The 144,179-nt window shown below is 40.7% G+C and overlaps 1 protein-coding gene and 2 non-coding genes across 3 annotated transcripts; 1 reads left to right on the forward strand and 2 right to left on the reverse strand.

Moving 5' to 3' along the window:
- Nucleotides 1-12,089: 12,089 nt before the first annotated feature.
- On the reverse strand, nt 12,090-109,299 carry LOC103182247 (putative cell-type specific agglutination protein pfl7). The gene is made up of 7 exons (XM_007899176.2): nt 109,086-109,299; nt 105,874-106,305; nt 92,134-92,219; nt 91,348-91,441; nt 90,375-90,512; nt 54,422-54,587; nt 12,090-12,626 (listed from the first exon to the last, which is right to left on the reverse strand). Exons 1-6 carry the CDS (start codon nt 109,126-109,128, stop codon nt 54,463-54,465), a joined length of 918 nt encoding a protein of 305 aa, XP_007897367.1. The 5' UTR covers nt 109,129-109,299; the 3' UTR covers nt 12,090-12,626; nt 54,422-54,462.
- On the reverse strand, nt 51,891-51,962 carry trnaa-ugc. Its single transcript has one exon. It is a non-coding gene; the product is annotated as a tRNA-Ala (tRNA).
- On the forward strand, nt 88,508-88,579 carry trnaa-agc. Its single transcript has one exon. It is a non-coding gene; the product is annotated as a tRNA-Ala (tRNA).
- Nucleotides 109,300-144,179: the final 34,880 nt, after the last annotated feature.

Raw genomic sequence — 144,179 nt, forward strand, 5'->3', positions numbered from 1 at the left:
ACTTATGACTTCTGTCACGTTGATACTTTAGATCTCATTCTTACTTTGATTTTTTAATTTTCAGAAAAAACAGACTCTTAAATCGGTTTCACTTCCAATGCCGTATCCCACTCTCTGAGTGACAGAGAGGGCAGGCAAGCTGCTCACAGACCTTTGATGCCCTGAGGCTATTTGTTAGGAAGAATGTGAGAGTCGCTCAGAGCAATTCATTCTCTCTAGATGCTGGCTCCTTATGTTCAGGCCATCAAAGGGGAAAAAAACATAGCTTTGTCTATTTTTGAAGCTGAAAATCAAAATAATTATTATTGCCCCATTGAGAGCAGAGATAAGGTTGAAGAAATGTAGACACGTTTAAAAAGCAAACAAAAAACACATAACACATTTTATGAAAATTCTTTGTATCCAGAAATGAAATTTAGGAATATTTGAAACTTTACAACCAGCCTGCTTACCCGGCCCAGGGTGATTGGTAGCTGTTTTATTACATTCAGTTAACAGAATTGCTGCAGAGATGTTTTATTGCATGTGAATCCTGATGGATAGCACATGTTCTCTGCAACACAATCTGTTTTCAAGGAAACTGGAAACTGTTAACTTATTTACACTTTATACCTCTGTTAATATATCAATACTGAACAAACAGCACATATCGGATCAATTAGCTTTCGAGAGGTGATGATTAATGCTTCAGTATTGCCAATTCTTATGGGAGCATAACAATCACAGGTCAATACTATACTAATGGTGAAGATTTTTTGCAAAGTTTGCAATGTAACAAGAGTATAAAAGGAAAAAAAATCTATCTTGAGGAAAACTGGCGAAAAGAAAACAAGCAAATACAAGGAAAATGCCTGAATGGCAAAATGGAACCATACACAATCGGTTAAATGCAGATTACAGAACATTATACTCCTTATATCTGGTGTAGCAATAAATCATTGCTGGCCAATCTGTGCCTACCACCCCCCCCAACATTCACACAAGTCTAAGTAGTCCATGTTCAATCAGTTTTTTCTTGATTGAATATTTCTTGATTATGGCATAAAAATCAAATCAAAAAAAAATTGTTGGCCGACCATAAAAGTTGGCCAGGGCTGCATTCAACAATTGTGGTAACTTGTGGTATTTTATGAACTTCAGGTGATTCAAAACTTCTGCACCAACCTCCACATGACTATCACTCTAGACCACTCCCATCAAATCGACCTCAAGGTCCTTACCCTCACCCTAAAATCCCTTCATACCCTAGCATCTCCCTATCTCTGTGACCTTTTCCTATCCTGCTCATCCTCTCTGCTTGGTTAACTCCGACCTGCTGAGCATCACCTGCCCTCTCTGTGCCACCACTGGTGTCTGAGCCTTCAGCTACTATGCCTCTCATCTCTGCAATTCTCTCTCTGTGCTCTTCCATGTCACCCTTCTCTCTATCTGCCTTTGAATATCACCTAAAAACCCACCTCTCCGATTGTACCTGTGGAAGCACTCTGAGACATTCACAGAATATACTGTAAAGTTAATCGACTGTATCTATTATGGGCGAAAAATATATATGCAAGTTGTGGTTGTTGCTTGAAGGAGCAAAGACAAAAAGAAAGTCGAAGAGTGATAAGACTAGTTTACCATATAAAAAGTGAGGGTTTAGTTTTCAATAAAATAATTCTCCTCTGTTCTCCAGAAGTGTTGACTATCTCTAGACTATAGTTCCATATGCACCAACCCTTCTTCACACATGAGCGCAGACAGTGAATGTCAGCAAGGGTTAAACTGGATTCAAGCACAGTCCTGTCCTCACCTGATGCACATATACATAAACATATCAGCAGAAGACATTAAATAGCAATTCAGGGCAGGAAACACATTTGGTTTTACCTGCCCCCAGGACACTAGGGTCAATTGCCGTGTCCCAACTGAGATCAACTAACTCAGCACACACTGATCAAAGCTGGATCCTTCAGAGCATATAGAGCTCTGTAATACACACACTACATGTCTTTGCCCTCAGAGGGATTAGGAAAGGAAAATTGCTTCACTGCCAGTTTAGATCTCTCTCCTGATTCATCAGAAGCAACCTGCTTGCTAAGTGGTAGGTCCATAGATTTGATCTCAGATAATAAATAACTTGCATTTCTATAGTGCCTTACTACATCAAAACGTCTCAAGGTGTTTAAAAATAAATAAGCAGGTATTGTTCGTGTAATTTAATATTACAGGATTTAGAAGACAATTATTCGGATGTTATCTTGTCAAGAGAAATGAAAGCATTCTCTGTGGCATGTTTGGAAGAAATGGAGATAGTCATCTATATAATTGTTTACAGACCTCTTTATTTTGAAGAATTTGAAATTTTAGACAAAAGTAGTTTTTCTCTTTACTAAGCAATAGGTTCTGTACGCAGAGATATCAGGAGCTTTTGTGAGAGTGACTGTCTGTATATTTGCGAATGCTGTTATGCCTTAAGCCCTGATTCCTTTATTACATATTCTGAAACATTAATTAAACAGGATGTATTGGATATAGGACATTTTTCATGACGGTCTTAGGTGATTCCAATAAGAAACTTCAACTGAATTATAAATGAATCAAGTCAATAAAGGGCTTCTACTTTATACAAGTACAGCTGGTGGTCTGGCTATGCATGTACTTAGCACCATCTAATCTGATACAGAATGAGGTTACACAGAATGGAAAGTTCCAGGTATGGAACCCAGTATGTATTGAAGTGACTGATCTCAGCCAGTGTTACAAATGGCCTTGATGCCCTTGGGTAAGGAAGGGAAAAATCTGCCACAGTCCCCATAATCATTATCCAGAAAGTGCTGCTGGAGGGTATTTGCTGTGGCCATCAGGTAAGTATAGTATAGGGCTAGGCTGTGAATTGTAGTCAAACAGTTTCTTACTGTCAAGGCTCATCCGTGAATAACGATCACTTGGTCAAAGTGCTGGAGGAGTAAACTGAACCCCAATAACACTCTGTGATCCACACAGAACATTGGAGTGGCATTCCCGTGGGTCGGCTCACTTCTGATTATTTGCAGGAGATTCCTTTGTAATGCCAAGTCCCCTCAACCAACTCTGATTCCATTCACAGCACCTTAGACTGTGCCCTCACTGTTTGATTCCTGCTCTTTATTCTGATGCAACTGGCTGGCATTTTGGTTTCAAGTTAGATATTTCTCACGTTGCTCACTTTTCGTTTGGATTGTATTTATGATGTTTAAGAGTGTCTAATGAACGACTTATAGCAATTGTCAACTGCAAGATATGGGCTTCAGGTCAGCAGTGATTATCTGAAGATCGTCTTCTCCCCCCACTGAATAAGCTTTGTTTTGAACTTGCAATGCAGGGCTGGGAGCTGCAAAGCAACTCAACGTGAAATCCCAGAAATTGGCAGACTAGCTGGTTCTGGATGCCAATTAGAAGGCATCCAAGACAGTAACATTTAGGATTTCCTCAGGACTGAACTTTGTCAGCTCCCATTCAGTGTATAGCATTGCTTTGAATAATGATCTGCAGGATTTCCTAAAGAGCTGTGCACCGACAGCCCTCTTCATCTGTGTCAGATGTGCGTGGTGGTGAAACAAACAGTGAAGAAACATTACAAATATAAATATGTCAGAACGTCTAGTCGGAAAGGGGAGGAGAGGAATATTTAATATTGATAGAAACCCTATTCAGTTATATTCATTTACAAGTGAATCTTGTTCATTTTGGAATATACAAATAATGACTGTTTTTTGTGTTTTACTACCAAAAATCGTAAAATATCAGTTCACGTTCAACTGAGGACTTCAAAACAAAGGAAGTCTGTATGTGAACTGAAGGAGTCAGTGCTATGGAGTGGCTGATCTGTGGCACTTTGTTGTCTCAGTCAAGAAGGTGACAGGTGCATTAGTGTCGTTGGTGTTTATGGCTGTTACACGGAGTCAGTTCACTTTATCTCTATAGCTGGGCACCATATTAAACAGACAAATGATGGCAGATGCTGGTTATGGAATATAAATCGCTGCACTCTTATTCAATGCCGCAGAAAATTTCATGTCTGCAAAGAACAACGTAGAAAGGACATCAAATCCTGATCGACGGGACTGGCCCCAGTGTAGATTGATGGCGAGTTACAAGTTGGCTGCAATTCTGCAGAGTCTGTCCAAATAGAAATAAAGCTGCCAAGACCAATGCCAGTATACGCCAGACACAGGATACTTTGTATTGTAGGAATAGTCATTAACACTGTATAACGTATGTACAGAAGATGTCACAATGATAGTGAACAGCAACAACAACAAGTTGGATTTATATAGTGCCCTCCACGCCGGACGGTGTCTCAGAGCACTTCACAGTAATGAATCCCGGGGTCGAGCCAGGGGGAGGGATGCAAAGGTGACCAAAGGCGCGGTCAAAAAAAAAGGTCTTCAGCCGAGACCTGAAAATAGGAAGAGAAGGGATGAAGCAAAGGGAGTGAGGAAGGCAGTTCCAGAGCCTTGGGGCATAGTGGCTGAAGGCATGGCCGCCAAGGGTGGAGCGGAGGACTCGGGGGACAAGGAGGAGGCCAGACCCGGTGAAGTGAAGGCGACGGGCACTGTTGTGAGGAGAGAGGAGGTCAGAGACGTAGGGGGAGTGCAGAGGAGTGGAGGGATTTGAAGACAAGGGTGAGGATCTTGAAGTCGATCCTCTCTGGGACAGGCAGCCAGTGCAGTATGGCAAGGACTGGGGTAATCGGGGAGTGGAGTTTGGTGCGGGTAAGAATGCGGGCGGCAGAGTTTTGTATGACCTGAATTTTATGAATGGCAGTGGAGGGTAGACGGGGAGGAGGGCATTTGAATAGTCCAGCCGAGAGGTGACAAAGGCATGGACCAGGGTTTCAGCGGCTTTTGGAGTGAGGTATTGGCGGAGAATGGCGATGCGTAGGAGGTGGAAGAAGGCGGTGCTGGTGAGGGACCGGATGTGGGGGAGGAAGGATAATTGGGGATCGAACCTGATGCCTTGGTTGCGTACGGGTTCGGAGAGTTTAGGGGGAGGTCGGGTAGGTGGAGGAGGTGAGAACCGTGAGATTTTATAATAATAATAATAATAATCCTTGCATTTGATATAGTGCTTTTCACGTCGGGAGGACGTCCCAAAGCACTTCACAGAACACACTGTAAAGTGAATTGACTTTATATTTGTGGGCGAACGCGGCAGCCAATTGCGCACAGCAATGTCCCACAAACAGTCGTAGATTCAAAATGACCAATTTATTATTGTTTTTGGTTTTGGAGGGATTATTATTAGGCTCTGTGTGGAGTAAGGAAACTTGCCCAAGGTTTCGCCCTGACCTGCCTGGAATTGAACTCAGGTCTCTCACTTGCAAAGCGAGTGCTCTAACCACTGAGCTACAGGACTCCACGCTCCATTTTAGACGTTGACAAGAGCCAAAGAGTATGGCTTCCGTCTTGTCAACGCTCAGCTGAAGGAAATTTGCGCTCATCCAGCCCCTGAGATCTGACAGACAGGCTGACAGAACATCAGGGAACTGGGGGTCACAAAGTGAGGTGGAAAAGTAGAGTTGGGTGTCGTCTGCATAAATGTGGAAATGTACCCCATATCTGTGGATGACATCCCCAAGAGGGAGCATGTAGATCAGAAAGAGGAGGGGACCAAGGATGGATCCTTGGGGTACCCCGCAGGTAACCGGGTGAGAGTGGGAGGAGAAGCCGTTTGTGCAAATGTACTACCGGTGGTTCGTGAGGTAGGACTCGAACCAGGCGATTGCGTTCCCACTGAAGTGGATGACGGAGGAAAGGCGGTGGTGGAGGATGATGTGATCAATAATAATATATATATATATATAATAATCCTTGCATTTGATATAGCGCTTTTCACATCGGGAGGACGTCCCAAAGCGCTTCACAGAACACACTGTAAAGTGAATTGACTGTATATTTGTGGGTGAACGCGGCAGCCAATTGCGCACAGCAATGTCCCACAAGCAGTCGTAGATTGAAAATGACCAATTATATTATTGTTTTGGTTTTGGAGGGATTATTATTAGGCTCTGTGTGGAGTAAGGAAACTTGCCCAAGGTTTCGCCCTCTGCCTGGAATTGAACTCAGGTCTCTCGCTTGCAAAGCGAGTGCTCTAACCACTGAGCTACAGGATTCCACGTGATCAAATGTGTCGAATGCGGCGGAGAGGTCCAGGAGGACAAAGAGGCAGAGGGAGCCCTGGTCACAGATAGAGAGGATGCAAGGATTATTATTATGTCATTTGTGACTTTCATAAGTGCAGTCTCTGTACTGTGGGCAGGGCAGAACCCGGACTGGAGGGGTTCGAAGAGGGAGTGGGAGGAGAGGTGTGCGCAGAGTTGATTAGTGAAGGAACTGGACTAGTTTAAATTGCTCAATGTGTCTATCATACATGTTGTAGTACAATCCATTTTATCTCCAATGTAAGGATCCTCTACCTGCTACTAAAAGCATTCAATAAAAACGTGAGACTAAATCTTGTCTCCATTTATTTTTCTCAAGAAATATTTATTTCTTCTACTTTTCTTTCCGGAGCCCTGGAATTTCTTCAAGATCCCTTGGGAGGATTATCCAGAATGGGTTTAAAAAATCACAGCAAATTATAGCTCTCTATTTTAAATTGCTCAACGTGTTTATGATAATAGGTTACTGTCCCACACTTAGTCTCTTGTTTTAGCTGAGGTTAACTTAAATGTGTTATGTACAGATGTGAACATTTCAACTTTGATCCCTGATCTCTGTTGAGTTAGTCAATCTCAGTTGAGGTAACATTTAAGGGTGTTACAATTGGCCTCTGTGCACCTCCCTGAAATAAATTGGTCATTTATTTCATGGCTATTTGAGGGACATTGCTGTGCACAAATTAGCTGCTATATTTGCCTACAAACAAGCAATATATCTTGTGAAGCACATTGAAGCATCCTCCTGACATGAAAGTTGTTATATCAAATGCAACGATTAATATTAATAATAGAAGCAAAATGGATAATTGGAGAATTCATTAGGGTGGATTTAAAAGATCACAGCAACTTATAGCTTTCAACTTCTTTGTGGGGAAGCACATCTGTGAACATCTGTTTGTAAGTATTGCTCCAAAATTTGCATGGAACACCTACAGAGTTTTTTTCATCTAAAATATTAGATCAATTCAGTCTTAATCTGTAAAATGCTTCTCTTGCAAATCTGACTTTCAAATCGGGACTGAATTGAAGAATTTTCCACAAATTCTGTGCAACCTTAAAATTTAAGACAAAATGTTTTTTAGGCTACGATTATGTGTAATTTCTGGTTTGTAATACTTAAGACTGGGAAAAGTCTTGGAACAATTCTGAAATTCAATCTTAATTTGGAAGTCTTGTTTAAAGAACTGCAGGAAACCGGCTTCCAAATTATGGCTAAATTTAAGAATTTTGCAAAATTCTGCAAAATCTTGAATTCTGAGCTGAATCTAGGTGGAATTTCAAAATTGATGTTTCCCTCTATACCTTCCCTTGCATACATATGTTTAGTATCTGCTTTATACTCACACACATCCAAAAATAGCAGCACAGCTGAGATCAGGAAACCCATGGCTCAGCAGTGCTGTAGCATCATCGATGCTACAATGCACCAACTTGCTGTTGTGCTATGATATTAAAAATGATAGCAATAATAATCATTGCATTTAATACGGTGTATTTTTACATCTTCGAGACATCTCAAAGCGCTTCATAGAATATACTGTAAAGTGAATTGATTGTATATTTTGTGTGTGAAACGCGGCAGCCAATTGCGCACTTTCATGAACTTCACGTTCAGAGATAAAGATGAAGACAGGTTTGCCAGACTAAGCCTGTTTTTGAATGCTGCCCTCAAACACGTGGATTGAGTGACCAAATTTTTATTATTACTTGTTTTTGAAGGGATTATTACCCCTGCATAAGTGATCCGCCAATCGATTAACAACCGGGTTTCAACTTACAATTAGGTAAATGGAGGCGAGTAAGGAAACTTGTCTAACATTTCACCCTGACCAAGAATCAAACCCAGGTCCTCTCGCTCGCGAGGCGAGGGCTCTAAACAATACACTACAGGACTCCACAAAATGATATATTTCTCTGGCTCAAATGATTATTTCTGTTAAGGTAAGTAAGGAGCATTAATGCATATTGCTCTTTAATTGTCTGAGTTCCACTGGCAAGCGGGTGGGTCGGTAACCCAAGGACCCTGATTTGAAATATTTGTTAAAAGAAACAGAGGGGAGGTGAGGAGAAATGTTTTCACACAGTGAGTTGTTCGGATCTGGAAAGCATTGCCAGAAAGAGTGGTGGAAGATGATTCAATAACAACTTTTAAGAGAGAAGTAGATAATTATTTGGGGAGGACAAGTTTGCAGGACTATGGGGATAGAGCGGGAGAGTGGGATTGAATTGGATAGCTCTTTTCAAAGAGCCAGCATAGACATGATGGGCCGAATGGCCTCCTTCTGTGCTGTGTAATTCTATGATTCTATGAATCTATGATCTGTTGTGCAAGGGCAGCATTCAAGAATACCACAAACTCAGTCTGTAAGCCTTTCAGCATCTTTATCTCTCAATATGAAGTTCATGAAAGTGCAGGGATATACAGCAATAGCATGAAATTAGAATTTTATAACACTACGAAACCTTGTGAAAAGACAGTGTGTTTATAGACTCAATTTCACATGTTTTGACACAGTCTTATGATAACCAGGTAGGTAACAAAATGGACCCGAAGTGAAAGGCGCTATATAAATGTTTATTGTATTGTAACAATATTAATACTTGCATTTCATGAAATAATAACAATAACTCTTGCATTTGATACTGCACCTTATCACATTGAGACATCTCAAAGAGTTTCACAGGATACACTGTAAAATGTGTGTCTGTGTATTTTGTGAGCAAACACAGCAGCCAATTTCGAACAGAAATGTCCCACAAGTAGCCATGAAGTGAATGATCAATTTTATTTGGGGGCGTGTTGGCCGGGATACCAGGAGAAATTCCTTATGCTTCTTCAAAATAGTACTTAAAACTCTCTGAACTCATGCGCAACTTAAGCATCAGGTTCAATCCCCAGTTATCCTTCCTCCCCCACATCTGGTCCCTGACCACTTTCTTCCATCTCCGCCACATTGCCCATCTCCAACAATACCTCACATGAAAAGTTGCGGAAACCCTTGTCCATGCTTTTGTCACCTCTCGGCTGGACTACTCTAACGCCCTCCTCGCAGGTCTCCCCTCCTCCACTATTCACAAAATTCAGCTCATTCAAAACTCCTCCGCCCACATTCTCACCCGCACCAAACTGCATATCCCGATTACTCCAGTCCTTGCCAAACTCTACTGTCTCCCTGTCACAGAGCCGATCGCTTCAAGATCCTCACTTTAGTGTTTAAATCCCTCCATTCCTTGGCACCCCCCTATCTCTAACCTCCTCTCTCCCCACAGCAGTACCCACTGCCTCTGCTCCACTGGGTCCGGCCTCCTCCATGTCTCCCAAATCCTCCGCTCCACCATCGGCTGCCGTGCCTTCAGCCACTAGGCCCTGAAGCTTTAGAACTCCTTCCCTCAACCCCTTTGCCTCACACCCTCCTTCCCCATCTTCAGGTCGTGCCTCTTCAACCGCTCCTACAGTCACCTTCCCCCTCCCCCTGGCTCGGCCTCGGGCTCCGCCATTGTTAAGCGCTCTGAGAAGCCGCCCGGCGTGGAGGACGCTATATAAATGCAAGTTATTGTTGTTGTTGTCCTGAGATCTACTAACATCTATCGAAAGCAAGAGAACAGGCAGATGAGACTTCTATTTAATATCTCAGCAATTCACAAAAGGGCCATCTCCCATAAATTACACAGTCACTACACTTTACAGTGTGTGTATCCTGTGAAGCGCTTTGAGGCGTCTCGACTACGTGATAAGGCGCTGTATCAAATGCAAGGATTATTATTATTATCTCTAGATCTTGAACACCCAAGTACAGATTGCTGGCTCATTATTATTCCCCCTATTATGCTAACAGTCCGATTTCTGTTGTTTCAGTGATGGAATGAAATACTGCTTGCTTAGTCCTTTTGCTAAGGTCGAGCAAATAAACTGGATTAGAACAATCCGCAGTTCTGAACCGTGAAATCAGATGATTGATGAGCTGGTTTATTTTGAATGAATATGCTGGAACAGGTGAAAAAATAACCCCCTCGGTCACCATCACTTATTTGAAGTCTGTTCAAGTTACATTCTAAATGTCGCAGGAAGGAACTGAAACTTTGGGAGTATCAGACCTGGGGTTTTGTTCCCCACTGAGTTCCTTTCAGATGACATAACTTGGAAGTTCATGGTCTATCTGGGGTCATGATGGGTTCTTACAGGACGACAGACAGTGGCATTCCTGTGCAGTGTGGCAATAACACTGCAGCCTGCACTTGGAAAATGTGATCTTTCAGTTCTTTCATTTACAACATGACTGAAAAACACTGAGTATAGAAAGCGAATCCATTAAAATGATCAAAATGTACAGCAGAGGGAATACACTGAACCAGGACTAAAAGAAAAATAGCTTTGGGATTCTGACTGTTGATCAGAATAAACTGCGTGCCTCAACACTGCTCATACAAGAACAGCTTTCTGGTTATATTCATGAACTTGCTATAGAGCAGTCTGTTGGTGTCCTCTTAGCTTAACATGTTCTTATTATCCCCTCGGGGAGAGTGAGACATGATGCTGATACGCTGTAATGACTTTGTTCACTGATCCAAATTCTCTGCAGTTCTAGTTCACCATATTTAGTGTCACATACTAGCTGGGCTTTCTGTACATTAGCCCAGCGTCTTGACACTCAGAAAACCCTCGTCATGTATAAAAGTCTCACATTCCATTTTCTGAGAACAGAAAGCAACATTTTAATTCATAAAAAATTGCATTTGATATACAGCAGTGCCTCCCTTATTGTCTCTAAAAGTGTTTCACAGCAGTTATTGTTAGTTGTAGTAACTGTGTATTTGTATGCAACCAATTTGCACATATCAATGTCCCACAATCAGTCAGGAGGAGAATTGTTGACCAGGACACCAAGAGCATTCCCTTTTTTTTCAAATAGTAGTATGGGCTCTTTAAAGAAGGGACCTTGGTTTAATATCTCCTACAAGGACGGCATCTCCAACAATTTAGCACTAACCAGGAGCACTTAATAGTCTCTGGAATTAGGTAAGCGGGGAGAGAGTGTGTATTCTATTCTAGACACAGGGAATTTTTCACGTGCAGGTGTAATATGTATGTGGAACTTTCATTCCGGTTTGGATACTCTTAAGTTTGGTGATAGGTTTCTGCATAAGTTAGACACCCCACCGACCCAAAACAAAATAAACAAATATATGCATAGATCAGCATATTGTTTCAAGAGATGCTTCAGATGTTTGACCTCTGTTCGCTGTCATAGCACAGTGTTTTATTCGAGAACTGGGAAGAAAACATGTGGAGTAAAGTGCAAACAGAATAAAACTCTGTTAACAACATTTTACTGTAAATCTGGTTTTAATACAAATCTTTCAAAATGTAACGTATACAGGGAATGGAGAATTCAAATACTTCCAAATAAAAAAAGCCTTATATCAAAGCAGCAGAGCCAGAACAATCCTATTCATAACATATTTCAAAATACTATACCGTGAATGGATGTAATCTACATGCTAATGCATCCGTAAATCTAGCATAAGCAACAAGCATGCAGGATCATTACTCCGGCCTCTAACCACAGCAAAAGAGCTACTACTCTTCATACATATATACATATGTTTAAACATATAAAAGCCACAGCCACAAAATGAACAAAATGAAAAAAGTTCTGACTCTTCCCACTCCAGTCCCCCCTACATCCACCTTATACCCGTATTCCTACCTCCATCCTCCCTAATCCCACCCCACTACTCCCACCCCCATGCCCGCTACTCCCATCCCCATCCCCTCTACCCCCACCCCAACCCCTCTACTCCCACCCCCTACCTCTCTACTCCCACCCCCTACCCCTTACCCTCCAAACCTCTTGATTCCAAGCATTAGCTCGGGTGCAAATCATTAACTGTCCAGTCCCTTGGGATATCCTTCCAACGTGAAAGACGGTACATAAGTGTAATTTGTTGTTGCTCCTCACTTCAATTGCTCTTTCACGTTTACACGTTTCAAGTAATCTATGGACTAATACAAAACGTTCTCCCACAAAACACATGATGACTACAGTTTATTACAATATGTATGAAGCACCGTGAAAGGCGCTATACCAAATGTAAAGATTGTTAAAGGGCGTACCGAGTGGGATAAATTAATAGTTTAAGCATCTGAAAAAGAGTCGATACCAATCCCCAATCTCAGGTATTAGTCCCTCGACATGAAACAAAAAGCATCCTTAACCTACAGCAGTTTTAGAGATTGAAAATTCAGAGAGCCAGATCAACCCTTGCTATGGCAAGATGGAAGTGAAAGGTATTCCAGGTAATCTCGGGTTCTTTTAGCAGGATGCAGCAATCGGGCTCAACAACGATTAACTCCTTTTCCCATTGGACTGAATAAGAGAGGAATCAAACTTCATATCGCTTTATGAAACTTGATGGCAGTCTTCTTCAGCAGATGTTTATCCTGTAAATTAAAGCACAAAAGGGAAGAAAAAAATGTCAGTGCTCACAAAGAATGCTACATCAAAGAGAATTCATTTGTCATGATATCGCATCTGAGTCATCAGCTCCTGACAACAACAGTTCATACAACAACAATAGTTTGTGGAGTCCCATAGCGTAGTGGTTAGCAAGCTCACTTCGCAAGCGAGAGGACTCGGGTTCGAATCCCGAGCAGAGCAAAACCGTAGGCAAATTTCCTTATTCCCACACGCCTGTTTGCCTAGCAGTGAGTAGGAACCCGGTTGTTAGTCGATTGGCAGATCACTTTCTGGGGGTAATAATTCCTCCAAAAAAACAAAATTGATCACTCAGTTCATGACTGTTTGTGGGACACTGCTGTGCACAATTCACTGCTGCGTTTTGCCCACAAAATACAGTAAATCTCAACGTGGTAATATACGACAGAGGAAAAAAAAATCGAAGGCCACATTTTTTTCCTGGAATGGCTTTCCTTTTCGCAGCCTTTTTTTATTTGCAATTAAATAAAATGCCAATTGAGGATTGCATTGCCATGCACAAATAGACTGCCATGTTCACCTACAAATTATACAGTCACTCCACTTTACAGGATATCACATTTCCCAATGTGAAAGATGCTATAAGAAATGCAAGGATTATTATTTTTAATATTTACTGAAAAAGTTTTGATGAATTGTCACCAACCAAGAACAGAGATTGAAATTATAATACGGAACCACAGATTCTCCCAGAGATTTTGAAACCCACACTGAGGATCACTGCTACCATTGCCAGGACACTGATTTGTGCTTTGAATTTTTAGTGTGTCTAAAAATCAAACAGAATTGCAGCTTTCATTGAGAACTGAAGACCAACGATATTGAGGGAAAGAGGAAAGAGGGGGTTAGGTTTGTGTAGACAGTGGCTCTGTGCAGGTACTCTCAGAGGTGAATGGTTAGATAATATGACTGCTCTTCCCCACTCTGGTAGTTTACTGCTATCATCAGAGGATTTTCTCCTCAGTGTGTGGCAAATATTATGAGCAGCAAGCCTCTCCTTCATGTGCAAAAGGTGTCACCTCTTAGCGCTGTGCTGGTTACCTAGTTTTTGAGTGAAATAACAGCACATTGAACAAGTTGACCTGTCCACTGTAACTATTCATTCCCACCTAACCTTTAGTGTCTTTGAGGCCCATGCTCAGGTGGCTCTGTGACATTTAAGAACTGCGCTGTTGCAATGATGATATTTATGAGAGGTCTCCAGGGAGACTTTAACATGGTGTGACCTTCCTATCCCGTACTAAATATTACTTTCTTTCAAACACAGCTTTCCCATGGACAGGCTCCCAATGACCCCAAACTCTCACAACACACAGCACCTGCAGGGAGCAGCAAAAATAAAATTGCATTGACGTGTCAATCTTCAGATTAATAATACACAATTTCATGAAGATTTGATGCTCATCACAACATCTGGGGGTTGATAATTTTACCACTTATGTTAAATATCCTTCAAATTTACAGTGTTTTGTGGGAAAGTGTAGTGACTGTGTGTTTTTAGGTGAACACAGCAGCCTATTTGCAAGCAGCATTACCCCACAGACAGGCATGAAGTGAGTGATCAATTTTAATTGGGGGATTGTTGGTCAGGACACCGGAAGAAACTCCCAATTCTTTTTGAATAGTCCCAAGGGATGTTTAATATCTACCTGAGCAGGCAGTCGAGACTTTGTTTTAATATTTCATCCGAAGGATGTTACCTGCAACAATGCAGTACAACTCCAGCACTGCATTGGAGTGACAGCCTAGACTGTGAGTTTAAAGTTCCATAGTGGTTGTGTTGGTCTGCCAGGTGTCTGATACATGTAGAAACTCATCACATGCTTAAGAGTATCCAAACAGTTCCATACATCCCACCTACACATGAAAACTCTCATATATTGAAATTAAATGTGCACTCTCTCCCTCTGTAGAGACTGATCCTGACCTAATTCTGGAGAGTATGAGGAGGGAGCTGGCAAGAGCCTGGGTTGGGAACCCAGAATTTGCATTGGGACACCTGGCAGACCAACACAACCACTATGGAACTTTAAACTCACAGTCTAGGCTGTCACTCCAATGCAGTGCTGGAGTTGTACCGCATTGCTGCAGGTGACATCCTTCGGATGAAATGTTAAAATAAAGTCCCGACTGCCTGCTCAGGTAGATTTCGGTTTTAACTAGATGTGGGTCTTAAATAAAAAACCTTCTCTCTCAGACGTGAGATTGCTACCAACTGAGCCAGGCTTACACACAAAGAACAGAGAAAAAGCTTTATTTAAAAATGAAATTTAGACTAAAATGTTGACAGCGATACAGCACAAAGCTTTTATTGGCTTAATTTAGAGGTTGCCCAATAAGTACAATGCAGTACTCTTAACAGAGTCCATAGTATTAACAACAAATGTCATTGCTTGCTTCTGCAAGGGATTATACACCACTGTAAACTTAAACTACTTCCACAACTCTGTTTTCATAACAGCGTGGCGCTAGTTTCAATTTCCAACTCAGTGATGCTTTTGTCAATCTAAACAATTCAAGAACCATAAAATAAGTGTTGCCAGCACTGGCATGTGACCCCACTGTTCATCGACCATAGCTGTGAAACCCTCTCCATTTCAGTTACTCCACAAATTGGGACAAAATGTCTGCAGTTCAGTGATCTACACAAATAGAAATTTAAACTGGTGTTATGATAAGTTACGTATTGTTTTTGGACGATAAAGGCCCAGATGTATATTATAGGCACCCATAGGATAGAGTATCCAACATGTAAAATATTCTAACTTTTCAAACAACATTGTATAACTTGGGAGCGGCTGTGACCTAAACATTTGAGAGTTTGGTTACGAGTGTCATGTCTCTCTTAATAAGGTTGTAAAATTGCTCTTCAGGAAACATTACTGGCACCTAGCCACTGAATAAAGTGGCCTTGTGATGTCAACAGCATCTCCAGCAGGGAATCCTGCACATCAGGATCAGCCACCCCATTACAGGGTCTCTTCTTGCAGGGGAACATCCTACTGATACAGCTCATTAACCAGTTGCAGATCAGACCAACCAACTATTCCAAACAATTCCAAATGTAAACATCTGTCAGGAAATTGATAGCCTGGAAAAGAGCAAACTCTAAGCATTGGTGGCCGAGGTTTAAAACATAAAAAGTGCAAAAAAACAGGATGAACTGGCACAATCATCAGGTCACATCAGAAGGCTAGTGGAGCTGGAGAAATTATGTTCATTATTTCTCTGACCCTCAGCCTAAGTGAGTGTGAAAGACAGACATAGCTATAGACTGTACCTAGAGCATCTTCCACTGGGAGTGTTAAATATTATTGTTTTCCTAAATCTATATCTGAGACAGGAAAAAGCATCAGGATCAACCAGCTTAAAATATCCAATCTGGTGTATGCTAAGTGACTCAGCTCAGACACCAACCTTCATCTCTCCGTCTACTATCTACAGTCACATATTTACATCTAGAAAGAATGCAATCTCAGCCCATATTTTTAACAATTATTGCTTAATCAAACTGCTTATTTAAACAAAAATCCCTCCGGCAATTTCTTAATGCACTTACTCTTGTTCACGCTTACTGGCGTGGGTAGTATCAAGATTTTGCAGCACAATAATATCTCTAAAAGGACACATTCCAACTTTGGCTGAGATCGATACCAGCTGCATTTCACCTGCATTCCTGTAGAAACTCTGATATCTGGCCGATTGTCAGTAACAGTGCGTAGACAACTCCCAAGGGCTTTTTTTCAATAAATCCAAAGCACAGACATACTTTGCTTTGAAAGCTAAGAAAGCCTCATGGACATAAGATAACAACTCGTAATGGCTCAGAGCATAGTCAAGTTGCACTGGGCTATTGAGCTAGAGAGGATCCGAATATTGTGACGTGGATAAAATCCAATTCAATGATAGTCACAATGTAATCTTGGCAAAATGACAAAACATTACTAAGATTATGCTCTGCAAAAGTTATATAAATGTCTTGAGTAAGACAAAAATGTGAGCAAACAAAAATGATTTTGCATTAAAATATTAATTTCAAATAATAATAATCCTTGCATCTAATATAGAGCCTTTCATGTCGGGAGAATATTACAGGATTTACTGTAAAGTGAACACACCTTGTTTACATACAAATAAAAGGCTTCAGCTCTTCTTCAGGAAAGACAGTCTCATAGTACTGACCTTGCAGTGGGTGGTACAGATACACAGGCCTTTACAGCTATGCTGAATAAAGAGCGTTGGAATTGGTGAATATGGAGCACAAGGATTTGTACAGAACTCAGCAGAAACTCTCAAGTTCCATAAGAGATTCTGCCGTGTCCTGGCCAACAATCCTCCAGATAAATTGATCATTCGCTTCATGGATCTTTGCAGAACACCGCTGTGTGCAAATTGGGATGGAAAATGTGCTTAAATGTGAAAGTGCAGCACAAATATCACCAGCAGGAAAATACTTCTCTGGTTGGAAAATGCATCTTCCACAAGGAATCTGATGCACACTCTAATCTAAGGCCTGGTGAGTTGACATGAAGTACATGGGAATTCTCGATAAAGAGAATGACCCAATACCCTTTTTAGTCGCAAGGTGTCATTTACTTTGTGGTTTTCCCATTTGAACACTTTTTCAACCCCACTTTGGTCACTATATCAGATCATTTAATCATACCCCCTAAACTGAAATAAACAAAAGACCACAAAATCCAATCTGGCCAATTTCAGACGAGGTTTGAACGTGCAGGGTGGACTGACTAGAGACAAACCACAGACGGTTAAATTGACATAGCATATGCTGCAGCAGCTATGCTAAATATAGTGAATAAAAACTGAGTAAAAGGTAATAAATCACAACTATGCTCTATGAAAAGTGAGTGTGTGCTATAAACTAGATACATTGCAAGCCTGTCACTGCAGAACAGTGCACAATGGTTCTTGCTAATAGACAATTGGGACTTGAGTCTTTAACAAACTATTCTTGTTACGGAAGAGTGTCTTTGTGTCTATGGAATTCCAGATAGTTTCCATGGGCTAAAAATTGAAGTAATCCTTAATCACGTTCTGTAATCACCGAGATAATTAACAAGTGTTTTATCGACTGGGAAGTGTCCTTTATGACAGGTTTGGGACTGAACACTTGCTGACTTCGAGACTATGATCTCTTCCTCAAGCTTCTCACAGCCAATTTCGCCACTATGCTCTTCTTAGACTGCAGCGAGATTCTTGTTTAATTCCCAGGGTTAGAATGCCTTTTTAATGTTCATTTTTTTTAATTTAAAAAATATTTTTAAGCCATTAACCGCCAAAGAATACCGAAATCCGCGATCTCCAGAGCCGGAATAAAGACTTTCTTGATCCTATGTAGGTCGCATCTTATGCTCTTATGAGAAGACCAACCAATTGAGACAACAGTTTAAGGGACTAAAATAAAATAGTGAAGTCAACACAGCAAAGGGAGAAACCTGCAGAGCTCAGCAGTGGCTGGAGTTCATCATTTTCCCACCATTTTGCCTGCGGGCTGCATAAGAATTATTCTTTTTTCAATTCAAAACCATCTGTAAAAGTCATTCTGAAATGGTTACAGTTTCAGTTATATGATCAATGGAATCTGATCCATTTGCCCCACACCCTCTAATGCTCAGCCCTGCTGAGCTCTACACATATACAGTATGTCCTGTTGTCTGTTCGTTTGCATCAAAGAACCCATAACATAATGAGTCTAACATCTGCACAATACAGAAGCTACCTTTCTTTTCTGATATTTTTATAGACTAACCTGGGAACTTTTGCATTTGGCACACTACACAGTTCGATGGGAGAACGTTTGTGTGGCCATGTAAATAGAGAAGCTCGATATATTGAGACTGGTTCAAAGGTTTAAAGAAGTCAAACAGAGGTGGATCACACATAATCTGGTCTCAGCACACACTCCATTCAATGTGCCCCCCCAAAAAAAAATCCCCCCCCCCACCTCCCATTTGCAAGTTTCAGACTCATTCCTTCAGACTATGGAGAAATGAAAACCCAGAAACTCAGAATGAAAACCTTCATTGAATGAAGTCAATGAATCACTCAACAAACACACAATTTGCAATGAAATCTCACAATAGTAATAACATTTCACGACACCATGTTGGGTCTTCCAATAATTTTCAGCTGTTCAATTATTAAGACCGAGTAAAATGCTGATGCTGTCATGAATCAATCTATTTTCCCTCAAAGTTGCAAATTTGTTCATGTGAGTGACACATTTTGCACAAACCACTGTGAAACATCACAGTAATCATAAAGAAGATTCACTAAGCTTAGAAATGTTGTAGCTGTGTGCTTATCAACAATTGTCATACAAGTTTTTATGTGCCATTTGATTTTGCATTAATAGCACAATTTTAGTTATGATTGCATTAATTAAACCAGTTTGATAGGCTGCTGACATTATTGTTAATTTTAATTGCAACTTTGAGCTCATAGACTGACACTTCAGTGCAGTGTTAGGGGATCATTGAATTGTCGGAGGTGCTGTCCTTTGGGTGAATGTTAAATCAATGTGGAGTCCTGTAGCTCAGTGGTTAGAGCACTCTCTTTGCAAGCGAGAGACCCGAGTTCAATCCCTGGCAGGGCGAAACCTTGAGCAAGTTTCCTTACTCCACACTCCTAATAATAATCTCTCCAAAACTAAAAACAATATTTAAATTGATCATTTTCAATCTACGATTGTTTGTGGGACATTGCTGTGCGCAATTGGCTGCCGCGTTCGCCCACAAATATACAGTCAATTCACTTTACAGTGTGTTCTGTGAAGCGCTTTGGGACGTCCTCCTGACGTGAAAAGCGCTATGTCAAATGCAAGGATTATTATTATTATTATATTATTATTATAACGTCTTCTGTGCTTATCTTTATCCTCTGTTGCCTCTGTTTCCTCACCAACATGCTGCCTCTTCGTGGCTTCATTTCCGCATGACTATCGCTCTACTCCAGCAGTGTCCCTCAACAATAATAATAATAATAATAATTCTTCCATTTGGTATAAAACGTTTCACATCAGGAAGACATCTCAAAGCACTTCACACGATACGTAAAGTGGAGTGACTGAGTGTTTTTTGTAGGCAAACACGGCCGTCAATTTGCGCACAGCAACGTCCCACAAACAGCCGTGAAACACCGGACCCCAGGAGAAACTTCCTTTCTCCTTTTGAATAACACAATAGGATCTTTAATGTCCACTTGAACAGGCAATCAGGGCCTTGGTTTAACATCTCATCCGAAGGATAGCACCTCCAACATTGCAAGACTTCATTGAAGTGTCAGTTTAGACTATATGAGTTCAAAGTCCCGAAGTGGGGATTGAACCCACAACTTTCTGACTCTAAGATGAGAGTACTACTAACTGAGCCAGGCTGATACACATAATAAAACATTCTGAAACATTCCTTTATGTGAGCGTGCTATATAAATGCAAATTGTTGTTGTCTTGGCAATAGGGAGAGAGAGAAGTGTGTTACTCATTACAATGTCACAACCAAGCAACACAGAAATAGTTTAACCCAAATTACGTCACTGCCTCAAGTGTTTAGCAAACAAACTATCTAAATGACTTTAACCGCAATAATCCTGGGCACCTTTAACCCCAATACTTACATTTTAGAATAAAACACTTTTAATTTTGTTCATCAATAAATCATTTTTAAATCAAATTTAAATATGCAGTCCTCGTGCAGTATTTCTTATCATGAGCCAAGTTTTTTTTCTTAATGGGGCTTCACTGAATTTGTTTTTTGCTTATTATTCATATTGTGATATGAGCGGATCTCACCTCTGGGTCGAAGATGTGATTTGACAGCTTTATAAACAGTCTGCAGAGGGGTTCCCCCAGGAGCCACAAAGCCTTTTTATGGTGAAAAGGTAATTACTGTGGGCCTTCTCATTACCCCTGGGGTCATTCTTTCCTTGTTGTGTCCTGTCAGTGATCAGCCGCATGTTTCCATTCTGTGTTCTCAGAGAGCTTTCTAAGGCAATGACAGCCCAGACTGTACCTTTCTCTTTATGAGCTTCTCGAATACATAAACACTGGGTGTCAAACATAGGCAAATAAGCACTTCCATCAAGAAAGACTAACAAGGAGGATATAGATTCCAAGATAACAGAGTAGTAAATAATACGCTGTGAAGAAGTTTGATTCACCAAGACTTCATCAACCCAATGGCGGAGAATGAACCCAACAGATTCCACTATTCTCAATGTTAAGCCTATTCAATATTCTTTTAGGCAGTACTATGATATATGCTTCAGGCACACACAACTTTATTGCTATGGATTAGACTTTTGCCGTTGTCGAATAAGTCGACAGTATCCGAACCCAACCCAAAACAGGTGTGTCTGCCTAATTCCCATTTCAGTGATCATTTTACTTTGGCTACAATATCGACTATAAGCAGGTTTTCATGGCAAATACAGCAGAATTGTGCGAGATACATTATACATTTCTCAAGCACTCATTTATCTCTATCAAAAACAAGTAGCTTTAACTGATACTCTGCCTATTCTTTGTAAGCCTTTCAATCACTCACTCACTCAATCACTCACTCAGTCATTGACTCTTTCCAATACGGTCGACTCAGTTTCATTGAATTACAATTTAATTCAGAACAGATGGTAGAAATTATACAACACAAAGATATCTAGCATGAAACCATTAACTGTATCAAGCTTCATTTGAGCTAGAACTCCCTTCTTTAAATTTCTTTAAATGGGAAAGTTTATAAAACGCCGAGGGGCGGCCAAGAGAAACTCCACTGAACGATTTGGACGAGAAGGATTCTATCCATGTGAAGGAGAGAATCAGTACCTCCATAGATTCCTGAAAGTTTGTTCTGAAAGGTTAATTTACATTTGATACCTGGTAAAACATCCCTACTGAAATCCAAATTTCTGGCATCTCACCCCTGGAAAAAGCACATCAGGACAGAGGACCAAAATCATAGAATTATATAGCACAGAAGGAGGAAACTCGGTCCATCGTGTCTGTGCCAGCTCTTTTAAAAGAGCTATCCAAATCAATCCCACTCCCCCGCTCTCTCCCCATAGCCCTGCAAACTTGTCCTCCCCAAATCCTTGGTTCTTATTTGAGATCTCCTCAGAGCCAAATGCAATCTACTTCCTGAGAAGAGTTCCTGTGGGTTGGTGTGATGGTACTGAAAGGTGAACACATTTGCCTGATATTGTTGCAAGAAATGCAGCAAAGGGGTAGTCCCAAAGGTATACTGGACAGAGATCCGAACCGAATAGACTTGGACTGTGATGGTCTGAAATCCAGTTTGTGCCAAGTTTGCCTGTATTACCCTGGGCTACAAGGGGAGTTAAATTGTCCCTGGACCTCCCAGGGTTAGGGAGAGGAAAATCAACCAGACTTCCTGCTCCTGGTCGCTCTACAGCTTCCTCTACTGACTGTGTGCCGGTGACATAACTGCGTAGGGAGAAGCCAGGCTCCACTGTGACACCTTCTATGGTCGGGTGATCTGCCGACACTGTCTACAAAGGCTCACACATGGACAACGGTCACTTGGGCAAGAGATTGGAAGCACATCCCAGCAAGAGGAGGCCAGAACAGGAGTAGAGAGGCATGTACTCTGTGGAAAGAAAATTAGAAAGAATAATTGGATGTGCTAAATACATAAATGTAAATACAACAAATTAGACCTCGATGCCTACTTACATTTCTATGCCTCTGTGACCGTTATCTGACTGCTGGCTGAGACCTGCACTAAACTCCACCTCATCAGTTCTTGCCAGGCTCCACTGACTCTCTATCACCAATCGGATCACTTTCAAGATCCTCACACTTGTCTTCAAATCACTTCATACCCGGGCACATACCTACCTCTCCGATCTGCTTATTCCCGAACCCACTACCATTGCCTCTGCTCGATTGGCTTCAGACTTCTGTTTGTCCCTCATGATCTGAATTCCATCATTGGTGGCCACGCTTTCAGCCACTATGTCCCAAAACTCTGGAATACGTTCCCTCAATCCCTCCAGCTTGCCCCCTCCTTCCTCATTTGAGGTCATGCCTGAAGACCTTCATCTTTGACCGTGCTTACGGTCACCTCCCCCCAGTTCGGCGTCAGGCTCTGCCACTGTTAAGCGCTCTGTGAGTTGTTGTTGTTGTTGAGACCATGAGACAAGTTGGGTTACTGAAGGCCACCAGGGCTACAGCCACCTAAACTCTCCTCGAATTTACATGCAACTGATTATCAGCAGCTTCTGGAGACGAGTCACACTAGCAGGAGATACAACAACGACAACACAACAACAAGCTATACCTGGGTGGTTGCTTGGTATGGGAGGCCAGGAAATGGCTCCTGGTAGCAATAGAACAAACTGGGCACTCTTTCAGTTTGTTTGTACTTTAAAAATCAGGCCATGAAAACCTCCTGTGGTCATTGTTTGGACAAGTCACAGAAGGTCAGGGAGCCCAAAGAAAAAATAAACCATTTATTTTCTCATTAAAAGCACACACCATGGATACGGGAAAGCATAGATGTGAATGTTAATGCTGGGTTAAATTCAAGAAAAGGCATTCTTAAATTACTGGGGACTGCTAAATGCAAGGATTATTATTATATGAAGCATTTTGTTTTGTTTAGAATAGCTATCGACAACTTGCATTTATATAACGCCTTTCACATGGGATAGTGTAACGGTGGCAGAGCATGTCACTGAGTCAGAGAGAGAGGAGAGGTGACCGTAGGAACGGTCAAAGATGTAGGTCTTCAGGTGCGATCTGAAAACATGCAAGAAGGGGCAAAGAGGAGGGATTGAGGCAGAGAATTCCAGAGTCTTGGGGCATAGTGGCTGAAAACGTGGCTAATGATGGTGGAACCGAGGGAATGAAAGACGTGCAGGAGGCAGAGCCAGCTGAGCAATGGGGATGGTTAGAGGAGTGGGATGTAAGCAGTTTTGAGGGGTATGGAGGTACCAGGGCATGAAGTGATTTGTACGTGAGTGTGAGGATCTTGAAATCGATTTGTTTTGCAGTGGAGACCAGTGGAGCCTGGCAAGGACTGGGCTGCTGGGGCAGGTGAGGATGTGGTGGGAGTGGGGGGAGGCGGCATAGAGTATGTGTGAGGATAGTCCACAAATGATTTTTGGCTTAGGCAGACCAACGATTTCAATCTCCAAGTTTACACTACAGTGGAAGCCGGTTAAGGCGGTTGCGTCGGGGTTGGACATTTTGTCCGACTTAAAAAGTGTCCTGTTCCTCCGTCCCCTCCTCACTGATTGACAGCCCAACTCCAGTCGCTTGTGAATGGCTGGAGTCCACTGTCAATCACAAATTTACTCCTCTTATCTACATCCTGGAGCCTTAAAACAGCTAAGAATACAGGTGATTCGGGGCCGGGCATTTTGTTCGATTTACCTGACGTCCAGGGTTAATCGGCGTCCAGCAAAAGCGGATTCCATTATATAATGGTTCCTTGACATAGCGATGCTGTTGGTGGCTGATCTGGCTTTATGTCTACTGTGTTCATTCAGCGTATAACTGAGATAAGCATGAACATGCCTTCCAGGAGTGATGGAGTTTAGAGCTGGTTTTACTCCAGATTCCTGCACCATAAAGCTTTTTCTAGTGGACAAGTAGGATATCTCTCTATCAGCCCTCTGTACATTCGTGCTGTAGCTTGAAACATACATTTGTGCTGCAACAGTCAGGATCACTGAACTAATTCAATTTATTATGGGCTCTAGAACAATCATAAAGCCACCAGAAATTTCAAAGTTTGAGAGCCAATTTGAACAATTCTCTAGCATTTTGAGCATCCTTGTAAAGGTTGAATGGAACTTCGTAAATATTGTATTTCAAAGCATTAAACGCCTTCCAGTATGCTCTTTGTCTGTGGGTGGTGCTATGCAGGGCTTATGGTGCACTTCTAGAGGTGGCATTCCTGTTATTAAGGGCAGGTCTGAAAAGAAATGTAGGCGATTGATTTTGAGACACCAGTGACTGGACCACTGTGCTGACAAATAGCTTTCCATCACCACCAGGCTCCTGTCATCATTCCCAATGGTTGAAGCGCCAGTGTTCAAACCTGAATTCTGGTGCTGCTCAGCAACAACAACAACTTGCATCGATATGGCGTGCTTCTCACACGATGGAGTCTCAAAGCACTGGTAACAAGCAACACAAGGGGAAGGAAATCCCATTGTAAATTCATCAACTTACAAAGAACATTGATTCCTAATGGTTTTATGCCCACCTATTTAAAGGGGGTAAAATACAATACCCCACAGCACTTATTTTTTTTATTTATTTGTTTATTTTTACTTATTTGAGACACCTATAAGACGTGAAAAGCGCTATATCAAATGCAAGGATTATTATTATTATTGTTGACGGAACATCTTGTGTCATTACATGCTACCACTCAATCCACCATTAGTTTCTGTGTCGCCATAGTCGCTTCGAACCAAACGGTTTTGATATGTGGTTTGAGGCATAGAGCAGTGACGGTCACTTTAAACTGTAAGCTCAATGTCTGTAAATTAAGTGAGGACCAGGGTTGGAACCTCTTGGGCTATAACCAGCATAGTTTGATGGGCCGATTGTCCTTCATCTACGTCATATGTTGTACTATTCTGTCCCAGATCTATTCCGGCATCAATATAAAAGCTCTCACTTCCTCACTAGCACGCTTTCCAGTTGTACAATCGCAGCTGGTATTTCACATCTAATTTGATGGAACCTTTCAAAAGCAAAATTAAAATAAAATGAGTACTGGCTAAAAGAACAAATTGTGACAGTTAGCAAGAGTCTCTGAATATTCACAGTGCCCAGCGAAATTGGTTTGTTTTTTTCTTGTTTGTATTTTCACATAGGCAAGCTATCAACAGTGAAAGCTTCAGCACAGATATACTGCGACAAGTGTCAATAGAAACTCTGAATTTCATTCCCCTGTGCAGGTATTTGGACCAAACAGAACATTTATGAAGTGCCCTTGAAGTGAGCTCAGATATCCCAACGTTTTCTCAATATAACTCGCTGACCTAAGCAAAACAATTGGCTTTGCAGTTGATTGTAGACTTTTAAACCAAACTGTTGTTGCATGTTACTGAAGACAAAGGCAATGAATATTTGCAGGAACTATTAGTCAGAATGAGAACAAAACAGTAATCCCCAATACTGGCATTCGCACATTTCTTCTTGAATTTGGGATTCATCGGGTACTTTATGTACAATTATTTCATTGGCAACAATAAATACATTCTCCAATATTTCTCACACCTCACTTTAAGGATTGAGATAATGGATCCAAGCACAAGGAACTATCCTGATGCAAAACAAAATCACTGGTTTAGGACGTCTTCCTAACATGAAAAGCGCAATACAAATGTAATGTGTTGTTGTTGGTTTAAACAGCTTAAATCTATATTTGGCAAGTTTATCTTATATTCACTAAAAGTTCCACAAAACGTGAAAAAAAACTACAGAGCCGCAAAAGGACATTAAATTCTAAAACATTAAAGACAAGTGGTATGTTAGCCAGATGCAACACCAGGGGAACTGTGCTAAGCAAATAACCAGTCAAAAAGGAGAGCTGAGTTTCAAGCAAACCTCAGATTGATGGGATGAAACTCTTTTTCTTACAGAATCACAGAAATTTACAGTGCAGAAGGAGGCCGTTTGGCCCATTCAGTCTGCACCGGCCCTCAAAGCAGTCAATTCCACTGCCCTGCCTCATCTCTATAATCCTTCAAACTTCTGTAGCCTTGGCTCTTACTAACTTGCGCCTGATACTTTCTGGAATTAGGTAAACAGGGAGAGAGTGCACATTCCAGTCCAAAAATCTGTCTCTGGGATTTGCATGTGTAGGTGGAATGCATGGAAATTTCAGTTTGGTTTGGATACTCTTAAGCACGGTGATAGGTTTCCACATGTGTCAAACATCCAGCTGACCAAAAAAAATTATGTCTTTCAAATACTGTATCTTTCATATTCTTTCAGCTTTAAGAGTCCTACATTTCTTGGATTCTACATTCGCTCAGATAGTCCAGGCAATTTCTATTTGGAACAGTAGTGCAGAGCATTTTCTCACATTACTTTGAACAACAATTAAGCAAAGCTTGTTAGATCGTTCAGGGAGCTGCCCGCCTTGCATGAAACAACAGGTGGTCTTTGCATTAGTAGATTGCACATTTAACAAGAAATAACATGCCTGGGAATTCCAGGTTTGCTGAGCTATTGTGCTTCGACTAGCATTTATTTTACTGGATAGATTGCTTGTACAAAACAGAAAGAAAGAGTATTTCTTTGAAGTTTTATTCAATCAACCCAATAAAGGTCTGGATCAAAGTTTACTTCAGTGCACCAGTAGGTATCAGCGTGTCTCAGATTAGATGATGGGGACGTTCTGTTTCTATGTCTGAAGGTTTATGGTCTGACTCATACAAAAAGATTAATACCTGTAATGGTTGTTTCAGACCTCAGTCATTGAAATAAGCCACAGACACCTCTGATATTGGAGCTGCAGCTGCTGAATTCAAAGGTTCTTGCTTTCTTTTCCATTTCATTTCGCCCATAAATATACAGTCAATTCACTTTACAGTCTATTCTGTGAAGCGCTTTGAGACGTCTAGAAGATTTGAAAAGCGCTATATCAAATGCAAGGATTATTATTATTATTTCTATTACAGTATTTCCTCAGTTCATTGCAAGAAGGTCTTGCAAGAGGTTCATTGTAAGAGGGATTAAGGGATATGGGGAAAAGGCGGGTAAATGGAATTAGGTTAGAAGATCAGCCATGATCTTATTAAATGAGGGGGGCAGGCTCGAGGGGCCGAATGGCCTACTCCTGCTCCTAAGTCTTATGGTCCAAAATGATAAATAAAAGCCCATTATAATAGTTGCATCAATACCAACAACTTGCATTTATATAGCGCCTCTCACAAAGGGTAGCTCCCAGAGCGCTTAAGGTCTCAATAACATTCTCATCCCAAATGCAAATGAACTGCCTACTCATTTCATTGTTTGTGGGCAAATTTGGTACCTATTGGCTGCTTTGCTTACCTACATGACATTCTAACAATTCTCATTCTGTAAAGTGCTTTGAGGCATTTTTTTATATGAAAGGCAGGATATAAATTTCAGTTGTTGTTGAAGTCAAAAGAGAAGGATTGCTTAGTGAAGATGGAAGTCTAATAACTCCTGATGTAAACAGTAATAGTCAGGCAATGGGATGAGTTGGACAGATGAATGGATTGACTTCAAGCTCCTCACTCTCATGTACAAATCCCTAGCACTTCCCTACCTCTCCGATCTTCTCGTGCCCCACTCCTCTGCCCACTCGCTCTGCTTAGATAACACAAGCATTACCCCAACCCCTCTGGGCCATCATCAATGATGTGGCTTCCCCCCGCACCACGCTCAGCACCGGAGTATGCAGGTTGTGTAAATTCCCACCAGTCTCCACGTTGAGTCTGTAGCAATCAATTGAATTACCTATGACGGCTGCAATGCTCAATAATCATGCTTTTTTCTCTTCACATTTTGCAGGTGGAAGTCAGATTTCGCTGTGAAGTTTTTGTGGTGAAGATCAATTTCAGGAATGTGAACTTTGTGCGCTCCTCGTGCCGGACCTCACTCCTCACTTTCCAGCTCCGACTCTGTGATTGGCAGGAACCCAGGGGCGAGGAGCAACAGGTCATCTCCAGGCATACACAAATCTTGCGTTCTTGAAATAAGCTTTCTGCAGGGAAAACTTCAATACATTGACGATGGATGCACTAGGAAAGTTTTGAATTTCTGCTTTTACTTTGAAAGAATGTCAGTGATCATAATGCAAGGGCTGGATATATTAGCTTTCACTGTCTATGCGGTGCTATCCCATAGAATGGTTCATTTCATTTCATGGCGTCTCTCACAGATGTGGGGGTAAGGTAGCGGGAGAGGGCACATGTTCACATACACAATGTTTGTGCTTAGATTATTGCAGTTGACAGACCACAGAGACTAAACAGCCAGACTTTGCTCACTCCTTATTTAATAATAACAGCCCATTTCAGAATGAGCGAGAGTTCTATTCAGCAGCTGCGAAAAAACAGTTAACAGCTGGAATCACTGAACTTTCAGAGAAAGTTAGCGCATTAAATTAATCAGAGGAGGGGAAGAGAGGCTGGTTGCAAATCAAATGTGCACATGTCATTCAGATGAGACGTCAATCCGACGTTCAGGTAGAGGTTAAAGATCCCATGACACTATTCGAAAAAAGGGTCCTGGCCGATAATTCTCCAGATAAAAGTTTGGTCATTCACTTCATGCCTGTTCGTGGAATATTGCTATATTGTATACAAATTGGCTGCCAAAGTTGCCTAAAAATACAGCGTAAATGTTGTGAAGCACTTTGAAATGTTCTCCCGCTGTGAAAGGTAATAATAATAATAATCCTCGCATTTGATGTAGCGCTTTTCACGTCAGGAGGACGTCCCAAAGCGCTTCACAGAACACACTGTAAAGTGAATTGACAGTATATTTGTGGGCGAACGCGGCAGTCAATTGCACACAGCAATGTCCCACAAACAGTTGTGGATTGAAAATGACCAATTTATTATTGTTTTTGGTCTTGGAGGGATTAGGCGTGTGGAGTAAGGAAACTTGCCCAAGGTTTCGCCCTGTCTGGAATTGAACTCAGGTCTACTCGCTTGCAAAGCGAGTGCTCTAACCACTGAGCTACAGGACTCCAGGTACTAAATCAAATGCAATAATTATTATTACTAATTAGCACAATGAACAAATTTTGAAATGTCATTAATTTCACCCAGAATATTCAAAGATGATGTATATTTTAGAGCTTCTGATACTTCACAATCGGGAGCTGAGTAAGACCCAATGAAGTATGGATCCCAAATCTTGACAGCTTACAGCAGGCAGGTACTTTTAATAGCTGGCAAATACAAGATGTATGTAAAATTGAGCAATGAGATCAATAGAGTGAGAAAATATACAAGTAAATTCACTTTATAGTATATTCTGTGAAGCGCTTTGAGACGTCTCGAAGACGTCAAATGCAAGGATTATTATTATTATAACATTTGACCCAAAATTCCAATCTTAGCCCGTTATACCATTTTACCTTAAAATAGTGCAGAATTGAGGACTCGGAAGTGAATCCTTCCCCACCCCTACTCCCCAGACCATTGTTACCTATTGCCTGTTTTTGACAGCATTTGTAGTCACTGTTACAAGCCGCAATTTTGACCTTCCTGTTTCTTGGGGAGTATGAATTGAGCAATCTAATTTGTCTCAGTTTGCACACCTCTATAATTTAGCTAACTTTAAGAGAAAAAAAGAATCATGGAGAGGGGCTCATGATTATTGGGTCCTTCTTTACAATCTTATTCAGGAAAGAAAAGAATCCACAAGAGTTGTAAAAGTTAGTGCAAAAGTAACCCACAGGTCAGATTTTCATGTCTGGCGAGAAGGATGGAGATGACTGTGTCTCAGAATCCTGAGCAATTATCCATAAAGAAGGGCAAAAGGGCAAACAATGTAGTTGAGAGCAATTTCTGAGGACTCCTCAGTCACAAAACAGGTGTTCTCTGCGAGGATTAAGGAATTATATCCAGAGCTTCTGTGTCAGAGCACTTCACAGCCCTCGAGGCTGCCAGGACACAGAAAGTGATCTCGACTTGTTAGCTGGTGGCTTCAGCATTTTTGGGATGACTTTGTATACCCAGAGTATTTGAGTCCGGCATTTCCAGAAGCATCAATGTGATAGAAGGCATTCATCGTTGGATTCCTTTCACTGTTGGACATTCGGCAAATCAGCATCACTTTACGGACACTGTTGAGCACTTTCAACACTGACATCATAGAAGCTCCAGTTGAGAAGCAAGATGAAGAAATGGGCAGAAACCCACAGAGAAATCTCCAGTGAGCAGAATTACACATTACGTGTCCGTTCGGTGAAATGGGTTATAAAACACAAATGCCGCTATAATATCACTGTAACAAATCGCATTTCAAGCTAGATCCTGAAATGTAAGTTTCAACAATTGGTGTTGGCAGCAAGGTCAAATTGTAATTTGTAGCCGGGGGCAACTGACCTGAAGAGGATTAACAGACATGTTTGGGAAAGAGGAGAAACCGTCAAACATCAGAGAGTTACTACCAGCATTGAAATTCCCAAGGGCTGTAGGACTACATACTACCTTGCTTCCCATAGTTTGGTTTGAAACTCCTCAGAGACCTTGGTGGTCTCCAAAAACAAGAAGAAGCGAAAGATTTAAAGTGCAGTAAAGGCCTTTAGCATAAACTAGTAATGATAATCCTTGCATTCTCTATAGCGCCTTTCACAGGATGTAGTGTGAAGTGTAGTGGCTGTTTATTTTGTAAGCACACACAGCAGCCAATTTGCGCACAGCAATGCCTCACAAACAGTCATAAAATGAAAAACTATATTGGTAAGGACACTGGGAGAGATTTCCTTCACTTTCTGAATAGTTCCATTGGATCTTTAATGTCCACCTGAACAGACAGAATGCAACTAACACTAAACCCGAGTGAAGCCTAAGGCAGATCCATCTCTCGCTCTCATTTTTCTCTGTTGTTTTTTCCACATACATTCACTAATTACTTTCACTTGGTCTTGTATTCCCTCCTTCAAATCTGTGCATTTTCTCTCATACAAATGCTGAATCAGTTCAGTCACACGCATTAGAGTAAAAATTCCACTTAGTGCTACGCGTAATGCTTTTGCCAGATGCCAAAATACCATGGGCGGCCAACATTGTCTTTGGCAATAATAATAATAATCCTTGCATTTGATATAGCGCCTTTGAGGTGTCTCAAAATGATTCACAGAATATACTTTAAAGGGAATTGACTGTATATTTGTGGGCAAAACACGGCATCCAATTGCGCACAGCAGTGTCCCACAAACAGTCGTGGATTGAGTGACCAAATTATTATTTTTTTCTTGAGGGATTATTATCAGGCATGTGGAGTAAGGAAACTTGCCAAGGTTTTGCCCTGGCAGGAATTGAACCCAGGTTTCTTGCTTGTGAGGCGAGTGCTTTAACTACTGAGCTACAGGATTCCACGAGTACCGATGTACTACAAACAGTCATGGATTGAGCAACCAAATTATTATTATTATTTTTTGGATAGATTATTACTCCCGGAAAAGCTCACTGAATCTATGATAGTGCCAGCCCTTCAAACTAGAGGTGTTTACTTTAGTTACAGTTCTCTGCTTGTTTTCCATTAATTCTATAGAAAACAGACTTATCTTATCAATGGCCTCTAATTTGCAATATTTATAAACTGGGTTTACTTTGTTATGTCCACTTAACAAAATGGGAATATCAAAAGTAGTTTGATTCGCGATATTCACAAAATAATAATAATAATAATCCTTGCATTTGATATAGCGCTTTTCACGTCGGGAGGACGTCCCAAAGCGCTTCACAGAACACACTGCAAAGTGAATTGACTGTATATTTGTGGGCGAACGCAGCAGCCAATTGCGCACAGCAATGTCCCACAAACAGTCGTAGATTGAAAATGACCAATTTATTATTGTTTTGGGTTTTGGAGAGATTATTATTAGGCTCTGTGTGGAGTAAGGAAACTTGCACAAGGTTTCGCCCTCTGCCTGGAATTGATTTCAGGTCTCTCACTTGCAAAGCGAGTGCTCTAACCACTGAGCTACGGGACTCCACTAAATGATCCCTAAAAGTAAAATCAGCAAAGTCCAAATAAAGACTGGCAAGTATATCATGCAAATGAAACAGCTTCTAATATTCACACACTGGAAGTCACCATTAACACAGAGAATCTGGTTTTACAAATATGATGTGGGCATTGGTTGCGGAGTGCAACCGGACTCCAAAATGCCTCACCTTTCTAAGGCATGGAAGGAACAGGCTGTACAAACAGGCTGTACACTCCAACTCAAGTTAGCACAGGTCTCTGTGGAGACACACAGCCCTTGCTTATTGCACAGTAAAGGAGAGCTGGGTTATACAATATACCTCGCTGGTGTATCATTCAATATCAAGTTACCTTCTGATAGGTCAAAGCTCTTCTGGAAATAATAGAGTGAAATGAAGAACGTGTGAACGTTTACAAATCTGCTGCCATGGAATAACAGATATTCCATAGCACATTGAACTAACAGCAAGAGGCCCTAACAGTTATTTTTCTCTCTTATTTTGTTTTGTAGATTAAAGCATCGGTACTTCATTGCTTTGTCAGTGAGTAAACAAAAAAAATGAACTTCATGAGAAATGGAAAGATAAGTGCCTAGCAGTAATGACATGTTTGCCCTTTTGGAGATTAATGGGACAAAAACCTTGTGAATATACAATGGATAGGATGTTTAGTCCACCTCAGTGAACCAAAAGGCCCAGGTGACTTCCTCTCCACCAACAGTTACGACAGTGGGATCCTCACAGGAAAACCCTTCACTCACACAGTTTACGAGCTGTGTTTGGAGAGCATTGGAGAATCTCTTATGGAGACTCTTAGAAAACTAGTTGGGTGTTATTATCCGCATCTGCACGGTGATGTTAAATAAAGGATCCTGCTTTGAAAAGGTCATGAGGGCACTTTGTGACAGAATGCAATTAAAGAAAATTCCTTTCTGTTTACCTAGCAGTAAGCAGGAAACCTGGTTGTTAATCGACTGGGGGATCACTTTCCGAAGGTAATAATCACTCCCCCAAAAAAATAAATAAATAAAATTGGTCACTCACTTCACGGCTGTTTGTGGGATACTGCTTTATGCAATTGGCTGCTGCGCTTTCCCACAAAATGCATAGTCAATCCACTTTACAATGTATTCTGTGAGGCGCTGTGAGATGTCTCAATGACATGATAAGGTGCTATATCAATAGCAATTATTATTATGAGAAATAATCATCACTGTGTTTACAGAGGCACAGCGCAATGATATGAATCATTTCAAAACGCATCACTGCGGTCCAACATGTAATTTAAATTTAGGAATTCAAAGTATTGAATAGGAATTAACCCAGATGTTCTATTATTTAATTATCAATTTTATCAGCTTCTACACCTAATAATTGCCTGTGTTTAACAAACAGGTTAAGAATCATACAGAGGAGACCTCCTAGTCCTTTGAATGAGATGTTAAACCAAAGTTCCATCTGTCTGTTCAAGTGGATGTTAAAGAGATCCCATGGCACTATTCAAAAAGTGAAGAGAGTTTCTCCCGGTGTCCTGGCCAACAATCCTCCCAAAATCTACCAATGAATTCATAGCCGTAAAGCACATTTTCAGTCATCCTCCAGACATGAAAGACATTATATCAAATGCAAGGAATATTATATTATTATGACAGTTGGAGGTGATTTTCTGCTTAATGGACTTCTAGGAAGTTATTTGGCCATAAATGCATTCAACACCCACCCATGGGGAACATGGTATTTTCTTATAAGTAACACCTCACCTTCCACCTTTACATTCAGGAAATGAACCTCTTGAGCCCTATAAAACGCCAGAGGGCTGGTAATTTAGATGCTTTGATAGCAATGTTTTACCTAATGCTACAGAGACTAGAAAGGCAATGTTTGCTGAAACGGAGGCAAGTGACATACTGGAGGAGACATCACTGGGGAGAACAATGATGTTTAGCAAAAGCATCCTCCAGGAACCACACGTTGGAGGTAATAATCTAGTGTTCGAATACCATCTTGATGCAGTAAAGGAATTGGCAGGAGACCAGAGAAAGGAAGGAAGAACTTTTTTGAGTGTCTCCTAAAGTGATATTTATTGTCAATTTTTGAAGGCAGTGGTGAATAATCATTAATCTGGAAGAGTGTTAGTCAGGGAACCGGGAGAAACTCCCTCCTACTTTCAAATAATGACATATGATCTAAAAAAGAGGTAAATGGAGCCTCAGTTTAATATTTCGTCCGAAAGGCCACATTTTCTACAATGCATCGCTACTCCATTACTGCACCGGAGTGCCAGTTAAGACTAAGCGCTCAAGCCTGGCATTAAATTTGTACATTGTGAACAAGTACAATGTACGGACTAAATGTTGTATGAACTCAGTATAGGCCTTAGTATCATAAATTCAGAAAGTCAGAAATCAGTGGAGTGATCAAACATTCACTTAATTTGTGGCCTTCAAATTAGCTGCCAATTATAAACTCTACTTCTTGAATGCGAAACTTTGCTCAGCACCAACTCCCATTAAAATAGGGCATTTCATCTGAAAGAGTTGTCTCAAACCTTGAGATAAATTATAAATGAATTGAATGTTGTTAAAAAGGAAATGCCACAGCTAATTTGCACATCCTACAAATCGCAATAATAAACCACCAATTAATTATAATTTCAGGGGCGGAATTTAATAATCCTTGCATTTGATATAGCACCTTTCATGTCAGGAGGACATCTCAAAGTGCTTCACAGGATGTACTGAAAAGTGGTGTGACTGTGTGTATTGTAGGTTGAGGAACGCATATAAGCATTCCTTTCAATAGTAGTAGGAGGATGGGGTGGGAGAGGTCTTTCACTTCATCAGGTATTAATAAAACGGCAGAGCATTTACTTGATGGTTATTGCACTGCATTAATTATAAGAGGGTGCTTTACAAGCAGTTCTGAGCATCGAGTAGGGAGCTGCGGTCCACTTCAGGCTTTATTATTAATTGAGAAATGGATTACTGCGTTATTAGTGTCGGTCTGAGAGCTCGACCCCGACTGACACTAAAAAAGACTGTCTTTTCTTCACAACCCTAATTCCTTTATTTCCTGGCCGGTCTCAAACCTTTTACAAGGACTGATCTGTGTGCTGCTCAAGGCCAAGCTACAATTATTTCAATTCAATTGAAAAGGAACGGTAAAGCAAGGTCAGCCAAGGGATTTTCTAGGGGATTAAGAGTGAGAAAGGTCATATTTTCATGACGTCCATTAATCATGGTGCTGTTGAAACATTGCGAAAGAAGCAGGCATCCAGTTCATCAAAGCAGAGTCAGCCTTATAGCGACCGGTGTTTTACCAGCGGAAGAGGGCATCTTCTGGGGGTAATAATCCTTCACAAAAAACACAATTTGGTCACTTGATCCACGATTGCTGTGCGTAATTGGCTGCCATGTTTTGCCCACAAAATACACAGTCAATCCACAATATGAACTGATGCTACTGCCTTTCATCCTGCCCAATTATAGTGTAGCTGTCAGCTATCTGTGAAAGTTTACTTTTAGTGATAATAATAATAGTCCTTGAATTTGATGTAAAGCCAATCACATCTTTGAGATGTCTTAAAGAGCTTCACAGAATATACTATAAAGTGAATTGACTGTATATTTTGTGGGCGAAATGTTTTCTGACAAGTCCTGGGCTCTGAAAATTATTCTTTAAAAAAAAGAGCAATTTCCGTCAGGGAATTGCTTTTAAGTGTTCCAATTCTGCAAGCCCCATTCTTTTCTTATAACATAACCTCAGCACAGACGGCTAAGGTTCACCCTAGTCTTTGGAATTAACGCCTTTGCTTTCAGTCTATTACCATTAAAGCGACTTTTGCAAATTACATTTCTAGGATGCAGAAATGAAGCACTAAGACAGCACCAATAAGCAATCATTAACTATGTAATTATTATACTCTTTAATGCATATCATAACATGAGAATTCTCAGTTTTGTTACATTTGATGGTTACTAAGTTTACTGTTAGAACAAATTAAAGCCTATGAGCCAAACTGTTGTAAAATGGCCCTATGGAATCCTGGCCAGCAATCCTCCAGATAAATTGGTCACGGCTGATGTGGGACTTTGCTAAGCTCACAATATCTGCTGTATGTGTCTGCATTTGATAGTAATTACCCATGAAGTGTTTTAAGCGACTTAATAAGGCACTATGATACCGCAACTTCAGAATAGTTATATGGTATACGCAAAAGACATTGTTGAAATGGCTCCATCCCTTTATTCTAACAGAAGTTCTGACAGTTCAGGTGTGCAGTGGACTGAGACTGTAATAAGGTAGGCTGTGGTCATGCTCATCACTGACTGTAGTACACAAACTGTTGCTGTCGCTTAAGAAATTCCAATTATGTTGCAAATTACAACTTTTGCAAAAGGGCGCAAGAGATTGTTTATGCAACAAAGCAGAGCTCTCATTAAGACGCCAAGAATTTTCACGCAGGCCTTCAATATACACGAGTGACCGACCATGCTAAGAAACTGTTTACACCACATTGTTACTGCACGTGATGGGAATTACTGTGTACCACTTTGAGAACTTTCGACAATACAATTAAAATGCAAGACTTCTACATATTAGCCTAGTTCAGATGGTAGCACTTTTGCCTCTGAGTCAGAAGATGGTGCGTAGAAATCCCAAATCAGGGCTTTGAATCTACAGACTAGGCTGACATTCCAATGCAGTACTGGGGATGTGCTGCATTATTGTTGGTGCCAACCTTCGGTTCTGATGGGATGAATTAAACCAGGGTTCCTCCTGCCTATTCAGGTCCACATTAAAGATCCCATGGCAGTGTTCGAAAAGGGAAGGGAGTTTTTCCTCGGTGTCTTGGCCAACAGTTTATTTCATGGCTGTTTGTAGGACATTGCTGTGTGCAAATTGCTGCTGCATTTGCCACAATCCACTCACACACTTTAAGCATGCTTGCCACACTCTGAAGGACAATTTCATGTGTGATGGCTGCTTGTCAGCATCTTGCCTAAGTGGCCTTTCTGATGCATGAGCCCAGTGAACGAGCTATGGCAGAATATACTTCATGGGAGAGGGGGGGAGGGGCATCAAGGTCCACTCTGAACCTGTTCCCCACTGATATCTACAGACATTTTCCAGCAGAAGACACTGGATAGGGATAAGGAGAGGGAATCCTAATGGAGAGGGAATCCTGGCTTATTTAGCAAGGGCCAACAAGTGCTCCAAGATACTATCCCATGTGAAGGGCGCTATAGAAATGCAAGTTGTTGATTTTTGTTTGTTGATTTTTACCCCTTCCTGAGCCCAGTGAGTGTGAAGCTAATTGTAACACTCTTATAGCCTAGATCAGCTACTTCAGCTCAAATCAATGATAAAATCTACTGCCTTTCAATTCTGGCAGAGTTTCAGCCAGTTTCACATCTGCTGAACTGCTGTGGGATGTTGTGTCCCATCTGTGGTTCTGCACTGGCACACTTTCTGAAATACTTTTACATCGAGCTTTGTTTTGATCAACCAGGTGTTGAAATAATAATAATCCTTGCACTTGATATAGCGCCTTATCACTGCATTGAGACATCTCAAAGCGGGATATATTGTGAAGTGGATTGAATATGTATTTGTGGGCAAAACTCTGCAGCCAATTGCACAGAGCAGTGTCCCACAAACAGTCGTGGACTGAGTGACCACATTTATTTTTGGAGAGATTATTACCTGTGGAAAGCGATCCGCTAATCGACTAACAATCGGGTTCCTACTTACTGTTATAAGCAGCGGCGTGTGGAGTAAGGAAACTTGCCTAAGGTTTTGTCCCGCATGGGAATCAAACCCGGTTCCTCTCGCTTGCGAGGCGAGTGACAACCACTATGCTACAGGACTCCAGTAATATTCAATGAGGGACGATATAACTAGCTGAATCGCACCCCTACTCTCTACCAAAAAAAATCTCGCTTTAACCTACTGAAATAAGTGAAACCTCACAACACATAAAATCTAGGTTGTTCTTATCAAAACACCCATCCTCTATCACCTTGCATTCACAAGGCAGTTTGAACCACATTAGTGACTGAGAACTCAGGGTGGACTCAAGCTTACAGGAACAGACCATTAGATTGTCTCTCTTTAGAAATATAGCTAGAGTCTCGAAACACGATAGCAGATATAAATCAACATGAGGGGTTCACAAGAGCATAACAAGGTCACTCTACCCAAGTGATGGTAGATAAATTCAGTCCTGATTAAAGGATTAATGGGACCCCAAATATCACGACCGACAAGGAGCTTTGTTTTTGATGGTAATTATTATCATAAGTAAACTATGACATCCCCAATCGCTGAAATGATATAATACATTACCAGCCTTTGAACGGTTAACATACTTAACCTCACTTTCATATGCTCCAGACTCCTCCATGACATTCAATTCCAATCCTAGTCCATGCTCAGTTAAAAGACGTTTGTCTGGTTAGAAAGCTGCTTTTAAAGTTTTTTTTTAAAAAAGACCATTATTTTGAAAAGATTCCGCTGGATCATTATATATATTTTTCTAAACTGTGTATGATAGTTTCAGATGGGTAAACAATCTTCTCAATGTTTTAAATATGGCTGAGATTGTGGGTATTTTAAAGCACACACCAAAGATGAAGTGCCACCAAATTCGTGGAAATTTGATGACACAAAGATGTTGTTGTTCTGAAGGGATACCATTAACCCTTTGCACTCACCAGGAGTCAAAGGCTCTGTCAATATTGGTGGGGTGAAACTAAATCCCTTAGCAAAGCTAGAGAGATAAATGAATTTGAAACAACATACAATAATGCATTTGATATAGCACTTTATCACATTGATACACTTTGAGATGTCTCAAAGCACTTCACAGAATGTATTTTGTGGGCTTTGAGATGTTTCATAAGACGCCTTGATAAGGCGCTATATCAAAGGCAAGGTTTATTATTGTTACAATACTCACCCTTGCCTTTTCTTTTCTTTTCTCAACACTTTCCTATGTGGTGAAGCATGCAGCCTCAGTAGGAATTTGGCTAAGTGGTTAGACTTGGTGTCCTTGTTTGCAATGAGGATTAAGGAATGGATTTGAAATGTTGTATGTGTGTGTTTGTGTGTGTGTGCATGTGCATGTGTGAGAAGGATGAAGGTTCATCTCAGGACAGGGGAATCAGTGTGGCAAGAGCATAGCTTTAGTTATTTAAACTGCAGCACTGTTGACGGAGGCACGTGAAATCAGTGCTAAAGCCTCCACATTTCCATTCATTCCCATGAAATCCCAAGCAGTATCCACATAATTTTATGCTGGACAAGGCAGAGATGTTCCGGTCATGCATTTCTGACAGTGTAATAATAATAATCCTTGCATTTGATATAGCGCTTTTTACGTCGGGAGGACGTCCCAAAGCGCTTCACAGAACACACTGTAAAGTGAATTGACTGTATATTTGTGGGCGAACGCGGCAGCCAATTACGCACAGCAATGTCCCACAAACAGTCATGGATTGAAAATGACCAATTTATTATTGGTTTTTTTTTGTTTTTTTGGAGGGATTTTATGATTGAAAGGCTGCAGTCAGTGAGGACTCAGAGAGCTGGGCAGATCGGATCGACTGTGTCAGCTTGGCTTTTGATAGCTCACGCCTGATCCTGAATGAAAGCTGGCGAGATCAGTCAGGCTGGTGGTCTCTGGCAATGCTTCCCCAATCGGGTGCAAGTCTGGTTCCAGGCAATATCGGGCTGAGGACAGCTAATGGGCTTGGTGCTGACGACACCAATTGCCTTTGTTAAGTTTTAAGGAAAGGTAATCCGGGGGATGATGCTCTGGTTACAGACATCAAATGAAAAAGAAATTAGCTTCCTAAATCCACTGGTCTCTCTTGTTTACTTTGATTATCTGACGGGGTTAACAGCCAAAATGACAAGATCTTTAATAAGTAATGCGAGAAGACAAAACCAAATACAGAATTCGTAAAATGATCAAATTAGCTTACTTATACAGCTCCACATGATTAACTACTGTATCATTGTTCTTCATTTTAACAGTCAGTAAGAAAGAGAGGGAGGTGATCCTGAATTAGTTAGGTTTCATTGAAAAAATAAATCACGGGAAACATAAACTATTCTCGACTTCAAATCATTATTATTTCCATTTCTCCCATCAACATTGCTTTTGTATAAAAACATGCAGCCTGCAATGGGATGAAGCTTTAACCCTGAAATTTAGCAGCAATGAACAGCTTGTCAGGTTGCAGATCAACCACAGAAATGTGCAGCACAGAAGGCCATTTGGCTCTTCATTTCTGTGCTGGCTCTTTCAAGAACAATCCTTTCAATCCCATTTACCTCCCCCTTTCCCATCACATTGTAGTTTATTCCTTTTTAGGCATTTATCTTCTTTTGAAAGCCAAGGCGCTCTAGGCGGTGCATTCCATATCCTAACTAACCCGTGCATGAAAAAAAATTATCCTAAAAATTAACCTCTCCATTTGCCTGTTTGCCAACTATCATAAATAGGGACCTATTCTGCCCTTTCCGCAGTATAGGCCCCTGTGGCAACTGAAATTTACACAGTGGTGCAAACTAACACACAGATAGAATTCCAAAACAAAATTGTTCTAAATTCTGTGAAGAATATAATGCGCAGGCGGCAGCCCAGGCCTTCGAGGTAGTGCTGAGAGCAATGAGGATGATCCACAGATGTTTTAAATGAGTTCAGTGGAATGAATTACCTGGAGCCAGTGGTTGTGTGACATCCCACACTAATTATTGCAACTTCATTTCAACAGTTTGAGGTCAGACCCTGGTATTTTCACCCAGCTCTTTGGAATTCCGCCCTGGAGCCCCTCCGCCTTGCACCTTCCTCCTCACTTTTAAAGTCTACCTTGAGATCTATCTTTTCGAATGTGGTTTTGACCGCCATATCCCCCCCACCCCAAACCCGGTTGTCCAGTCAGCTGAGTGAAGTGCTCTGAGATGTCCTCCAGACGTGAAAGGCCCCATGTAAATGTAAATTGTTGTGAGTACTTGGAGACTTCTCAGTTGCACCTTAATATTAATCTGGCTCCTTCCTTCCGCTGAAGGCTCCAGGCTGCGCTGGCTAAACTTCACACAGTACCTACTTCACCGAAGCTAAAAACAAACAGATTTTCTGAAGGAGGGAAAGATTTTTTTTAATATTACTTGGTTTCTCAGCAGTGACCTTGTTTGAGAAAGACGACTTAACTGTCTGCTCTGTGTCCTTCCCTTAATTCTTGGGTCCTGACTGTTTCCAACCGGATTGTAGATCCTGACTGAATGCCAGGCTTGTTGTCTACTTTTTACACTCACTGATTCTAATCCTCTTTAGCAGGAGGAAGTTAATTAATCTTTTATTGAAAGACGGTGACATTTGATCAAACTAACCCGAAGCACATTGGTTGAACGTAAATATATTTCAGGTTTTCTTTCAGGACTCTAATTAGAAGCTCGGAATTCTTTTGATAAAAGCTAAATAACTCTTTTATTTGCCAAATTAATTGCTTTAAGTTTTTGCTCAAAGGCAGCAGACAAACTGAGGAAGTGTGTTATTAAAGTCCTAGTTTTATATCATTGGCAATATTTGGGCTAAGACACAGAATTCGTAACAGGAATCGCTCATAGCAATTTCATCCACCCTAGGCTACTGCATACAGTACAGATTGCTGTGACTTATAGGGGCAGCCTATACCCTGGAGATACTGTAGAGGAGAATAATGAGGATGATCCCCAGTTTTGGATGAATGAACTATAAGCAATAGATAGACAAGCTACTGTTCTTCAGGCTCGAACAGAGATGTCTCAGAAGGGAGCTTGTAAAGGTTTGTATAATTTTAAATGATTAAATAAAGTAAACCCGGGATACATCAAGACAGCCGTATCAACAAATGATCAATTCACTTCTTGTTTTTGTCTGGTTAAAGATCGAGTTGAAGTAGAAAAATCTCCGAGGAGTTAGATCTTATCGCCCGGCTCCGCCACTGCCTCACCCTTCAGGCCGCCAAAACCCTCATCCACACGTTCATCACATCTAAGTTCAAGTATGCCAACTCCCTGCTTGTTGGACTTCCCAACTCTTCCCTCCACAAGTTGCAGATCATCCAGAACTCTGCAGTTCATGTCCTCTCCGACTCGAGGCTCCATGACCCTATCAACCCCACCCTCGCCCAGCTCCACTGGCTCCCCATCCCCAGAGGATAGAGTTCAAAATCCTCGTCCTCACCTTCAAGGCGCTCCACTGATTTGCCCCCTCCTACCTCTGTGACCTGCTGGCCCCACATCAACCTATCTGCTCGCTCCGCTCAGCAGACTGCGCCTGCTCCATGTCACCCGCCTAGTCCATCCCACCATCAGCGGTCAGGCCTTCAGCCTCTCTGCTCCCATCCTTTGGAACTCACAACCCACATTCCCTTCACCTCGTTTCCTCCTTTGCCTTCTTCAAGGCACATCTCAAGACCATCCTCTACAACCGTGCCTTTGGCCACCCTCCTACCCTCCCTGCCCCCCTCCCTGATCCCAACACCCCCTTCTTGGGTCCAAATCCTTGACTGTCCAGAGCCTTGTGATAGCCTCCCAACATGATAGGCACTTTACAAATGTAATTTTGGATTGTTCTCTGATTTGGGAGATCTGGAGAAGAATCCAGGAGGAGGGGATTTGGGACGAGGGAGGTCTGGGAAGAGGGAGGTCTGGGAAGAGAGAGATCAAGGGCTCCCAGTTGTCATTAAGCATTAGAGAAGAAAATCCCACATGGTAAAAGTGAATGAATCAAACATTCTCCACGTATCTTTAAATATATATATATGCACTTCCCCCAAATAGTGGAGACCTTTACGTGGACAAAACTCTTGCAAATGAGAGCTTTAACCAGTCACTGTCACTTCAATCTCCTCCTCCACCATCAGATCAGCTAATTATAAACTGGGCCTTGACAGCACTGGAAGATCAGTCATAACAATGCAGGATTTCCAAAACAACATCCACTCAGCGTGACTTAAGGAATCCAAAACTGCATTGGAGAGATGTGGGGTTTCAGACACGATGAGTCAAACAGAGCCAGTGTTAATGACAACACCAAGCAATTAATCTATACAGCAATGGGAAAAGGGAGAACAGAGGAGGCCTTTCTTTTATTTGTCAAATTTACATAAACGTTTCTACTTTTTAACAAGACTTTCAAAACAGAACTAGCTTTGTTCCTATCCACAAATGTAATGTACCTTTATATAAAAAATGTTACCTCGGGAGCATGTCTCAAAGCTCTTGAATAGGATTTAGGAATATTACATTTAGAGACTGACGGCCCTTTTTTAAGAGCTAAACATGATTATAAATTAAGAATTTTCCAAGATTCTGAATGGTCATTTGTTTTGATGTTGTCAGCTGCTGAAATTTCAGTCCCCAGATTCAGCTATGGAAAAGGGCGAGCCCATTCCCATGTACCTCTTTTTGAGCAGTTATATATCAATTGGATCACTGGTAAATTCCTCAAAAGGGCTTTGTTGGCTCTAACACAGGGAGCTCTAAAAGGGCGAGGAATTGAAATAGTTCATTGAAAATATATAGCTCACAGCACGAGCTAAAGAATCCCAGATGTCTTGGGCTGAAATATAAGAGCATTGAGCTCTGTCCTACAGGGGTTTCAGAAAATTGTACCAAAATTCCAGATGTTGTTACCTACACCTCTGGCATTCAGAGTGTGATTGAGGATAAACAGAGCAAAAAATCTAGATATTAATTTACATTACTGCATTATATTTGAAGCCCTTTGAGACATCCACCCAACATGAAAGGCACCATATAAATGAAAATTATATTGTATTATGAAATCTTTCTGATCAGTCAATAGAAGATTTACTTTAATGGAAGACAATAAACCTCAACACTTCGGGTAACCAAATATGGCAGAGATCAATGACAGCTGTACATAGGTAACTCTAAGTCACCTTTCCATTGCTACTGTGAGAACCTGGTTAAAAGAAAACAATACATTATATTTATGTAGCGCCTTTCATGTCGGGAGGACTTCTCAAAGCACTTTATAGCTGAATGGTACGGGAAGAATAAAGTGGTGTCAATAAGATAGGTAATAAGAAAGGCTTTAAAGTTGGGGAGGGGCAATGTGGATGGACTCAGGGTAAGAGTTCAAGAGAGCGAGCAGAACAGCCATCATCACACTGATGAGTGATGCACTGAAATGTCTGAGACGCCGTCCGGCGTGGAGGGCGCTACATAAATCCAAGTTGTTGTTGTTGTTGTTTGACAAATCCAGTTCACACCGATTTTGACATCTTTGCATTTGATATAGTGCTTTTCACTTCGGGAGGACATCCAAAAGTACTTCAAAGGATTTACTGTGAAGTGGAGTGACTGTACTTGAGGGCGAAGGCGGCAGCTAATTTGCACAAAACAACATCCCAGAAACAGCTGTGAAGTGAATAAGCAATTTTATCTGGGGGATGTATTGGCCAGGAAATTGGGAGAAACTCCCTTCTCTTTTTGAATCGTGCCATGGGATCTTTAACATCCACCTGAACAGACAGACTGGACATCGGTTCAACGTCTCATCCAAAGGTCGGGAAAGATTCTGCTGCATGTTTCCCTTCACAGGATGAAGCTCACTGTTCCTGCTCCCACTCCGGGGGTCAGAGATCAACTGCTTACAGAGGTTCACAGCTCTCAGAATTTACTGCTAAAGCACTGGAACGCCAGGGTAATGGATGGACTTTAACGTGATAGGCTTCAAGATGTAACTAAATCCAAATAAGCACGAAAAAAGAAACAGTTTCCATTCAGTCACATAAAGCAAAGTGACAGATGAGCTGAGGCATCGACTGGTCATCTTCAGAATGGTCTCAGCAGTTCTACCTGTTGCGAGCAGTTTTTTGGGGAGGGCGATTTTGTATGTTAGTTTGTGAATATATTTCCCAGAGCACACAGTGAAAAGAAAAGATTGGAAGGGCTGATAGTCATACAATAATCATATCCAGTGATTCTTTTCACTATTGGGAGGTGCAATTCTGATATTAAAGTAATGAAAATTACTTTACTTCACCCCTTCGCCTCATTCCCTCCTTCCCCATCTTCAGGTCGCACCTGACGAACTTCCTCTTCGACCACGCCTACAGTCACCTCCCCCCCCCCCCCGGCTCGGCCTCGGGCTCTGCCATTGTCAAGCGCTCCGAGATGCCGCCCGGCGTGGAGGGTGCTATATAAATGCAAGTTGTTGATGCTGTAAAATAGCCCACTGAAGAAAAGGAAGCTTAGATACAAGTAAAGGAGTGACAGACAATCCTGAGGTTCACAAAGTGATCCTTGGCTAAGAGGTGGCAGTACTGATCACGACCATCTCACCTCATGATATGGTGAGTTGATACACCCACGTAACACAGTAATAATAATAATAATCCTTGCATTTGATACAGCGCCTTATCACGTCATTGTCTCTAAGTGCTTCACAGAATAGACGGTAAGGTGAATTGACTGTATATTTTGTGGGTGAAACTTGGCAACCAATTGCGCACAGCAGTGTCCCACAAACAGTCGTGGATTGAATGACCAAATTACGATTATCATTTTTTTGAAGGGATTATAATAATAATAATAATCCTTGCATTTGATATAGCCCCAAGAAAGTGATCCACGAATCGAGTAACAACGAGGCTCTTACTTACTGCTAGGAAAACAGTGGCGTGTGGAGTAAGGAAACTTGCCTAAGGTTTTGTACGGCCCGGGAATCAAACCCAGATCCTCTCGTTTGCAAGACAAGTGCTCTAACCAACGCACTACAGGACTCCAAGACACAGTGAGTTTAGAAACTGTCCAAAATGGTGAAAGAAGCAGAACTGCAAAGATAATAGAGAACTGATTTTTTTTTTGAATGGAGCTTTCAAAGCAAACCATTGTGTCAAACTGAGGCGGGGTATTCACCTTCCAAATGTGGACATGGAGAAAGACAGATTTGGATCACAATTAGTTGCAGGTTGATAAATTGTTCAACAACAAAGAGAGAGAGAGGTGGGAAAACTCAGCATCTATGGAGAAAGGAAAGTGAGTCAATGTTTCAGGTCCATGACTCTTCGTCAGAACTGGGGCATGTTGGTAGGGAGAGATTTTTAAGGACAAGTTGAGGTGGGGAGGTAGGACAAGGATGACAAAGAAGACAAAAAACAGACAAAGGAGAGAATGTGTTAGTTGATGGGTTAAAGAGGTGATACTCTGCAGTTTGTATACTCTCACGCACCAGGCTCCATGACCCCATTACTCCCACCCTCGCCCGACTCCACTGGCTCCCCATCCCCCAGAGGATTGAGTTCAAGATCCTCATCCTCACCTTTAAGGCCATCCATGGCCTTGCCCCCTCCTACCTCTCTGACCTGCTGACTCCCTACCAACCCCCCCCATGCTCCCTCTGCTCATCAGGCTCCAGTCTGCTCCATGTCTCCCGCCCGACCTGCCCTAGTGGGTGGCCGGGCTTTCAGCCTCTCTGCTCCCACACTCTGGAACTCCATCCCACGGTCCCTTCGCCTCGCTTCCTCCCTTACCTCCTTCAAGGCCGGTCTCAAGACCCTTCTCTCCCTCCCACCTCTCTGCCTTCCCTACACCACCCCTTCCCCATGCTCAGGCCTCGTCACCTGACTGTTCAGCACTTTGGGACGTCCTCCCGACATGAAAGGCGCTCTATAAATGTAACTTTGTTGTTGTTGTTGATAGTGGCATAAAACCAAGGGGGGGGGGGTTGTACAACAAAAGTGGGCGTGGGTTGAAACGAACCTGGGGAGACGAGATGTTTATAGTGCAAAATATATAAATATTGATGATATATTGTTCGTTAGTTAAGTAATGGCATTAAGTAAGGGAATGGAATATGTTTAGAAATACTGTAACTTCTCCTCCCCCGTCAGAGTTGACAATCTCTCACCTTCTCCATGCCCCTCACACTCTCTCGTGTACCACACCCTCTCACTTGCTGTAATACTCTGACAAACCTCACAGTCACTATAAGATTAGCTGACACATCAGAACCTCAGATGAAACATGTTTTGAAAACAACCCTCAAATCAATAAAGTAATCATGAACAACACCCCGGCAATGCGTACCCACCACCAATACATGCTCTTTGTTTCCTCACCAATGAGCAGTGTTATATAGAAATGGATAAAATGTATCTTCTGGCAGAATCTGTTCTGAATCTATCTGTGTGAGGCATATCGAGTGTGCTTATACCACAATTGCATTTCTGTTAACCTTTTAGTTTGGGTGTCCAGACAAACCATAAATCTGCTTGTAAAAATTCTGTTGGGAGTTCCTACAAATCCCTGTTAATCCTTTCTCCAGTCACCTGACTACACTGAGCAATGCTGCTGTAGCCATAGGACAGAAGTAATCTGAAGCTTATTCTGCAAAGTTACCTTTATCACTACTTTTTCAGATAAAATAACCTACAAATCAAGTATAGAAATGAAGCGTTTGTGAGCCTGTAACCTGGGACCCAGTCCAGAACTCAGCATTTGAGCTCTTTCACTTTGATTGCAGTTTATGACTTTATTATGGTCACAGCATTCTGCTTCATTCGAAAAAGGAAGTTTCTCTCAGTGTGCTGTCCCATAAAAACAGCCATGAATTGAATGGCAAATTTTATTTGAGGGGTTGTTGGCCAGGACAGCGGAAGAAACTTTCTCTCTTTTTGAATCGTGCCATGAGATTTTTAGTATCCACCTAAACAGGCAGACAGGACCTCGGGTTAACGGTTGTTCCTGAGGACGGCACCTCCAACAGTGCTAGACAATCCCTGCAGTGTATTGGAGTGTCAGACTGGATTGCAATTCAAGGTCCCAAAATGTGGCTTGAACCTACAATAGGAAGAAACAGGGAGGGCTAACAACTGAACCAGAAACTAGTTGGACAACAACAGCAACAAAATTACATTTGTATAGCGCCTTTCATGTGGGGAGGACGTTCCAAGGCGCTGGACAGACAGAGTTACAGACCCGAGCTGAGGGGAGGGGTGGGCGGGGGGGGGGGGGGGGGGGGCAAGCAGGGAGATCGAAAGCATGGTCGAAGAGGAGAGTCTTGAGTTGGGTTTTGAAGGTGGCGAGGGAGGGGGCGAAAACTGAGGGAATGTACTCCAATACACTGCGGAATGGAGTTCCGGAGGGTGGTTGCAGAGTGGCAGAAGGCCCGCCCTCTGATAGTGGGGCAAGCAAGGCGGGGGACGTGAAGCAGGCCAGAGCCCACTGAGCGGAGGGACGAACAGGGTGGTAGGGGGTTAGGAGGTCGAAGAGGTAGGGTGAGCAAGACCATGGAGGGCTTTGAAGGTGAGGACCAGGATCTTGAACTGCATCCTCTGTGTGATGGGAAGCCAGTGGAGGTGATACGGTCATGGAGCCTTGGGCAGGGGAGGACACGGGCTGCAGAGTTCTGGATGATATGCAGTCTGTGGAGGGACAAGTTGGGGGGCCAACAATCTCTGAATTTGCATAGTCGAGCCTCGATGTAATGAAGGCGTGTATGAGGGTTTCGGCGGCCTGAGGTGTGAGACAGTGTCGGAGCCGGGCGACGCTGCAGAGGTGGGGGAAGGCAGAGTGGGTCATGGCACAGATATGGGGTAGAAAGGATAGTTAAGGGTCAAACAAGATCCCAAGGTTCCGGACTGACTTAGCAAGGTGGAGTGTGCGGATATGGGAGTGGGGTGAGAAGGAAGAACTGTGTTTCCCTATTTGCATCATGTTTCCATGGACATTTGAGCATTTATGCTAAATGCAAATAAAAGAAAGTACTCTTGCCTCCTGTAATGCACTGGGTGGTAAATTAGTCCTAAGTCCTTGTAATTATTATTAAGCTGCTTGTTTTACACAGTCGTAATTGCTGTTATATGGATCCATGTGGAAAACATTCTTGGTAACATTGATTAATACAAGTCAAATCCTCTGTGCCTGAAAAGGCCACTCATGAATGGACAAAGAACTCTATATTTTGGGGAGCATTTTTTGGGGACTGGTTAATAGAATATTATCCCAAGCTGTCTTCTAATCATTATCACCATACCATTACTCCTTTGTGCCACGGAGAGGAGGACAGATCACACTTAAAACGTGGTGGAAGAAAGCCAAGAACCGTAACCTGAACCAGCAACGACTCGGGAATGACAGACATTTCCCAGGGATTCCCCTCCACCTTTCATTTTAATACCTTCAGTAGTTTTCTATTTGACAATAAAATAAATCCAGAGCATATAACAGGTTATAGAAATGAAGCGGAAACCACCGACACGTATGGAGTGTGACACTTCTTTGCTGGTCTCAGGATAGGGACCATGTCATTCTGTGAAACCAAACCTCTGTAGCATACTCCTCTGTACAACATTGCAGCACTTGTAGCACATTACAAAGAGCCAGCAACAGACTGAGCAATGAAGGGGTGGGGAAAAAACAATGTAGTAGGCTTCTACTTTAGTTGAGGTCAACAGGGAATTTCTGCAGTCCATTTCTGCTAGATATATAGTCGAGCTGTCATCAAATGTCCAACCAGTTATTTGACTTGTCGACTTCAATAATGGGAGCTGACTCTGGCTTTGAAAACTATGCTAACTGAGTTATATTTTATCCTTGCAATTCAGATTCCACGGGAGGTCACCTTGATCTGAACTGATTCCAACCAAGTTATTTTCCTCATTTCTACATTGGTCGCTCTGTACTGTGCAGGCGGAACTACAACTACCATGGTGCCATACATATTAAATAACCTTTGCTTTCATACAACGCCTTTCACTAATTAAATGGTGTAGAAGGCTAGCCAAGCTGACTGACTGCTATTCTTAATAGTTTTAATAATAACCTTACATTTGATTTAGCACGATATCACTTGAGGAGGATGTCTCAAAGCACTTCACAGGCTTTTACTTTTAAAATGTAGTGACATTGTAGGTGAATGTAGTAGCCAATTTTTAACAAAGCAATGTCCGCAAGCAACCATGAAGTGAATGACCAAATGTATCTGGGGGATTCTTGGCCAGGACAATAGAAGTAACTCCCTTCTCTTTTCAAAGAGCGCTTTAAACATCCACCAGAACTATCTCAGATGAGACTGTAGTTTAACGTCTCCTCCAAAGCAAAAGTGCTAATCTCACGTGCAAGAATGGTTATTATTATTGTATTATACGACACTGCTGCCTGTGACTTATCCTCTGTAATTATGCTGCACAGAGACCCCACCCCTCGTGAAGAGTGTTATATAAATGCAAGTTGTTATTGTTGTTGGTGGTGTTGCTGCTGTTGTTGCACCATAGTTTCTTCAAAAGTCTGAGCCATCAATAATTCTACAAACTGCTGCACAAATGGCATAAATTTCAATGGTTTACGCACAATTGTAGTATCCTGAACCGTGCAATTCTTTCCACAAAAAAGGTAGATCTAAGAAAAAATCTCTCCACACTGTGCCAATTATTGAAAAGGTCATGGACGTAAGGCTTTATCCAAAAAATGTTAACGGGAACACTAAACATGACTTACTGGAATGCCTTTCAAGTGCAAAATTCCTCCCTGTTATAGATTGGTCACTGATAGCCATCAGTAAAAGTAAGGCTTTACATTCTTTGTCCTTGACATTGGACATTAAACTGAATTATAGACGAAGTGACCTGCTCTAATTGACAGGTGCCTTTCCCCACATCGATGTAATGGCACAGAAATGATGTTCATCTTCCCATTGCTCTGCCATTGCGGTCTTACTGCTAGGTGTCACCAGGTAGTTCGGATGAATGCATGTCCTAAATCACTTGTGGTCTCAGTACACAAGCTGTTGCACAGAAAACATCCTGGCAACATTCTCTGGAGAATGCGAGAATCCCAAACACTTCAATTCAATTCAAATTCAGAAAATAAAATTTTGGACGACCGTTGCATAAGGATATTTCTTATGCTAATCTCCTGTTCTGTCACACAGTTCAGAAGCCCTGGAGTAATAACTCAAACACTGCCTTGTGCAGGTTGTTCTCAGCAAGGGTTATGCTTTTAAAACTGCAGGCATTCACCTTATCAAGCAATTAGACACAATATCCATGATGGGGACAATGTACTTTGCCATAGAATAAACCAATGAGTGACACTGAGCTGAAAACTCCAGACTTCATGGGGAAGAGAAAGAAAGTTCCAAGATCCGAAATATGAGAGTATTATTGCGTGAGACATAGTGATATATTGTATGTGACTGCAAGATATACCCAGTGATGTATTGTGTGGGACTACATTATGGAAGACAATTAAATATTATATATAATAATAATCCTGCATTAGATATAGCGCTTTTTACATCTTCTAGACCTCTCAAAGCGCTTCATACATACTGTAAAGTGAATTGACTGTATATTCTGTGGGCGAAACACTGCAGCCAATTTCACAGCAGTGTCCCACAAACAGGCGTGGATTGAGTGACCAATTTTTTTTTTTTTTGAGGGATAATTATCAGGCGTGTGAAGTAATGAAACTTCCCCAAGGTTTCGTCCTGCCGGGAATCAAACCCAGGTCTCTCGCTTGCAAGGCGAGTGCTCTGACCACTGAGCTACAGGACTAAAGAGTCTCACAGAGTAATATGGCATAGTCTCTACACTACACTAAGCACCGAAGGATAAAAGTGATTTTAGTGTGGGTCGAGTAACTGCCGTGATGGATAATTCTACAAAAGTCTCACAAATGGCACAAATTTTAACAACAACAACTTGCATTTGTATAGTCCACTTCAAGTGGGGTAGTGGCTCAGAGTGCTTCACAATACGGTTGTTTGTTTGCAAGCCGGGGAGAAAGGGGAGGTGACTGTAGACAAGGTCGAAGAAGAAAGTCTTCAGGTGCAACCTGAAGGTGAGTAAAGAGGGCACAAGGCAGAGGGATTGAGACAAGGAACTATTTCAGTGGTTTATTCACAGTGTATAAGAGCGTGAGAACACAGTGTGAATTGGGGCAAGGGATAGAATGTATATCAGGACAAATACCAACTCCAGAAGCTATGGAGGTGTGAATTAGAGATTCAAGAGGTCATATACAACAACAACAACAAGATTACATTTGTATAGCACCTTTCACGTCGGGAGAAAGTCCCAAGGCACTGGGATGTCCTATATATATGTGGAGTCCTGTAGCTCAGTGGTTAGAGCACTCGCTTTACAAGCGAGAGACCTGAGTTCAATTCCAGGCAGAGGGCGAAACCTTGGGCAAGTTTCCTTACTCCACACAGAGCCTAATAATAATCCCTCCCAAACCAAAAACAATAATAAATTGGTCATTTTCAATCTACGACTGTTTGTGGGACATTGCTGTGCGCAATTGGCTGCCGCGTTCGCCCACAAATATACAGTCAATTCACTTTACAGTGTGTTCTGTGAAGCGCTTTGGGACGTCCTCCCGAAGTGAAAAGCGCTATATCAAATGCAAGGATTATTATTATTATATAAGATAGAGGGCATATATAATTGTGTGCAAATGTTGTTTGGTGTTGTGTGCATGTGGGTATTTGTATGTGTGGGTGAGGGTTAATAATAATAATAATATTAATCCTTACATTAAATAGTACGTCTTTAATGCCAGTAAGAGAACTCCAAGTGCTGTGTGTACTTTGTAAGCAAATGCAAGAACAACAAGTTGCATTTATATAGCTTTCTTCATGCTGGGTTGTGTCTTGGAGCACTTAACTGTGATGGAGCCTGACACCGCAGCAGGCAATTTGCACACAGCAATGTCCCACAATCAAATCAGGCCTGAAGTGAATGACCAATTAAGAAGATTGTAGGCTTCAGTCTGGTAAGGAATGAGCGCAGGACACAGGCCAGACAAAGGTGGTAAATTCACACCAGGATCATAAGAAAAATCTCAGCAGTAAAGGAAATCCCAGGAAATAAACCATCACGACACAGACCACACAAGTCCAATTCTCCCACATTTCTGAACCATAAGTAGCAAGCATCATGTTTCAATTTTTATTAGAGAAAAAGCAAATTAAATCAAAAGTCGCACTGCATGGGTATTAATGGTAATGTCACGCCTGCCAAAGCCGATCATTTAGCAGCAGTAAAATTAAAACTGATAATTCACTGGAGTGAATCATTGCTTAACAACAGAGGCCTGAGCTGCAGGATAAATTCCAGAGCATGTTTAGCAGCTCAGACAATGCAGTGATGGACTACACAGAAGACTGTGCCATTGATGGTGCATTATTGAAACTCTCTCACTTGTGCAGAAGCCTGTCGAAACTCACTTGTTCATACAGTACTCGTGAATTATGGGTGTTTGACACTTCCGAAAGAACAAAGAATGAACAATGTCAGTCTGCTCAGGTAGTGTTCAAACCTCTGGACTCACAAGATGGGAGAGAGAAGCCTTATCGCTGAGATATTATTGATAGGAAACTGCTCAGACAGGTATTCCTGTTCAGGTGATGCGCTTTTGGGGGAGACCTTTGAATTCCGTTCACCACAAAATATTTGGTTAACTTTTCTTTGTATGCCTACAAACATGCCCTCAATCTTTGCCCTTTTTTTAGTGAATTTTAGTTAGGGCGGAGGGAAGGAATAGTATATAAAATCAGTCAATAGGTGAAACACAAGCAGACTATTGAAGAGACGTGATGGATTCCAGTGGAATACAATTTAATATAATTTACCCTTATACAGCGGCTTCCATGTTGGGAGGACATCTCAAAGTGTTTGGGTGGGAGCCACAAGGGTCTAAGGATAGGACAGAACAGGCCCACTCACCCTTTGGATAGACATGGGTTTGCTCAAGTCACAGTACTTCATGGCTAGCCCACTTTTATTTCAGTAGTGAATCGCACAGGGTGTTCTCTATCTGTAGTATCATTTTTACATACTCTATATTCTGTCCCAGGAACAGTTTGCTGCAAGTGGAAACATTTTGATCAGAACTGAAAAGTGAAGCTGCTTTAATCCTGACATGGGGGTAAGAGGGAGAAACACTAGTGAAACAGCATACCCGTATTATTATTATTAATGTTATTTTATAGACAGAACCAAGAACTCACCCTCTCGGAGGAGCATCCTGAGCAGAATCGCATAGGGTCGGTCACACAGAGCTGCAGTCATCGAAGTCAATGTCAGAGAAGTTAGCGTCCTGAGGGAGCGAAGAGAAAATGTTTTCTTGAAGGTTCCAGTCAATCATGTTGTCTCCATTTTCCTTGGCAGAGCTCGCTGAAAACATAAAGAGTGAAAAGAAAATTAATCCACGAGACGGTCCTCTTTGGTAACATGACGCGCTGAATATGTGTAAAAACAACACTGTGCAATAGTCCTTCCATTTGATATGGCGCCTTTCACATCAGGGGCATACCTCAAAGTGCTCTAATCTGTGGTGACTGTGTGTTTTTGTAGGTCAATTGCTGAAGGGGGAATTGAGGATAATGACATATTCCATATTTTTTTAAAGAAAAACTGATTTTCTCACTTCATGAATTGAAAAGTTTAAATCCATTAACTTTAAAATGTAAAATTCTCCTCTATATCGCTGACTGTCACAGATCTTTGTCGTTAGTTTTTAATGGTAAAAGGGGGAATAGATTGGCCAACATCTACATTCACTTTGCTCTCTATGGATTAAGGAGGGTGCACTCAAAGGAGAGAATGTAACACTGAAGCAAGTAATAAAGGCTTCATGTTACACTTATAATTGTTACATTTTATCACACGAAAATTGTGGACCGAGACTTTGAACTCACAAGTCTATGATGACATTCCAGTCCAGTGCTGAATCTGTGCTGAACTTTTGGAGGTGCTGTACTTCAGATGAAACATTAAATCAAGGTCCTGTCTGAGGGCACTAAATATCCTATGGCACTATTCGAAAAGAGAAGTGAGCTCCTGCCGGTGTCCTGGCCAACAATGCCCCAGATAAAATTGGTCACTCACTTTGTGGCATTTCTGGGACATTGCTGTGAACATATTCACGCCTGCAATTCACATACAAAAATACACAGACACTACACTTCACAGCAAAAATACCGCTATTTATAATATTTGCTTATATGCCCTCCTCAACCTATAAAATACTGTCACCACAGTTTATAATATATCCTATGAAGTGCTTTGAGATGTCCTCCTGGTGTGAAAGGTGCTCCACACACATACATACTACACACTTTCTTGCATTTCCTACTCAGTATGATCAAAAATCATGCAATGTTGCTCATGATAGAAATGGCTCCAACAGGAAAATATAGCTTTTAATTTCACTACTTAGCTGCAGGAATCCTGTGAAATCAACAGTTTGGTGTTCCACATACACCAAAAGACAGACATGCACACACATACACACCCAAACACACAATACATATAGGCAAACACAGATGCACACAATATATTCATACACACACTCACATATGTGGATATCCTCTGTTATACATACACAGATATATACACACAGGCATATACAACAACAACAAGATTACATTTGTATAGCGCCCTTCACGTCAGAAGGACATCCCAAGGCGCTGATATACATATACACATACACACACAGACACACGCACAGGCAAATACAAACACACCTTGACATACACACACATACAAATATACACACATATACATAATAATAATCTTTGCATTTAATATAGCAACTTATCACGTCTTCAGGATGTGCAAAGCGTGCCACAGAATACACTGTAAAATGAATTGACCGTATATTTTGTGGGAAACATATAGACCTATATTTACACATACACAGATATAGATATTCACACAGATAGGTAGTAAGAATGCAGATTCATCCCAGCCTTAAAATGAACATCCCCTGGTAATGTTAGCAATGCCAAGGTCATAGCTAAAGTCACAAATTTCAGGACCCTGCCTGTGTAGAAGATTCCAACTGAGGTTTAAATTAGATACATTCCTTTAAAGGGAATTAATTGAAAGTGTTTTGTTTCTGTGGTAGAGTCTTCAGAGAAGAAACGTCACAAGTTTCTCCCTTGATATAAACAGATGGACCAAGGCTTTGTAGCCTCATGTTCTTGAACTTCAGTCCTTAAAAAGGTCACCTTTCTGACATCAATCACCATTGAATCCATTCTCAGCAGGTTCATATCATCAAGAGGTTTTGTATCCAGCCAGAAGGAACAGAACTTGCTTGCAATGAAATTAAAGAAAGAAAAAAATCAAGCAGTGATTTCGACTTATAGGTCACATTGGGTTCTTTCCGCTAGTCATTGATGAATCTAATAATTAAAAGATCACTGGAGAAAAATTTGAAGAAAATATCCCACTCCTGAGCAAACATGTGTTAAATATATGCACTGTACCATTTATTGCTTTGAACTTAACATTAATGGTCCCTTAAAAAGACCTGCCACTTCAGAATCTTTTGATCATCCCTATTCATGACCACTGGATAGTATACTCAGACATTTGGAGCCTGATTTTAAAGGTCTTGGAATCTCGCAAGACACTGCAGATTATAGCACCAGGAAAGCATTAAACTATTTGACTGGGGTTACCACACTGCAACCCCAGAGATTAACTAAAAATGGGAAGGCTATCATTAAGCAATTCTTAGGAATGTGTGGTTTGTTGGGGAGTGAGGCACAACAGCTTTCATCCTGAGGCACACAAATTGACAATGATAAACCAACAGTCAATATGCGGAGAACAACTTCTGACCCACTGCCATCCTCTTGGCAGAATAATTATGCAGCAACCACACCATAGAAGCATCAGCAGTCACTGAAAAATTACAGCGCAGGCCCACAAACAAGTGAAATATAGCAGATGTGAGTAATGAAATTCACCCTTTGAGTTTCAGATGATGTTACATTCAACTCTCTTATCATTCCTAATGTCACCTGAAACCCGCAATTAGCCAGCAGATTTGTAATTCACTCAGTTCTGCATTATTCTTTATATAACACACACTCATTATCAGGAACATAGGAATGCACAGGACTGGAATAGACCTGCTAACCCATCCCAAAGTAATTGTAAGAATGCTGTAGCCTGCAAGGAAACCCTATCGTAGGAGGTTTGGTGGCAATTGAATTAATTCACTATCCCTCTGAGACCTGGGGTTATATCCAGTCCTGAAAAGCAGTTTCCGGTGACTGCAAGTCCGCAGCATAAAAGGGTCCACTATTTGGCACAAATTTCACTAAATCAGATATCTACCATATCCCCTCCATTGCCACTAGGCGCAGTAAAGGGAGTTTTATTCTGAACCGTGGTGTGGCTGAGTTGGGATGCTGACCCAATGTCTAAAGTATAAAAAAATGTTCCTGTTAAGCCAAATCTAACAACATCTTTCTCACATCTCGCTTGATTATTCCGAAATTCCACCTCGTCTTAGCCTGCAAGAGTGTTTGTCTTAAAATTTGAAGTTGCGTTGAATTGTAGAAAAGTCTTAAATTCCATCAAAAATTGGAAGCCAGTTCCTTTCAAGGGCTACGGAAACTGGGTTTCAACTTAAGACTGAACTTACAGATTTGCTGCAAAACAATGTAGAGTTTTGGTTCTGCCCCCCTCCTCCCACCCTCTGCCTTGCTCAATGTCCTTTCTAACCCCATCCCTGTAAAGCATTCTGGCATGCTAGTTACATAAAATAGGGCACTATATAAATTCATATTGTTGTTCTATATTTCTCCATTAATTAACAACACAATTATACCATTGTTCAGAAGCTGACCTTCAGTCTAGTCACACATCCTGCGCACTTTCTCTGAATGTCACATAAGAACATAATAAGAACATACGAAATAGGAGCAGGAATAGGCCATTCGGCCCCTCGAGCCTGCTCCGCCATTTAATAAGATCATGGCTGATCTTCTAACCTAATTCCATTTACCCTTATAAGTGCTTACTCATTTGCTTACTCAGTGAATAGGGTCTAATACACATATCAGTTCTGCAAGGGACCCTTTTCCAGAAGTGCAAGGACTCACCAGAACACAGTCAGTGATACGAAAATAAAGCATCAGCTTCATTTCCCAAACTTTGCCTTCTAATGTTCTGGCCTGTTCTACAATCTGCTTCACAAATACAAAGCTCAACTTTAGAACTATACATGTAAATGAAACACGTTTTTAAATCTATCAGTGAAAATCTAGCCTTTGCCAGTAAGATAAGATAAAGGCTGCTACTCTGTGTGCTGATGCCCCATTATTTTGGTTTGGCAATTTGCAAGAACAGCAAATATTCTGGTTGCCAGAAAGAGCTCAAAATAATTCTCAAGTCACTTTCAAATCTAACCTTTATTTCTCAATTGGGAGCTGGAATTCATCAGAACAACTTATGTAAACCACTTATTATTCACCTCTGCACATATCCCGGTTGTCCTCAAAACGATTCTGGAGCCCTGTGTACTAATCCTATTCATCTTGTAGAGTGTGCTGAGAGTAAAAGTCATGTTCCAAACTTTTCTCGAGCTATGGTTATTTTGTTTATTACAAGGATGCATGATGATTCTCGCAGACTGCTCTTTGCAACAAACCCTGGCAAGTTTGCACAATATCGGGAATCGATTGTCAAGTTAAGTGATTCACTGTACCTGAACAACACTAACATTAAATTTAAAAAAAACCTCTCTTTGAATACTCTGATCAGGAGGGCTGCATGCCTAACATATCTGCGGAAGACATAGACAAAACACACAAAACACATTCAATTTCTTTCACCAAGCCAAGGAAATGTGACACAGTTTCACCCAGAAATTGCAAACATCTGCATCTGTGAAGTAGATTTGAGTATCATATTTTTCACTGAGACACGGGATTGCACGATATTACAAGACAAAGTGACAGCTTCTAATTGATTCTTCAGTTGTTCTGTACTTTCATGGAAACCGTAACCTTGAGCAGAATCAACCAACACTTGGAAGATCATTTCAACAGATGGTAAAGAGTTTGTATGGTCCAAGCCTATTACAACTTGGGTAGTTGGATCGAGGGCTTCTTAATAAACGAGACTGTGATATAATGGGATGGGTTACATCCCAGCCATTCATGCTCAATACCCAGGGATTTGTCAGGGTCACTGCACCTGCACACCAAGTGCAGGAAGCCGGACAATCCGACCCGAATCATCCTCATAAATAGTCAGTATTCCACTGGCCCCTGTGATGCCATGGTTCACTGAGGTGTATAATATAATGGGAGTGCAATGCATTCTTTATCTCGTCTCTGAGTCAAAAGGCTGTGCGTTGAAGCCCTTTGTTGGCACTTGGAACTCGTATAGTCACACACATTGTAGGACATTGCTGTGCGCAAAAGGGGCATCCATGATCGCCCAAAAAAGACACACGATGACACGACTTTACAGTATATCCTGTGAACTGCTTTGAGTGGCTCAATGATATAAGTTGAGGTATCAAATGCAAGGGTTATCATTATTATTATTTCAATAGGACGGAATTCCACAAGTTTCCTATGCTGGGAGACAATTAATTTTGATAAAAGTAACAAAGACAAAATACTCCTCACTTAATAGATATATTTCTAAGAAAACATTTCTCAGCCCGTAAAATAATGAATATTTCTATTGTGTTGCTCATATAAAAAGGACAAACTACAATATAAAGAGACACACAGATGTGTAAAAACACATTTATGGGACTGATAAGAGGAGGTATGTCTTTGAAGAAACAAAAGTTAAAATGTAATAAAATATAATTGCTTTGAAGCTCTGCGACCCAGCTCATGAGTATGTGTGCACCACAACACGTGTTTTACCCACAGATGATGGAAAAAAGTTGTCCTGGAACTCTCTGGTTTTGTGACCTGCCAAGGACTTGGCAACTTCAGAGCAGGTCTTCCCTGTGGGAAAACCTAGGAGCCATCTATTAAATCCAGGAGCTAATAGATGTAATGCTCTTCCTGCTAGAGGCATATCTCTGAAGTCAAGTCAGAGCAATACCTTTGTCCAGCTGGAGGCTGCGGATCATCTGTCAGCGACTCCAAGCTCTGTCTGTCCTACCCTCCAATTACACTCACTCATTCATTTATACTTTATAGCTGAAAATCCCATGCTGTCCATCTAAACTACCATTAGCACTAATGAAGCAATCGGTCTTTTTCACGCCAGATTAATTGTTAAAGCGCAGTGCAATAGGAGAAACATGGATTAGTTTGAAAGAGAATGGCTGACGCTCACAGCATATTCACATCACAGCCTCTGGCAGTAATTGTACTAAAGGTTAGGTCACAAGATTAGATAAAGGAATTCTTTTAATCCTCTACTACCTAGTCTATTTCAGTCTTGGCTTCCCCCTTGGTCCCCACATTTGAGTTCAGTACCAGCCCCGGTTGCTGAAGCAAAACCATCAGATCCCATTGTTAAAGCGGTTACCGAACTGTGCTTTACAATGACGGATGGAAGACACACCTTGAAACAAAGATGCTTTGAGAGGCCACTCAAACCACGTGCAGCTGCTTTAGGGAATTAATAATAATCCTTGTATTTGATACAGCTCCTTTCACATCAAGAGGAGGTCTCAAAGCGCTTCATAGTATTTAGTGTAAAGTGTAATGGTTGTGTACTTTGTAGGCATATTATTCAATGGCTGTTTCTGACTCCTCTACATGATGGCAAAAGGAGTATTTCAGAGCTTTCACTTTACAATGATGTAAGCGCTCCAAGACGTTGCCACACTATATAAATGCTATATAAATGCAACTTGTTGTTATTGTTTCAAGAAAAGGACTTCAGGTTGATTTGAAGTTCAGAGACAAATGTTGCAGCAAAGTATTGAGAGCAATCCTATCCCTTAGGTCAAGTTTGGTGACTGCAATCTGACTTTCCCATGTTTCAGCTCAGAACATGCCTTAATGTGACTAAATTAAGTCTATCAATTTTAAAGCAAAGATTTGTAGAATTACTTGGGGGGAAAAGAAGGGCATGGGTTTTGATTGAGAATTTCCCCCATTTCTAGGAGACTGATCACTATTAGCTTCAGCACAAAGCACATACTGTAGAAATCAACAACTGAAACCAATTCAGGTAACGTGAGAAAGCTTCTGAGGGCTGAACGAACCTTCAAATGTCCATGAAATGCTTCCAAATTTCAAAGTAGAACATCATACATTCATGTGTCAGCCTGGCTCAGCTGGTAACACTCTCATATCTGAGTCAGAAGATTGTGAGTTCAAGCCTCTTGTCAGGACTTCCAACTCTTCATCTAGCTTGACGTTCCAAAACAATAATAATCCTTGCAGTTCATATAGTGCATTATTACATCGTTGAAATGTCTCAAAGCGCTTCATAGGGTTTTACTGTTAAGCGTAGTTGACTGTGTATTTGTAGGTGAATGCAGCAGAACCTGCAAATTTTTAGACAATTCTTAAATTCATTCTTAATTTGATGGTGATTTTGTGAAAATAATCTGCATCACCATTAAAATAAAAAGTCACTTTGCATTTTAAAGTGGCTTATCATGTCTCTCAAAGCACACGTTTCACAAATCATTATTTTCAAATGTACTGAATGTTTTTGGGGGGCCACTTATGCCATCAACGTTCCTCAAAGAGCAAAGAGATGAATCACCAAATTATCCAGAGGATTATTGGCCTGCACACTAGGAGAAACTGACTTCTCTTTTCAAATAGTGTCTAGATTCTTTACCGTCCACCTGAACAGATAAATCGAACCTTGTTTCAATAGCTCATCTGAAAAACAGCACCTCTGACAATGCAGTGCCTCCTCCCTCCCATAGTATGGCAATGGAATGTCAAACTGTACTAAGATACTTAAGTAAGGTTGCTGAATGTAATTACAGGAGACAAACCAGGCGTATACATCTCCTACTCCATGAATTTACAAATCACTTGTTGAAAAGCGCAAACACTAAAACTGGCTTCTGATAAGCTTTCAGCATTCCTTCAGTAAAACATCTGAAGACAATATTCTTGTGTCTAATCTCTTGTCACACATCTGCTCCTGCCATATAATTTCAAAAGGTGCCCCTAGAAAAAAAGATTAGCTTTAGAACAGAAGATATTTCACCGCAAATGACATCAGGTAATTCATTAAATTGAATTTGATGGCCTATGACAAGGTTTAAGTGCTTCAATAAAATATTTTAAATGAAATCCAGAGTGCGTCTCTGTTAGGAGTGCAGGGACACAATCCCCATTTATCTGCAATTTTCATCCTGATCACACATAAGGTTGCAAAGGGTGCAAGTTATAAAATTGGCCATCGTATTCACTTATGCAATACACAGTCAATCCATTTTACAATATATCTTATGAATTGCTTTGTGAAGTCTTCCCAACGTGAAAGGCACAGTATCAAATGTAAGGATTATTATTTATTAAATTATGGAATGGAAGAAAGGTACATGAAACAGAATGCAACAGCAAACGTCTACAATTTATGTAAAATGAAAGTGAGGGGTTTTGTACAAGAATTATTGTGTGTATTGAAGACATCACTTGCACTAAATAGACAGATACATATAATACAAACTACAGAACTTCTTGGAGAATTCTTAAATTCAGTCTTAACTTAGAAGCCGGTTTTCTATAGTTCTGATTTTTACAGCAAAGCTCAATTATCATGAATCCAGATTAAATAGTAGCACCTGTAAGAAATCCTTTACACTTCAATTTGTTCTTCTTTTTATTTTGAAGTTGCGGAAAATTAGCTTCTAAATTAAAATAAAATTCACAAACTTTCCAATATTCTGCACAAATTAATTTTAATTTTTAAGACTGAAGGCCTGTTCCATGAGTATTTTGGGATCTCAGTGGTAAGCACTCTATGTGAAGGGATTTGCTGGTTTGGCATAAAACCACCTGAGAATCTAGCATACATAATAATGGGTAGGGGTGCTTGTTAATCCATGGCATACATAGCTTTGCAAGGGCAAAGCAGTAACAAGATGCAACTTCCAAGTTGTAATTCTTGTTTAAAGGGTGTCATTCACATTACCAGATTTCTCAGCCATACAAAAATCCATCTGTAAGAACTCCTGCTGATCTTTTGCTTGGTCAGTCGGATATCTGATGCATGTGGAAACTCATCACAATGGTTAAGAGTATCCAAACCAAACTGAGAATTCCATGTATCCCACCTAGACATGGAAATTCCAGAGATATTTACTGGAATGGAATGCACACTCTCTCCCTGGAGGGACGTATCCAACTTATTTAATTCCAGAGAGTATCAGGGGCAAGTTGGTAAGCGCCAAAGGTTGGGGACCCCAGAGTGTGCATTGGGGTACTGTTGGAGTCTAACCAGCTAAAACCTCTGCTGCTGGTCTGATAAAAGATGTGCATGAAAACTGTCCACTTAATGCTGGAGTAATGGACAATGTCTAAAGGAGTTTCTCCCAATCCCAGCAAAACTAACTTATGGCTATAAGTTAGATTGTCTATTATATTTATGGCACCCTGTCTGCATACAAATGACAGGTGAATTAAAAGCATTCATAAAATGCCGAGACATTCATTGGATACAGTTCCAGTCAGATCAAATAGCACGGGCATGAAGCAATCTGTCAAAGCTGCTTCTAATCTATCATTTCACTGAAATGCAGCCTGAGCCGAGACTCACTGATCAACCGCCTCCAATGATTGCTTTGTCAGACACTCTGCTGATAATGTGCAGATCCATTCAGTTCCCCTCCGCTCCTACACTTTTATCTCCTTGATACATTGGGGCTCGGCTTTAACAACAGACCTCAGAAAAATGCTGGAACTGGTATTCAGTCCTTCTTTTGTCCTGAAGCTAAAGGTAGGAAACAGGCAGAATTGTAATCAGTGCAGGTATGTGTTACTGAATCAGCACAGTTAGTAGAAGAGTTCTGATATGATAAAGACTATAGGAAGAAAACCCCAACGTCGGATGGATTCATTCATATCTATTCTGCTAACTAACACTTCGAAAGAACTTACAACAACAACAACCACTTGCACCTATACATAGTAACTTTCATATAGGATACAATCTCAAAGGTCCTTCATACATACGACAGAGAGCACCAAGCAGGGAGGACAGGAAAGAGAATTTAAGGATACTGACCAAAATTATAGGTCAAAGAGGTTTTAAGTGGGAGTTTTTCAGAGGGTTTTTGAAAGAAGAGAGAAAGAGCAAGATGAAGGGATTTGGAGCAATAGTTCAGAGAGTGGGGGTAAAGTGGCTGAACACTTGGTCTTCGATGGTGGGATCAAGAAAGTGATGAATGAGCAGTGGACCAGAGTCACAGGAGCATAAGGCACAGGGCTAGATGAGATTGCAGAGGTAGGGAATGCTAAAACTGTAATGGAATTTATGATAATTACCACATCGAGTGGTTTCTAGGTGTGCTGGAGGCAGGTCTCCCCCTCCCCCCACCCACTGCAGCCTTGTCAATGGTTGTCCTAGACTGGTATTCCATTAAACCAATGTGAATGTAACTCCACATAGAGCTGCCCCCACTCTCCGGCTGCCCAATGCCACAATGGACTGAAGCCATTTCTTGATACATGCTACCTATGCATAGGAATTTCCCTGCGTCTGGGATGGAATGTGTACTCTCTCCTTGGAGGGACACATCTTGCACACATAGTAAAGTATTAGATGCAAGTGGGTGAGAATCAATGTTTAGGGACTGTCAGAGTGTGCATTGGTGTCCTGCTGGAGTCTAACCAGCTAAAACCTCATAGCTTGTCATTGAAAGCGCTGTCTGGCAAACATCCCGCTGTTTGTTGATGAGGGCCACCATACTCTTTTGGGCTTTGACTCATAGGGTTAACAGGAGCCGATTGGGAAGAATCCCTGGCCCCAGTCAGCAGTCTGCACCTCTAGGTACTGCTAACTCTATCATCAGCAGTGACCTGGAGGACTGCGTACTCAGCTAATATTGGAGAATTCCTGAAGTTTTATTTTGGTCAGTCGGGTGTCTGATATGCACAGAAAACCATCACTATTGTTAAGAGTGTCCAAACCAACTAACAGTTCTGCATGTGGATGAAATCCATTTGTCCAATATGGAATGCACTCTCTCCCCAAAGAGACACACCCTGCTTACCCTGAAGTGATCAGATGCAGGGTGGCAAGAGATGAGTCACAGAGAGCCTAGAGTGTACATTGGGGTACTGGTGGAATTGAACCAGCTAAAACCGCACAGCTTGCCATTGAGAGCACTGGCAGGCTTCCCACTGCTTGTTTGGCTATGACCACCAGAGATTGATCCTGGAATGAGGCACCACTTGAGATTGTGACTTGGAGGATATATGAAAATCATGATATCTGTGCAATTAAATCCAAGTTACAAGGATGTACTTGCTTCTCATTTTCACATTGAGTAAAGACAAATGCAAAATACAGTCACTTTGGAGTAAATCTAGTGAAGCGCTTTGAGATGCGCTGTATCAAATGCAAGTTTATTTTAAAATTTGATCGCAATCATTCATTTTGAAACTATTCAAATTGCCAAATTCAAATTGTATTAGCTGCAACGCTCAAGATTCAACCAGCTTTCTTTTGTATCTTCACTTTGTATGTGAGTGTGTGTCAACAGTAACAATTACATTCGTATAGCGCCTTTCACACCGGAAAGACGTCCCAAGGCGCTGGACATTTAAGGGTGTGTACTCGAGCTGGGAGTTGGAATCAAGAGGGATGGAGGGTAGAGAAGGTGGGAGGATGACCGAAAGCATAATCAAAACACAAGCAAATTGTTGCTTCTGGGCTAAATATTCTTGTGATAAAGTGAATTAATTTGCGACACCTTCCCTCTATTGCTGTGCAGTATCCTGTCTAGTAAAACTAAACATGCTCTCAATCCTCGCCCCTACTTGCCCTCTGCCTCCTTCTTCCGCCCCTCTCCCCCAAAGTCAGTGTACTCAAGTGTTTAACTGTGCTGTTATACAGAACATATCTGCTGCCCTCTTGTGTTCTCAGTATAATAATGCAAACACAAAAGCTCTGAAGTTTCACCTTGTTGTTTGCTGCTAGGCAATTTTGTCTTCAAAAAAGTCACCCCAAACTGTGGAAAATTCTGACTCAATTTGAAAAACTTTTTTTTAAAGAACTGTGTTAATTCAGCTTCCAAATCAAGACTGAATTTAAGAATGTTCCACAATTCTTCACAGTTTAATTTTGAAAACAAAGTCCTTCAGAGGTAGAATTTCAGGCTCGAGTTATCCTCACTACGAGGTCACAAGATCACAAGATTGGTCTGGATGATGAAGGCCTTTTGGCCCATCTAATCGCATTCCTCCAGAACATTCACCCCACCATCTCCCATCACTGCTGGCACTTTTACCATTACACCAGGAAGCAAGAGCCCCAATAAAAGCCAGCAGGTCCATAGATCAACCTACTGAATAATAATAATCGTATTTAATATAGGGTCTTCCACGTCAGGAGGACATCTCATAACACTTCACAGGATATACTCTAAAGTGTAGTGACTGTACATGTTGGAGGTAAACACGGAAGCCAGTTTGTGGACAGCAATGTCTCATAAACAGGCATGAAATGCATGACCAATTTTATTTAGGAAGTTCTTGGCCAAGATACCAGGAGAAACTCCCTTCTCTTTTCCAACGATGCCATGGAATCTGTAACATTCACCTAAACAGACAGATGGGAACTCAGTTCAACATCTCATCCGAATGAAGGCATCTTCAACAATGCAGCAGACTTCCAGAGGGGAGTAATATTGCAACAAGTCAACTGTGATGAATGCATGATTGCAACTAACTGGCATACTGAAATAAGAGTATTAAATGAAGCCAGCTTCCTGGTTGCAATCATCCTTTATTAGGTTGAAATGCTGTCTTTTGGATGAGACATTAAATCAATGCCCTGTCTGCCTGTCCACATGGATGACAAAAGAGAAGGGAGTATCCTGGCCAATATTTCCCCAAATAAAAATTGGTCACTCACTTCACGGCTGCTTTGGATCATTGCTGGAAGCAAATTGATTGTTGCATTTTCCCACAAAACACAAAGTCACTGCATTTTACAGTATATCCTGTGAAGAGCTTTGGACATCCTCCTGATGTGAAAGGTGACTGGATGGAAATCACCATTCAATAATAAATGTTGAGTTAGTTTGATCCAGAGGGTAAAATGAAATATGTAGAAAACGTAATGCTTGCCTGACTTTGTGTATTTTATTTGGTGTAAGCCATATTCTGAAAATGTGGTTAAAATATGTCGTTAACTTTAAGCAATAAATCAATGCCAGACACGATTAATGCAGTCAGGTTGGGACTCAGCTCTTCAGATAGCCAGTCTCATACTGTCTATAATTTGTTAAATTGTGCTTTCAGTAACATCCCTATCACATTTACTTTCAGTGGCCCTGACAAACACTGTCATTTAGTTGCAACATAATAAAAGGTCAACCCTTCATTTGCCACACGTTTTACTGACTTTTGAAGTAGCCTTTCAGGAGACATATAACACATTCCAGAGTATTAGATTTCACTTCTCCTAGAAGTTTAAAGTCTCTTTGGTTTTCAACAATAACAACAACTTAACTTCTATAGTGCTCTTCATGTCAAGTAATATCTTTGAGGACTTTACACAGACAGTACCCTGATACTGAACAAGGAAAGTGGGTTGAGGGAAGTGACCATAGTCACGTTTGAAAAGATAGGTTCTTAATTGGGTTCTGAATAGATAACGGGTGAAATGGAAGAGTCGAGGAGGGAGATCCAGAGACTGAGACATAATGGCTGAAGGCTTGGTCATCAATGGTTGGGTTGGGGATGGGTCGCACGGAGGAAAAGCAGTAAGCTCGAGTTTTCTGAGCTGATGAGTGGGTGAGGGTGCAGTGAGCAGAAGAGTGAGGTTGGGGAAATTAACAGAGGTAGGGGAGTATAAGTCTATGAGGAGATTGATAGGTGAGGGTAAAGATCTTGATGTCAATCTGCTGGGAGACTATAGAGTCTGGCGAGGACAGGAATCATGCAAAGTTTGGATGTAGGCAGCCTGGAGCTCAATTTTAAAAGATATGAATGAAAGTTTTGGATTGTGATAGAGACAGAGGGAAGCAACGTAACACAGATGGAGAAAGGAGATCTTGGTCAGGGAGCAGCTGTGAGGAAGAAAATAGAAATGAGGATCAAGCTGAATACCAAGGTCGTACACTGGTTCAGTCAGTTTGAGAGAAACACCTGGACAGTCGAGAAAGTCAGAGCCAGAAGCAAGGAGGCATTGGCAGGAGCCGAGGAGGATGACTTCTGTTTGGCCCATGATAAATTGAAGGATGTTTGGGCTCATCCAGGCCTTGATGTCTGACAGGTAGGCGGTCCGAACATCAACGGACCTGGAATCAAACGATGCACATGCCAATGGTTCTGATAGAAGTGTCCTTAGCTTTATCTGCATTTAAATTAAGAACATCTTTGCTGCAACGAGAAGGCACAAGAAGGGAAAGGAGTCTGTAAGTTGTTAAGAATGTATTATTGTATGGGTTTTGTTTCACCTATTGAACAGACCCATCGGAACATCAGTGAGAAAGACACTGACAAGCAACTGCTTCATTTGATTTGCGAAACTCAATAAAATGTGATTACCTACTGTCTTCCTGATTATAAGTTCTCGAGAGTTTTGAAAATCCAGTAAGATGTACAGATTTTCTTAAAAATCATATGAATCCAGATAGGATTTTGCACCCTTCATTGTTGTCCTATGGTCTGTTAGCTATTCAGGGTCTCACTTTGAGTAGGAAATGTGAGTGGTTGCTGAAGGATGTTTTGGTCAAGGTGCATTGTATATGTAGGAATAATACTGTACTCTGCAGTGACTTATTCATCCAGGTCCCGCTTGTTTGGGCTAGATTTTTTTCCACAGTTATCATTTTCTAATCTCTCCACGCTGTGTTCACAAGAATTCTTGGTAGTTTGTGCCAATGGGCCATATCAGTCACTAATCTGAACTGGCCTGCTTTAGCAGGTCACAGAGTTAATTACAGTAAAATGTGATACATAAGCTCCTATCTGAAGCCCATTCTTAAGCAACATGCAGTGCACAGTGTAGGAGCTAGAGAACTGGTATGGAAGGTATAAAAACGGTACAATAGTGTTTTATGTTATGGTAATTATTTTGGAAGGTAAGACTAGGTGAGAAGAGACCTTAAACTCACTGTAAAATGCAATTTGAAACTTTTTGATTTGATAAACACTATCTCAAATGCAAATATTAGTATTATCATAATCATAAATGATTTGAACAGCTGAGTAGGGAAAAAAAATCTACCTGGCATCTTTAACATCTATGCTTGCTACTTTACTTCTGGCTACATAAATGTTTTATGGATGTAGACAAAGCAGGGAGAAAAAGGAGAGCTGAAGAATAAAGACTATTTCAAAGGGATTTACCCAAACCAATCTTACTTTAACAAAAGAGAATGTTTGTTAAAAACTGGTGTCACTGTAATAATCAGCTTTGCAGATTTACATGTGATTTTAAAAAAATTAAAATGCAAGGTTTGCACTGTGTGTTAAATTCAGGATTAAACAATTTTGTTTATTTTCTATTAAATTTTTTTGAGTTTTTAAAGTGCTTCACCGAAGATAGAAGATTAAGGAGCTGATGTCACTGTAATAATCAGACTTGCAGACCATGTGTTACATTTACATGTGGTTCAGCCAGTGACACAAAGACATCACTGCAACTGAATTGTGAGATACACTAAAGGATTTGTAACTAGTGAATCCACACTGTGGCACGGCTGAACCCTCTGGAATTCAGCTTTGACACTTCACAGAACTGTGATCAGTCTCCAGGCTCGGGTGTGAAATACTCAAGATTTGTTATTTACAATTCCTTTTGCAACCTCAAAACGTAGACTCGCTTGTGTCGCCAATCTCCACACATTGGGTAACATTTAAAGTACTCAATAACACATCCCAGGCCTGATATTTCAGATAGCCTTGATCTATAAGACCATTCTGCCTTCAAATGTAAGATCGTGCAAAATTCTTAAATTCACTCTTAATTTAGAAGCTGGTGTGTTGAAGAACTGCAGAAGACCAGCATCCCAAATCAGACAGAATATAGGAATTTTACACAATTTTTCAATCATAACATATTGACTGTGTATTCCAAGGCAAAAGCAGCAGCCAATTCGTGCACAGCAATGTCCCACAAACAGCCATTGAAGTAAATAACCAATTTTATTTGCATGTTGGTCAGGACACCAGGAAAAACTCCCTTCTCTTTTCGAATAGTGCCATAGGATATTTACCATCCACCTGAATAGACAGAATGTTTAGAGTACAATCTGGATCCCTTGGACATTTTAACATTCAAATGCATGTTCGACACCAAAGTAATTATTGCTACAGTATGGGACAGTTTTTTTGTGCCACAGGTGAACGAACCACTGTAAGATGCTTGATTAATCTTGATCAATTTTGTCCTGACATCTCCTGAAATCCTTCTTTCTCAGAAGTTCTTAGACTCCTTTCATCACCAGTTGCTTTTAAGTGCATTCTTCACATGGGCTCAGAAAGCTATAGTCCTCCCCTAATATTTCTGTGAAACTTCCTGCCAGTGTTACAAAGGATACCTCGGAGGACAAAAGCTGACTTACTGTTTTCTGAAGGGTTAAAATTCCTCAGTTTATTTCCTCCCCATCAGGAAGAAGTCAGTTCAATTATACTGCTTGCTGCTCAGACACTGTGCTGTTGCCTGCTCAGTGCTGCAGTGTAATGGGGCACAGAGGAGCAAGACCTAGCCACACATCCACAATGTTTCAACTCATCTGAGCTTTAGAAACATAACGCACAATGAGGCCATTTACAGCCATCCAGCCCATCAAGCCTGCACTAGCTCACAGAGCAAGGATATCACTTCATTCCCACTGCCCCATCTTTATCCCCATACCACTTCAAGTCCCTTTCCATCAAATGCCTGCCCACCTCCCTCTTGAAAGCTATAATGGACTCTGCCTCCACCAGCTTACTTGGTAGGGCAGTCCACATCCCAACCACTCTCTTGGTGAAAAAATTCCTCCTTAGTTCTCCTTTCATTCTTCTTGTGCCTATCTTATACCGAGGTCCCCGAGTTACTGGCTCCCCTATCAGTGGACTTAACTTCTCTCTTTCTACCCTGACAAACTCCCTCATGATTTTGTACACATCATCAGCCTCTGCTCCTATGAAAACAGGCCCAGATCCTCCAATCTCTCCTCATAACTATAGATCCCATAGAAACCATAAGTATTATGGTTTTCTTAATTAAGAAATCCCATTAAGAAATACTGTAGAAACTGACTCACCAACTACTCCAGACCAATCCCACATTGACATGAGCAATGCTGTCTGAGGTTTAATTTGCAAATTGAGTTAACTGTCTACATGAACTGGTTGGGTTAACCACTTGTAACACCCATGTGCAGAGGGTATTATAAGTGCCCTTAATTGCACAATTAGCAAATTGAAATTGAACTGCAAGTTTAATTCAAAAAATAAACTTTTTTGACTTGAGCGAAAGCTATTAATACATTTGCAACTACAAGTGGAGTAAAGAAGGAAGCAATATAATGTATACTGTTCTCACGGGTAGCTAACACATCATAACTCCTACAAGGTTTCCTTTATTCACCTTCAGATGTTAAATCCAACAATAAATGAACTGAAATCTAAGGTTACCATTAGTTCAATAACTCTGTGGTGGTTTTTCTCATCCCCCTCAAATGCTTGACCTTGGAATCAACACTTATTCCTAGTGCTTAAGTGCACCTGGTCTACTCTTTGCCTATGTTCAGCTATCCAAACACTAGCTGGACGGGAAAGAGATGACTTCTAGAATTGCTTGAGCAGTCGCAATAGGGGGGGGGGGGCAGGTCACACAGAGCACTGAACTTGATATATACATCCATATACGCATCCGTGTTAACTTTAGTTAATGCTTTCCCCTCCCTGGGAGCCATTATGTTCTCCTCCACTTTGCAGCTTCAGAGACAATTTTTGTAGCATCCAATTCTAGAGAGTGATACTCTCTGCTTCTTGCTGACAACATGAACATGCATGACACTGGACCTTTTATGCAAACCCAACTTTTCAAACACGTGCTAGTTTGTAGGGATAGTGAAGGAAAGTTATTAACAAAGCTTAAGGAACTTAGGGAGGAACTCGCAGAAGCGCTGGCACAAATGTTTCAAAAATCATTGAATACTGGAGAGGTGTCAGGGGACTGGAGAAAGGCAGATGTTACTCCTATTTTTAAAAAAGGTAACACAAGTGACCCAGGAAACTACAGACCAGCAAGTTTGATGTCCATTGTGGGTAAAATTATGGAGACTCTTGCTAAGGAAAAAATCATGGAGCATCTGGATAGAAATAAAATCATAAATGATAGCCAATATGGATTCACGAACGAGAGGTCTTGCCAATCTAATTTACAATAACAACAACAACTTGCACTTATATAGCACCCTCCACACAGGGTAGTGTCTCAGAGTGCTTAACAGTGGAGGAGGAGCTTGATAAGAGTAAGGCTGTGGATGTTGCATATCTGGATTTGAGTAACGCCTTTGATACAGTTCCTCTTGAGAGGCTGGTATTGAAAGTAAAGAAAGTGGGAATCAGTAGAGGTATATTACAATGGATACTGGTTGACTGGAAGAGCTCAGAGGGTGGTGGTACCAGGCAATGTCATCAGACTGGGAAAATGTTACCAGTGGAGTTCCACAAGGGTCTGTGTTGGCACCTCTTTTGTATAATATTTTTATAAATGATCTGGAACTAGGAGTCGTAAGCACAGTGGCTAAGTTTGCAGATGACACCAAGCTAATGAAGATGGTAGATTGCAAAGCTGAATAAGATAGGTTACAGGAGGATTTGAACATACTTGGGAATTGGGCAGATCAGTGTCAGATGAAATTCCATGTGGAGAAATTTAAAGTACTTCACATGGGGACAAAATATCCTGGGACTATTATTTGAATGGAAGGAAAATAATATGTTTGGAAAATGAAAATGACCTGGGGGTTGATAATAATTTGAAGATTTCCTAACAGTGCTCTGTGGCAGTGAGTAAAACAAACCAGATGTTGGGATATATCAAAAGATCAGTAGCAAGCCAAAATAGTGGGGTAATCCTGCCATTGTATAAATCATTGGTGAGACCATACTCACCACAGTACCAAAAGCATATTGGGGATATCAAGAAGATACAGAGGAGGGCAACCAAAATGATTGAGGGAGTGGAAGAACTGGGCATGTTCATGCTTGAAAAGAGAAGATTGAGATGCGACATGTTTGCAGTCTTTAGGATTCTAAAGGGGAAAGACGATATAGATCGTGACAGGCTGTTTCAAATTGTCCAGAATAGTAAAACCAGAGGACATGGCCTGCGACTGAAGGGGAGTAAATTCAGAACAAATCTATACAAACACTATTTCAGTGAGCGAATAGTGAACCTGTGGAACAGGCTCCCTAGGCAGACAGTTGAAGCAGAAAGTGTTGATTCTTTCAAACACAAATTAGATAGTTTTCTTTTATGAAATAACATTATGGGGTTTAGTATATAGATAGTTCGGGACATATGTGCATGCGACCGCCAGGAAGGTGGAAGGTGAACTAGATGGACCCTAGTTTTTTTTTGTCTAGCATTTCTTATGTTCTTATAAAAGCAATCATATTCCTTTAAATGGTTTCACCGGTCAGACCAGACAGTAAGGTACAGATTCCAATTATCCTGTCTTGATGTAGTTTTTTTATTAAAATGAATTTCTCTTGTTAAAACTGTACAATTTGCACAGTCATTATGTAATAGTGATGAATGCTATGCTTATCTGTGCCTCAGAATTAGATTGCATCAGAGTGGACTTTAGATTACTGGAAGGAGACTCCATTTGCACAGGCAAACCATTAGAAATAACATCTTTTAGGCTTCAAATTAACAATTTCACTACTTACACACCTCACCTAAATCATATTTTCCTTTTACTTAATATGGACAGAATTGGTCGCCTATCAATTTCAATGGAAGTTTAGAAATGTTTTCTACATATCCGCAATGCTAGGAATATTTTTTAAATGTTCCTGTGGAGCAATCTCGTGCTGAATTTGTACAGAAAATAAACCTTCTGAAGCGGTCTCTGCAATTCAGAAAATCTATTAAAACTTAGAAACTCCCATAACTTGTCAAGTTGTAGGAAAAAGACTTACGAGTCTAATTTCTTATATTCTGCACGAGCTACAGATATGTAGAAAATAAGCCATGTAGAAAATAAGAAATACATTACGTGAATGATACCAGCAAACTAGCTGTCAGACGATCAGTGCATTGGAGTCACGTAGCTCAGTGGTTAGAGCACTCGCCTTGCAAGCGAGAGACCTGAGTTCAATTCCAGACAGGGCGAAACCTTGGGCAAGTTTCCTTACTCCACACAGAGCCTAATAATAATCCCTCTGAAACAAAACAATAATAAATTGGCCATTTTCAATCCACGACTGTTTGTGGGACATTGCTGTGCGCAATTGGCTGCCGCGTTTTGCCCACAAATATACAGTCAATTCACTTTATGGCATATTCTGTGAAGCGCTTTGAGACATCTAGAAGACGTGAAAAGTGCTATATCAAATGCAAGGATTATTATTATTAGATATCTGACCGCTGTTTACATTCAGGTGCCTGCCACTTGCTGGTATTTGTTTTGGGTGGGGGTTCTCATCAATGCAGGTAAATGTGAGATATTTGATGACATGTTCTTTGTGATAATCATTACAGGTAATGCAATATGAAACAGATGTGAAATTGACTGGATTTCACTCCGTTTCATATTGCAAATTTCATATTTCATAGTGAGGTGTTAACTATGGCAAGTTCCTTGTCATAATTAACACAGCAAATTTCACTTCAATATTTCTTGGTGTATTAATATGCAATAGTATTATTCTGTGTGGGGACTTGAGGAACAAAATTCTGCACTTGACCGCTGTCTGCAATCAATACAACACTATTATAATTTACACAGCAGTCTCCTGTTTCAATGGCAACAGTGCAGGAATCTGAAAATGGTAGTAATATAGTCACTTGCGATTTTGCCACATTTCTACACAAATTCTGCAGTGTGAAAATGTGAAAATAATATGTTTAACTGAGCAAAACTGTCAGTCCTTCATTATGTGCAGGTCCTTGATGTCATTTAATTATGATTAGCACTCCCACCCATACACCACAGATGCTAACACAGACACTTATTTGTTACCAATTTAACAGATTAGGTTTTCCTAAGGCGATTCCATTCCTGGCCCTTGGAGAAATGCATAGCGCAAATCGTACAGAATCTAATATAACTCAACGCAAAAGTTGCGAGAGTTCAGATTTGGTTGCATTCATTATATTGGCCCTGGGAGTATTTTTGACCAATTACATCAACGAGTAAAACCATCTACCAGAAATTGATTTATTTAGAAAACGTTTAGAAGTCATTCTCTCTTCAATTCTACATATCTTCTGGAGTTGCCTCAGTGTTAAAGTTGTGTTCTTAATAAAATGTGTTTATATATATAAAAAAGATATTCTGCTATTAATAGTGAAGGTGATACATGCAGGACAAGACATTTAACATCTAGCATGCATTCAAGTGAAGATATCCTGCCATTAGTACAAGTGTACATGCAATATGATATATTTCGCTATTGGTATAGGCAGAATATCGACATTTTGTGAATGGCATTGAAAAGGTTAAAAAAACACAATTCCACAAAGATGAGGATCAGTGAGTTGTGATAAGGACAGCATAAAAGGCACCACGTGGTGAAAATATGGGAATGTAAAATGTTTTTCCTATGGTGATTCCGACCGAGATCTTGTTTGGACCTGAGCTCAGGACTTGAAGCGATGCAGTTCCATTTGAAATGTTTGATACCTATATAAATCCTTCGCATGATATAGCACTTACTATGTCGAGAATACCTCGATGTGTTTCACAAATTTTCTGAAAAGTAGTGTGTATGTTTATGTAAACGCAGCAGCCAATTTGAACACAGTAATGTGAAACAGCCATGAAGTAAATGGCCAATTTTGTCTGGAAGATTGTTGGCCAGGACACCATGAGAAACTCTGGTATCTTTTCCAATAATAGTATGGGTTATTTAACATCCATCAGAGCATGCACTGGAGTATCAACCTGGACTATATGAGCTGACATTGATTTTGAACGCATAACCTTCTGACCTAGTGGTAAGAGTGCTACCAACTGAGCTAAGCTGCACACTGGGTTCCTGCAGAAGATGAACTTTAAGACCTGAGAGCGTTTACTGCCGTAAGATACCATTTATATTGCCACTTTCCCAACAACTGCCATTCAACCTCAGTGTCTCCCTCTAAGACTGCTAAACAACTCCTCTTTGAAGATAGGCTTTCAAGCTGGTGAAATACAAGGAGCCAGAGAAATAACCAGAGGGTGAATTTAAAATCCAATTTACTTTAATATAGCACCTTTCACATTGGGAGGTAGTCTCAAAACTAAGAATAAAGTCTCACAAATATCCCCAATACCAGTGTTCGGAGGAAAAAATATTCACAGAAATTTACACAATTTCTTAGCATTTTTGGGGCATCCAGAATTTGGCAGCTTGTTAAGTACAGTCTTAAGTTTGAAGCTGGTGAGTTATATTGAGAACAACAGAAAAACAGTTTCATAATTAAAACTGAATTGAACAATTAATCAAATTGTGCACTCTGAAACATTACATAAATAGAATAAATCTAGACGAGGGATTTTCTCCACCTAGGATGGTCTGATATTTACATTAAGCTCACCCATAAAACACATAGTCACTGACTCTATAGTCTATCCTTTGAAGTACTTTGGGATGTCTTCCCAATGTGAAATTAAGTAGTAATACTTTCATTATTACCACTTGAGCCAGAGCTACATTTGCTACAGTGGAATCAGTCACTTTCCTGTAATCCTCATATTGAGAGCTGTTATGAAAGATCACAGTTTTCACCTTTATGCTAGGGAACAGAATACAGTGATTTTCATTTCACAAAGGAGACTGAAGGTAACCAATGCACTGAAGCAGTTCATTCTCTGTACCATTGACTGCAGTGACACTTCAACAACAACTTGCTTTTACACAGCACCCTTCACTTGGATGCTCTTATATCAGCTCTAAGATGGCATTGAAAGACTAAATACAAACCAATACAAAATGCAATACAGTTTACATTTATGCATCGGCATTTACTTTGGGAGGACATTCCAAAGCACTACACATGGAATCAAGCTGGCTGAGGAATCAAGCTGGGTGAGAGGAGCTGAGGAGGGTGAGGGAAAGATAACCAAAATTACGGTCAATGAGGTAGGGTCTTCAAGCGAGTTGTAAAAAGGGGAGAGAGGGGGCCAGGTGGAACAATTCTGGACTTCCAGAGACTGGGGGCAGAATGGCTAAAATAAGGTGTTGTGGTCATTTTCGGTTGTATTTTTCCAAGAATTTGCATGCAATTGTTATTTATCAAAAGATTACCAAAACAAAACATCACGGAAAATAGATAAAGGATTGATCAAGTGATAAAATGTGTTGACTTTAGTAAGACATGTTATAGACAGAACCCAGGAGGTCAGCTTTTTGAAGGTTTGTTGAATTACAACTAGAAATTTAATTAAATCGTAAGCAGCCGACCGTATCATCCCAGCAGAAAGGACCTTGTATTCCCCACACTTTGAAATTATTATTATTACAAAGCTTGAGCTAAATAGCTGAAATTCCCATTACCTATCCAAAGTGTGGTCTATGTTTAAAAGAAAAAAAGATAAATATGCTCAAAACAATGTAGAGGGAGCGATATTGGTGGAGCTGGTGGTGACTGGTTTGGCACTAATGCGGAGTAAATGTGCCTTGTGCTTTGCCACACTTCTCATCAATCCTCAAGCCTCCTCCGACAAAAGCTCCCAAAAACTGGAAAGAGTCGCGAAGAAATCCCCCAAATAAATAACATGCACAAGCTCTTCACAAGTTCCCAATACACAGTAAACGCTGTTGAATTTCACAGCAAACATATCCCTTTTCTTCCAGCTCCATCCCCTCCCCCCACAACCATGAAGAGTACCAGCTACAGCGCATCTGAAAACTGAACTCGCAAAACTTCAATTACGCCTGCTGACAGCATATGTTTTGGGGATACAATTAGTATACTTCAACAGCTGCATAGAGTAGCACTGTCTTTCATCAGTGCAAAAAGCAAGCTTCTCTTATTACCCTTTGCATAGTAAGGCTACTTTATAAGGGCACTGACATACATAGTGTCATAGAGTGAAGTGGTGTTAGCTTCACAACCCACTGTTGCAATAATTTACGAAGGCTTCAGACACTTTTAAATTATCCTAGATTAATTCAAATCGCTGTTGTGTATCCTTTTCTAAGCTTCTAAACCTCACAGGCTCTGTACATTTAACTTAGCACGGTTAAAAAAAAACTGTCGGGGATTATTCTAAAAATCTAAAACAAAATCATAGTTAAAATGAGAAAAAGCTCATTTTGCTCAGAGAGCTGATAGCATCAGAACTGCAAGAATCAAGGTCACAGATGCCCTTGAATATATTACTTTCTATTCATTATACAAATCTCTTTCTGTTTGTTCTATATACTGTAAGTAGCAATGGAATTAAAATTGCAGAGAGAGATACCTGCTTTATAAATTGGCTTTCAAGAGTCAAGTAATTGCTGGGGAGAAATTCTGCTTGGATCTATATTTACTCTATTTTCATAGCATTTTGGAGCATTCAGAATTTGGCAAATTGTTAAGCACAGCCTTAGTTCTGAGATGACCCCTTTCCCCACTCTCCAGTTCCCCCCATCCTCACCCCTTCCCTGCCATGGGATCCCAATCAGTTGTGTGAAGATGTCCTCCTCACATGAAAAGCGCTACGTAAAGCTAAAGTATTGTTGTTGAAGCCGGTTTTCTGTAAATTAATAACTACAGAAAAATAATAATTATAATAATAATAATCCTTGCATTTCATATAGCTCCTTATCACGTCTTCAAAGACGACTCAAAGTGCTTCACAGAATATACTGTAAAGTGAATTGACTGGAAATTTTTGTGGCGAAATACGGCAGCCGATTGCGCACAACAGTGACCCACAAACAGTCATGGATTGAGTGACCAAATTATTATTATTATTGAAGGAATTATTACCACCGGAAAAGCAATCCACCTAACATCCAGGGTCCTACTTATTGCTAGGTAAACAGAGGCGTGTGGAGTAAAGAAACTTGCCCAACGTTTCGCCCTGCCAGGAATCAAACCCAGACGTCTTGCTTGCGAGGCGAGTGCTCTAACCACTGAGCTACATGACTCCACAAGTTAAGACTGAATTCAACAATTTGCCAAATTCTGGACGCTTCTACAATGCTACATAAACAGAGTAAATGCAGACCTATTATCAGGCCACTACCTTGTTGAAAAAGGATTTGAAAAGAAGGTGCGCTATTTGGAGAGGGATGAAAGCCAGGAGGGTGTGCTTGATATTTGTTGTGCAGGTGACATGACGGCACGTTTTAAGCCCCAAAAATTCCTGAACACTCGTCATAAAGTGAGGAGGGATACGTCTTTAAGGAAGAATCTAATAAACTCAACAAACTCTCAATAGAAGCATGTCCCATTTCTCCTTTTCCCGTTTCATTTACCAGAATAACAACCCCATCATCCAGCCATTATGCATCAAACTGTTAATTAAATGAGTTCAGTGTCCTGGCCTGAACCACCCTTCATGGTTCCAGTTGTTGATTCCATTCTATGCAAAGAAATACTTCCTGGTGTCTACCTTAAATTACCCTACATAACTTTAAACATGTGCCCTCTTGTTCTACTGCATTTTGCATATTTGAAAGTACTGTTCTGGGTTTACTTTCTCTAATCTTTTAAATTTGCTGACAGAAGTGTCAGCTTGACTTAGTTTCAATCACTATGTTGTAATCACCCTAATGCAGTGCTGGGGAGTGCTGCACTGTTGGAGGTGCCATCCTTTGGATGGGATGTTTAATGTCCAATACTATTGAGGTGGACATTAAAGATCTCATGGCACTATTCAAAAAGAGAAGAAAAATGTTCCCAGTTTTTTGTGGCCAACAATTTACTGAGATAAAATTGATGGCTGTTTATCAAATCAGCTGCCAGGTTTGCCAATAAAATACCATCACTTCACACAGTAAATCCTGTGAAGCATTTTGAGATATCCTCCTGATGTGATAAGGCATTATATCAGATGGAAGGGTTTTTTATACAACTATTATTACACAGCGATCCGAGGTGCTATCCTGTGTAAAAGGCTCTATATAACGTAAGTTGGTGGCCTGCTTCCTCCCACTCCACCTGCTCTGGCCCACCATCAACAGGCAAGCTTTCATTCATTGTAAAACCTTGAGATGTTCTTTCTATGTGAGAAGGGTTATATTGTTTTTAAATTCCATTTCCCCATTTTTTTAAATTTAAATTCTTGAATACCCTTATTTCCCAAATATTTATCTACCCTCAATTGATTTTGTGTTTATTGCATTTTAATTGGATTATATCCTTTTGCTTCAGATTCCCCAAACAGAGGGAACATTAGTTCCTTATCTCAAAGACCTATTTCTGACTGTGCCTTTGGCCACCAACCCCGCTGCCTCCAGCCCCCTCCCCCTTCCCTTCCAGTTCAGATTCCCACTCAGTCTTTGTAAAACCTATGTGAAAGGTGCTATATAAATGCAAATTACCTAGTAATGTTGACTGGAATTTCAGCCCTCAGAATTGGAAAATCTAGGCCAATTTTCCTCTCTCATACATAAAGGCAACTGTGAACCTTCTTAATCTCCCGATCCAGGGAATAGTTCTTGTCTGCAGAGGGCTAATCTTATTTGGCGCCCATATTTTATTAGTTGCAGTATTTCTTAAGAAGATTCCTTAAGAGGAAGGAATCTGAGTCACCAAGATGTGGGCTCCCTCCATTAACCAAAAGTATATCACACTCACCTGGGGGCTTCACTGCAAAGCAATCCGAGCAAGTTCTGCAAGTAGGCAAAAATAGGAAGCTGAAAGTTATAAATATTTTCCAAAAGCAACAGTAAAGGACACAGTGAAATAGTACACAGTGAAAGGAGGCATCATACCTCGCCTTCAAGCACCTTCTCCAAAATGCTAGCACAAACCTTGCATTCGCTGGCACTCTGCACATAACCCCCTTCACACTGGTGAACATGTCACCTGAGGGAAGAGGGGAATAGATAACTCTCAGCCAGCCTGGCATCACTGACATCGCATAGAGAGCTGTCATTGACAAATCAATCTTCTATCATTGAGTCTCATTCATTTTTCCATCAATAAAACCCATATGAAAAAGAAATCCTTGTTCAGAAGAAGCTCCTCGATGTCTGTCTACCTGTCTAGATACACACACACTCACGCACAGTCTTCAAATTACCCTTTTCTTCTTCAAAGTAAATGCGTTTTATCTGATAGCTCCAAGTTAGTCATTCCCTTCCTCCCCCCACCCATTAATCTGTCGTCACAGAACATCAGTCTGAATTTAGGATTATGTATCCACTTTGAAAATTCATACCCAAGTTACACTGAGAAATCTATGCACTTCTAGCCGGCTGATTGAGTGCAACAGGACTATGAGTGCTTGACAATGATCCCATTCATGGTTACTAGAAATGCTAAGGTACCAGCATTAGGGTTGTCATAGATTTTCCAGGCACTATTCCTCTGTGTTAAAGAATTCCAATCCTACCCACAAACAAATCCCCAATTTAGTGAATGTGAACCTGAGGCTATAATTTAATAGCCGAGCTACACTTGGCTGTTACCTAGTTTAGGCTTCGAAGATGCTTATTTTACAGGCAACCTCATTCTCTTTTTTTCTCAAAAAGGTATATTTGATTTTAATAAAAATCAAAGCGGATAGGTTCACAAGCAATGACTATTCCAACAGAATCTCTGCATTTCTCCACTGCACTGATCAGATACAAGTGTCTGTTCATCAACTGTTCAGCTGGACACACATTGCACACCACCCAGCACTTCATCTCTGTTTATGGTGTGTGTCCACTCATATAATCGGAGTTAGTACGGGAGAATAACCCTCGCAGGTCTCCAATACGGCAACATCAAAGCACAGATCACATCAAATAACAGAAGAGAACAGGGGCTAATTATGTGTCATATGTAAATGAAAATATTAACCAATAATGAAAAATACTAAATTAATAAATGCCAAAGACTAAGAAAGGGACCTTGGATGTCAGGGGAGGGAAGATATGGAGTCCTGTAGCATAGTGGTTAGAGCACTCGCCTCGAAAGCCAGAGGACCAGGTTCGATTATGGGCAGGGAGAACATTAGGCAAGTTTCCTTACTCCACACGCCCCTGTTTACCTATCAGTAAGTAGGAACCAGTTTTTTCAGTTGACTGGCAGATCACTTTTCCAGGGGTAGTAATCCCTTAAAAAAAAATAATAATAATTTGGTCACTCAATCTACGACTGTGTGTGGGACACTGCTGTGCACAATTGGCTGACGGATTTTGTCCACAAAATGTACTGTCAATTCACTTTACAGTATACCTTACAGTATATTCTGTGAAGCGCTTTGAGACATCTCGAAGATGTGAGCCTTGGGACATCCTCCCGACGTGAAAGGTGCTCTATAAATGTAATTTGTTGTTCTGACAAAGTGCAATATGAAATGGAAGATTATTATTGTATTAGACAGCATAAAAGCATCTGTATACAGTAACAGTGAGCGCATTAGGAAATACCAAGTTCAGTACATAGTTTATTATCATGATGAAATATCTCCTGAAATGTTATTGAAACCATACCATTTACTTTTATTATTGTCACAAAAATTGGTTTGAAGAATAGGCATTTTAATTTTGGTTTGAATGGATATAACGATCCATTAGCTCAAACAAAGAGATCAGTTTCCCTGTTATTGGAACTGGTGCCTGAATGTCGCCGATTCCTCATGAGTGATGAAAGAGGATAAGAACCAAAACACCATTTTCCTCCTGTCCAAACTAACAACAAAACTGTCCTGCAAAGATACTGCAAAGTCCATTACGTCCAAGAAATCTCATATTAAAAAGAGCTGCAGCTCCACCAAAGTGCAGTGCTTTCCCTATCCAACCAAGCTCATATCCTGCCCCAAACATTGTGCTATTGTTACCCCTCCAGACTATTGTGGAGCCTCGTCAAAAGCACTCAGGGGGTCAAACAAGGAAAGTCTTCAGCCGAAGACAATCTGCGTTTCATAAAACCTGTCATTTTCCGATTCTTTTCAACTCTACCATACAATTTTCTGATGTCCCAGTAATATCTCTTCTGTATCAGGATCTTATCATCAATAATAACAGGGCTGTCACCGTGGCTTTGATCTCTGTTCGGCTGCCTCTGAAAACAATCGGGATATTCACTCACTTCAAAGATAATAAGAAAAGTCAACTGGTTGGTATTTTGGGGAATTGGAAAGTAATCATTCATCATGCAATGGCCTACATCATTTTCTGTACTATGTTAACATATCTACCAAAGTTTAGTCATTCCTCTTTTGACTTTGATATTACTGTCTCTCCTTTCCTTCCGTCCCACCGACCCTGCACTGTTTCCTAGTTAAGACCGTAGGTAGGCAATTTACTGCCAGTGCTCTGACAACATTGCTCAGTAGTAAGAAGCTCAAGGTAACGTCCATTGTCACCCATTACCTATAAAAGTATACTTTATAATAATAATAATCCTTGCATTTGCTGTAGCGCTTTTCACATCTTCTAGTTGTCCCAAAGCGCTTCACAGAATATACTGTGAAGTGAATTGACTGCATATTTGTGGGCGAACACGGCAGCCAATTTCGCACAGCAGTGTCCCACAAACAGTCATGGATTGAAAATGACCAATTTATTATTGTTTTTGGAGGGATTATTATTAGGCTCTGTGTGGAGTAAGGAAACTTGCCCAAGGTTTCGCCCTGCCTGGAATTGAACTCAATTCTCTCACTTGCAAAGCGAGTGCTCTAACCACTGAGCTACAGGACTCCACCTGCTCAGAACCTCATGTCAGCTCACTGCCACCCCCAGGCAGCCTGACCGACATTAGAAACCTGCCCTGTAAAGATTCATGCGAAAAGAGTCCAGAACACATCATGTCACAGTGACATGGAGCACCTAGTGCAAAGGGTGAAACTAGAGCAGAGGACAATATAACCTGCATAAAAGCTGTAGGAAATGAAGGATAAAAATCTGACCTCCTAATAACTTCACCAAACATTCTTGAAAACAAGCTGGCTTTACTGCCCACCTAGTCAGAAATCTGATCAGCCACGTATTTGTGAAAATACCATTGGCCTAGACTTCAAATGTTTTGAGTAAGCCTGAATAAAATGATACAAGGCAAGGAGATCTCAATAATCTGATTCAATTTGTTCTTGATGGCAGGAAATCTTAAAGAGAAAACGATACTGTCAGCAGCCCACAAGAGTCTCGCAATTTTTATTATTTCAGAAACACACAATCCATCCCATACGTATACATCAAAAGAGGGCAAATTGCTGTTTAATGCATGAGAGTCAATGCACACTCAGGACGAGGAGCACAGAGAACTCACCATTGGTCTTCAAGGACTACAATACCATTTCAGCACCAAAACCAAACCCAATGGCAAGATCTCCAATTCTTTATCACTGTTTTTATTCAAGATTGAACATGAAGCCTCGGACCATACACATTTCTCAGACTTGGTTTTTACAATATTTAGTTTTGAGAATCTTTTATTGCAAATGGGTTGATATCGTGATGAAATCGTGATACCCATAACAAAGAGTCATTATGGGTGACTCCATGTTATAATTACTTCAATTTCAACTATCATTGTATTTGGCGAGTATTCTGAATACAGAAGATGACCTTCAATGATCAAACAGTGCACTTGCATTAACCTTGACAAGCCCTTTCCTGCTGTGTAATCTCCACTCATTGATATGCCCTTTACCAAATGAGCAGGGCAGTTTCCATGGAAACAAAATGGACTCGAACAATTTGGAAAACAAGTCTTTCTCTTTCTAATGATCTCCCATCATTGAGTCCACAAGACACTGAGCGTTTATCCAGAATGATCCTTTTATTCTTCAGACTTGAAGTTAGAGTGCTACTAAGCACAAATACCTGATAAAGTGTGCTATTAACATTTACAGATAGAAATCAGAAGTGCATGTGATTCTAAGTGAACTTCTTTAGTTTCTTTGCCTAAGAAAATCTGACCTGTGATTTCCTTTTCCTTCTACTCATTTAATAGTCATTTCAATCAAACAATGCATTCAGATTATCTATTTGAACTATATGTATAGAGATCACACTGCACAGTTCACATAAACCACCCTATGTACCCACACATAGGCCTTCAGAACCATAGAAATGTACAGTACAAAAGGCCATTGAGCCCATCATGAATTATGCTGGTTCTTTTAAGAGGAACCCTTTCATTCCCATTTACCTACCCTTCTCCACACCCCAATAGTTTACTCCTTTTTAGATATTTTCTAACTCGATATAATTCTAGCAGTAATTTGACTATTTTAATCCAGCCATTCCTGTTGGCAATGGCACAAAATATCAATTGCAGGTAGGACAGATTTGCTGCTTTCAGTTCCTGACAGGAAAACTTTTTAAGTAAGGAGGCAGTTGTGTATTTAAGAGTAATCTTGGAGCATGCATGAGGGATAGGGGTATAGGAGAGGGAAATAGGTTAGGGGTTTGTAGAGAGTATAAACACCAGCACGGACTAGTTGGAGTGAATTGTCTGTTTCTGTGTTGTATCACTGTGTAACTCTGTGTAAATCCTGTACTTTAGTGATGGTAAGTCACCTTTGGAACAAAATAGTAGCTGCCTGACACCTAGTGGATAAATACTGGTACTGGGGTAATTCTCAGGCAGTTGAAAGGAATGTAAAATATAACAAGACTTCATAATCGAAAACTTGCATTGATAGGCTTGAAGCAGCATTCCAGTTTTAATGCTACATAAAAGAATGGCTCCTGCACACACCAGTCAATGACCTAGAGAAGGATTAAGTGAAGAAATTAAGTGAATCTTAATTCAAATTGTAAACTCTTTTTTTTAAGCAACTGGGTCCTTTCTGGATATTTTGAGTGAGTCATTAAACCAAGGTCCCGTCTGCCTGTTCAATAAGACATCAAAGATCGTACGGCACTATCTGAGAAGAGAAGAGTTTCTCCCAGTGTCCTGACCAACGATCTTCCAGGTAAATTGGTTCTACACTTCATGGCAATCAGTTGCGTTATCGAAATGCAAATTGCCTCTTATATTTGCCTTCAAATACACAGTCATGAGGAAACCCATCACCATACTCACCATTCCAAACATGTGCAACTGATCAAATGAAAAAATACCCCAAAGAAAATAAAAGGAGGAATCTGGGCCATCTCGCTGACATTATAGCATAACTGCTCAGCAAATTCTGGCAGTGAAATAATAGCAACTACCAGTAGCGGGGTCATCGGTTTTGTATTTTAGCAAACTGGGGTGATGAACACAGATTAGATTTGCTTATCACAACAGTTCAGTATATTATTACACCCCAGTAAAGTCTGTACTTTCCTTAAAGCATTCCAAGCCACTCGCACCACAAAATTCATAGGTAAGTCCAGAGGTGCCACTGTGTGTGTGCGTCTCTCTCAGCTTCTTAATCCGTTTATTGTGGAGATCAATACGGTAAAGTCACGATAATCTCATAGTAAAATCTGAGAGTGTGAGGAACACACAGCCAGGGGTGAGATTACTATAGGTTAGATTCCATTGTGAATGCATCATTCACAAACCCACAAATTTATCTTGCTCGGATGTGCAACAGCTGGATTAGGTTTTGCAACTGTACATGGAACACACAACAGTATAAAGCATGTGGTTGTTGTGATCTCTTTAAGTGCAAGCCCCCAGTCATTCATTTTCCCCTTAAACACATTGCAGTAACAACAACTTGCATTTATAGAGCCCCCTTCAAGCGAGTAACCGCTCAAAGCACTTATTTGCATTATTTACTCATTGTCTTAATTACTTAAAAACATAATAATAATAATTTGGTCACTCAATCCACAACTGTTTGTGGGACACTGCTGTGCGCAATTGGCTGCTGTGTTTTGCCCACAAAATATACAGTCAATTCACTTTACAGAATATTCTGTGAAGAGCTTTGAGATGTCTCGAAGACATGAGCCATATCAAATGCGCTATATCAAATGTATATATCAAATTTATGTACATAAATGTAATGGAAAACCTTCACAAATTATATTTTGTATAATTGAATACTTTAGGAACTACAAAGTCCCTCTTGTTAATGAAGACATGTTTGAATATCAGCAGCGTGTTTACATACACTAAGCACACATTTGCAACATTGAGGAGCCAACAACCACAGTTGCATATCTTATTCTGAGCCACCAAGGCCCATACAGCTGTAGTCTCAGATTCAGCACTGCAAGTCTGTTTAAGGATGAGAGTATTACAAGCAAGTGTTGCTGAAAAAGCCAATAAAATATTACAAAGTTGAGTTGAAGCTTTCATATATTATAATTTTATTACTCCGGCTCGAGCAACAGAACATCTAGACAGAGTGCGTGTTAGGGTGCTGCTGGAGTCTAACCAGTTAAAACCACATAGAGTGACATCAAGAGCACTGTTTGGCAAGCTTCCCACTGCTTATCCAGCTAGGACCACCTTACCTGTTGGGGTCTGGCTTGCAGGGTTAATATTCTTATGAGAAGGAAACTGTCTGAGTGAATATTAGACGTGGTTAGTACCTAATCCTGGATAGATCACTGCAATCAAGTTTTGCCAATGAAACAGGGAGACAAATCACCAGCTCTCAACGGGTCTGAAAACAGTCTAAATGTGCTGACATCTGAACAGGAAGCAGGTGCACGCCAATTCAAACCTCTGAATGACAGAGAGATTATTTCTTAACAGCATTTTTAAAAACGGCAAAACTAACCTTAGCTTAATCTGTCTTTCTCCACTTCCTACTCTTTGCTTCTGTCTCACTCTCATATGTAATTGCTATTTGTATCAATTTTCCAGCCTTTCTTTTAGTTCTGTGCACGCACACGTACTCTCTGTCAGTAAACCACAATTCTGCTAGCTCTACATTACTCACAAGAAAATGGATGAAAAGGGCCCTTTTGTGGAGTCCTGTAGCTCAGTGGTTAGAGCACTCGCTTAGCAAGCGAGACACCTGGGTTCAATTCCAGGCAGGGCAAAACTTTGGGCAAGTTTCCTTACTCCACACGCCTAATAATAATCCCTCTAAAACAAAACAATAGTAAATTGATTATTTTCAATCCACGGCTGTTTGTGAAACACTGCTGTGCGCAATTGGCTGCAACGTTTGCCCACAAATATACAGTCAATTCACTTTACAGTATATTCTGTGAAGCGCTTTGAGACATCGAGAAGACCTGAAAAGGCGCTATATCAAATGCAAGGATGATTATTATTATTATTGCAAAGCTTTTATTTTATATAAAAATGGCATTGCTCATAAAATTCCTGTATAATTCACCTTGGGGAGGTTGGAATTTGCTCCTAACAAAGCAGAGACCTTGTTTAGCAACACATGGCTCCCACCCACCAACCTTGGATATACTTTGTATGCTGAACTCCCTCAGTCTACTCAGCAATACTGATCCTGAAACCACAGGAAACTTTCACAACTACTGTCCATAAATATCTTTGTATATGTATATAATATATATTCAAAAGGCACTCGTGAGACACCTAAACCAATATTCACTGGCACCAGCTGGGTTGCATTGACTCCAGACACAGATGCTCTGATTTCCTCAAAACCCCCAGGGTTTCCACACGAGCACATTGGGCGCAGGAGCCTGAATGCGTGTGGTAACCGTCTGCATTTGAAAAGAAACTGAAACGCCTCACAGGTGCACATCATTGAACTCAACCCAACTTGGCATTGAATCTCTAGCCAAGCAGAGTGAGCCTCAAGCAGGCCAGGCTTCCTGTCAAGTCACTGTTTTAATATCACCGCGTTGCCCTGGGGAGCTGAGTGGAGGACAGCTGTAACCATCCCTATTCTGCTCCAGGAGATCACTCCTCACCCGGTGCGTATTAATGAAGACAAAAGCAGGGCCACTGAATCCAGGTTTCCACTGAAAATATTTAAGGCTCAGGTGAAATCAATGGGAGGGAGGGGGGAGTTTGATGCAGGATGTGATGTAATCAGCAGGTTGCCAGGAAAGGTGGTTGAGGTTAGGACACTGGACTTATTTATAAAGCAGCTTGATGCTGTGATGGGGGGATGGTGGTGTGCGTGTTCTGGAGGGATGAGATCAGATGGGTCAAAGGGCGTTCTTCATCCAAACCGATCTTGTCATTTTGTGATGTGATATTTATCACCAAGAATAATTATGATAAGGACAGAACGTGAAATTAAAACCTACCCTTCAAAACCTGTCTTTCACAAAATGTTGTTAGCAAACATCCCACAAAGACATACAGAGAACAGATTAATAATAATAACCTTTGCATTTGATATAGCACCTATCACGTTATTGAGCTGTCTCGAAACGTGTCACAGAATATACTGTAAAGTGAATCGACTGTATATTTTGTGGATGAAACTATGCAGTGATGTGTCCCATAGACAGTCATGGATTAAGTGACCATATCATCATTATTTTTTAAGGCTTCCCCCAAAAATGATGAATGTCAGTATTGTGGTGTTTGTTAGCGAGTGAGTAGCAACAACTTCCTTGTTCCCAGCCGTGAAAACAGTTTGTCAGCCCTTTTCAGCAGATACTGGTTGGAAATTAAGCAACACCCTGCACAGTCATTGTCACAGAAAACTTCTGAAAAAGAGCTGCATCTTCCCCCTTTTACATTCAACATTTTACTCTGCTGGAAAACAAGCTTTAAACGAAATGAATGATCTTATTTCGGAGAGATTTCTTCCTGCTGGCTCCTAAGACCAGAGACTTCCTTAGTTTACGTTACGCAAAGTTACTCTCCGTTCACAGTATGCTTTACAGTATTTACCAGAGTTGTGGTTCTTTTCAGTCCCACAGTTGTTCTGCTTCTCATTTTCTTCCGTCAAACAGGAATTGGTCACTGAAGCTTTATCATTAGTGGCCTTGTCTTCAAGCACTTGCTCATCACCCTTTTTCTCTTTTTGGTCTAAAAGGAAATAAAATTTGGATACAACAGTGGAGAGATGGAAATAAAAAACGACTTGATTCATCCTTCACTATTGAGTCTCTCAAAATCATTCAGAAGCATTAAGATCTCTATCAGATCTTCTCTTTACCATTCTCTCTTCCAGTGGAAATAAACCCAATTTTTCAAGCCTAACTCTTCATCCCTGGTATTTATCCATGTGAGCCACACGGCAGCCTTCCTATGGCTCTAATATCCTTTCTATATTGGGTTCTCAAGAACACAGTCCACACAATGTTCCACATGCCAAATGTATTTGGTTTATAATTGAACTTTATTTCATTGTTTTTATATTCAATGGTCCCTATAAAACCCTGAATATGCCTATTATATGCTTATTTTTCAGGACAGATTGTAATAGATGATCAGCACATATTGCACAAAAATTCAACATGGTTAAAAGTAACTGAAAGACATTAATCCACCCCTCCCTTATAGACAACTGGAATTAGGCTTTCATTGTTTATGAAGTAATTTGAACACCCACACCCTAGCTTACTCTTAAGAGACTCTTAAGCATATTGATGGGCCAAATACTTGACTGACCAAAAAAGGAACCTTAACTTATAACCATATCCAGTGCTATCCCAATAAAGAAGCATGGCTGGTGACAGAGTTAACAATGTTCATTTTCACAGATCAAAGGATATCAGATATATTAATAACAGTGACTACACTGCAGCACATCTGTGTTCATCTCCCCTCTACAGAATTCTGTTTCACAAGTAGTGTGTAAGTACTGTGATTAATGTTTTAATCTTTAAACATGTGCAGCGCATCTATAATAACGACATACCTTCAATAGGTTCAAAAGCTCCTGTGGGGACTGGACAATTTAAGGGAATGTCGGCATCTCCATATCCCTGTGTGTGCAGGTTGAAGGAAGCTCTCTGTGAAAGTGCAGAACAATAACACACCTTTACATAGGAACATAGGGGTGTACAGGACCAGCAGAGACTATTGCAGTCTATCCATTCCCTCCCAGAGTAAGAAATAATTCTGCACAACTCCATTCTTCATATCTGTAATAGATTACTTTGCCATCTAACTATCTACTTGTCTCTTAAAGTTGCACACAATCTGCCTCCACTACTTTGATGGTTAGCCTATTCCATGTAATCACCAATCTCAGTGTAAAGTAATCACATCTAAGACGTCTGGTCACCTGCACTCTTCTAAGCATGATTCTGTTCCCCCTTGTAAGAGTGTGTAACTATGCTTTGGTATGTAAGTACCTCTTGTGTGAGTGTGCAGCATGTGAGTCTGTGGTGTGTGAGTGTATTGCGTGTGAATGTATGTGAGTAATTGTGAGTATGTAGTGTTGTCAAGACACTACTCTCAGCAGCAAGAGGTAATTTCTAACTCTCCGCATTTATGGAGCAGATGGAAAAATGGCATTGAAAACCAACACAGGTAGACGAGATGGGCTAATAGTCTTTTCCTGATTCTAACATATTTCATGTTCCAAAGCAACTAACAAAGTGTAATTCATTTGTTACATCTAAGCCAATTACTCACAATGTAAAACATTACACTCAGTAAATATCTATTAAAATACGTTTTTCAATAAAAAGGTACTCACTTGTCGGCATTTATGGAAGCAGCAGAGACTAATTATTATGATGAAAATCATTATAATGACGCCGCTGATAGTTACAATGTGGGTAACTGAAAGAACAACAAAGGAAAAACACTCAGCAAAAATTGTAATTCATGGTTCATAACAAGTAGCAAAAATATAGCACCTTATCATGATGAGGAAATGGCTCAAAGCCCCTCACAGGATTTACTGTGATGTGTAGTGACTGTGTAATTTTGTAGGCAAATGCAGCAGCCAATTAGTCTCATTCCCTCTGCTCTTACCTTTCAAATTTTTCCTTTTCAAGCATATATCCAATTCCATTTTGAAAGTTAATATTGAATCTGTTTCTACCACCCTTTCAGGCAGTGCATTCCAGATCGTAACAAATTGCTGCGTAAAATAATTTCTCCTCATCTCCCTTCTGGTTCTTTTGTCAATTATCTTAAATCTATGTCCTCTGGTTACCAACCCACCTGCCATTGAAAACAGTTTCTCCCTATCTACTCTATCAACAATCCTCATAATTAAATCTCCCCCTCTGCTCTGTTCTAAGGAGAACAATCCCAGCTGTTCTAGTATCTCCTCATAACTGGTATCATATAATATATCATACAATATCCCACAAACAGCCATAAAATGAATGCTTAATTTTATCTGGTGGATCGACTCCCTTCTTATCGAACAGTGCCACCTTAGTTTGGCATACCATCTACAAGAAGGCAATTCCAATAATGCAGCACTCACCAAGTATTGGAGTATCAGCCTAGACTGAGTTTAAAGTTCCAGACATGGGGCTTGAACTCAGTATTTTCTGAAATAGAGATGAGAGTGGCTACCAAGTGAGCCAAGCTGACACCTACATATCCTGAACTAATACCATATCTGGTAATATTTAAGCAGCAACAATATCCAGCCATTTTAGGTCAAAATTTCTGATTGCTTTTTAATTTAAGGTCTTAATTTAGAAGTCATTTATCTGTAGTTCCTAAAAAGACTTGGGAAAAACTGACTTTGAACTCTTTTGAAGATTTAAAGAAACTTTCCAAATTTCTACATGGTCTTAAATTTCAACACGATAATCTTAAGGTTGAAACCGTGAGGTCCCTGACTGCCCAGCACATTGGGACATCCTCCCGACGTGGAAAGCACTTACAAATGTCATTTTTTGTTGTTTTGAATTTCTGGAGATAAATCACTGATTACTGGAAAATGAAATTCAGTACTGATAAGAATAAGGAATTGTATACAGAAGCTAAAAATAACAGGTGCATAAACTTTTTGGATGGGAGAGAGCTATACTATCCGAGAAAGTCACTTTCGCTCACCATGTCCAAACCACATGAGGCAGCAATAAACAAAGCAAACAGATTTGAGAGCTATATGACCAAATCAGTTGAGTACAGATTCCCAGCTTAAGACGTACATTGCATGTTGAGTCGTTCCACAGTACACTTACTAAAGTGAAGTGATAATTTACAAATTGATCAACCAGGAGGATACCCATCAGGCTGAGCATCAACTTCCTTCTATTCAGGTTTCATTTATCCTCAATAAATAACCACATAAACTTTCCTTTCATCTTCCACCTCCCTAAAATGGTTTTGTTAAATCGATTTTCATTGCTGGCTAACAAGCAGGCTGTCAGGACCCTCTACTGGTAGCACTCAGAATTGCTCCTGTTCACCATCACAATGCTCACTGCAATGAGGCAGTCTGTAATCAAACAGTTTGTACCAACTTTTACTCTCTACAACTCTCATCTGGAATATTCAGCTCTTAAATTCTTCTGCTGAGGGAGGGAGATTTTTTCATCGCTTTTTCTTTGTATTTTGTGGGTAAACGGTGGCAGCCAGTTTGCACACAGCAATGTCGTAAAAACAGCCATTGCACGAGTCATCAATTTTAGTTGGGGGATTGTTGACCAGGACAACGGGAGAAACTCACTTCTGTCTTTGAATAATGCCATAGGATCTTTAACGGCCACCTGAACAGCCAGGCGGGTCTTCAGTTAACGTCTCATTAAAGGACAGCATCTCAGACTCAGGGACAAGAATGCTACCACTGAGCCAAACTGACTTAGTATCATTGTGAGTAGTTAGACCCTCTGTATCCAATGTAATTTGGTGGAATCTTCTTAATGCAAGCGTTCACATGCTGTGCTGAACAATTCAAATGTCTGTCCCCTATTTAAGTTGCAAGTAAATTTAGGCACTTGACACTTTCACCATTGAAAATGCATACAGCCCAAGAAAAAGCATCACTAAAAATTTCACTGTCAGTGGTTAGGTTGTATTTTGTGGCAAATGCAGTGAGCAGCAAAATGTATATCAGGACATGAGTAAAACTAGAGGCAGGGATGCTTCGCACTTAGCTTTGTTGATCCTACAAGCCAAAGCCCTATCATTAGCTGAACTCACAGCACTCTCAATGCCAAGCAATGTGATTTTAGCTGTTTAAACTCCAGGAGTACCCCAACGCACACTCTGGGGTCACCAAGCCTTGGCTCTTGCCAACCTGCGCCTAATACTCTCCAGAATTAGATAAGCAAGTTGCATCCCTCTAGGTAAATGGAAATTTCCACGCATATGTGGAAATTTAAATCTGGTAATAGATACTCTTAAGACCGGCGATGGGTTTCCGTGCATGTCAGGCTCAAACAAGATTGGATAAACTTTGACAAAGGAAGTTGACAGAGACCTAGGAGTATGAATTGATTCATGTCTAATAGGTAGGTGGATAAAATGGTAAGATTAGTGCAGCACGGAAACTGGAAAAAATGACCTGTCGTGAAACCTGCATGATCAGCAAGCAATCTCATGACCAATGCACTAAGTTATGAGTCTTTGGAGGCAAAGTTTCATAAGTTAGCCCAGGGGATTCCCAGAAGCGAATACAGTTTAAGTTACAAAAATCCCCAGTAACTTTATCGTTTTCAGGAGGCTTTGATCAACACTAGCATGAGGCAAGAATAAACAAGGCAAACAGGATGCTGAGCAAAATCAGTTGAGTTCTGATCCCCAGAGATGTCTTGTTGAAACTTCACAGTGCTTTATTCAGGTCACACTTGAAGAACTCAATACGGTTCTGGTCACTGAGTTATAAGTGGGCTGCCCGAGCCCTAGAGACAATAGAGAGGAGAGCAATGAGAATGATCCTTCCACCCCACTGAAGACAGGTTCCATTAAATGACTGATTTTAAAAAAAAGACCCTCCTCTTTGACCGTGCCTTCGATCACCCTCCTATCCGTACCCTCCCCGCCCTCCACCCCTCCTGATCCCAACGACCAATTGGAGTGTGGATCCCTGACTGTCAAGCACACCTTGGGATAATAATAATAATAATAATAACGGCCACCTGAACAGCCACGTGGGTCCTCAGTTAACGTCTCATCAAAGGACAGCATCTCAGACTCAGAGACGAGAATGCTACTACTGAGCCAAACTGACTTAATATCATTGTGAGTAGTTAGACCCTCTGTATCCAACGTAATTTGGTGAAATCTTCTTAATGCAAGCGTTCACATGCTGTGCTGAACAATTCAAATGTCTGTCCCCTATTTAAGTTGCAAGTAAATTTAGGCACTTGAGACTTTCACCATTGAAAATGCATACAGCACAAGAAAAAGCATCCCTAAAATGTCACTGTCAGTGGTTAGGTTGTATTTTGCGACAAATGCAGTGAGCAGCAAAATGTATATCAGGACATGAGTAAAACTAGAGGCAGGGATGCTTCGCACTTAGCTTTGTTGATCCTACAAGCCAAAGCCCTATCATTAGCTGAACTCACAGCACTCTCAATGCCAAGCAATGTGATTTTAGCTGTTTAAACTCCAGGAGTACCCCAACGCACACTCTGGGATCACCAAGCCTTGGCTCTTGCCAACTTGCGCCTAATACTCTCCTGACGACCTCCTGACGTGAAAAGCGCTACGCAAATGTAATTTGTTGTTGTTTTGTTGTTGTTGAGGCTTAGCACAATAGCTGTTGGAAGGTGTTACCTTGGAGTCTGGGTTCATGAACACCCACTCATATATCCAGGGCTTGGTATCCACCTTCATTAGTACAGAATGCGTAAGTATGTTTAGTAAGTATATTGCTATGGCTGAAGATCCATTTTTCAATTGGTGGAACCATTGCTCAATGGATAGGGATGTGTGCCCGGCTGGACAGAAGAATCTGGACCGATCATCTCATCCATTTCATGCTGACCTGTGCTACTCAAAAGGAAGCTTGTAAAGAGTAGCTGGTACCTACCATCCACCTAGTCATACCTCAAACCTGTATTTGTCAGATGTCTAATGAAGAATGAGTGACTATCTTCCCTGTGGAGGAGGTAAGCTGGGTCTCCTTGGGGTTGAGCTGACGCTACTGTAACATGCTTGTCAACAGAATGTCATAATTAAGTCATTCCTTTGTGGCGTCTCATCAGCCAGATGGGTCCATATTATTGAAGAGCACCATGATGACAGCACAGCCAGTCTGACTCATTGGCAAGTCTTGAAAAAGCATACCAGCCACTGGGAGCAGGGATTTTCCCACTCAGCTCCATGTTCACCTTGCAAGCCAAAGCCCTAACGGGTAGGCTGGTCCAGCTGGATAAGTTGTAACCTATGCAATTTTAGCTGGTCAAACTCCAACAGTATCCCAACACACAGTCTGGGGTCCCTAAGGCTTGGTTCTTGCCAAAATGCACCTGATACTTTCTGGAATTGGATAAGCAGAGGGCATATTCCTTTCCAGACAAATGAGTAATTACCAATTTAGATGATGTGAGTGGAAATCTCAGTATAGTTTAGATACTCTTAAGCATGGCGATGGGTTTCCACAACATACAGCCGAAGGTGTTTGAGGGAAAAACTAAGAAGAATGTCTAGATAACCTGGAGTGCTACAGTCTCAAAAGGAGAAGTCAAATGAGACATTATATAAATAGATATAAAAGATGGTTTGTAAGATACAAAAAAATTCAAACAATAGTTTCAGACAAAGCATGGGTAAGACTGGATCAGGATTATGCCGGACAATTTTTGGACAAACAGGAAGAATTTATTTTCACAAAAGTTGATGAATAACTGGAACAGGTCAGCAGGAAGAGTTGTAGAGCAGGCAGAAAAGACAGGAAAATGAGATCAAATAAGACCAAAGTGCCTTCTGATCTGAACTCCGTTTGTGATCTTGTGATCAAAATGAGAAGCTTGGAGCACCTACAGTGCTTCCTCCAGGGAGAAAGGGAAACTCTCCTGACAGCCGGCTCGGGACTCCCTTTGAAACTTCATCTCACAATCCCTTCGTCTTGCTCCCTCCTTTGCCTCCTTCAAAGGCACGACTCAAGACCTTCCTTTTCAACCGTGCCTTCAGCCACCCTACAACCTCTCAGCGCCTTGGGACGTCCTCCCGACGTGAAAGGCGCTCTATAAATGGAATCTTGTTGTTGTTGTTGTTGCACTCCATCATCCCAAACCCCGCCTGAGGGTCCTGATCTCTAACTGTTCAGTGCCTTGGGACATCCTCTTGACATGAAAGGCGCCTTACAATTATAATTTTGTTGTTTTGTTGTTTATGTTGCACATGCACTAAACTTTTTTTCCTTTATAATGTGCACTTCCTTCAAGTTTTAAAGTGGTTATGAAAAGAATGACAAATTATTGAGTTTGAGAAGTTAGAAATTCCACTCTGCTCTACACTCTGAATTGACAATCTGCTTTAAATGTCAGGGCTGAACTTCCGGTTGTTGGAAGAGGTGTGTTTCAAGTAAACCACAAGCTTGTTTCTTCACGACATTGAGATCTGTAATACCTCACATCTGCCCACTGTACAGGCATAAATAGCTCAACCTTACTGGGTAAAATTCCTGAATGTGGTTGTTGACAAGAGATAATCAGAGGTTTACATTAAAGCTTTGCATTGCTGGCTGGAAAATATTACCAAGGGGAGATAAATAGAATTCCTGTGGGTGTCTGTTCAGGAAATAGTTCTTACAATCAACCAGCTCCATTGGTGTGTGTCTTCCTCATACAGAATTACAGTGGTGCATATTCATTGTTTCATTCACAGAGTAATGAGAGGGCAGGGGTGCACAAAACACAAAGGAAAATATTAGTGGCACAAATATTCTCATGCGTTGAGTTATTTTTGCTTAAACTTGTGTTCCATTCTGAGTACTCAATCACAAATAACACCCTTTATTTCATCTTAGAAAGTTTATTTCTTAAAAAATCTCACTTGTCTGGATTGGAAATGTAAGGACGGGAGAAAGCGAAGATTTATTTTAAGTGTATTGCTGCATTAAGGATACAAGTGTCAGTACCACCTGCAGTATACCTAGCTAACAAATCTGAGTTACAGCAATGCAATACAAGTTATATAATAATAACAATAATCCTTGCATTTCATATAGTGCTGTTCATGCCTTCTAGACGTCTCAAAGCGTTTCACAGAATATACTGTAAAGTAAATTGACTGTATATTTGTGGGAGAAACACGGCAGCCAATTGCGCACAACAGTCTTATAAATAGTCATAGATTGAAGTGGCCAATTTTATTATTGTTTTTTTTTCTTGAGGGGTTATTATCAGGCGTGTGGAGTAAGGACACTTGTCCAAGGTCTCGCCCTGCCGGGAATCAAACCCAGGCCTCTCGCTTGCGAGGCGAGTGCTCTAACCACTGAGCTACAGGATTCCTACATTTACAATTTTATAAGCACCTTTCACAACAGGAGGACCCAAGGGGCTTAACTATCCAGGTTTGGTACCCGAGCTGGGGATGGAAGCAGAGATGGGTGAGGAGGAGAAAGATAACTGAAGGCACAGTTGAAGAGGTTGGTCTTGTCATCAACTTTGAATAAGGTAAGGGAGAAAGCAAGTCAGAGGGACTGGATGGGGTTCCAGAGTAGGAGAAGATAGGCTGAAAAAACCTGATTGTTGATTGTGGGGCAAATAGGGCAGAGGACATAAAGCAGGTCACTGAGTGAAGGGAGCGGGCGGGTTGGTAGGGTTTGAAGATTTCACAGAGGTAGGATGGGGTGAAACTGTGGAGGGATTTAAAGGTGAGAATGTGTATCTTGAACTCAATCCACTGGGGGATGGGGAAACAGTGGAGCCAGGTGAGGATGGGGTGATGGGCTCATGGAGCCAAATACAGGAAAGGACTCAAGCTGTGAAGTTCTGAAGAAAGGTTTTCACTAGTCTTCCAAGGAAATTGCAATAAATACAATAAATCTTGTTTACAGGATTTACTGTAAAGTGTAGTGACTGCGTATTTGAAGGCGAATGCACAACAGTGTCTCACAAACAGCCATGAAATGAATGCCAAATATTATCTGGGGGGTTGTTGACTAAAACACTGGAAAACACCTTTATCTTTTCAAGGTGGTGCCATGGAATCTTTAACATCCACCTGAACAGACAGGAGATGCTGGTTTATTGGCCAGGACACCAGGGGAAACATTCATCTAAATCAACCATGTGATATTTCCCTGCACGGTTTTATTTCTGAACCAGTTTGTGTCCTTTCCTCGTAAAACCAGGTTTCAATCTCATCTTTCCAGAACACCCACTGTGCTATCCTCCTTGTTACTGTGGGACACTATTCTTCCCACTCAACTCCTGATAACCCTCCAAGTCAATGCTCCAACAGGTAGGGTGTCCTTAGCTGAACAAGCAGCAAGAAGCTAACCGGTGTCTCTGATTCATAAGCTGTGTAGATTTTGCTGATTGAGTTCTAGCGAAACTTCAAACACACATTTTGGAGGCAATGCACTTCTTAAGCCTCAACTTCTTCCACCTCCCACCTGCGATCTCCAAGCAGAGGTAAGTGTGGCTGGATCCCTCTCCAGAAACAGATTCTGCACTCCCGAGCAGACAAGCACAAACACTGCTTCTCGACATTCTCAATAACTGGAGACTCATATTTTGAGGGGTTTCCATGCAGACCAAAAAATATTGAGAGCAGGGTTGGATTGGCAAGTAAAAGTAGGAATTTTCTGAAAGAAAAACACAAGGAGGGGCATTCTAGCTTTTGGAAAGTGAGAGAATCCAAGAGAGTCAAGCCAATTGTTTTTTTCTAAATAGAGAATTTTTTCTCTTTTTTTATTTTCATTGCTGGGTGTTTTTATTAAAGCCAAACTCCTCTGGCCTGTGTGGATAGAAATCCACAATACAAGGTTTATATTCGCCTTGAGTCACATTGGACTGTGGTTTATCTGCGGCAGATCTGTAAATCAATATTTTTGAATAAATATGTGTGTCTGACTGTGAATGGTATCTCCACAGTAAACTGTAGAAATGCCCATGTCATCATCTCTAGTCAATCGATTCCACAGCAAAGGACATAACAGAGCACGATTATTGTTGTAGCATCAGCCACCATCACCAGCATTGGGTGAAAGTGACTATCTGAGATTTTACTTTAATACTGAGGAACCAAGAAGGATGACCTAGACACAACCAAGATTTAAGGGATCAGGAGAGAGTAGCCAAACCTGGAAGTATAAGGCCAAGACTGAGTTTTTATTAAAAGAAGCAAGACAAAGGAGGTACAGCAATTACAGTTTTCAGGTCCTGGGAAAAATCTGTTTGTGTAGGAGACAATGAAATGCATAAGGTGTAATAGTGAGTCCATCTTATGCTGAATGTTAAAATAGCAATTTTTGTGCTTTGTCTTTATAATAATAATATTGTATTTGGTATAGTGCCTTATCATGTCATTGAGATGTCTCAAAGAGCTTCACACTGTGAAGTGGTGTGGCTGTGTGTGTCAACACAGCAGCTAATTTGCACCCAGCAATGTCGCACAAACAGCAATGAAGTGATTGGCATATTTTATTTGGGAGATTGATGGTTAGGATACTGGGAGAAACTCCTCTTTTTTTGAATAGTACCATTGGAATCTTTAGCATCCAACTGAACAGGTAGAAGTGACATCAATTTAATTTCTTATCCAAAGAATGGCACCACCAATAATGCAGCACATACTCAGCACTGCATTGGAGTGTCAGCTATATGCTATATGAATTCAAGCACCAACATGGGGCCTGACCCACAATCTTTTGACTAAGAGGCAAAAGTGCTACCTACTGAGCAAGGCTGACACACCATGGTTAATAATGCTTAATGCGACTTTAAAGAGGGAGTGAAAAGATTTGTACTGGGTGATCAGTGCAACATAGACTTTAATGTCTCTTTTATTTTGTAGACAGACAAGCATTAGACACTGACTGAAAATGAACAAAAGGCAAGGAAGTGACAGCTGTTGTAGTGATAAAATCATACCATTCACAGGAGTGCAACCTTGTTCTCAGTTTAAGCATGATTTAAGATTAAAATTAGGAATGTGAAAGTGGATGTTGGTAAATGAAGTTCTCTCAGAGTGTACGGGAGAGTACAGAATGAATTTACCAGGCTAGCTGTTCGATCAGAGTCAATTGGGGTCATTTAAAAGGGAATTGCAAATCCCTGATTTTGATCTAATTGTTTATCATGTCATTGAAACATCTTCAAGGAATTTTACCGACTGTTAGACATTTAATATTATGAGCACCTGAATATTTCAGCCAACGGTGGTATGACAGAGCTCAACCTGTGCTGGAATATCAGCGAAAAAAGATGAGAAAAACTTGAGAAAAACTTGAAAGATGAGTCAATAGCTTGTGCAGAGAGGTGAAGTTTGAGATTGAGGATATTAACACGATGTACTAGTGTGTGCGTGTGTAGCAATGTGTTGGTGCTAAACCAGACTAAGCCATGCAGTTAGTGTGGTCAGATTGGCAAGAGTGCAATCACACGATCAAAAGATTGGTTTGGATAAAAAAAGCACAAGAGCCCATCTGAGCTCATCCCTTCAGAAACCCAGAGTAGTGTCCTCTCATCGCAGCATTATGCTGTTTCTTTTAACTGCATTCAGTGTCCTGACCTCAAACACCCTTCCTGGCAACCTGTTCCAGTCACTAATTACTCACTGAGTAAAATAAATATTTCCTGGTGTCTGTCCTGAAATTGCCTCTTGCAACTCGAAATCTATGTCCTCTTAATCTGCAGTCTTGCATCCTAAATACTATTGCGTTTCGCCCACAGAATACACAGTCAATCAACTTTACGGTAAGTATATCCTGTGAAGCTTTGGGACATCTTAATAATGTGATGGCGCTGTATCAAATGCAAGGATTATTATTATTGTCCTGGATTTACTTTTTAAATATCATTTAATAATGTATTTACTTCTACAAGGTACCCTCGGAGATATCTCCTTTCAAGACTGAGTGTCTGAGAAGGAACTGAAACCTGGAAGAGAGGGAGCTTGGTGAGATCATACTGGGCATCAGTCTTGACACAAAGAATGTGAGGTTGGAACTCAGGCATGTGTATATGATACTGCAGGTACTACAGTACTACGATGTGTCTGAGGAAGTTATGCTCATCCTGGACTTTATCCCAGTGGTGATGTATTGCTCCAAAAGGTGCTGGATGCAAACCAAAACAAACGTCAGCTAAACTGGTCAGTTTACCTCGAGGGATTGAAACAACTCCCCCTACATTCCAGCACTGCTCTGTGTTGCTGCACGTAAGGTTAGAAAGAAAAGCTGGGCAGTTAGTTTCACAGAACAGCTAACCACAAACCCAATCTTTCAAGTCAGACCTCTGCTGAGAATTGAGGTGCAATTTTAAAGCTTGTGTTCTGCAGTTTTAAGATTTTTTCCAACTGAAAATAAGTGCAAGTAATAAAGATACAATAAGTGTTTTTAAAATTATCCCGTAAAAGATAAGCAGATTTTCACAAAACACCCATTAGGTGCTCAGTTATAGACTTCTGGGGAGAAATTCCACGTGGATCTAGATTTACTCTATTAATGTAGCATTTTAAAGCATTGAGAATTCGGTAAATTCTTGAATAGAGCCTTCATTTTGAAGTCAGGTTTGTGTAAGTTAGAACCATAGAAATTTATAGCACAGAAGAAGGCCATTTGGCCCATCGTGTGTGTGCTGGGTTTCTAAAGAGCAATCCTTTCAGTACCATACCCGACCTTTCCCCATACGCCTTCTTTTAAGAACTAGAAAATGACAGTTTCAAAGTTAAGACTAAATTTAACAATTTGCCATATTTCTGGTTTGCCTTTCTTTACACTTTATCGTGTTGCTCTGTGCTCTAATCCACAATTCTAGATATCTCCAACAACATAGCTCTTTGCCACTTTGGCAATTCATTGAAGTGGGTGGACAGTGGATTGGCACCAACAATTAAAAAAAATTTCTAAAAAAGTGCCATGGGAAATAGACAGGCTAGGTGGGTGGGCAAGAAGGAGTATAACGTGGTGAAGTGTGAAGTTATTCACCTAGGTAGTAAAAATAGAAAAGCGGCTTATTTTCTAGAGGGGGAGAAACTAGATAGTGTTAGTGATCAGAGGGATTTGGGGGTTCTTGTACACCAGTCACAAAAAGTTAGTATGCAGGTACAGCAAGCAACTAGGAAGGTTAATGTTATGTTGGCGTTTGTTGCAAAAGGATTAGAGTACAAGAGTAGGGAAGTCTTGCTGCAGTTGTATAAGGCCTTGGTGAGACCACACCTAGAATATTGTGTGCAGTTTTGGTCTCCTTATTTAAGTAAAAGGAGGTGCAGCGTAGATTCACTGGGTTGGTTCCTGGGATGAGGAGGTTGACCTATGAAGATAGGTTGAGTAAACTAGGCCTCTATTCTCTAGAATATAGAATTAGAGGTGATCTTATAGAAATCTATAAAATTCGTAAGGGTCTTGACAGAGTAGATGCTGTGAGACTGTTTCCCCTGGTTGGAGAATCTAAAACTTGGGGTCATAGTCTCAAGGTTAAGGGTCAGCCTTTTCGAACTGAGTTGAGGAAACATTTCTTCACTCAGAGGGTAGTGAATTTGTGGAATTCTCTACCCCAGAAGGCTGTGGATGCTCAGTTCTTGAACATATTCAAGACTGAGGTTGATAGATTTCTAAAGGATAGAGAGATAAGGGATATGGGGATAGGGCGGGTAAATGGAATCAGGTTAGGAGATATGCCATGATCTTATTAAATGGCGGGGCAGCTCGAGGGGCCGAATGGCCTACTCCTGCTCCTACATCTTATGGTCTTATGGCTCTTCTTAAAATAACTTCCAACCGATTCTACGCTCTGCTTTCTTTATCTTGATGAGTGTGCGATTTTACGGCTGGCACAAGTGTTTACTGATTGGAAGATGGTGGCACTCCGCGCGTGTGTGTGTGTACTCAAACATGTGTAGGCACGTCTGTATATCTGCTCCATACAGCTAATGGCAATTCTGATGACTAAACAGAGTTAACTGGAATCTCCACACTGTTCGGTCGGTATACCTCAATATTTCTATGCCGTAAACAGTAATGCTTCAAATGGGCCATTGCACCAGCTAGCCTTTTTTTTTATTATTACCATTTTTTGTTTAGCTGCTGGCACTTTCAACTCTGAATCAGAAGTTTGTGAGTTCAATCCCCACATTGGGACTTTGATCTCACATTGATCTCACTGTCACTCCAATGCAATGCTGGGGAGGCCGCAGCAGCGTTGGTTTTGGATGAGATGTTAAACCAAGAGACTCTTAAATACAGACAAGAGTTTGAGAGGCAGAGACGTATACACAAAGACCGTTAAGAGAGACAAATACATACACTGTTAGAGAGAGAAAGAGTGAGAGAAAGATACACGCACACAGAAACACAAACACACAACGATCTGTTGATGACCACCCTGTTTTCATATCCATCCACAAAGGATTTACAAAAGTAATCTGAATACCAAAATCAATTGCGAAGTGGCTGAGCCCAGGAAGCCAAGCACGGACCAGGATTCTCCTAGTTTGCAAGCATCTGGAACTCCTGGACTAAGTTTACTATGTGATTGTAGCCATGCGCACGCACACTAAGATACAACTGAATGGGTGATGGACGGGACAGCAACAGCTCTAGCATCGCTCATGGCAACTATATATAATAATAATCCTGTCATTTGATATAGTGCCTTCTCACTTTGTTGAGATGTCTCAAAGCGCTTACAAAATATACTGTAAAGTGAATTGACTGTATATTTTGCAGGCAAAACACAGCAGCCAATTGCACACAGCAGTGTCCCACCAACAGTCGTGGATTGAGTGGCTAAATTTATTTATTTTTTTATTTTTTTGGGAAGGGTTATTACCCCCACAACCGCCAATCGACTAACAAATGGGTTCCGCCTTACTGCTAGGTAAACAGAGGTGTGTGGAGTAAGGAAACTTGCCTAAAGTTTCGCCCCACTCGCGAATCATACCTGGGTCCTCTCGCTTATGAGGCAAGTGCTTTAACCCTAAGCTACAGGACTCCAACTATGGCAATGGGCAACTTATTGGCTCCTTTTTGGACTCAGCCATAGGAAAATGTCCCTGTGGCCAACGATAACTATTCTTTTGTCGCATATTTTGTCCATGTGAACACTTATTTATCACCAGCGATAATTATCACATCCCTAGCACAATGCTCATTTTGTCTCCCCACCTTGCTTCACTGCCAGATTATAAACCTGGACAATGCTGACTTGTCTCTGAGAAAAGGACACAACTGATTCTTTTTTGCGTGAACATAAGTTAAAAACATTTTCAGGCAGCCACAGTACATACAGTATATATATTTATATTTGGATTTATTTTTGGTTTAATTTAATGCCCCTGTGTTTCCTCTTAAGCAGCCTGTAAGAACCAATATTCAATGAGGAGCAAAGTGAAAGTGCCTTACCACTGATAGAAGATCCGGCAGGCAAAGGTTCCGTAGTTTTGCTACTTGTTGACATCAAAGCAGGAACAGTTGTTCTACTTGTTATTATCTTATGAATGGTTGGGCTTAGATTTGTTGATTCTTTCACTTTGTCATCAGGATTATACGAGCGGTTGGTGGTGTTACTGCCATTGGAGCTGGGGGTTGAGGTGGGGATGTTACTGGGGCTGGGGGTTGAGGTGGGGTTGGTATTTGGCATGGAGATGGTACTGTTACTGGGGCTGGGGCTGGTATTCTCTTCCGAAGTATTATATCCTGTGTCAGGAGTCTGAGAGGAAACAATCTCAGATCTGGTACTGACCATGTCGATGGTTGTAACAGTTTGGAAATCAGAAGTGGAACTGGTTTCAGAAGTAGTTGCATTTTCACTCCTAGTTACGACAGTCAGGATACCTTTAATAAAAGAAAAGAAAAAAAGCATGACTTCGATATCAGTTTGGTCCCTCTGCACCACAAAAATTTATATATCTAAGCAAGAACTTGGATATTTTGATAGTGCCTTAATATATCAAATGCCACCAAGTTCTTTACAACGCATTAATGTCACTAGGAGTGACTGTTTTTATCAGCAAATGTGATAGCTATATTTGCCCCAGCAAGATTTCACAAACAGCGATGAGGTGAATGAACAACAAATTTATATCATCATTGATGAAAACAGTTGGAAAAAGCTCTCTTCTCATTTTGAATAGTTTCATAGATTCTTTAAAGTCCATTTGAGGATAGGCAGGCAGGTTGGACATTAGTTTAATGACCCATCCAAAAGCGAGTACTTCAGACATTGCAGCATTTCCCTTGTGGTGTGCCTAGATCTTCTGTTTTATGTGGAAATCCAGTATATATATTTTTTAACTAAAGTGTTTTTTCATGTTTGACAAGTTAGATAGGAAATGCATCGTCCCCTGTGGTAAGAGAATATGGAACAAAGGGAATATAATGAGTTAATGTTAACAGGCCTATTTAGTGCATCATGAGAATGGCTATTAAAATGAGAGAAAAACCAATTCAAATTGAATCCACAAAACATTTCTTCGCCAAAGGTTCATGAGAATGGGGGAAACAGTGCAGCCCCAGAAAGCTGTAGACTCCGAATTAACTGAGGCACTTATAAGTCCAGATTTTGGGAAATGGGAGAGGGGTGGATGTTTTTAAGGAATGTGTAGAAAAAGAGAGGGTATGGGATTAAACAGAGAACGATCCTGAAGAAGGCTTGATGGGCTGAATGACCTACTCTGGTATCCATATTCCCATTTTGTTTTAGTCATTTCATTTTTACCCGCAATTAAGACAATTCCCTGCTTTTCGACCTCCACACTGCCCTTCTTCAACTGAAACAGTAAGGAAAGAGGGTTGGCAGTAATTTGCCACTATCGACAGTTCTCTTTATTGTTTAAGCTGTTATATGTATTGCACATTCCTCTCCCAGACACTGAGGACTCGGTCACATCACAGTCACCACAATGTGCAGCAGAACACAGCCCCCGCCTTCTGGAACTCCATCCCAGTCCCTTTGCCTTATCCCCTCCCTTGCCTAGGCCCATCTTAAGACCTTCCTCTTCGACCATGCCTTCTGCCACCCTCCTACCCCTACACTCCATGCCCTCCACCCCTCCTAATTCCAACCCCTTGCTCGGGTCCAAATCCCTGACTGTCCTGCGCCTTGGGTCTTGCTCCCCACGTGAAAGGTGTTATACAAATGTAAGTTGTTGTTGTTGATAATAATACAAATAACTTCACATGGAGTCATTTCCCTAAACCCAATGGCTCAAAGTGCTTTACATATTCAAACTTGATCAGAAATTAAAGTGAACATTGTTATAGAGGCAAATTATAAGATATTCAGGTTCAACCTCAGTGAACCTTTTCTTTCTACTTCGTTGCAGTGAGTTCCAAAGCAGTTTTCTGACCCCAAGAAATGGTCATTCACTTCATGGCTGGTTGTGCGACATTGCTGTGCACAAATTGTCTGCCATGCTTATCTACAAAATGCACGATGGTTACGCTTTACAATATTTCCTGTGAAGCATTTTGAGATGTTCTCCCGATGCAAAAGGTTCCAAATCAAATGTAAGAATTATTTATTAGGATAAAATAAAAGAATTAAATAAAAATATCGCCAAAATATATTAGGCCATGTTTGCAGCAGCGAAAATGTGTCATAGATTGGGACATTATTTTTTCGTAATATTTTTGGATTTCTTTAAATTTAAAGGACTCCAAAAGACATTATGAAAAAAATTACTTTATTGAAATGGATTTAATTTTTTTTTAAAAAATCAGTTTTATTAAAACCTTGAAGGGGATAATTAAAAACATTTTTTTTGAAAATAAAGTAACGGGGCAGAGATCGAGAAGTTTTGTTCAAGAGCAGCCCCTTTTGATCATAAAGTCATTATCAATTCAAAAATGAAGGCAAGCCAGACATTAAGGCTACAGGTCAGCCTGTTGCTTAGCCTTATCGCTGTTGTACTGAACACCCGTCGTGATTTATGCACGCACATATTTATCACACTCCGGCTGCTGCAGGACTCTGGGGTTAGCAGCACGCAGTTAAACTGGGGCTGACACTCAACACCTCATGTGGTTCAGTAATCAGCTTTCAGCACGGCAGCGAGGCAACTCCCTTGGCTGCCCAATCACTTCATCTCATGTCCGTTAGCTGGCCCGTGTTATTGCATGTCCTCAACCAAACCGATCAACGGTGAGTGGCAGGCAGTTGGAAAGTTCTAGTACGCAAGTGAGAAAATGGCTGCCGTACATCGCCTCGTGGCTCCTCACCCCCTGTCGGTCTTTGAGTGGCAATGACAGCACTCAGAGAGAGATCTGAGCAAGGGTAAGGGCGGCAGCCAGCCTGGAAAGGGGACACAGAGGAAAATCTCTGACAGATGAAAAAAAAAATCAATAGTCCAAGAATGCCCAAAGATATTACAGCAAGTACATGTTCCTTGTTTCTGTCTATGAAGTGTGGCCAGAGTGACGTGTACATTCTGAAAGAAAGGAGTGCACCAGGAAGGCAAACTAACTGGATGTTGAAAATTTGAAACAAAAAAAAACAACAGAAATAGCTGCAAAAAAAAACCCAAGGAGAAAGAGAAGGACAATTTAACGTTTCAGGCGTGACCCTTCAGCAGTAATCTAACATGTTGCTTGATATTGTAGAGTTTCCAACTTACCAGCAAGGATGAGCAAGGTGTAGTAAGTACCAAAAAGTGCCATGCTTCGTCTTGTAATATTCCTTTCACCAAACTTTTAAGTTACAAAGCATAAAGCACGTAACGGAAGAACCTCCAAAGCACTTGAAACCCTCTTGAGAGTCTTTGTCACCTAAAATCACCCTGCTTATCTCAATTGACATCATTTCCTTTTTTTGAAATAGCACAGCCAATGGAGTCACACATACCATCCTATAAATTAGGCTTCAGCCACAAACCACAGGTTGATGCTGGGCGACAGTCATAACAGGATGTGTGTTGTTAAAAAAATGCATGTGTTTAACACGCTTAATACTTACATCGTAGAGAAATTCCCCGCAACAACTACCCCTCTCCCAGCTCTAGAGTTACTCTATTAATGCAACAATATGAGTTGTCCAGAATCGGACAAATTATTGTCTGTTAGCTGGCCGAGTTATTGCATGTTCTCAACCAAATCGATCAATAGTGACAGGCAGATGGTAGATTCTGGTATGCAAGTGAGAAAAATGGCTGCCGCACATCATCTCATGGCTCCTCACCCCCTGTTGATCTCGGTGTGGCAATGACAGCGCTCAGAGAGAGATCTGAGCAATAGTAAGCGCGGTAGCCAGCCTGGAAAGGGGACACAGAATACATTCTGAAAGGAAGGAGTTCAGCATGAAGACAAACTAACTGGATGCTGAAAATGTGAAACAACCAAAAAAACAACAGAAATAGCTGCAGAAAAAAGAACCCAAGGAGAAAGAGAAAGACAAGTTAATGTTTCAGGCGTGACCCTGAAACTTTTTAATTCAGTTGTAGCTTTAAAGCCAATTTTATGCAGTCCTTAAAAATGTAGAGAAAAATGGCTTCACCATTAAGACTGTTCTTAAGAAATTGGAAAATTCTGGATGCTCACAAGCATTATATAAATCAAGTAAATCTAGACCTAGGTCGAATTTTGCCCCACAGTGTGTATTCTTCTGTCACAATTCTTCTTAAAAAAAGGAAAAATTTGCACTTTATTTCCCCCGAAAGAGTTTTAAATCAGTAATTAATCTCATCTCATATGAGTACTGATGATGGAGATATTTTCAGGTGTTTTTTGCCAAAACATCAAATTTAAATTTAATGTAGCTCTTTACCTGTGTAGCAGACCTTTATCTACAGCCCACCTCCCCTTAAAGAGGTGAACTGTAGACAGCTGGTGGGGGATGAGGTGAGAATTGCTGAGCCCCCTTGAGGCCTAGCCACCCGCCGCCAGTAGTATATAGGTTGAGTTGCCAGGGTAGATGTTAGAGCAATGACTAGACAAGCTAAGGCTTTTCAGTCTTGAAAGGACACTTCTCTAAGGGGATTGAGGTACACACAATTTTAAACGGGATTGAGGACATTTAAAAAGATTTTCGCATGCAGAGTAAGGGAATTAAAAGATAGGGCGAAAGAGCAGGGAATTGGTATTAAGACACCGACGTGAAAATATACGCCAAATGACCTCCTTGTATATTTCAATGGTTCTGTGGTCCTCCAAATAAATTGGAGATCCACCTCATAGTTGTTTGTGGGACATGCTCTATGCATATTGGTGCTATGTCGGCCTACAAATTAGTAGTCACGTCACTTGACATGAATTACCTTTGAATAGTTTAAAAACGGCTTGGGGTTTTATGCATTGTGTCACCAGATCACAAGGGAGCTTTGGAAGAAGAAGGCCCTTCAGCCCATTTGATCTCATTCTTTCCAAAACATCCACCCACCGTTCTCCAATCACAGCATCAAGCTGTTTTTTTAAGATGAACCAGTCTCCTTGCATCAATACTCTTCCTGATCACGTGTTTGAGTTGTTACTTACTATCTAACAACTAACAACCAGGTTTGATTCCCGGGCAGGGCGATACGGTGGGCAAGTTTCCTTACTCCACATGTCTCTGATTACCTAGCAATAAGTAGGAACCCGATTGTTAGTTGATGGGCGGATTGCTTTTCCTTGGGTAATAATCCCTTCCAAAAAAAGTAACTAGTAACTACTCAACAAGCTGGAACTCAAATTGGAAAAAAATGTCCTTTTTATCAGCAATTTTTTAAAATAAAGAAACATTTTTTCTTAGCTCCACAGAAACGACATGAACAAATAATAAATAACACATAGATGTTCCCCACTTTGTGAATCAACTTCAATTTTTTTCTGACAAATTTCTTCCGCATTTTTCTCCCCTCCTGAAGGCATTTCAGTTTCCTTCAACTGAGTGTAAGCCCCTCACAGCCCCTCACCTCAGGACATCACTTTATGGTGAACAATAGCGGGACAGCACAGTATTACAGTAGTAGCTATGCATTTTTTCTACCAATACCCTGGATTGCCACTTAGTCAGAGATGGCTTGGGATTCAGTTCCTGCTCCAGGTTAGCACTCGAGTTACTAACTGGTGTCATCAAAGTTTAGCAGAGAACAGGAAATTTGATCTTGATCTTAAGTTAAACAAATCTGCACATCCACATTATCCATATTTAGAGCACTGAAAATTGAGCGTGTTAAATTGATCATAATGGTTCTCATTACATAACACATGGCGAGACCCCAGGCGTCACAAACTCTCTATTTCCTGCTTACTCTGAGAAACATTTCTCCTGCCAGCAGATGTCTGGAAAATGTTTTACTTTTTAACCAAGAGTGGAGAGGGTTAGGGATTTTTTTTTAATTTTTTTGCCCCTGTGAGATTCAAAGACAAATTTATGCTCTGCATTGAATTAACATTAGCCAAGTTTATTTCCTACCTTTCTTTTCGCGTGTGACTAAGAGGGAAAATCCTACTCCAAATTCCAGGTGTCCAAACAGTCCTTCAATAAAAAATAATTATTAGTATCAATAATAATAATGTCAAAACATATAATATTTTGAGCCTATAATGTCAAGACATCTCAATGCACTTTGCAGGTAATTACCTTAAAAGGAAGCCATTATATATTTGTAGCCAAAATTTGAATGACCAAGTTTATGACCAATGTAGATTGTTGGTCAGGACATAGGAAGAAACTTTTTTCTATTTTCTATAGTGCCACAGAGTCTGTATTGTGGACCTTACATTCCTTGATATTGCTAGCATTTCCAGGTTTGAAAGTATTGAAGATGACTGCATTCATTATAATAAGGGCCCCAACTCAAACTTCCCTTTCCTAAATTAATTCACGCTTTCCAATCAATGAATATTCTAGCTTTTACCTGCACTTTTGCAGTAGTTTTACATCACCTGGACGGAACCTTAAATTGCAAGAGACAAAACCACAAATTCAGAAAATCTCTGTATACTAAATTCACAATATTTTGATGAAACTAAAATAGACAGATGACTTACCCTATGCTGTAGGATATGGACCCAATCTTTTGTCAGGGAAGCACTTCATCAAGAATGTTGGAAAACATTGTATTTTTCTTGAATGTGTCAAAAAACAAAACCTATTGTTTCACAAAATCCATTCATGCCGATGCCATGATAAACTTCAGCCAAGAGCCAAATATATTTGGCATACATATTCATTTAGATTAACCAAGTCAAAAGTTGTGACAAGCAAGATTGTTGGTCAAGACACTGACAGAAACTTCTTTCNTTTTTTCGGAAACTCTCGCAAAGGACTCCTAAATATGTATGCCTCTTACTCTTCCGCACTCGCTCAAGCATAGTATTCTCACAGAAAACTATCCTCCATCACATGGTCAATCCTTGCAATCCCTAACCTGCATTTGCTAAATGACTGTGAATCCCTCACAAGTCAAAACACCTTTTCGCTGCATAAATGAATGTGTTTCTTGTAAATGTACATGAAATGTAAACGTAAACAAAAGAATGCATAGATGAGTTAGAACAGGAACAGAAAGTATGGGGAAAGGCTTGAGGGGGCGATTAGGATGAGTATAAACACTGGCACGGACTAGTTGAGCCAAATGATTTGTTTTGGTGCTGTAGATTCAACAAAACATTTTTTTGAAATAATAAGAGAGGAATACTTACATTTTAAGTCAGTCGATACTGATTTCAGTGTTTTAGTGTTTTGGCAATTCTATTTGTGTGAGTTGTGCCTATTGCACATAACTGCATCATTATGAATTGTGTTCCTTTGGTGCACCTTGGCTGGTTATGTGTTGTGTCGAAATATAACACATTCAAAATCATTCAATGAAGGCGTAGAACAATTACTCACTGCTCAAAGTGAAGGATGCTGAGAAGTGATGGGAAATTGGTTTTAAGTTGTGATATTGAATGACTGAGAATTTCTGATATTTTCTCCTAATAAGAATGAAATTAAAAATACTTCTGCGAGCAATAATGTGCATGTGTAAATAATGGGATTATATTTTTGGTATTTTTTTATTTATAACCTCAGTGCATCCTCATTTTTTTAATTTTTCTCCCCAATGGAATATGCCTCTTTGCTCCTAGGCTGGTCTCCTCTTGTTGTGGTACAGTTCAATGGGCACTGAACTGCCCTTTAGCATGATATGTACATGGACAATGTTCATATGTGAAATTTGACAGTGAGTATTAGCAGGTCATCTCACTGTAGAGGGCATCACAGCCAAGCCTAACATCTTCCCACCCTCCTGCCACTCATATGCACGACCTGTAGAGGGTGATGTAGAGGGACCAAGAGTCGGAATCCTGCCTGTTACTTTTCTTCCTAAATCTTCATGAACCTAGGAAGGTTAGAACCAATTCACCTCCCCAGGCAGCCCCAGCTTACAGATCAGGATTCAAACCAGTGAGCACTTGATCTGTAAGCTGCAGGGTTATTCGCTGCACCGATGGGGCTGTTTCTTTGGTATTTCTTAATGGAATTCTGTAATAAGGATCCTCTTAATATTTCCTTTAACCCACAGGAACTGAGATCTGGAAGTAGATTATATTGGAGCAGAGTTCCTGTGGGCCCTTCCTCCTTGCATGCTCAGTGTTCCTTATTGAATCATTTAGAACAGGCTGAATAGGGCTTAGGAATGGGGCGGTGTTAATAGCTATAAGTCAGATGTAATATGGTGTGAAAAAAGCAGTGCATGGGAATGTGTACTGCCATGCAGTAATGGATATTTTTTAATAAAAAATATTTGGAGATTTAAACTAGCATTAGACGGTATAGAATGGATGAGATAACAATTGAGCATTCATTGTAGTCAATACTTGAAAATGCTTGGGTCTAAAAAAGCTGTTTTGAGCAGGAGAGGGAGTATTTGATCAACTTGTGCTAAATTGATCTATATACAAATTAAGTGCAGCTTCTGTGTTTGATGGAAATCAATAGCAATGGTGATTAGAAACATTAGTTTCCTTTTCCTGGAAACGTTAAAAACATTAAATCTTAATTCTTATTCCATTTTGACACATTTTTCTTGCCTTTCCTTCACCATCATACATGCTTCTTCAGGAGCAAAAGCAGGTGGTTAAAGGGGAAGTTTTAAATGCTTAACAGCTGCATTTCAATGTGAATGACCAGCAAGAGATACAGCAGAAGCCATGATGCCCAGTCAATGTCCTGAAGATGGAGCAGCTCACTTTCTCTGATTCTCCCTCTACTGGCATGACTGAGAAGTATCAATTTAACCAGCAGTCAAAATTCACTGCATCCCTTTAGCACCAATAATAATAATAATAATAATAATACTTGCATTTGTTATAATGCCTTATCACATCTTCGAGACATCTTGAATAACTGTAAAGTGAATTGACTATATATTCTGTGGGTGAAACGCAGAAGCCAATTGCGCACAGCAGTGTCTCACAAGCAGGCGTGGATTGAGTAACCAATTTATTATTATTTTGATCTTAATTTCAGCCTCTACCTTGGGGGCAGAAAGTGGGCAACACTTAAACCAACCCCACTAACCATAGGCTGAGATGCCGGTCTGTACAGCTCAGGAGGTGAGGGGTCATTGCTGACATCAGCGAGGCCACAGATGCTTTCTGAGGGGCAGTGGGGGCTGCCGTGGGCAGGGAGGGTGGCTGGCATCACTGTGTTGTAAGCGGGCAGGATAGGCAGGGCTCTGCCAGGATTGTACCAGGATTGGAACTGGACATCTACCTATGCTGCAACATCAGGCACTACGTACAGGTGAACTTTTGTTGATGGATATCTTTTCAACAGCCACAAACTTTTCTCCAGGTGCTGAACTAATGATTGTTTAGAAAAGGTTTCCTTTCTGTCAATTCTCTCCTGTCCTAAAAGCATTTCATTCCTGTTTTTGTTTACTGAGTATAGTTCTATGGGTGCTGCTTGTTCTTCAGTTCCTCACTCAGTATTCACGTTTGAGCCTTGACAATGAGTCCTGAGTCTTCAGTGGTGACTGTTGACCCGTTATTCCATTGTTTGGGAATCACAGCCAAACCTCATTCCAACCTCACCTGCGCAACAACAATGTGTATTTTTATAGCGTCCTTCACACAAGATAGTGTTTCAGAGCACCACACAGGGCAGGGTTGGCGCTGAGCAAGGGAGAAGGAAGGAGGGGGAGGTAACTATCAGTATGATCCTGAAATCCACACATATACTACTAATAATAGTAATAATAATGATCCTTGCATTTGATATAGCGCCTTATCACGTCATTGAAACATCTCAAAGTGCTTCACAGAATATATTGTAAAGTGGATTGACTACTTTGTGGGCAAAGCGCACATTTATAAGTATATAAATATTCCAGCAGGGGTCTCCAGATAACAATCAGAAGTGGGAAGTGTTGATTTCATCTTCCTTGCCCAGAGGTGACAAGGCCAATTCCAACATCTCAAATACGGTACTACACTATCTGATTAGCTAACTCAGGACTGACTGGGATTTGAACCTGCATCCCTTTGATGTACAGACGACTGATGCATCAGATAGTGATTTTAACCGCTATTGGGATGCTCTATATATGATGATGCTTTGAGCATGTATATATTATCTTTGGCTTCAGAAAGAAAGTAAGAAAAGTAAACAAAAATTGGATCAAATTTGCTTGCATGAGTCAAGCCACAAAAATTCCATAGGCCACCACCGTGTTACATGCTACGAGTTTGCGTGGGTCCTAACAATGAAATAAGAATTGAAATTTTTACCTTGACTGGCCCATCAATGAATAGTAACCCGGGATGCGAACTCAAAGTGACCCACTGCAAGGCAACTCAAGTACTCAACCACTTGAGCTACTGGGCCATATTATAAACACTTTGTTGAATGAGTTTCCGCAGCATCTTCATATGGGTGTTTGTTTATTGCACAGTTGCTGCCGTATTTCTAATTTTTATGAATGATTTCTGATAAAGCCAAATGAGACTCAGTGTCATCAAAATTCTTTTTCCAGCGAGGTGGCGTACTTACTATTTATTTGCTACACATATTCTACAGTTTTGTATGAAATATAATTTAATGGGGAGTATGTGTTTTCCCACTGAAGACCTGTTTTTAAAAAATATAAACCAAATGACTCCTGTATAATAATAAGCCTTGCATTTGGTATCACATCATTGATCTGTCTCAAAGCACTTCACAGAATATACTGTAAAGTGGATTACGCACAGCAGTGTCTCACAAAGAGTCGTGGATTGAATGACCACATTTTTTTTTGAGGGATTATTACTCCCAGAAAGCGATCCGCCAATCAACTAACAACCAGGTTCCTACTTACTGCTAGGTAAATAGAGGCGTGTGAAGTAAGGAAACGTGCCTGAAGATTTGCCCCGCCCAGGAATTAAACCTGGGTCCTCTCGCTTGCTCTAACTACTATGATACAGGACTCCAAAGTGTTTAGTTTAAGCTTTAATTGTAATTTTGTACAGATTGTTATAATTTGATATAAGTGGCATTTGGTAATAAAAGGGCGCATGAATCAAGGGCAATTTAAATATGCGAAGCGAAATAAGCAGTTATCTGAAAGAAAAGCACAGGTCCGAAATAATTTGACAACAAAACTGTGGTGCAATAATAACAGCTGCAGAGGATCCCTTGGTAGGCTGGTGAAAGGGTTAAAACGAATGTGGGTAATTTTATGTCAACAGCACTATAAATCATCGAGCCACAAAGTGGCATGTACGCTGAAACCTAGCACTGCTGATGGCTCAGTGGACCACCATGTGTGTTGCTTTCCATTCAAAACTGTGGCACAACCGCAAGCCTTCATATGTGTGAAACAGCAGGGTCTCACTTCAGCATGAGTACTGTTCATGCAACTGCATCCACGGACCGACTGAAAACTCCAACACCCTTTTCCATTAAACCCATGACATATCATAATAAATAAGGATTATTTATTAGCATAAATACTTGGTCCAAGTTTTTATAGCCTCGCATCTGGTCGTCCATTGTAAATGGGACAGATAAAATTGATCTCTGCCTTTATAATTTGGTGCGGTAATTGAATTAAGTGTGTCAACGATGAGACAAGATTAAAACTAAAACAGATTCTCTGCAGCTTTGAAACCCAATATAGGTTGAAATTCCAGAGCAAATTGTTTCCATAGAAGTTGGCTTAATGTTGTAATCTGCACATCCCACCAGCTACTAGGTTAGTGAATACAAGAGGCAACTTGTCTTTCAAAGGTAACCAGTCTTTTTTTCTCTGACTGAAAATAAGACAAATGATTAAGCATAGTGTAACAGAAGGATTGAAATTGTGCAATTTACCCTTATTTTATCAGCCCAAATTTTCCTCTGTTAAATCTGCGACATGAACCTAGCTGCCTTAAAGCTACCGCTATCCTTTTTGACTCATGTTTTCACTCTTTTCTTTAAAATCCTCACCTGCAGCACTGTGCTCATCCCCTCTTGAGAATCTCTTTTAGGAGATTAGATGATTCCCCAAACCTTGCCCTGAGCACTGATCTGCTGTGATTTTCCTTTAGCTGGCTAGATCCACTCGCATATGGGCATCTTTATTTGTGCCTGTACAATTAGCTTTGAGTTTTTAAGCAGTGTAAGCACCTCTTTGACTGTAACCAAGTAATTGTGTGTTCCAGGGCCCAGCTTGGCAGTTTAAATAATAGTTCATCATTTCAAATCTAGAAAGTAAAAGCAGAAAATGTTTAGAATTCCTTCGTGTTTAAAGGCAGTGATTCCAAGCAATGAATAATTGTTCACTCCTCAGGGCAAGGTTCAGACTCTTGAGCTGGATTTCGACACATATTTAGTAAGCTGGATTTGATTTAACGTTTCAAGAGAAAGCACTAGACCACCAGTCAGCGACACAAACTAAAAGGATTTGGGCTTTGCTTTTGCTGTCATCACATTCTCTTCCTTTATTGCATACCAGCTGTACCCGTTGCAGCTTCGCTTGCAACCAAAGGATCTAATATGGAATGTAGATTGACACACAGACAGGCATTTCGTCTTTATCTATACTCAGCTGCGAGGACTACTGTGGGAGGACTCCTTTTGGGAGGACTCAGTGCTTTAAAAATGTAACTTTGTTGTTGTTGCCGCGGCTTAGCTTCGTCTGTGTTCTTTATTTTGTTCCCGCTGCTTGGCTACCTGCATGCTCAGGATGCCACAGCGCCACTTTGATTAGGTGGCTACCAGGTGTAACTGCAGGGAAAAACGCAAAACTGAAAATAACTCATGAACAATAAGAGATACATGAAAACAAATATGCCCATGTCACTCCCAGAGGCAAGCCCTTTCTGACGAAGGATAAATCATATCTCTATGTCAATCAGTTATTGAGATCCTTCTTGAAGCACAGACAGATATTGCTGTTTTATTAGTATAGAGATAGAGGATAGATGTTTTCATGATCAAAGATAAAATAATAATCCTTGCATTTGATACGGCACCTACAATGCCAAACCATCTCACAAGTACTTCACAAGTAATTGCGGTTGGGTGCAGTGAATGTGCAAGCTACATTCGCCCGCAAAATGCAGTCCCTGCACTTAACAGTAAACCTTTGAACAACAACAACAACAAATTGCATGTATATACTGTGACGCCTTTCACATTGGGATGATGTCCCAAGGTGCTGGACAGTGAAGGGCTTGCACCAATGAAGACTTTGGGGCATCTTCCCAACTTGAAAGGCATTATATCAAACGTAAGGATTATTGTTACTTTCAATGTCTTTTTAACAATTATTAAATTACTGACCAAGTAATATAACAATAATAATCCTTGCATCTGATATAGTGCTTTTCACGTCTTCGAGATGTCCCAAAGCGCTTCACAGAATGTACTGTAAAGTGAATTGTGAACAGCAGTGTCCCACAAACAGTCGTGGATTGAGTGACCAAATTACTATTTTTTTAAGGATTATTATCCCCAGAAAAGTGATCTGCCAATCTACTAACAACCGGGTTCCTACTTACTGCTAGGTAAACAGAGACATGTGGAGTAAGGAAACTTGCCTAACAATTCAGCCTGCTGGGAATAGAACCCAGGTAGCATTGAGATACCAGTCCTTTGGCATGCTACAGTCCTGTACATAGTGCACTGAATTCTGAACCAATGTCTTCCTGGTGGAGAAAATGGGCACAGGGCTAAATAGTCTTCCTGGTGCTCACATGGTTCCAAACACATGGCTGGAGAAAATAAGAAGATCTACAGTAACCCAGGACACTTAGAAGAGTAGACATGTCATCAACCTAATGAACCAAACACTTTAAGGTCAAGGCAAACTGTGCTGGGCAAGTAACCTGCTATACGACTACCCATTCAGTAAGAAGACTGAAGTTTGACCCCCAATCTTCACTATGATTTAAAGTCAACGTTCCCTGCACTTTAAGCTCGCTAATCGCAGTCAGATCATCCAAGGAAGAATAGAAATAAATTGTCAGTGGTTGTGCTTGTCCCCAAATCATTAACCAGATCTCTTAGTAGGTCGAGCAAGGAATGGCATTGATGCAATTTGTAGCCATATCAACACGTTCAACTGTCCGGAGAGAGGGAAGAACGGGAGTACAAAACAATAAATAACTCTTTTTCCTCACAGTTTTGGCTTTGAGCCTTTTCCAGCTGCTAAGTACACAATCTAGAATTAGATGTAAATCAGCAACAGCCTATATTCCTGACTCTCTCCCTTCTCCAGCAGTATAAATCTAAAATATGATTTAAAACCAGAACTGTACATTTACATTGAGCTTTGTGCCTTTAGCCTTCACTGTTCTGTAAGGCCACAGGTTCTCACCCAGAGCAAGATGTTACATTAAACTCCAGGTCATTAACAAAAGCAAGTACAGGGAATGTGTGCAAGATTAGGTAACTGTCCGTTTCAGATTGTTTGACTTGGAACACATGACTCAAATACTCAACAGCGTACTTTTATTTTACGTCCAAATGCTTCTTTGAGTGAACAGAGTCCCATTGCAGGCAGATCCGAATGGAGACAAAGAACTGCACGTGTGTAACTTTACGTGAGAATTTATGGGGTGGCACTCACACTGAAAAGCTAAAAGCAGCGATCAGCATGCATTATATCCGATGCATGCATTTGCAGAATTGACATTATGCAACACGCATTGTTAATCACAATCTGGCTGCTGTTCTAGTTTCACTAAATGCACACCAGTTATGCCGTGGATGGTTTCAGAATAAACATCAGACCATAAGCATTAAAACTGAAGCCTTGATCCTGCTTTAGATAAACATTTTCTTTTGACCAACGTGCCAGTTCCTCACATTAAGCCCATGTTATTTTGATTATTCCTATTCCTGGTGGGTGCACTTGGCTGGTACACTGTCCTTTAACCTTTGACATCTAGTTTGGATTTCAGCACACCCGGTTCAGACTGTTCAAAGCAGATCTCTGGCCAGGCCAAACTGAGTTTTTAATGGATAGAAAGAACTTGCATTTTCACAGTGCCTTAATACATCTTAAATCAACAGTAACGTCTGCAAACGTATGATGCATATTCTGTATTCTGTAGGATACATTGGTGCAAATTGGGATCATAGCAGGAAACATAGTTAAGGTGATGTGTTTACATTTGCCTAATCTTATCTTATTAATCTTATTGCCTGTTTATTAATATTAATGTTGTATTTAACATCTTGAACTTCATCCGAAAACTTGATATGACAGTAATTAAGGATTAAAAAGGTCCAGCTTTCAACCAGCGATTATGTTCTTCCTTACAGTACTTTAAGATGCATCAAGATAGCAGAACAGGAGGCCTCGTGTTTAGAAATTACAAAGGCCAATTTCAGGCCAGAAACGAGGAAGTTTTTCCTGAACCAGTTGGCAATTAATAATGGGAACAGTTTGCAAGGAAGGGTGGTTGAGTCCAAGACACTGGATTCATTTAAAAAAAACAGTTTGATGCTGTGATTGGAAGATAGTGGGGTGAATATTTCAGAACAATGAGATCAGATGGGCTGAAGGGCCTTCTGAACTAAACTGGTAATCTTGTGACTCACCCTAGTACACTAGGTAGTGTGGAGCTGTCTGTAGCACGCCACACTACCCAGCTATCTCCAACGCCCGCCTGGCATGCAGCTATAGCTTCTCTGGACCAGACCTTTGCCCTAACCCTTTCCTGCAATTCTAAGAAGCAAAAATCGTAATTTACAAGAATTGCCTTTTTAAAGTCTTCTAGCGTGCATGCCATTACCACAATAACTCACAGGAAATATTGCCCAATGGCAGGAAGCTTGGTAAGATATCAACACTGATATTGGTCATACCAATCTGGTTTAAATAATAGCAGCCTCTGAGCTCGAAGAAGTCACTCAAGCAACGCCTATACCCACACATTCGCACACATATGCACTCGGTGAAATAAATGCTCTTGTTATTCTTGTGAAGTATCTTGGTAATTTTGGATGGATCATATTTGGATGCTGGTGCACTACATAGATTCACACATGCAGCTGCATCCAAAAAGGCCTATTTGGTCACTGTAGTTACATGTTTGATATGTGTTCTCAGTTGTAATAATATCCCTCATGGCTGCGAACAGTGATGAAATAGTCCAATTGTGCCCACCATCCACCTTCCCACCCCCAACCATTAACAACTCTGCTAAGTAAACACGTCCATTCAATAAGCAGACACACTGTTTAAAAATAAACCCTTGAGTGAATGATGACTCTTCAAATCCTGTAGCTCAGTGGTTAGAGCACTCGCTTTGCAAGCGAGAGACCTGAGTTCAATTCCAGGGAGGGCGAAACCTTGGGCAAGTTTCCTTACTCCACACGCCTAATAATAATCCCTCCAAAAACCAAAAACAATAATTAAATTGGTCATTTTCAATCTACGACTGTTTGTGGGACATTGCTGTGTGCAATTGGCTGCCGCGTTCGCCCACAAATATACAGTCAATTCACTTTACAGTGTGTTCTGTGAAGCGCTTTGGGACGTCCTCCCGACGTGAAAAGCGCTATATCAAATGCAAGGATTATGATTATTATTATTAAATGAAGGTCAGGGGCCACCTGTCCATTACTACCTCTCCCTCTGGGCTGCTGGGATGGACACTCATTCACGCCTTCATCACATCCAGGCTCAACTACTCCAACACCCTCCTCCACAGATTCCCAGCTCCTCCATTTATCAATTTATCTTCAGCCTGTGTCCTCGGCTGCACCTCTCTCCCACAGTCCACTGACTCCCTACCCCTAGCTTCAAGATCTTCACCCCACCCCAGTGATCTCCTGCAACCATATAGTACGTTTCCTTACTACACACGCCTCTGTTTACCTACCAGTAAGTAGGAACCTGGTTGTTAGTCGATTGGCGGATCGCTTTTCTGGGGGTAATAATTCCTGTCAAAAAAATAAATAATTTGTTCACTTAATCCATGACTGTTGTTGGGACACTGCCCGACAACTTCCTCTTCTCTGCTTCATGTCACCAGCCTGATCTTCTCCACCATCAGTGGCTGAGCTTTCAGCCATTCTGCCTCCTGGAAGTACATCCCAAAGCCCCTCTCTAACTTGCTCCTTCCATACCTTCAAAACCTGCCAAACAACAACCTATTTTTCAAATGTGGTTTCGGTCACCTTTCCTCCCCTCCAATACCCACCTCCCCAACTCCCACTCAGCTCAGGCTCATGACCAGCTGTAGTGAAGCACTTTGAGATGTCCTCCCAACATGAGAGGCACTATATAAATGTAAATTATTATTGTGGTTTCAACCATTTGCTGTGTGAAAATTGGCTGCAGTATTTGCCCACAAAACAGTCACTGCACTTTACAGTATATCCTGTCAAGCTCTTTTGGATGTCTTTCCAAGATGAAAAGAACTATATGGATATATAAGGATTAATGTAAAGATTATTATTATTACTACTACTAATTCCAAACAATGCAAAGAATATTCTTTTGTTCTTTCCAAAACAGTTGTACAAATTGGAGTGAAAATTGCAGAGTGCGTGACATAAGGCTTCAGAATTCTCCTCTCCCATTTCTTGCTTGATTCAGGGTCAACGTCTGAACTGTGAACTCAATTCCAAAATCGAATCAGTCACTGGAGGTTTTCTGCATCCAGCGTGAGTCTGTGCACATGGGCTCACTTGACCATCTGCCAGTCTTGTCCAGAGAAACCATCGTGCCAGTGGAACCTTTAAAGTGGTGCAGAAAGAGATTCTGGAGAAAGGAGTCAAGACATATTGTTGACCAGGAACCTGGGAGAAATTCTTTTCTCTTTTCGAATAATGCCATAGGAGTTTTAACATCCACCTGAACATGCAAATGGGGTTTTGGTTTACCATCTTATCCAAAGGACGGAACCTCTAACACTACAGCGGAGCATCAGTTTAGACTATATAGGCTTCACGACCCTAAGTGCGACTTGAACCCCAACCTTCTGACTCAGAGGAGAGAGTCGTACTCAGCATTTACATAAATTAAGACATTTCTGCAGCCTGGAGTTTTTTCTCTTGCAGTTTATGCAGTTTTTTTCTATTCAGGTCAGTTTGAACTGTGGGTTCCTTGTTTCTCATAATAAAAAGGAGCAGCTTAGCTTTGTGTTGTAAGGCCAGTCAGCTGTCCATATCAGCATATTGTTACAGTCTTGGAGGTTGAAAAAAGCATCTGCTTTTACAAATAGCATTCTCACAAAAGAGCTTGGTTTCATTCAAAGACCAAAGACAGTGTTGTGTAAATTGTGTTTATAAGAATGCATTTTGTTTAAACGCTGAACTCTGAGATTTAAGAAAGAGGTAAACAGAAAAACTGCATCCGTTTGAAAAAAACGGTGTTTGTTATTTACAGCTATCAATATTTAAAATGCTTCTCCCTTGATTGCAAATAATATTGTTACAAAACAGATCGGAAACATTATTTTACTGTAACTTCACCCTCATTAAAATTAAGAAAAACTGTCTGAAAATTCAATGAAATGCATTTCATTTTATTAGACTGACACCAAGCGTCTGTTGAACAGAATCTTAATAACAAATAATAACAAATAATGGAACCTCATTATATCAACACAATCAAATTATCAAAGCTTAGCACGACGTAAATATTTGTAATCAAACTGCTTTTCATCATTTTATTATGTTCATTCATACACTTCAGCCTTGTAAATATCAACTCAGAACTAGATGCTTTTCTGCTTTACATTCAGGAACAATAACAAGCATTTTTACCCATTCTAAACTGCTGACTCCAGCAAAGGTAAACACTAGAATCACTGCCCTGACAGCCTCTACCCCCTGCTCCACAGAGATCAATGAGAATGATTCCTAAGAGCAACGAGAATGATCCCCTGTGTTAGAAGAATAAGCTATGAGCAATAAGCTATAGAAAATTGCGGAAATATTTGCCAAAGATTGTGGGGAAATTTGACAAATTCTGTGGAATATTGTGGGGAGCTGATTGGTGCTATTGAGAGGTATATTTTACTTACTACCAACTTACATTTTTCATTCTATCGATAAAAACTAAATAACACACATTAGATTTTTACAAAAATAAATATTAATGCCTTCTTTAACAAAAATTGGGTATCCCACTGTGTGGGGTGGGGGTCGGAGGGGGGAACTCCAGCGTAAGCCCAAAGGGCCAAAAGGTCCACTTCCACCCCACATTACATTTGAAGGCCAGTATCCTGACTGCAGGGCTCCAGGAGGTCACCACTTCCTGCCTCTCGGGGGCTGCCACCGCACACAGACACAGAAACACACAAACACACCACTCAGCCACAGAGGCACACACATACACTTACAGACAAAGAGAGAGAGACACACACAAACCCACACACACACTCACAGACACTGGGTGACACACACTCACAACACGCATACAGAGAAGAGAGAGACACACTCACAGACAAACACACTCACACATACACGCGCAGACAAGAGAGACACGCAGACAATCTCAAAAGCGGGGCCTCGGGTATTTGTAGTGAAGGAGGTCGTTTGTAGCGGATTCCGCAGAAAAATTGAGGCTGCACTTTTCCATTGACACAGGCTATGAGCAATAACTATGCAGGCTAGGACTCTTCAGCCTTTAAAAGAGACAATTCAGAAGGGATTTTGTAGAAGTACATAAGATTCTAAAGAGGATTGAGAAAGTGAACCCAGAACAATATTTTCAGTTATGCCGAGGCAGCAGAACAAAAGTTCACAGGTTTAGAGTCGCAAAGGCCAATTTTAAGACAGACAGAAGGAAGTATTTCTTTATACAGAAGGTACTTGATGACTGAAATGGGTTGCCAGGAAGGGTGGGTGAAGCTGGAATGCCAACTCCTTCAAGTTTGATGCAGTAATAATACGATGGTATCTGGAAGGATGAGGTGAAATGGGCAAAGGACCTTCTTCATCTAACTCTGTCTAGTAGCCTTGTAATCATCTTATGTTGATCACACTGTACCACTGTACTATGCTCGGGTCCAAATCCCTGAATGTCCAGCACCTTTGGATGTCCTCCTGACATGAAAGGCTTTATACAAATGTAAGATGTTGTTGTAACTATGTTTGTTACAACAGTTGCGTCTGGACTATCACATAACAGTGCAATGAGATTCGTCCTTGGTTCTCCTGAATTCTGTTCATTTTTTTTAACAAATGGAATGTCACTGAAGTTCAGGGTAAAATACTAAAGCATGACATTTTCTGGGGAAAGTTCAGATGAAATAAAAAATGTTAAATGTAGAAGAAACTTCCTTGCAGGTATTCTTCAGACAGATAATTAAAGTCCTTTAGTGATTCAGTATCTCAAGGCCTATCTCAAAATGGAGCCCTTTTACTGCACTTTCGGTCATATTTCCCTTCTCTCCCCTACTCAGCTCACACCACCTAGCTCAGGTGCCCACCCGGCTTTGTCAATCTTCTTGAGATCTTCCTTCTTCACTCTTGAAATTTCTTGAAACCTCCCTTCCTCACTCCCTTTGCCTCGCCCCCTTTCTTCCTATTTTCAGGTCTTGGCTAAAGACCTTTCTTTTTGACCGCACCTTTGGTCACCTTCTTCCCCCTTCCCCTGGCTAGGCCCCGGGATCCGTTATTGTGAAGTGCTCTGAGACGCCGTCCGGCGTGAAGGGTGCTACATAAATCCAAGTTGTTGTTGTTGTTGAGGTGTCTTCCTGATGTTAAAATCCTGTCAAAAAAAGTTTTCACCAACACAAAATAAAATACAGTGAATTCACTTTAGGTTATATTCTGTAAAGCACTTTGAGACGTCTCAATGACTTGAAAAGGCACTTATCTTATCAAATGCAAGGATTATTATTATCATACCTCCATAAGATCCCCTCTGAGCCATCTCATTTTAAGATTGAAGAGCCTAGCTTGTCTAATTGTTGCTCCTAGCTCATTCATCCAACACAGGGAATCATTCTTGTTGCTTTCTTCTGCACTACCTTTAGGGCCTGAGCTGTCACTTATATCAGGATGATCTGAAATGGATGCTCTAGGTGCAACAAGACCAGGGCACTATCCAGCTTGCATTTGACTTGTCGGCATCTGAACTCAACTGATTTACCAAAATAGCACACCATGTCTGTCTCGTTTATTGAAGTTACAGTACTTGGGGGCTGTTTTAGACCCCAAAACATATACATACATTTATCAGCCACCCATTCATATTGCATATTTCAAAATTCAGCAAGTTAAATTGGTACTGGCGCTACATTGAGCTCCTTAAGATGATTCAGGTTATTCACATCAATGAGAGCGAATAAGGCACTTAAACAATGCAAATAAATTTGACACTGTACACTTGTGGTATAATAGGGTGGCAAATCACACCAAAGCATAAATTGGATAACAGTTATATTTCGCTGAAGCTGAAATGTTTGCACTTGTCAACCTATTGCTGGAACTGTCCATCCAAACTAAATGTGTTTTTTGTCAAAGCTCCCACATTCTGTGAAAATCTTTCTCAGGGCTAGTTTTTCTGTGGCTGGGGTAAATTAATCTAGAGGGTCTTCCTATGTTGACTCGTTCCACCGTTGGTCCTCCTAAAGTGCATCAGCCAGCACTTTGGAAATCTGTGAATAGAAGGTGACATACTATAGCATATACATTATGCAAATACTTGTAGGTATTTTAGCTCTATTCAGGTCCTGATAGAGGTGAAAGGAATCAATAAGGATTTTCCACTTATTGAGTCCAAAATTAGGTTTTAGATATATATATTTACATATTTGACAGCTATTAGCAGTTCTAAAAAGAAGTTTAGTAAGAACTTCTTCACGCAGAGGGTGGTGAAAATGCAGAGATCACTGCAGGAAGCTGTGACTGAAGCTAAAAGCAGCACTGTATATGAGAGTAAAGTTGCTGCATGCATGAGGGAGATAAGAATAAAGGGGGATAGGTGAGGAGGATAACGGGAGTGAGCTCTTGTGTGGAATGTAAACACTGTCATGGACGAGTTGGGCTGAATGGCCTTTTTCCATGTTTTATCATTCTATGTAATTCTAGGTAATTATTTTCATTGGTGAAATAGTTTTTGATCACTCCTATTACTGTATCACTATCAGCCCATATTTGTTCCAGGCACAAACATTCGCAGTTCCTTTCTAAAATCCTCTGATACTATAAGATAAAAGCGGCTTCAATGGAGCTTTATTCCAACAGCAGCAATTGCTGTGGAGTGGTATGAGCTGGCATCACCAAACTCTAGTCTCACTCCATATTGAGGTCTGTGGAGGGCTCCAGTGAGTGACATTTCTGAAGCCCAGAATTTCACTTGGTCTTAACCTTGAGGCCGCTGTCTTAAAAATGAATTTGTCTTTAAGATCAAGTTGAATTTTACAAAATGTCTCTGAAAGCTTAACAGTGACGGAGCCTAACACCGAGCTGGGGGAAGGGAACAGGTGACAGTAGCCCGATCGAAGAGGAATCACTGAATTGATGCAACAAATGTTTTTGAGTCTTGTCAGAACAGTCACGATCTGCACCCACACAAAAAGCACCCACATGGCCTTCGGGCCTTTAAGGCGTTCTCCTCCATTCCAGAAACAACAATGCTTTTCAGTCAAATGAGATAATAGTCAAGCTTTTATCTAACATGAGTCTAGACGTAGCTTGGTTCAGACAAGTGGCTCTTAGAACAGTAGAGGCTATGGAGGTATTTGCACCAGTTTTCTTGCCTGCCCCATTTCCAGGAACTGATACTGTCATTTAATTGACCTGTCAGATGGACAGACAGTGGAGGCACTTGTTGTTGTTTGTTCCCTCTCTCACCTACCTTGTGTGATCCTACCCCTTAATAAAGTGATCGTAATGCTCTGTGGAGTTTAAAATGCTCCAAAGCAAAAGCACAAACCAAACTGAAATTAGAAATTGAGCAAACCTTCATAGTCATTCTGAGTTTCCCTTTATTCAGAGTTCAAACAAAATGTTGGAAACCAAAAGGCTGGCAAAAAAAGAAACACAGACTTTTTGTTTAGTGGGTAAGGAATATTGAGTCGCAAACGAAAAAAAAGGAAAGAAAAACGGCAAATTTATTTAGTTGTGCTCTTGTGAAAGAATGACAAAGAGCAAAACACAACGGAAAAATTAGCATTAAGCTCCACTTCAAGTTAGTATAGTTTTAATCAAGTCCATTCACTTGCGCAGAAATGCTGAGATAGTCTTGCCTCCACAGCATCCTTTTCCTGTCTCACTGGAGAGTAAGGGAAAGAAAGAGTAAACAAAACAGTACTAAATTATACTGACAGTAAATGCCACTGGAAACTGAGTCCAATATACAAGAAGAAAATTCCTCCCATTTAATTTCAAAAACGCCTACATTTCAGATACCATCAAGGCCATTCACACCATGCACTCATATGAAGGATTTCTTCTACAAGCAGATAAGCTTTTATGCATCAACTAAACTTCACCAACTTCTATATTGGTCATATCAATTATGTGTTTGATGGTCAGTCTGGTCTCTGTGGTTGATGGTCAGTCTGGTCTTTGTGGTTGATGGTCAGTCTGGTCTATGTGTGGTTGATGGTCAGTCTGGTCTCTGTGTGGTTGATGCTCAGTCTGGTATCCCATTGCTGTTGATGGTCAGCCTAGTCTGTTAGTCGGTGTTAGCAGCAGACTCCCTGCACTGCGGTAGACCAGCTTGTGCATGGCTGTTTTTTTTTCCCATTGGCTCCTTTTTCAAAATGCTTCCAGACATCTGATGTAGCTGATTATTTCTGAATCACACATTTCTGACACACATAGGCTTGTCTGGTTTTAATAAAAGTCAGCAAACATCAATATTCACATAATTTTTGTGATGGGCCATAATCAGAGCATTTTCATTGATAAAAAATTTCCAGAAACATAAAGAATTCAAAAAATTACTTACGGCTCCTGCCCACGCTGCTCGCTCTACCCCACCATTGGTGGGCAAGTCTTCAGTCTCTGCTTTCCTCTCTAGAACTCCATCACAGAGACCCTCCGCCTTGTTCTTTCCCTTTCCATCTTCAAACCACTTTAGAAATGTATCTATTCAATCATGCTTTCAAACATCTGTCCTCTACCTTCCCAATAAGCTCACCCCTCTCAACTTGGATTACCAGTGAATTATGTGAAACACCTGCATAAATATGATATAAGCAAACCTTCATATACTGTATGTGAAAAAATCAGATAATTTGTGCATTTTACCTAACATGTCTTTAGTTTTTTTAACACTTTAATGAGTGAGTAATTGGTCGCTCACTACATGTGTGTTTGTGGGACATTGCTGTGCATGCTCACAAAATACACTTTACAGTATATCCTGTGAAGCACTTTGAGGCTCCCCCTATGACATGAAAGACATCATATCAAATGCAAGGATTATTATTACTTCAGTCAAAAATAATAGCAGATATTCAATATTTTTAATACTACCTACCTACTTTTTCTTAAAGGAATATGTTTATTTCTACACAGTTAAAATTGAATAGCTATAATATCCAAACTAGATTTAAGGGCTCCAGCACGCTACCCTGCATGAAGGGCGCTATATGAATCCAAGTTGTTGTTGTTAACTGAGAATTCTACCTACACAAGAAAATTTCCCTGTGTCCAGAATTGCATATCCACCTGGCTCAGGAACCAGACTATCGAGAATGCCACAGAGAGTTGACTTGAATCCAACCTTCCATTATTAAGCATGCTACCTCGGAGCCAACTCCGCCCCAAGGAAATCTTGCGTACCTTCTCCCCTTACACACACCCTCCAAAACCCAGAGCAAATCGAGCACAAGCAGATAATCTTAAAAGGAAACCGTGGTTTGATGATCAGATAAATGACAACATGTTTTTATAGAGTATCTTTCACATCTCAAAGTGTTTGATTTAGTTAAAATTTAGATTTAAAATTAAAATTTAAGATTCAGAGATTAAAATTTCCAGCATTTCTAAATGCATTCCATTCCTTATTTATAAAACACCTTTGGGAGCAATGAAACCAGGAAATCTCAGTGCCACAAAGGTAAACTGTGAAAGAAAGGCAGTGGAGGAGAATGGAGTGGTCAACAATGTGGGAGACAGATGAGAGGTCACAGAGAAGAAATTATTCCTCACTATGAGCTTTCTATCCTTATTCACTGCAGGATATAAACTACATTCATTTTGTGCAAATTGATCATCTCCAACTGCTTATTGTTAAAAGAAAAACAGCTTCAATTCAAGAAGAGGAGACGTCAACTGAAACATGCACTGCTGTTGGTGCCTGTAATCTTTTAATCTTAATAAAGTGAAATTAATTTTTTTCCAAAAGTATTTACAGCCTCAGTGTGTGCCAAATAGTCTTTGCACGAATATTTTCCCATTTACAGTATGTTGGCATGAAACACAGGGAAATTAATTGAGTGAATGCAATCCATGCTGAGTGCACAGTAAGCATACCACCCACGACCATGGCTTCAGCTCAGCAGGTTTTATCCTTTCATCTGTGCTTGGAGTGACGGAGCCGCCTGTGAGGTTCCAGTGCACAGTTTCAGTGATTGCTCAAAATGGGGCTGAATCTTGTTACTTTTGAGAGCTCACTAATTGTAGCCATTTGTTGTTCATAGGCTTTAATTCAGTAACAATCAGTGAGGCATTGTAAATAACTGCAAGGGGCCGCAGATTCAGCCGTACATATATACAAAGGGAGGTCTTGAACCTGCCCGAGCTTGGTAAAAGTGATACAAGTGATTCCACACCAACAGCGCTAGCAATGATTTCACACTCACAGGCAGTAATAATTTCACATTAACAGTGCTAGCAGTAATATCAGACACACAGTGTGGCCGGTGATTTCACATTAACCCTGATCGGAATTGATTTCATGCTCAAAGTGCTCACAATAATTTTAGATTGACAGTGTTAGCAGTGATTTAGCCTTAACCGTGATTTCACATTAACAGTGGGAGAAGTGATTTCACACTGACGATGTTTTCACACCAACAATACGAGCAGTGATTTTACACTAATTTGAAGTTGATGTTGAGTGTTCTAAAGCTTTTTCTGCTAAAATATTGGTTGCAGTGAAAACTGGACAGGAATCTGAATTCCAAAACATAAAACTAAATATATTTTGCTGCTTAACTGAACATTCATAGCAACATTGTGAAGAGCTTTAACATATACACTGTATAAAAGAAACAACAGAAAAATGTGGACCAGCCTCCAGGATTTTTATTTCAGACTCCAAAAATTTCAAAAGAATCTAAATACAGACATAAAATGGGCTTAAATCAAGCTTTCCATTTACACAATGAGGTGCAATATCAAAGGTCAAGATTATTATTATTATATTTACACATATATCTACAGGTGTTGGGAAACATTAAAGCTGTGACCAAGCAGTGTTTGCTATTGCATTTCAATAGATAACAACTTGCATTTATATAGCGCCCTTCATGCCGGACAGCATCTCAGAGCATCTGGGAGCGCTAGATGCTTCAGCAACATTGTAAATATTGCAAACCTCAGGCAAAACTCCCTTGAAAATCTTTGCTCTGAGGAGTCAACCACAATTGGGGATCTATCGTGCAGCGATTTCTTATTGGATTGCTTAATCAGAAATGTGAGTGAGGACTCCTTCCAATAGCCAGAAATAGATCATACGTGCCACAACATCCCACGTGAACTCTGCTCCAAAAATAGATCACATGAGAGAGACTCGTTGAAATGTACTTCTGGTTATCCTTATTGAACAATCCTGTTCGAAATTGCCACATATTACATCTCGCACTACATAATTGTGAATTCCTTACACTGTACAGCATTTGTAAGTGTGCAAGCCCAAGATTTTAAACCCAAGGACCCTGTTTAACTATTTATCAACTATTATTTATTAACTAACACCCAGCTCAAGTGCCCAGTCAGTACTGTTAATCACTTGGGATGTCCTCCTGACATGAAAGGTGCTATATTAATGTAAATTTGTGTTGTATTGTATTGTAACTATGCTTAATAAAGAAATACAGGCGTCTGAGGGTATTCTCTTTAAGAATAAGAATTGGAATTGGTTTCATATTGAATTAAACAGAATTGAAGATAAACACTTTGTGTTATGAAATGGATGTCCAATATCAAAGCTCCAAAATGTAATACAATTAGGAATGTCCTATCACAGTCTCATACTTCAATGTGTTTTGCACCACCTGAAATTGCACACTTCTTTTTTCCAACCTGACAAAAGTAAACTGCACTGATCACATTTAAGCTGTGATCGAGAAACATAAAGGGAGCTGAAAAGACAGTAAAAAGCCTTTTTGTGTCATCGGGTGAAGAGAATTATTTTTCCACACAAAAAAGGACATGAATTATTATTTTAGAGAATCACAATAATCAACAACAACAAATCACACTTGGAAAAACGTTCCAACGCGCTGGACTGTCAGGGTTTTTTGGAACCGAGCTGGGAATAGGGGTCAGGAGGGGTGGAGGGCAGAGGGGGTAGGGCTGGGAGGGAAGCGTTTTCAAATGATTGCCTTAAATTAAAATGTTTATGCTGTTGTTTGTTCTAAAGACAACATCTGTCAAATCCTTAGCATTGTGGTGTTAACGCCACAGGCCTCAGAGGGTTAATGTTGCTGAGTGTTACTTCATTATGCCTGTTTAGACATATGGCTAGGAAATGACCCATGGGAAGAAAAATACACAGATTTACTCTGCAGTACGTACTAAAATAATCCAAAAGTGAGCGCACTAACACATGCCATATTTCACATGTTGCTGACATCTTCTGAAAATCCTGAGACAGCTGCACAGAGAAAAAATCTGCATTACATTTTAGAGCCCAGTCATATCAGGAAGTTTTGCTGCTTGCAAATTAAAAATTACCATTAGGTGTCAGTCTGGCTCAGTTGGTAACACTCTGACCTCTAAGTAAGAAGGTTGTGGGACCCAACATTGGGTCTTCAAGCTCATATAGTCTAGGCTGACATTTCACCTCTTTGTTGGAAGCGCCGCCCTACAGAGGAGACATTAAACCAAAGTTGTGTCTGCCTGTTCGGGTTCAGACCTCTCCTGTTACCACTCTATAGCTGGCTGTGAAAAGATATGCAAGATCAGCAAGGTGGATGTTAAAGATCCTCTGGCACTCTTCAAAAAATAGAAGGGAGTTTCTCCTGGTGTCCTGGCCAATAATCTCCCAAATAAAACTGATCATTCACTTCATGACTGTTTGTGGGACATTACTATACACAAATTGGCTGCCATGTCCGCCCACAAAATACACAGTCACTACTTTACTGCATATCCTGTGAAGTGTCCTCCGAATGTTGAAGGCGGTATATCAAATGCATAGGTTAATGATATTATTATTATCACCATTGATGACGATTTGAAGCAGAGATTTTTGATTTCATACTCTCACCACACCAGGCACTTTGCAAAGTGAGAAAGGTAAGCGAAAAGCCTGCTCGCAAGCCTCTGCTGAGAACCACTCTGTAGCTGGCTACAAAGAGCTGTGTACGATCAGCCTGTGGTAACTGAACCTCTGATAGTTATTTCTTTTCTGGGGAAACACCTGAGACACAAAATACTACCTAGTCTTCAGCTGCCAGATTGCTTTGTTTCAAAATGTAAGACTGCACAGAATTGTGGGCAATTCTTATACCCAAGCTTAATGTGGAAGCTGTTTTTCCGCAGTTCTTTAAAAGAACTTGCTTCCTAATAAAATTTGAATTTAAGAATTTTCCACAATTCCTCACTATCTTAAATGTTAAGACTCAATTGGGTTGAAATTCTGGTCAGCGTAATGCCTTTGGCAATAGTGATTCCCTAATAGGATTCCCCCACTAAAATTGTACATCACTAAATGTAAGTAAGTAGTGCACACTTGAATTTAGTCCAAGTTGTCGTGTTGGAATTTCAGGCATCTGGCATCTATTCTGTGTTAAGCATACAATAAAAAATTATATTTGTGTAGCGCCTTTCACATTGGGAGGATGTCCCAAGGTGCTAGACAATCAGGAACTGGACCCATTTGGGGTGGCACAGGGATGGGATCAGGGATGGTGGAGGGTAGGAAGGTGGCCAAAGGCAGGGTGAAAGAGGAGGATCTTGAGTCGTGCCTTGATGGAGGCACGTCTCATTGCCTCCTTATAATGCCATAGCTGAGATCAGGAACTCGGCAAGGTGGAGGATACTGAGAGGGTAGGATACCTGCTACATGCTACTACTGCTGGTTCAATAGAAAAGGTGCCAGCAGTCAGCCCACAATCCTCGAATAACCATAAATGGCGCGTGATTAGCAATATCAACTATAGTGCTTCAAAATGATGAGATGTATAGATGACATGGATATGAAGAGAACATTTGATTTGGATATGAGAGTAGAACAAAAGAATATAGGTTTGAAATTAATAAGCAAGAAAGTAAAAACAGAGATTATAGTAATCTCTCCTCTATGGTTATGAGAAACAAGCTGTGTATTCTTTATTATTTTGTATTAATTGGCTTCAGTTAATAACAATCTCAAATCAGAAAGCAAGTAGTCAAAATACTCCACACTATCTAACATAAGAGGTACATTTAGCTGTAATCTATACTAATATTGCTATTATGTGAAGGGCTTTGAGATATCATCCCAATGTGAAAGGTGCTCTACCAAACACAAGGGTTATTATTATTATTATTGTTATTAATGGTGTTATTTTAAGTCTCAGCCTGGCTCAGTTAGTAGCACTCGCACCTCTGAGCTTCACTTTGGACTTATTTATATACTTTTTGGGATTCTAATACAGAGTTAGTTTTGAAAAGTAAACACATCATATAGTAATCATATAGAGTGTGTTCAGTACATGGCTAATAGCTACTCAGTCAAATCTTAGATCTATATGGTATCGGAATACAGGATGTAAGCATTTTGTGGTGTCTTGGCGACGTGCTAAGGCGCTATATCAAATGCAAGGAATATTATTATTATAAGGTTATAATAATAATAATCCTTGCATTTGATATAGTGCTTTTCACATCTTCTAGACGTCTCAAAGCGCTTCACAGAATATGCTGTAAATTGAATTGACTGTATATTTGTGGGCGAAACGCGGCAGCCAATTGCGCACAGCAGTGTCCCACAAACAGTCGTGGATTGAAAATCACCAATTTATTATTGTTTTGGAGGGATTATTATTAGGTGTGTGGAGTAAGGAAACTTGCCCAAGGTTTCGCCCTGCCTGGAATTGATCCCAGGTGTCTCGCTTGCAAAGCGAGTGCTCTAACCACTGAGCTACAGGACTCCACGTTCCACAGGGAATGAAACTCAATCAATTCTTTCTCCCAAAGCCTGACTCTAACTAATTTTTTAAAATAAATTAGCAGAACTGAAATTCAACCAAGTATTATCTTGTAAGACCATATTGCCTTAAAATTTACAATTGCATAGGATTGTGGAACTTCTTAAATTTTAGTCTTAATCTGAAAGCTGGTTCTTTCTAAGAACTGCAGCAAAGTGTCTGAATTTAAATTTTTCCCTAATTCTTCATAATCTTACATTTTAAGATGGATTTATAGACTAATACTTCAGTGTAATTTTAGGCCTACATTTGATGTTTTTCATGCTTATTTAGCAAAGGGATATTGGGTTTGGTGAAGGCTGCATTTATCCACATTGGACACCCATTGCTGTTATGATCAAGTACACTCATGCCAATGCAGCATGGAGCAAGGCAGAGTTCACTGTTTTATGCCACATCAATGTGTCCTAACTCCAGGCTCAGAATAATACCATATACTGCTGTGAATGCTTTCATTTGTCTCCTTTGACCAAGGAGATTCACAATTTGTTGCAATTTGACTAAATCATGGATGCTGTAAACTCATATCCAAACACGATTGAAGCTGTTTGAATTAATTTCACTTAAGACTCTTACAAACAATGTAAGACATGAGTCACACCTGGACTAGATTGAACCCTAGAGACCAGAAGTCAATGTTATAAAATTGGTTGAGGTATTTAAAAGTGATATATTATATCAATAATTGGGAAGCAACTGTGTTAAAAATAATTCTTGTATTTGATATAGCACCTTATCCAATCATCACAATGTCTCAAAGTGCTTCACATGAATTATTGTAAACAACAGCAAAAACAAAACAACAAAATTACATTTATAATAATCTTTGCATTTGATATAGCGCTTTTCACATCTTTGAGACGTCTATTCACAGAATAGACTGTAAAGTGAATTGACTGTATATTTGTGGGAGAAACGTGACAGCCAATTGCACACAGCAGCATCCCATAAACAGTCGTGGATTGAAGTGACCAATTTTATTATTTTTTTGAGGGATTATTATTATGTATGTGAGTCCTGTAGCTCAGTGGTTAGAGCACTCGCTTTGCAAGCGAGAGACCTGAGTTCAATTCCAGGCAGGGCGAAACCTTGGGCAAGTTTCCTTACTCCATATGCCTAATAATAATCCCTCCAAAACAAAACAATATTAAATTGGTCATTTCAATCTACGACTGTTTGTGGGACATTGCTGTGCGCAATTGGCTGCCGCGTTCGCCCACAAATGTACAGTCAATTCACTTTACAGTGTGTTCTGTGAAGCGCTTTGGGACGTCCTCCCGACGTGAAAAGCGCTATATCAAATGCAAGGATTATTATTATTATTATTATTATTATGTGGAGTAAGGAAACTTGCCCAAGGTTTCGCCCTGCTGGGAATCGAACCCAGGTCTCTCGCTTGCAAAGCATGTGCTCTAACCACTTAGCTACAGGACTCCACAGCGCCTTTCACGTCGGGAGGATTTCCCAAAGCGCTGAACAGTCAAGTGTCGGGGCCCGAGCATGGGGGAGGGGTGGTGTAGGGGTGAGGGAAGGTGGAGAGGTGGGAGGGAGACCAAAGGCACGGTCGAAGAGAAGGGTCTTGAGACCGGCCTTGAAGGAGGCAAGGGAGGAACCGAGGTGAAGGGACCATGGGATGGAGTTCCAGAGTGTGGGGGCAAAGAGGCTGAAAGCCCGGCCACCGATGATAGGGCGGGTCGGGCGGGAGACATGGAGCAGGCCGGAACCCAATGAACGGAGGGAGCGGGCAGGTTGGTAGCGAGTCAGTAGGTCAGAGAGGTAGGAGGGGGCAAGGCCATGGATGGCCTTAAAGGTGAGGACGAGGATCTGGGAGTGATAGGGTCACAGAGACTGGTGCGTGAGAGCACACGAGCTGCAGAGCTTTGGATGATCTGCAGTTTGTGAAGGGAGGAGTTGGGAAGGTCGATGAGGAGGGAGTTCCCATAATTGAGCCTTGATGTGACGAATGCGTGGGTGAGGGTTTCGGCAGCCTGGGGGGTGAGGCAGTGGCGGAGTCTGGCAATGTTGCGGAGGTGGCGGTAGGCAGTGCTGGTCATGGCGCGGTTGTAGGGGAGAAAGGACAGTTCAGGATCAAACAAGACACCCAGGTTCCTGACTGGCTTATGAGGTGACGGGCTTAGTAAAGTGTAGTGACTGTTTTTTTTGGTAGATGAATGCAGCAGCCAATTTGCGCACAGCCATGACACACAAACAGCTATGAAGTGAATGACAATTCTTTTCTGGGGGATTGTTGGTCAGGATATAATCAGAAACTCCCTTCTCTTTTCGAACATTGCAACGGCATTTTTAATGTTTATCTGATCAGGCGGACAGCACCTCAGTTTAACATCTCATCCGAAGCACAATGTAATGCTTCCCCTAGTGCTACATTGGCGTATCAGCCTGGACTATGATTTTAAAGTTCCAAAGTGGGGTTTAAGAATATGATGAAAAGACGAAAAATGGAAAAACAGTTTAAAGGCTAAATAGCTTCCATGAATTAAGGAAAATGCAGATCAGGTTTGATGGGCTGAATAACTTAATTCTGCTCCTATATTCCTGGGCCAAATAGAACTCTGATATCTGGGTCATCAGTCGTCTTAACAATTATCACCTAATCACGGAGGCACAACACATAGGTCACACTGACATATGTCATTTATATCCATTTGCAAAAAAAAAGTTTGCAAATGGATAATATGCCAAATCACATCAATTAAGATATTTTTGGAACTCAAGTCGTATTTGATGAGAGGCCACTCTCTTTTAAAGGCAAAGCTTTTCCTTGTCCACTAGCCTCTCTATGCTGCCATATAAGTTCTTGTCAAAAATAAAATCTGCTCAACATATGTACATATTAATAATAATCCTTGCAGTTGATATAGCGCTTTTCACGTCTCAAAGTGCTTCACAGAATATACTGTAAAGCGAATTGACTGTATATTTGTGGGCAAAACGCGACAGCTAATTGCACACAGCAGTGTCCCACAAACAGTCATGGATTGAAGTGACCAATTTATTATTGTTTTTTTCCTTGAGGGATTATTATTAGGCGTATGGAGTAAGGAAACTTGCCCAAGGAAACTGCTGGGAATCAAACCCAGGTCTCTGGCTTGAGAGGCGAGTGCTCTAACCACTGAGCTACATATTTTAAATAACCTCGAGTTTTCAAATATTTTATATCATCTGTTTAAAATTTTGGCACAAATGTTGCAATGCCCAGTTGCAGGTTTAGGTTATACAAAGACTCAGCAAATATTCTTGAATAAAATTAAATGGCTCTGTATATGCTCCAAAAACACCTTTGTTTATTACACACAACAAAGTTAAATATACAGCAGTTTGGTATCAACCTAGGTCAGTTGGTAACACTCTGGTCTCTGAGACAGAAGGTTGTGATTCAACCTTACAGTCTCGGTTGACTCTCCAGCGCTGTGTTAAGGGAGCGCTGAATTGTTGGGGATGCTGTCCTTTAGATGAGACATTTATACCAATGTCCCACTCTGCCCATTCCGGTGGACATTAAAGATCCAATGTATATTGCTGTGCAGAAATTGGCTGCTGTGTTTGACTACAAAACCCATAGTCATATTCTTTGTAGCAGATTCTGTAAAGTGCTTTATGACATCCTCCCAACATGAAGAGTGCGATATCAAATATAAGGATTATTATTTCATAACGGGTGTTTACAAGAGTGAAATTTGCCTGTTGTTTGTTTTGCTGGTCCACTGGTAACTGAAAATAAAATGAATCAGAGTGGTGTTCCTGTAAATTCGATGTGATCAAGCTAGGGTTTTGTTTTTAATATGAGCCGGGTGTCTGACACACACGGAAACCCATCGCCCTGTTTAAGAGTATACAAACCAGCCCGAGAATTCCATCATGCCACCAGAGAAATTTACCTGTATCTGGAATGGAATACTCAATCTCTCCCCAGAGGAACGCACCCCTCCTTACCTAATTCCAGAGAATATTGCGACAACCACACCTTGCATTTCTATGCATCTTTCATGTGGGATAACGACTTAGGACCTGGTTGAATGACAATCACAGGAGAAGGCTGAGGGAGAAGTAACCATCTTCACAGAGATAGGTCTTCGGGTGGGATTAAAGATAGATAAAGAAGGAGAGAGGTGGAGGAATTAAGGCAGGGAGTTCCAGAGGTTACCACCGATGGTGACTTAGAGGGGTTGGGGTCATGCAGCAAGCCTGTGTTAGGTGAGTGAAGGAGGCGGGCAGAGGAGCGGTAGGGAGATGCTAGGGTGTGAAGAGATTTGTAGACGTGAGGGTGAGGATTTTGAAGTTGATCCATTCAGAGTCAACACAGATTGGTCAATGCCTAAAGCTTGGGGTTCCCAGAGCCCCAGAGTGTGCATTGGGATACTGCTGCAGTCTAACCAGCTAAATCCACATAGCTTGCCATTGAGAGCACTGCCTGGCAAGCATTCCCACTCCGTGTCCAGTTTGGACCACTGGAGAGGGAAAGGCAACATTTGAGTAGAGAAAACACTGGAACTAGAGAAGAGTCAAATTCTTCTTAGGAAAAAGATGACTCAGTGATTGATAAATCCTGGCATAAATAAGAGTGCTTCTATTTTACTGCTCAGCTCAAGGAAATACGATAGCGTACAGAGCATTCTGGTTAACAATGTGTTTGATTTGCTGAATGGCCTGCCAAACCACAGAATGAATGAAGAATTGTTCAGCACTCTTCGAATATCCCACACATCTCATTCTCAGTGGACTCTTACATACAGACAAAAAAATGTCTGGTAGTTGTGCATGATAGTTATGTTATGTGGAGACCTGTAGCTCAATGGTTAGAGCAAGCGAGAGACCTGGGTTCAATTCCTGGCAGGGACAAATGTTGGGCAAGTTTCCTTGCTCCACAGACTCCTGTTTACCTAGCAATAAGTAGGAATTCAGTTGTTAGTCGATTGGCAGATCGCTTTTCTGGGGGTAATAATTCGTTCAAAAATAAAACAATAGAATAATAATTTGGTCACTCATTCCAAGACAGCTTGTGGGATACTGAAGTGCACAATTGATTTATTTACTTATATTTAATTGCCACCTACTATACAGACCTTATTTTGACAAACGTGTATCCTTGATATTTGCTTGGTATTTCCCTCCTGTCAGCCTGTAAACTATCACAAATCCTGGTCCACAACGTGTTATCCTTGAAAACTTTCTAAGGTGTGTTGATGAATATCTGTTCAAATGTGTGGGGAAAATTGTAGGTCAGGTAGAAGTTATGGCTTCATGGGATATAATGATAAAAAAAGGATTGTTTGTTCAGTCAATCCACAACTGTTTTGTGGGACACTGCTGTGTGCAATTGGCTGCCACAGTTTGCTGACAAAATACAGTCAATCCATTTTACAATATATTTACAGATACAATATATCAATATATCATTAATGTGAAGCGCTTTGAGACATCTCAATGACATCATAAGGAGCTATATCAATTGCAAGGATTATTATTATTATATTATAAGAGATTGTCATAGAATAATGTTTATCAGTCTTTAAATATTGGGCTTTATCTTTTTGCAGAGGTCTGGATTGTTTATATTTCACCCCCAGATTTCACCGCCAGCCAATAGGACAAATATCGATGAGCAACCGGCTCTCAGGTCTCTACCAGTTAGTCTCTGAGCTGCTAAGAGAACCATGTCAGAGGTCCATGGACAGCTCCCTTTGCCCTTTCTCCAATGCCATACATCAGCACCACATTGCCGCCTCTTCCTTCGGCGTTTATTAAGAGGACATGAATCAAACTAGCTGGACAGGTTAGTTTGTCTGTTTAATCTTAACTTGCTTTTTTGAGACTTCCCTGGTGACTTGCCAGCAAGCATGCAGTACAAATAGGAGCTGAGCTAGCGTGAATTTTGCTGGAGGAGGTGATTTTAGGAGTAGGGCCAATCATGGCTGTATAATAGGGTGCCTATGAGTTGCAAAGGGCTCACTAGCCTGGGGGTCTGTTGAAAGTACTCAGGCAGTCCATTCAACTTTCAACAATCTGATTTCAATGTTATTAAAGAGGCAATCATGTGAAGGTTTTTAAAAAAAATAGAAGAACAAACAAAGAAAAAGAACTGCAGCAATTTTGTTTTCCAAAATTGGGTACGATCTTAATTTTCAAGACAATAGTTTAAGCCTAAGAACTTGAGAAATTTTGGACCCCAGATTTCAGTGCTCTACTTGGACAGGCGAAGTGCAATGCAAAGCAAGAAGTATAAATCAGGTTTGCTGCTCCAACAACGCTGAACAGCTAAGCAAAGTGGCTTAGCTCCCAGCACTATAAACATATCAAGAGCACAGAGCTGGTCAGGAGTAATCTGAATGAATGTTTTCAGAGCAATAGATCACGCCTCATGAATCTATCGCAATTCTCTGAGATGGCAGACAAAGACAATGCAGTGGATAGACATTATTTGATTTACGCAAGGCCCTTGATAAAATGAATATTTCAAAATAATATTCCTGGCCTATCAGTTAGTTACACCGAGACGATAACAAAAGGAAACGTGAAATGGATACACAATAGAAGGAAGACCTTTAGCAAAGGCTAAAAAGCAAAAAATTATTTGGGTTTCATGACTGGCCATTCATTAAAAGGACCCAGTAAGTTTGAAGCTATTATCAACAAACCTAATCATCTTCCACTATAACTCATTCTAATCCAGCACCTCGAGACTATGAGATAACACACTTCCCTTTGTCTTTCCTGATTCCTACAATCGACAAGCTTTTAAAACCTGAGCTTGGTATAGTATGACCCAACCACTACTTGTTGATTTATCTTGTCCTCTCTTTTCAACCTTGGTGGTCTCCTGCACTATGCTTTGGCCTTTCACCTTGCTTTCTCAATTCAAATAGATGCAGGGATAAATCTCAGGAGCATTTCAATATAAGTTGAAATAACCCTGTGTAATGCACTGTCAAGGCCACATTTTATATATTGTTACGCTCAGTTTTGGATGCCCTACCTTGAAAAGGGCATTGATGCTTTGGAGAGAGTTCAGAGAGGACAACAAAGATGATTTTCGGAATTAATTAAGCCAGACACAAAGACCTTGTTTTCAATGGAGAAAATTTAGAGTCACGGGGGTCAAAATTGCATTATTCCTAATCACATTTCATTCCTTATTTAAGAAACATTGTTAAATATGTTTCAAAAGACTTTCACCCTTCCAAATAATGACAATACCTAAACTCCAATGAAAAGTTTTGGCTTCCCCTTAGTGGAGATCATTTTCAAGTATCCTTTCCAAACTTATTTAAGGAATACTGACCCAACTCAATCCGAATTATTGCAGTGAATATGTCCAGACAAACTGATTCCCACACTTGCAAACAGCTTGATGAAATTCAAAGATTTCCATGTTCTTGAGAGACAAGTATAGCCTCCATGGTCTTGCTCCCCCCTACCTCTGCGACCTCCTAATGCCCTACCAACCTGGCCGCTCCTTCCATCTGCGGATGGAGTTCTAGAGGGTGGAGGCAAAGTGGCAGAAAGCCTGTCCGCCAATGTTGGGCAGAGCGAGGCGGGGGACGTGAAGCAGGCCGGAGCCGGCTGAGCAGAGGGAGCGGGCAGGTTGGTAGGGGGTTAGGAGGTCGCAGGGGTAAGGGGGAACAAGGCCATGGAGGCTATACTTCTCTCTCAAGAATAAGTGTATTTATGCAGCTCAAAGCAGGGTCCCAGCTTAACTCAACTGGCATCATGTGAAATAACAATTAAATCCTATCTCCTGGGTTCATACAAAGCATTCCTAGCCGATTATCTCCAAGTGGTGATCAAGGATGGCTGGCAAATGATTTTGAAAACAGGTTTTGGACCAAACCATTGTGAAGATGGTGTGTCCAGCCCCAAAACAACTCCATAATTGAAATTCCATTGTTTCTTAACAGATTCAGTCAGATAATTGTACAATATTCTGAAACTTCACATTTTCAACCATGTATAACGGAAAGCTCATGTAAATT

Source organism: Callorhinchus milii, unplaced genomic scaffold, assembly GCF_018977255.1.
Source record: "Callorhinchus milii isolate IMCB2004 unplaced genomic scaffold, IMCB_Cmil_1.0 Scaffold1, whole genome shotgun sequence".
NCBI classification, from domain to species: domain Eukaryota; kingdom Metazoa; phylum Chordata; class Chondrichthyes; order Chimaeriformes; family Callorhinchidae; genus Callorhinchus; species Callorhinchus milii.

Excerpts from the sequence above, each read along its gene's own strand:
- LOC103182247 (XM_007899176.2), bottom strand. The coding sequence starts at position 109,128 with ATGGCACTTTTTGGTACTTACTACACCTTGCTCATCCTTGCTG. Across the intron at positions 92,220-105,873 it reads TGCCGGATCTTCTATCAGTG|TTACCCACATTGTAACTATC; the intron begins GTAAGGCACTTT and ends TTGTTCTTTCAG. Across the intron at positions 91,442-92,133 it reads GCTTCCATAAATGCCGACAA|AGAGCTTCCTTCAACCTGCA; the intron begins GTGAGTACCTTT and ends GCACTTTCACAG.